The sequence below is a fragment of the Salvelinus alpinus genome, chromosome 1, assembly GCF_045679555.1.
Source record: "Salvelinus alpinus chromosome 1, SLU_Salpinus.1, whole genome shotgun sequence".
Lineage (NCBI taxonomy): Eukaryota > Metazoa > Chordata > Actinopteri > Salmoniformes > Salmonidae > Salvelinus > Salvelinus alpinus.
Genome location: NC_092086.1, coordinates 48,255,651 through 48,378,150, shown reverse-complemented (window position 1 = coordinate 48,378,150; position 122,500 = coordinate 48,255,651). Strand labels below are relative to the sequence as shown.

Genomic DNA, 122,500 nt, shown 5'->3' with positions numbered 1-122,500 from the left:
AGTTTTTTAGCTGGTCCAACATTATACCAACTCTCTGAAGTTCAAAGACATTCAATGTCCCTTCATAGAAGCCACTCCTCCTGTGGGCCTGATTCAGATAATGCTTGTCATAACAACAAGATGCCCAGTGCTTCAAGCCAAGCCTCCTCCTACACCCTCTCTCACTCACTCCCCATCAGCAAAATGTCAGTCGCATCTCGCGCCCTACACTGTCCATTTCATTTAAATAACTTGCCCGCACCATAGCAAGCTGCTGTATCTGCCCTGATTGGAGATGTTGAGCTAATTGTAAAAATAAAAATAAAAAATTATCGGAGGTTTCAAAAGGAACAGAAAGGAACAATATAAGCCATTACTTTTTGGGGATTGAACTTTATTTTGCTGGTTGGAACAAAAAAAAGAATGGTTCTGTTCAGAATGAAACGATTGGGAAATTATTTTGGTTCCAACCCCTGCTTGTTAGGGAATATAGAGGAAATGAGACAACATTGTTCTGAGGGAGAAGGGGGTTACAAGACCGAGAGAGACCAATTTTTTAAATAAAAACTCACACAATTGTGATTAATTAGCTGCCCATCACAAGAGCTGGAGATAATGGGGATGGATGGATTGCCTATTAGGCCTGAATAGAGGAGATGGGGTTGCAGCCAGGTAGCCCGTCTGAAGTTGACACCTGAAGACAATTCACAGAGTGCATCCTTCCCCAGTCAGCCACGGCAGAACAGAGGAGAGGCCCCACTTCTATCTGTATCCTCCATCCGTCTTATCTTCACAACTCTCACCTGGCAGCCCATTACTTGAAGGAGAGTGAATGGAATGGGCCATGCAGCTCTGACTCCCTATCTCCCATTCAGACTCACTGGAAGACTTAAAGGGGCATTCTGCGATTTCCATTTTTTGACTTTTAAATGAATGGCATACATTATACCCACTGATTCTTGAAAAAATATCTGAAAAATGCCTTATGAGCTTAGTTCAACTGTCGTACGCCATCAGAACCCAAAATATAAGCTTGTTTTATTCCACTGTTTTTAAACAATGTAAATGTGAACAAATACTGTATAGCCTCAAAACATGGTTCAAACTATAATGGTGATACCAATGATGGTCAGTCCTTGCATCCAGAGCGCTGTCTTTGAATTTGAAAGTGGTTACATTTCTTCAGCCCCATCCCTCAGCTGGTTTAAGAGCATGGGCTTTCTCTATACTGGTCATGGTGTTGGCGGTGATGATGATTGAATATTTGGGAAGTGCATTCTCATCTTTTATTGCTTTGGCATTGGTTCATTACTGCCTAAGGTGCAATTCACATTACTGGACTATTAATGACAAAGTCATGTTTTGTTTTGACAAGTTTGACTATTTTGTAGGGAGACAATAACACAGTCAAAACCGAAGGGCTCCGTCAATGTCAAGCTGTCAGAATCTAGGTGCCAAATAACACATAATCTCTATCTCTCTGTCTCTGTCTCTGTCTCTTTCTCTGTCTCTGTCGCTTTTTCCCTCTCTCTCTCTCAATTCAATTCAAGGGACTTTATTGGCATGGGAAACGTGTTAACATTGCCAAAGCAAGTGAGGTAGATAATATACAAAAGTGAAATAAGCAATAAAAATGAAAAGTAAACATTACACAGAGGTTTCAAAACAATAAAGACATTACAAATGTCATATTATGTATATATACAGTGTTGTAACAATGTACAAATGGTTAAAGTACACAAGGGAAAATAAATAAGCATAAATATGGGTTGTATTTACAATGGTGTTTGTTCTTCACTGGTTGCCCTTTTCTTGTGGCAACAGGTCACAAATGTTGCTGCTGTGATGGCACACTGTGGTATTTCACCCAGTAGATATGGGAGTTTATCAAAATTGGGTTTGTTTTCGAATTCTTTGTGGATCTGTGTAATCTGAGGCAAATATGTGTCTCTAATATGGTCATACATTGGGCAGGAGGTTAGGAAGTGCAGCTCAGTTTCCACCTCATTTTGTGGGCAGTGTGCACATAGCCTGTCTTCTCTTGAGAGCCATGTCTGCCTACGGCGGCCTTTCTCAATAGCAAGGCTATGCTCACTGAGTCTGTACATAGTCAAAGCTTTCCTTAAGTGTGGGTCAGTCACAGTGGTCAGGTATTCTGCCACTGTGTACTCTCTGTTTAGGGCCAAATAGCATTCTAGTTTGCTCAGTTTTTTTGTTAATTCTTTCCAATGTGTCAAGTAATTATCTTTTTGTTTTCTCATTATTTGCTTGGGTCTAATTGTGCTGCTGTCCTGGGGCTCTGTGGGGTGTGTTTGTGTTTGTGATCAGAGCCCCAGGACCAGCTTGCTTAGGGGACTCTTCTCCAGGTTCATCTCTCTGTAGGTGATGGCTTTGTTATGGAAAGTTTGGGAATCGCTTCCTTTTAGGTGGTTGTAGAATTTAACGTCTCTTTTCTGGATTTTGATAATTAGTGGGTATCGGCCTAATTCTGCTCTGCATGCATTATTTGGTGTTCTACGTTGTACACGTAGGATATTTTTGCAGAATTCTGCATGCAGAGTCTCAATTTGGTGTTTGTCCCATTTTGTGAAATCTTGGTTGGTGAGCGGACCCCAGACCTCACAACCATAAAGGGTAGTGGGCTCTATGACTGATTCAAGTATTTTAGCCAGATCCTAATTGGTATGTTGAATTTTATGTTCCTTTTGATGGCATAGAATGCTCTTCTTGCCTTGTCTCTCAGATCGTTCACAGCTTTGTGGAAGTTACCTGTGGCGCTGATGTTAAGGCCAAGATATGTATAGTTTTTTGTGTGCTCTAGGGCAATGGTGTCTCGATGGAATTTGTATTTGTGGTCCTGGCGACTGGACCTTTTTTGGAACACCATTATTTTGGTCTTACTGAGATTTACTGTCAGGGCCCAGGTCTGGCAGAATCTGTGCAGAATATCTAAGTGCTGCTCTATGCCCTCCTTGGTTGGTGACAGAAGCACCAGATCATCAGCAAACAGTAGACATTTGACTTCAGATTCTAGTAGGGTGAGGCCGAGTGCTGCAGACTTTTCTAGTGCCCGCGCCAATTCGTTGATATATATGTTGAAGAGGGTGGGGCTTAAACTGCATCCCTGTCTCACCCCACGGCCCTGTGGGAAGAAATGTGTGTGTTTTTTGCCAATTTTAACCGCACACTTGTTGTTTGTGTACATGGATTCTATAATGTCGTATGTTTTACCCCCAACACCACTTTCCATCAATTTGTATAGCAGACCCTCATGCCAAATTGAGTCGAAAGCTTTTTTGAAATCAACAAAGCATGAGAAGACTTTGCCTTTGTTTTGGTTTGTTTGGTTGTCAATTAGGGTGTGCAGGGTGAATACAGGGTCTGTTGTACGGTCATTTGGTAAAAAGCCAATTTGACATTTGCTCAGTACATTGTTTTCATTGAGGAAATGTACGAGTCTGCTGTTAATGATAATGCAGAGGATTTCCCCAAGGTTGCTGTTGACGCATATCCCACGGTAGTTATTGGGGTCAAATTGGGGTGATCAGTCCTTGGTTCCAAATATTGGGGAAGATGCCAGAGCTAAGGATGATGTTAAAGAGTTTTATTAGAATTTGTTGTCTGTGTATTTGATCATTTCATTAAGGATACCATCAACACCACATGCCTTTTTGGGTTGGAGGGTTTTTATTTTGTCCTGTAGCTCATTCAAGGTAATTGGAGAATCCAGTGGGTTCTGGTAGTCTTTAATAGTTGATTCTAAGATTTGTATTTGATCCTGTATATGTTTTTGCTCTTTATTCTTTGTTAAGAGCCAAAAAGATTGGAGAAGTGGTTTACATCTCCATTTTGGATAGATAATTCTTCATGTTGTTGTTTGTTTAGTGTTTTCCAATTTTCCCAGAAGTGGTTAGAGTCTATGGATTCTTCAATTACATTGAGCTGATTTCTGACGTGCTGCTCTTTTTCCGTAGTCTCTCTCTCTCTCTCTCTCTCTCTCTCTCTCTCTCTCTCTCTCTCTCTCTCTCTCTCTCTCTCTCTCTCTCTCTCTCTCTCTCTCTCTCTCTCTCTCTCTCTCTCTCTCTCTCTCTCTCTCTCTCTCTCTCTCTCTCTCTCTGTGAGGCCTTAATCAGGTACCCACTGTTGTTGCTCTTGTTTCTGTGCCAACACAGAAACAGGCTGTAAGTTCCTCTGTCTCCAGATCAATCTGATTATTCCCCAGGTTCCTCTCACTGGCAAGACAGCCCATCCACCCCCACATACACACTTACTGATTTTCCCCCCAACGTGACTGAAACAATTACAAAGCCAAAGTCATTCAGTTAAAGCAGAAGGCCGTTGGGGAAGTTCGGCAGAGATTTAAGCTAATCGGGGGAAATAAGTCAATCAAATGTAGTGTTTCTTTTCCAGCCACAGGCATTGACTCGGTTTTTCTTATTCAGTGCAGACAAATCTAAAGTACCCTCACTTGGCCCAATCAAAGGCAACATAGGTATCATGTTCCCATTTCAATAAATGTTATATTGATAAATGTTATTGTTTCTCTCCAGAATGCCAAGAGATTCCTTTGATGCTACTTAATATGGCTGGATCAATCAATCATCTCATTTAGACACAACAGTAACTGTATCCTTATGGTTTGGGTGATATAACACTGGCTGCTTGGGATGTTTTTAGCTCAGTGGTGATGACCGCTTCAACAGAATGAAACAATCTTCCCTCTCTTGGCCTTCCAGTACAGTCACAGCTATTTTCTCAAAGCCAGACTGAATGTGACCCTGGCTGGGTCATCAAACTACTTTTGTGTGTAGATAGATCCAGACAGATCTACTATTATCCTCAGCTGACCCATCACTAACGACAAAGCCTTAGTGGTCTCTGTGTCTCCCACCATCCATATCTCATCCTCACAATCTCCCTCCACCTCTCTTTCTCTCTGGAAAGAACAAGCATCCACATATCCTATCATTTTTCTGTTTGCTGCATGGAAATTATGAAGGATCTCCTTAACAAACTGTCATTTTTTTCACACCCTTTCTCTTCTTCTCTTGAAGCTCAGTTATCAGAAAGAGGTTAATTGGCCTTTAACTTCCCAACGCCTTCCCTTTCTCAGAGAATTCCCTTGAAAGACAACTGTCATCTGTCTCTTAATTGCTGGCTGCTTATTCACTGCTTCTCTCTCTCTCTCTCTCTCTCTCTCTCTTGCACTCTCTCTCTCTTTCTTTCTCTCTCTCTGTCTCTCTCTCACTCAGTCACTCTGTCTTTCTCTCTCCCTCTCCAGAGCAATTCTCTCACTGTCTCTGTGTGCTGTTAGGTCACAGTACTAATGAAAAAGAATGCTTGAAGAGTTAAGAGACTATGTTAAGATCAATAGTCTGGTATCCTCTGGGCTAAAGAGCGGGCTGATTATTGCTAATTGGGAGCCTTAGTGGATCAATGCTCCTGATTGGTCCTGTCGTTGTCTGATGGATGCTTTGTCCCCCCGCGATTGGTCGATCAAGCCAATAAAGAAGGGAAACCGATGTTGTCCAATATTGAGTGTTCATGTAATCTAACATTCATATGACATGCTAGAGCTTCAGGTTCCTCTGTGTCCACATCACTAAGGATCTACCATGGTCCACACACACTAATGTAGCCGTGAAGAAGGCACAACAAGGCCTATTCCCCCTCAGGAGGCTGAAAGGATTTGGGTCCTCAGATCCTCAGAAAGTCCTCAGATGCACCACTGAGAGCATCTTGACTGGCTGCATCACCACTCGGTATGGCAACTGCTTGGCAAGGCGCGACAGAGGGTAGTATGTACAGCCTAATACTGTACATCACTAGGGCCGAGCTCCCTGCCATCCACGATCTCTATGCCAGGCAGTGTCAGAGGAAGGCCCTACAAATTGTCAAAGACTTCAGCCACTCAAGTCATAGACTGTTCTCTCTGCTACTGCACGGCAAGCGGAACCAGTCTCAAACCAACAGGCATCTGAACAGCTTCTACCTCTAAGCCATAAGACTGCTAAATAGATAGTTAAGTAGTTAACCAAATACTGTAGCTACTCGGACTATCTTTTGACTCATCACATACACTGCTGCTACTGTTATCATCTGTCACTTTATTCCCTTATCTACCTCAATTATCTTGTACTCCTGCACATCGACTCGGTACTGGTACCCTATGCACATAGCCAAGTTATCGTTACTCATTGTGTATTTATTATTACTTTTATTATTACGTGTTTTACTTTTCTATTATTTCTCTATTTTCTTTCTCTCTGCATTGTTGGCAAGGGCCTACAAGGACGAGTTTCACTGTTAGTCTGCTCCTGTTGTTTACGACGCATGTGACGAATGAATAAAATGACATTTGATTTTAGCAGGGTATGCCAGTGAGACGGCTGTGGCCACATCACAATGTCACTCAGACAGACAAATGACAAACCCCAGACTTTCTTGAGTCACTAGCTACATATTGAGAAGCTCCACCAGGGATAGAGCCAGTATCTAACCTACAAATGCTTGAAAGAGGAAATAAACAATGGAATTAAATCGCTCCGTGGATGAACACACATGAAAGAAGCACTCAAGGGCCTCCCTGCGTCTCAGAGCAGGTTGAGTGTCATTGCGCTCTCTAAACGCAGCATGTTTGGAGCACGCTTGACATTCTGTGAACTGGCAAGCTGAGCTAGGGAGCTACAGAGAGACAGAGGAGCTCAGTGCACCTGCCTGCCTCCGTGTCTCTGTTTGGCCAATGTCTGGCTCTGATGTTTACACCCACTAATTTGGTTCTACCTCATCCTCCTCCAACGGAGAGTGAGAGAGATAGAGAGAGAGAGCTGTATTATGGACAAATCACGGGAGAACATCATTCTTTTTCATTGTCTCCCTTTGTTGTATAAAACCCACCTTAATGAATCAGGTACTCAAGTGTCCTCTACGAGTATCTCAATTGCCATGGATGGCAATCATGGCAGGCAGCTCTGCAAACGTTTTAGCACCCGTACTGCAATGTTCACAGGCTGCCTCAAATGAGCTTGTTTCTGTTGGAGTGGGATCATACTCATCAAGTTTTCTTGAGTGGAGATTTTTTTTCTTTCTAGAAATATGCACCTGGTGCACCTGGCATTGTTAATGTTTTTTGGGGGGAGCAGTCTTCATTGAAGCTGAGCAGCTGTGTCAATATTGATGATGGATTTCTCAAGTTTAAGGGGTCGTTGGCGAGAAGGAGAAGGCAGGAACTTTGACCTTCAGCCTCTGTGGATGACAGGTCATCAGCAATCAATAAACAATAGATGGTGTTAGTAGTTGTGGTAGAGAATGATTCAATGTCCCTGTCTTCAGATATACTCTGGTACATTTCTCTTACCGTCTCAATCATGTCTACAATTTCACGCAACTGATACGTTTGCAATTACTATAAGTTATAAACAAGAATAGACATACTGTGGAAACTATAGAGAGCAGTGTCTTAAAACAAATGTTAATTTCCCTCGATAAATGATAATTAGGCAAGTGAATTAGTTATTATAGTGTATTAGAAAAGTGGGATTATTTTCCCCTTACTGACGGGTAACCAAGAACTGAAGAAGACAAAAATCACATTGATGGAATGATCACCACTCGCCAGTCCCAATTACATGAAAATCACATTTATATCAAATGATAGCAGTTTGCATAGCCCATGAAGGTTACTGTGCTCTATTAAATTAGATTTGACAGATTTATTACTGAATGTGCCTAGAATTTCAACATGCCTTAAAGGTTTGCCATTTGAATGTGCAAAGGCTCATACTGCATGTACTGTATCTTCTGTGCTCATATTCCAAAGTATGACATTTAAATATCATTGAAACGTTTGTTAGAATAATTATGCCATTAACCTCTCCTTCTGGTGATTCAAAAGCAGGTCTTGAGAGTTGAGGACCATTTCTACTTCAGTCTGAAGCAAAGTTTAAAGGAGAGGTTTACCCAAAATCAAGAAACTCCCAAGTGATTCCATAAATTGAAACTAGTTCAGTGGAGTTTGCCCTCTCCCCTTCTCGCTCCCTGGATTGCAGAACTGAGACAACTACAAAAACAGGTCATATGATACTTGACATTGCTGGATCCAGGCCTCGCTCTTCTCCGTTGTTAGTGAATGCATGATTCACAAATCTGCAAACTTCACAAATTCATTATTTTATTGAAAGCGGACAAAATAGCTATTTTTGTAAAAAGTAAAACACGCACTTTCCCACCTAAAACGTTTGTGATAATTTTATATACTTATTTTATGTAGCAGATTGCCACAGCAGTGGAGATGGGTGACAACTATGTGCGTCCTCCTGGGGGACACCCTACTCACGATATGCCCTTATATGGAGCTTGATGTCACAATTTTATTTGGTGGGAGAAGGAGCTGTTGCGAAAGTTCGTAGAGTTAGCCTTATGACAATTAAAGTTAGTTATGCAAAGTGGAAAATTGATGGTAGCAAGAGCAGGCTGGTGTTTGCTCCCTGGCTGCACTTTATACAGGAAATAAATGGAAGAAGACACAAAATGTCACAGTTTCCGGTAAAAGATACATCGAGATGCAGAAAATGGTTAGCAGCAATTAGAAGTAGTAAATACGATGTACAAACTCCTGCAGCCAACTTTACATCGCTGTGTGTGTGTGTAGCAAGCACTTCAGCGACGATGAAAATGAACGAGATGTGCAATCTGAAATTATGGGGGCAGAAAACTGAAGGGTACTAAAAGAAACAGCTGTTTCTACTGTATTTCCATGGACTGGATCTGGCACAGTGCCAAAATACAAAGGTGTGTTTGAGAAGAGAAAGCAAGCGTTTGGGTGTATGTAGCCTGATCCTTGACGTTTGAGGTGTTCTTATTGTGTTATTAGCATTACACCATATCATGTAGACGTACCATACCATGTTCAAAGGCACTTAAATCTTTTGTCTTGTGCATTCAACCACCAGACTGTGTTGATCCTGGGGAAGTGTTTCTAAAACGGCGGCTGCCATCTGAAGTTCAATTTGCCTACATTTTTTGTCAGAATAGGCTACCCTGGCTCAACTAAATAAGGTTTGACAACGTCAACGTCCCTCTAGTAGGCTACTCTTCCTCCTGACGTCATCAGACAGGTTCTTGGTTGTTTTTTTTAAGAGAACTATAATGTCCCTGTACTGTCTTCCAGGTGAAACGGAAAGCATAGAAATAGTGCACGATCTACCGCTTTTTAGACTTGCTTTCAATGAGAATGACCGATCTAGAACCCTCTTTTTTTCCCGGGTCACCCCAACAGTTACATACGGCACCTTTCAATATCCTCACTAGTTCTACTCCCCAAAAAACATGTGACACCAACCTCCATATAAGGGCATATTATCGTGACGTTTCTAAGTAGCAGGTGTCCCCCACAAGGGCGCTCATGTGCAGTTGTTACCCATCTCCACTGCCATGGCAATCTGCTACATAAACAAATTATATAAAATAATCGCAAATATTTTACGTTGAAAAGTATACATTTCCTGACTCAAAACTGATAGTACTTTTAACAAAAATAGCTAATTCAGCTGTACACTTTCAATAAAACAATGAATTTGTCCACAGTTTGCAGATGTGTGAATCCTACAATTACTGACTGCGGAGCAGAGTGAGGCCTGCATCCAACAACGTCACAAGTCACGTGACTCAATTTTGCAGCTGTCTCAGTTCTGCACTTGTCACGACTTCTGCCGAAGTCGTTGCCTCTCCTTGTCCGGGCGGTGTTCGGCGGTCGACTTCACCGGTCTTCTAGCCATCATCGATCCATTTTTCATTTTCCATTGGTTTTGTCTTGTCTTCCCACACACCTGTTGTCAATCCCATTCATTACCTGTTGTGTATTTAACCCTCTGTTTCCCTTCATGTGTTTGTCAGAGATTGTTCGTTGTCAAGTGTTGTGTTGATTGTGTATAGGTGTGCGACGGGTCTTCGTACCCAGATTTGTTTTATATTTTTTCCGTGAGTGTTATGGAGCAGATTACTGGGACTTTAATTAAAGTACTCCATTCTACACTCTATTTGACTCTCCTGCGCCTGACTTCCTCTGCCACTTATACACGCCATTGTGACAGAATCTCTGACCATAAAAAATGAAGTCAGCAGGAGGAGGCACTTCGCTAATGGAGGTTGAGGAACGCGTCCTGGAACACGCGGCGGAGATTGACAGTCTGTGCGCTGCCATGGATCGCATTGTCCAGAGTATGGACCGCTGGGAGAGACAGGGAGCTTGTCCAGTACCTCCACCACCACCTGGAATTCCTTTGAACGTTTTTTATCCTCCGGAACAGAACAGGATCCAGTTATCCCTACCCACGGGATACAATGGAGATACTGCCAGCTGCCAGGGTTTTCTCCTAAAACTGAACTTGTATCTGGCCACGGTCTCTCCAGTACCATCAGACCGTGAGAAAAGCTTCGCCCTCGTCTCATGCCTTACCGGGAAAGCCCTGGAGTGGGCCAACGCTGTGTGTGGAGAGGATAAGGTGTTGGACCATTTTGAGGAGCTCATCTGCCATTTCCGGAAGGTATTCGACCACCCATCCGAAGGCAGAGCAGCAGGTGAGCTCCTCTATCATCTGAGGCAGGGGAAGAGGAGTGCTCAGGAGTTCGCGTTGGAGTTTAGGACTTTGGCTGCCGGCGCTGGATGGAGCGACAGGGCCCTGATCGACCACTACCGTTGTAGTCTACGCGAGGACGTCCGTCGGGAGCTGGCCTGTAGAGACACCACCCTCAACTTCGACCAACTGGTGGATATGTCCATCAGGCTGGACAACATGCTGGCTACTCGGGGACGTCTAGATCGGGGTCTGGTTGTTCCATCCTCCCGCACTCTCTCTCCCGAACCTATGGAATTGGGAGGGATGGTGCGCAGGGAGACCGGAGGGGGTACCCGCTCGAGCACCATCTATGATCGCAGAGATCACACTGCTGATCGGTGCCGGGTTGGTTCCTCTGGGAATAGAGAAGGCAGGCAGGGCACTCTAGCATCACCCCAGGTGAGTAGGCACCATACTCATCCAGAGCCCTCTGCTGCACTTATGTTTGTCTCTGTCACCTTTCCGGATTTTTCCCTGCATTCCCAGTATAAGGCGCTAGTAGATTCAGGCGCGGCTGGGAATTTCATTAATAAAAATTTTGCTCATAGTTTAGGGATTCCTGTTGTTTCTGTGGATATGCCTTTCCCTATTCATGCCTTAGATAGTCGACCAATAGGGTCAGGGTTTATCAGGGAGGTCACCGCACCTTTGTCTATGATAACGCAGGAGGGTCACAAGGAGAAGATTAGTCTTTTCCTTATTGATTCCCCTGCGTATTCTGTGGTGTTAGGCCTACCCTGGTTAACTACTCATAACCCCACTGTTTCTTGGCCACAGAGGGCTCTCACGGGGTGGTCGCGAGAGTGCTCAGGTAGGTGTGTAGGGGTTTCCGTTGGTGCTACTACGGTGGAAAGTCCAGACCAGGTTTCCACCGTGCGCATTCCCTCAGAATATGCCGATTTGGCACTCGCCTTCTGTAAAAAGAAGGCGACTCAATTACCACCCCATCGACAGGGGGATTGTGCGATAGATCTCCTGGTAGACGCTGCATATCCCAGGAGTCATGTGTATCCTCTGTCGCAAGCGGAGACAGTGGCTATGGATAATTATATCTCTGAATCCCTGCGTCAGGGGTTCATTAAGCCATCCATTTCACCCGCCTCTTCGAGTTTCTTTTTTGTGAAGAAGAAGGATGGCGGTTTACGCCCGTGCATTGATTATCGAGACCTTAATAAAATCACGGTAAAATATAGTTACCCGCTACCTTTGATCAATACAGTAATGGAGTCAATGCGCGGGGCCCGCTTCTTCACAAAATTGGATCTCAGGAGTGCGTACAATCTGGTGCGTATTAGGAGGGGTGATGAGTGGAAGACGGCATTTAGCACCACCTCAGGTCATTATGAGTACCTGGTCATGCCATATGGGTTGATGAATGCTCCATCAGTCTTCCAATCGTTTGTAGATGAGATCTTCAGGGACCTGAACGGGCAGGGTGTAGTGGTGTATATCGATGATATTTTGATATACTCTGCTACACGCGCTGAGCATGTGTCCTTGGTGCGCAGGGTGCTTGGTCGCCTGTTGGAGCATGATTTATATGTCAAGGCTGAGAAATGCTTGTTCTTCCAACAATCCATCTCCTTCCTAGGGCATCAGATTTCCACTTCAGGAGTGGAAATGGAGAGCGACCGCATTACAGCCGTGCGTAATTGGCCGACTCCAACCACGGTAAAGGAGGTGCAGCGTTTTTTAGGGTTTGCCAATTACTACCGGAGATTTATCCGGGGTTTTGGTCAGGTTGCAGCTCCCATTACCTCACTGCTAAAGGGGGGACCGGTGCGCTTGCAGTGGTCGGCCGAGGCGAATAGGGCTTTTGGTAAACTGAAGGCTCTGTTTACCTCGGCGCCTGTGTTGGCTCATCCGGATCCCTCTTTGCCATTCATAGTAGAGGTGGACGCATCCGAAGCTGGGATAGGAGCAGTGCTCTCTCAGCGTTCGGGTGTGCCACCGAAGCTTCGCCCCTGTGCTTTCTTTTCGAAGAGGCTCAGCCCGGCGGAGCGTAACTATGATGTGGGGGACCGAGAGCTGTTAGCTGTCGTAAAAGCCTTGAAGGTGTGGAGGCATTGGCTTGAGGGGGCTAATCACCCTTTTCTCATCTGGACTGACCACCGCAATCTGGAGTACATCCGGCAGGCGAAGAGACTAAATCCTCGCCAGGCAAGGTGGGCCATGTTTTTCACTCGTTTTGTGTTTACGCTTACTTACAGACCAGGCTCCCAGAACGTCAAGGCAGACGCATTGTCTCGGCTGTATGCTATTCGATCCATTTTGGATTCGAGACGTCGGGCGAGGGGCCTTCAGTACCTCGTGGACTGGGAGGGGTACGGGCCGGAGGAGAGATGCTGGGTTCCGGTGGAGGACGTTTTAGATCCTTCCATGTTAAAAGAATTCCACCGCCTCCATCCGGATCGCCCTGCACCTCGCCCTCCGGGTCGTCCCCGAGGCCGGTGTCGACGCGCTGCTGGAGCCGCGCGTCAGGGGGGGGGTAATGTCACGACTTCTGCCGAAGTCGTTGCCTCTCCTTGTCCGGGCGGTGTTCGGCGGTCGACTTCACCGGTCTTCTAGCCATCATCGATCCATTTTTCATTTTCCATTGGTTTTGTCTTGTCTTCCCACACACCTGTTGTCAATCCCATTCATTACCTGTTGTGTATTTAACCCTCTGTTTCCCTTCATGTGTTTGTCAGAGATTGTTCGTTGTCAAGTGTTGTGTTGATTGTGTATAGGTGTGCGACGGGTCTTCGTACCCAGATTTGTTTTATATTTTTTCCGTGAGTGTTATGGAGCAGATTACTGGGACTTTAATTAAAGTACTCCATTCTACACTCTATTTGACTCTCCTGCGCCTGACTTCCTCTGCCACTTATACACGCCATTGTGACAGCACTCCAGAGAAAGAGCGAGAGGGAGAGAGGGGAAACTCCACTGAACTAGTTTCAATGTATGGAATCACTTGGGAGTTTCTGGAATTTAGGTAAACTTTGCCTTTAACCTCTCTGGTACAAGTGGGACCCTAGCGTCCCACCTCGACAACAGCCAGTGAAATTGCAGTGCGCCAAATTCAAAACAACAGAAATCCCATAATTCAAATTCCTCAAACATACAAATATCATACACCATTTTAAAGATAAACGTCTTGTAAATCACACCACAGTGTCCGATTTCAAAAAGGCTTTACGGAAAAAGCACACCATGCGATTATGTTAGGTCAGCGCCTAGTCACAGAAAACCATACAGCCATTTTCCAGCCAAGGAGAGGGCTCACAAAAGTCAGAAATAGCAATTAAATTAATCACTAACCTTTGATGATCTTCATCAGATGGCACTCACAGGACTTCATGTTACACAATAAATGTGTGTTTTGTTCGATAAAGTTAATCTTTATGTCCAAAAACCTCAGTTGAAATTGGCACGTTATGTACAGTAATCATTGTCTCAAACAAACATCCGGTGAAAATGCAGAGAGCCACATCAAATTACAGAAATACTCATCATAAACATTGATGAAAGACACAAGTGTTTAACATACATTTAAAGATAAACTTCTCCTTAATGCAACCGCTGTGTCAGATTTCAAAAAGGATTTACGGCGAAAGCACAAAACGCAATTATGTTAGGTCAGCGCCTAGCCACAAAAACCATACAGCCATTTTCCAACCAAGGAGAGGTGTCACAAAAGTCAGAAATAGCGTTAAAATTAATCACTTACCTTTGATGATCTTCATCTGGTGGCACTCCCAGGTCTCCATGTTAGACAATAAATGTTCGTTTTGTTCGATAATGTCCCTCTTTATGTCCAAAAACCTCCGTTTTGTTGGTGGGTTTAGTTCAGAAATCCAAAGGCACAATGCGCGCTCTCAACATAAAGACGAAAAGTCAAAAAAGTACAATAAAAGTTCATAGAAACATGTCAAACGATGTTTAAAATCAACCCTCAGGTTGTTTTTGTCATAAATAATAAATACTATTTCAACCGGACAAAAGCTTCGTCAATAGAAAAGGAGAAACAAGAAAGGCGCGTTCCCGATCATGGGCAGGACTCATGTCTGGAAATTTCCACTGGCCTCTCATTGAAAGTGCTGTATCGCTCTCATTTTTCAGAGTAAAAGCCTGAAACAATGCCTAAAGACTGGCCACATGTAAAGGAAGCCATAGATATTGTGAACTGGGTCCTAAGTTGTTGTATGATGGATAGGCTTTCAATGGAACAACAGCCTTTCAAAATAATAGTACTTCCTGGTTGGATTTTCCTCAGGTTTTTGCCTGCCATATCAGTTATGTTATACTCACAGACATTATTTTAACAGTTTTGGAAACTTTTGAGTGTTTTCTATCCAAATCGACTAATTATATGCATATCCTAGCTTCTGGGCCTGAGTAGCAGGCAGTTTCATTTGGGCACGCTTTTCATCCAAAACTCAGAATGCTGCTCCCTACCCTAGTGAAGTTAAAACCTCTACAGGATCGGTGGGTCCCCCGCGGGATGGTTGAGCTAACGTAGGCTAATGTGATTAGCATGAGGTTGTAAGTAACAAAACAAATGCCCAGGACGTAGACATATCAGATAAGGGCAGAAAGCTTAAATTCTTGTTAATCTAACTGCACTGTTGTCACGTTCCTGACCTGTTTTCTGTTAGTTTTTGTATGTGTTAGTTGGTCAGGACGTGAGTTTGGGTGGGCAGTCTATGTTTTCTGTTTCTATGTTGGTTTTGGGTACCTGATATGGTTCTCAATTAGAGGCAGGTGGTTTTCATCTCCTCTGATTGAGAATCATATTAAGGTAGGTGTTTTCACTTTGTTTGTCGTGGGTGGTTGTCTCCTGTGTCAGTGTCTGTGTATGTTACGCCACACGGGACTGTTTCGGTTTGTTTGTTAGTTCGTTCGGTTTATGTAGTCTGTTCCTGTTTCATGCGTTCTTCGTGTCATGTAAGTTCTTATGTTCAGGTGCGTCTACGTCGTTTGTTGTTTTGTAGTTTGTTAAAGTGTTTTCGTGTTTTTCGTCTTTACTTTAATAAATCATGTCATATCACGACGCTGCATTTTGGTTCAATCCCTGCTCCTCCTCTTCGGATGAAGAGGAAGAGGAACGCCGTTACAACTGTCCAATTTACAGTAGCTATTACAGTGAAAGAATAGCCTGCTATTGTTTGAGGAGACTGCACAGTTATGAACTTGAAAATGTATTAATAAAAGCAATTAGGCACATTTGGGTAGTGTTGATACAAAATGTTGAAATGCAATGGTTCATTGGATCAGTCTAACTCTTTGCACAAACACTGCTGCCTTCTAGTGGCCAAAATCAAAATTGCGCCTGGGCTGGATTAATACATTATGGCCTTTCTCTTGCATTTCAAAGATGATGGTACAAAAGAAAATCTTTGTATTATCTTTTACCAGATCTAATGTGTTATATTCACCTACATTCATTTTACATTTCCACAAACGTCAAAGTGTTTCCTTTCAAATGGTATCAAGAATATGCATATCCTTGCTTCAGGTCCTGAGCTACAGGCAGGTAGATTTGAGTATGTCATTTTAGGCAAAAATTTGAAAAAAAAGGGGCGGATCCTTAAGATTAAGGGGACCTAAGGAGAGGGTTGAGACTGACTGTGAGCAAACATTAATTATTAGATGATTAAAGTGTTTGTTAGTGTTTGGGTGACACAATTGGACTTGGGTTGGGTGGACTCTTTTTAGGGCCCACAACCTTCATGCTGCCCTGCTCCATCTCAACCAATGGCATCTGTCCATCAGTACAGCTATCACACGCACTCTATGACTGACACTATAAAGACAGAAGGAACCGTAACTAGGAGGGATTCAAGGAGGAGAGAGATACTCAACAACAACAAACACACCCTTTTGAGAAACAGTAACACATACTCTCTCCACCAAATACACAAACAAGTGCAAAACACATAGCCCAGCTTATCGAGTGGGAAAAATAACCATGGAGACAGAAAAAACACATCCATTGCATCGTGCCCTTTTAAACTGTCAACTCATGATTTAGGATGAGTCTGAGGCACATGTCGCCCTTTCTTAAAGCCAGGTCCCATCACTTCGGAGAGCGGGAGTGAGGAAAGTGGACTAGTGTGGGAACGCAGGGAAAATAAATCCATATTCACGCCTGGACACATCCGTCCGTTCCGTTGCTCCGAATTCATCTGCAGTCAAAAGCAAAATGTCACACCTTTCATCTACCCGCCCTCTGCCGCCGCTTAATTGCACAGGAGGAACCTGGAGTGATCGAAGGGAACGTGGCGTAGGAACAGGGGTCACGGGTGCAGGAAGGGCAGTGGGGGTTGGCCAGGGATGGTGGCAGATAGCAACAAGACAGTAAAGCAATAAAACTGATAAATGATGCCAAACTACTCAGATGCTAGATGTCCCCCCACCCACACTTCTCCCGCCCCCCTCCACTACCTCCATCAGAAACACACCTGTCCACTACAGCAGTCGTGCCCTTCCTGGGGGGCTCAGCGCCTCCTATTGAGCATCAGTCTGTTTATAGAGCAACACTTCCCATCGGCTTTTGGGTCAATGGGATCATATTTTTTATAAAGCAGGACTGAGCGAAGTGGAGGTGGATGGGTTGGAAGGAGGGGAGGGTACGGCATGTGTTTGTAGAGGGGACGGAGTGGCAGGGCATGGGTTGGGTTGGGGGGTTTAAGAGAAGAGAAGGAAAAGCCAATGCACAGAACAGAGATGAGATGGGCAGTTGTGTGTATTGATCTCCTGTCTGTCTTGCTGTCAGAGGATCAGTCCCAGACAGAGAGCTGGCGTTCATCATTTAGCCAATGTGAGGATGAGAGAGCACAGTCTGAGGATGTGGAAATGCACGGCAACTATTCAATAGAACCATTTCACTTACATGCAGATCGTGTGTCAATGTTTGAAGGTAATTCAGTAAATGGCCTACGCAGGCCACTAATTACTAAGTGTGTAATGTCGTGTATTGGTCGTGCAACAAGGAAGAGGAGCGGAGAGCCAGAGAGAGAGAGAGAGAGAGAGAGAGAGAGAGAGAGAGACAGAGAGAGAGAGATGTTGAGTCCTTTTACATGGACTATGGAAAAACAAAGACACTCCCAGCAGAGCCAGAGTGTACAGTATATTTGAGAGAGAGAGAGAGAGAGAGAGAGAGAGAGAGAGAGAGAGAGAGAGAGAGAGAGAGAGAGAGTGTGTTTGTGTGTGTGTGCAATTTAGTTTTTGTTTTGGTATAGTTGGCATAATAATTAAGCAGAAAAGATCTGTGCCCAATTGAAAAAGATTAGCCATTACTCAAATGAGGGTGAAAAACACATATGGGAGGGGGGTGAGAAAAAAAGGGGATGTTTGCCAAACATTAGATGGAATATGCTTACTTGAAAAAATGCTTGTTGAATATATTTGCATATTTAGACAAATCAAATGCAGGAGCTTCAAAAGTTACTGATTCCTAAACTGCCAATTTGAATTTTCTCTTACTGAGTTCTAACAGGTTGAAATCACATTGGGAGGGATGTGTACGTGAAATAGAGCTGTTAGTATTCAATTTGGATTACGGTATGTCTTGTTATGCCTGTCACTAAATGGACTGAAGACGGTTGGGCCAATGATTTTAAATTCCATATTGAACTGGTTTTGCTCCCAATGCTTTCTTACTTGCACAGGCTTTCCTCCCTGGATCAGCACTGATCGTTTGGAATTTGTGGGTTTTAGTCATTTTGAGCAAGGTTTCCTCTCCTTGTCCCCTCGGCAGGCAGTGACACAAATGTATTCATACAGCACAGCGCTATTGATTTCTCTTTGGAGGGGGAATTATTCCATGCTGAGCACAAATAATCTTTAAACCAGGCGTTTATTCACACTCTCACTCCAAGTGCACCACCGTGGATGCTTTTAATCGCTCCGTAATTTGAGATGGGGGATGCACTGGCATGCTCTGTCAAGTTAAAGCCTCCCTATCTTTAGTCCTCCTCTTCTCGAGCCTCTTGAAAACACACGCAGGTCTGCAAACACACACACACACACACACACACACACACACACACACACACACACACACACACACACACACACACACACACACACACACACACACACACACACACACACACACACACACACACACACACACACACACACACACACACACACACACACACACACACACACACACACACAGAATAAATGAGATTAATGTCAAGGACTTTTCCCCGCTGCTGAGAATTCTAACATTTGTTAGAGGAGAATTACAAACACACAAGCAGCCATGCACCTGCACTGTTCAGGGTTATTTTCTCCCCCTCCTCCCCCCTCGTCCTTTTATTGTCCCTTTTCAAAGTGGCACCAAGTGTAATCCCCCTTAATGGACGTTTAATATTTATACTTATAGCATAACCGCTTAAACATTCATTTACGGGGCCATATTTGGTTGTTCGCGGGCCCTGACAGCCTATTCATCAAAAAGGTAACGTGCAGAACCTTGCTTCCCCCTGCGGCAATCAATCAGCACGCTCCTCTCTCCTCTCTCTCCTCTCCCCGCTCTACCGCCGTCACCAGAGATAGGTCTCAGGCCAAAATGAATCAAACGCCGAAGTCGACATAATCCCCCTCTCCTCCCGCCTCCCCCTCCACCCATTACCCCATGTTTGAGAACCTTTACCTTTTACAGACTATTCCGATGGCTTGAAAGATTCATCAAAATTGTTCATTCACAGAGACCTATGCATTTATACGACTTCTGCACAGCCATAATATGATATGTAAAATGGTGAATTTGCATACAATCATTGGATCACAACCCTTGTTGGTTAGACAATTTAGCATTTCTTCTATACTGGAATGAATGCAAGTCAAGCATTCAATGTGTAACTGGCGGAACCATTAAACATGAACACAACCTTTGGATTCTCACCACCAAAGTGCCCTTCGTTTTTTTACAGGTGACAGTTGTGATACTCATCACTGCATCCTGTATCAAAAGGTTGTCTGGACTTCGTTAAAGACCCGTAGATCTCTATATTACTCCCTTTGTGTGGGCCCTACATCATATACTTCCATCTTATCTAACTTTGCTGTTGAAGTATAGACACTTGAGTTGCCTAACCCATTCACAGGATTGGTTAACTCTTGAGGTTCCGAGGGTATTTTAGTTTTAATGCACCGTATTGCTTGAACAAAATTCCAAATACATTTAATCTTGATGTTCTGGTGCCTTTCTGGCAATTTAAAGTATTGACTGTAGACTTATTTGTCGAGGAATGTAACTGTTCTTCTGGGTGATGTTTAATTTGTGCTTCCCATGAATGTGTTTTTGTATTTTAATATATGTATGTATATATACAGTACCAGTCAAAAGGTTGGACACACCTACTCATTCAAGGGTTTTTCTTTATTTGGATTATTTTCTACATTTTAGACTTCAAAACTATGAAATAACAGATGGAATGGAATCCTGTAGTAACCAAAAATGTGTTAAACAAATCAAAATATATTTTATATTTGAGATACTCAAAGTAGCCACCCTTTGCCTTGGTGACAGCTTTGCATACTCTTGGCATTCTCTCAACCAGCGTCACCTGTAATGCTTTTCCAATAGTCTTGAAGGAGTTCCCACATATGCTGAGCATGTGTTGGCTGCTTTCCTTCATTCTGCGGTCCAACTCATCCTAAACCATTTCAATTTGGTTGAGGTCAGGTGATTGTGGAGGCCAGGTCATCTGGTGCAGCACTCCATCACTCTCCTTCTTGGTTAAATAGCCCTTACACAGCCTGGAGGTGTGTTGGGTCATTGTCCTGTTGAAAAACAAATGATAGTCCCACTCAGCGCAAACCAGATGGGATGGCATATCGCTACAGAATGCTGTGGTAGCCATGCTTGTTAAGTGTGCCTTGAAATCTAAATAAATCACTGACTGTGTCACCATCAAAGCACCCCCACACCATCACACCTCCTCCTCCATGCTTCACGGTGGGAACCACACATGCGGGGATCATCCGTTCACCTACTCTGCGTCTCACAAAGACACAGTGGTTGGAACCAAAATGTTCAAATTTGGACTAAGACCAGGACAGATGATAGAAAAAGGAAACGCCTGACAAACTAGTCTGACATTCCAGATATACTATAGATGGATGTGACTGCTAGTATCAGTCTTGGATATGGTGCATCAGGGATGGGGCAAGATACAAGTTTGGCATAGACAGTCTGGAAGCCAGCAGTAGTCTGAGTGCCTCAGTCACTCTATCTGTTTCCCTCTTTCTCTCTCTTTGTTCTTTATTTCACTCGTATTATTATCTATCCTGATGCCTGGTTACTTTACCCTGCCTAATAGTATATACCTACCTCAAATACCTTGTACCCCTGCACATTGTTCTGGTACTTCCTGCATATACCTCTATTCTTGTGTACTTTATTTTATTCCTTTTCTGTTACTATTTTATTTTTCAACTCTGCATCGTTGGGAACGGCTCATAAGCATTTCTCCGTAAAGTCTACACCAGTTGTGTTCAGCGCATGTGACAAATAAAATGTGATTTGATCTCTCTCTCTCTCTCTCTCTCTCGCTCCTTCTCTCTCTCACTGTCTTTCTCTCTCGCTCTCAAACTCAATCTATATTTTATTCCCAACATGTGCAATGTGTAGAACATTCCATAGCAATTTGTCATCAACCAAGCAGAGCACATCAAAGATTGATATACAGTAGGTGTGTTAGGTCAATAAGAAATGGTTCTATATACGGAACAATGATATTTCAGAAACTTTGAGCTTCTATGCGTGAGTAATAATAGTGTAATATGCAGTTCTTCAGTCACGGATGAACCCCAGCGACAAAGATAAAAGACAATCAAGGCATAAACTATAACAATTACTGTGACCGACTATTGGATTTTCACTGCATCTTGTCGAATGTTTATTGTGTCTTCAGCTCTTATCCGGTTGTGGTTTTTAGTTTTGGGGTGTGTAAGTTTAAAGAGGACTTTGAATGTAAATAGCATGACTAATACGATTAGGTTAAGATTTTTTTTATTAACATATCCCACTTACACAAACACAATTACCAAGATGCATTTAACATTGTGACTCTAGTCCCTATGGCTGAAGGTTGCTGTGTGTCCTGTGTTCACAGCAGCGGAGGCAGCTGAGTGGAAGACGGATAGTAATAATGGCTGGAATGGAGAAAATGGAATGGCATTAAACACATGGAAACCATGTGTTTGATAACATTCCACCAATTCCGCTTCAGCCTTTACCACGAGCCCGTCCTCCCCAATTAAGGTGCCACCAACCTCCTGTGATTCACAGTTATTGTTATTGACCATAACATGAAATTCAGAGGAAATTTTCACAGTCCATAGTTAATACAGTAAATATTAACTTCTGATATTGAAAGTTCAAACTACAACACAGAAGCAGCAGTGCATTTCTGAAAGCATTGCGACCTTCGTAAAACAAGTTCTATTTGTCCATAAGGCTGACCATTCAAACTGTAAGTGCATGTTTGGCGCCATCTGGTGAAGTCTGAAATCTGGCAGCACTATTACAGCAGTCAGCAACGGTCCAATTACACCAGCACATCTCACAGCATTTAGTGTGTCCCAAATGGCACTTTATTCCATTTACAGTGCCCTACTTTTGACCAGGGCCCATAGGGATCACTATATCCACTATAATTGAGAATTTCAATAAGCATTTTTCTACGGCTGGCCATGCTTTCCACCTGGCTACCCCTACCCCGGTCAACAGCCCAGCACCCCCCACAGCAACTTTCCCAATCATCCCCCATTTCTCCTTCACCCAAATCCAGATAGTTGATGTTCTGAAAGAGCTGCAAAATCTGGACCCCTACAAATCAGCCGGGCTAAACAATCTGGACCCTCTCTTTTTATAATTATCCACCGAAATTGTTGCAACCCCTATTACTAGCCTGTTCAACCTCTCTTTCGTATCGTCTGGGATCCCCAAAGATTGGAAAGCTGCTGCGGTCATCCCCCTCTTCAAAGGGGGAGACACTCTAGACCCAAACTGCTACAGACCTATATCTATCCTACCCTGCCTTTCTAAGGTCTTCGAAAGCCAAGTTAACAAACAGATCACTGACCAATTCGAATCCCACCGTACCTTTTCTGCTATGCAATCTGGTTTCCCAGCTGGTCATGGGTGCACCTCAGCCACGCATAAGGTCCTAAACGATATCCGCCATCGATAAGAGACAATACTGTGCAGCTGTATTCATCGACCTGGCCAAGGCTTTCGACTCTGTCAATCACAACATTCTTATTGGACGACTCTTTTCTCTGTATACATCAATGATGTCACTCTTGCTCCTGGTGATTCTCTGATCCACCTCTACGCAGACGACACCATTCTGTATACTTCTGCCCCTTCTTTGGACACTGGGTTAACTAACCTCCAGACGAGCTGCAATGCCGTACAACTCTCCTTCAGTGGCCTCCAACTGCTCTTAAATGCAAGTAAAACTAAATGCATGCTCTTCAACCGATCCCTGCCCACACCTGCCCGCCCATCCAGCATCACTACTTTGTACGGTTCTGACGTAGAATATGTGGACAACTACAAATACCTAGGTGTCTGGTTAGACTGTAAACTCTCCTTCCAGACTCACATTAAGCATCTCCAATCCAAAATTAAATCTAGAATCGGCTTCCTATTTTGCAACAAAGCATCATTCACTCATGCTGCCAAACATACCCTCGTAAAACTGACTATACTACCGATCCTTGACTTCGGCTATGTCATTTACAAAATTTCCTCCAACACTCTACTCAGCAAATTGGATGCAGTCTATCACAGTGCCATCCGTTTTGTCACCAAAGCCCCATATACTACCCACCACTGCGACCTGTATGCTCTCGTTGGCTGGCCCTCGCTTCATATTTGTTGCCAAACCCACTGGCTCCAGGCGATCTATAAGTCTTTGCTAGGTAAAGCGCCGTCTTATCTCAGCTCACTGGTCACCATAGCAGCACCCACCCGTAGCACGCGCTCCAGCAGGTATATTTCACTGGTCACCCCCAAAGCCAATTCCTCCTTCGGCCGTCTTTCCTTCCAGTTCTCTGCAGCCAATCACTGAAGCTGGATACTCATATCTCCCTCACGAACTTTAAGCACCAGCTGTCAGAGCAGCTCACAGATCACTGCACCTGTACATAGCCCATCTGTAAATAACCCATCCAACTACCTCATCCCCATACTGTTATTTATTTTATTTATATTGTTCCTTTGCGCCCCACTATCTCTACTTGCACACTCATCTTCTGCACATCTATCACTCCAGTGTTTTAATTGCTATATTGTAATTATCTCGCCACTATGGCCTATTTATTGCCTTACCTACCTCATCCTACCTCATTTGCACACACTGTATATAGACTTTTTCTACTGTATTATTGACTGTACGCTTGTTTATTCCATGTGTAACTCTGTGTTGTTGTATGTGTCGCACTGCTTTGCTTTATCTTGGCCAGGTCGCAGTTGTAAATGAGAACTTGTTCTCAACTGGCCTACCTGGTTAAATAAAGGTGAAATATATATTTTTTAACTATATAGGGAATAAGCTGCCATCTGGGATGCAACCTTAGATAATTACATGGGTTTCCAAAGCACACATTTGTAGCTCTTGTTCATTCAGTTGTCATTCCCAGCCACCAATAACCAGCAGACGTTTTGGACGTCCAGTATCCACTGGGTTTCTCAATTGATGCTGAGTAATTATTGCCCCGCTCACTTTTTACATTAAACGAAGGGTGTGTTTATTTTTCCATTGACAAGTGTGAGTGAGGGAGAGGTTTGTGAAGCTGGGGTGTGTTAAAGGCTGTGTCGCAATGCGTCGCTGTGATAGGGTGGTACCTGGCTGTGAGGAATCTGTTACAGGTCGGTACATGCACATGCACAGATGCAGAACCCACATCTTTCACAGACCTGCAGTGATACCAGCAACAATGTTTCATTTCTTCTCCCTCATCATGTCAGAGCACAAAACACAGTACTACGGAATGTGCTATGAGTATTGTAGCGCTGGCTGTATGGATAGCATTTGTTACAACAGTCTCATTGGCACAAATCCCTTACTTTTTTATCTAAAATATCTTCTCCCATATTATTTGATGTAATAGAACTGGCAGCAGCCAGCATAACACCAATAAATACAGGAAAAGTCAAAACTATTACATTGGTATGCAGTATTTCCTGTTTTTCGTTCTTTTCCCGGCTGCTCTCGTTCAAAAGTATGCCTCATTTTCTGTGTTCCGTGCCACACCTGTGTTTGTGCACGAACACGCAAAAGTGTAATCGGAGTAGGCGTGACTTCAGCCAATTCCACCTCTCCTCCACCAGTCTGGGGAAACACAAATCTACTCTACTCTGCCTGACACAACTGGAGTTTTCTGAACTTAGAAGGTGAATATCCTTACATTGTCTTCATCATAATTCACATCTTCTGCCTGCTACAATATTTAGCAAGTGATGCATTGGGATCAGAACGGTTTGTTTGCTACCTTGCCTAGACTTTTAGAAACATGCATCTGCCTGCAAACCGTTCTGAGGTTCGAGTTTGAAGGGAAGTTTAAAGAGATTTTTAATTCATGTTATTTTGATTGTGTTGGCAAAGCTACTCTCATGAGAGAAATATTATGTCTTCAGCTGTCATTATCTTTACACTCCAGACGTACTCTGTTTCCACACATCTAAATATCACTATACAGCTTTTTCCCCTCTAACTCGCTCAGACCAGCCAAGATGCCAGAGAACGCAGAGGCCGTCTCAGCCACTCTAACCACCAACAGGAACTGTACTATAGAGCTCACCAATGTCACCACCGGTTACTGTCTCATCAACCCCAAGTATGTTGGCATTCAATACTCTAATCTCCTTACATTACATACAGTATACCACTATGGAAATGAAATTACTTAACCAAATAACAAACCAGCTGACCATCCCCAGATTGTTATTTGTCTGTTACTTTTCGGTGGAATTTCTCAGAGTAAATATATTTTATGGCAGGCTTCTCTTGGATGGGTGGTTTTCATGTGTAACGTGGCTTTGAGTACATCCACCTATCCATCATGAAGTGACAGAATGTGGCTCATTGCACACTGCACGCTGGCTCACTCTGTGTTGCTTACGAATCCATAGCAGCACTCACACTCCATCCATCAGCACAGAGTGGCTGGACAGGAAGAAAGGAAGAGTGAAATGACTAAAAGTAGAGGGACAGTGATCCTAAAAGTTAAAAAGTATATTTTCACACAACTTTAAGTCCAGTTGTAAGGTTTTGCATTTTATCAGCAACATGAATGTTCAGATAATTAATTAGAACTTTAATGACACCCCATTCCCATTACTACCCCCCCCCCCCCCCCCCCCCAGGGTGTATATGTCCAGTGGTTACTGCTACCACCCACCCCAGCCCACCGTCCGCACCGCCAAGACAGAGGTGTGCTCCTTCACCAAGGATGACGACACAGCCACGGGCGCCGTGGGGGTCCTGACCTACGACCTTTTCCACATGCAGAGCCGCGTGTGCTCAGAACGCATGGCCATCATGTTCTCCGTGCCCTACGACTACAACTTCTACAAGAACTGGCTAGGGGTGGGCGTCTTCGACGTGGCACGCGCCTGCGACAAGCAACTGTACAACCACATGTACAAGGAGAAGGACTTTAGCAAGTTTGTCCGATCAGAGGCCAATGGGTCAGGGGTGGAGTACAAGGCCCAACACGTAGACCTGAGGGCCACCATGTCCAATGTTGGGAAGTCCATCATTAAGGTGGAGCTCTATGATAAAATGGGGCAAAAATAAGGGTAGACAAGCTGGTAGCTGAGACATTTTTCCAACTCACGGCACGGAACAAGTTTATATTCATACATAATCATGTACTAAATATAATAATGAACAAATCAACCAACTTAAGTGGTTAATGTTATCCAATTAATAAATCTTTATCAACTGGAAGATATTACTGTCTAATTGTTCACAATATTTGATTCTGTGTCTTTTTCTGCACCTGTACATGTTTGTTTTAATAAAACGTTTAACAATGAATTGGTGTAAGATGTTTTAGTGATAACCTTTAACATTGTACTTACACACCCGATCTATTGAACAGTTTCATGTATCATTAATATTTACCATTAAGAATAAATGGTTATACATTGAATTCAATTTCCTAGAACTGTCAGTTTTCATTGAATCATAAAGAAACTTTATACTAGCCATAATACAATAATCCAATGTGATTCAGTGACTATTGGCTCAGAATTGATCATTATCCTGTCAGGGTTCATATGGTTCTTGGATTCTTGCCTTGTCCAACTTCCTGTAGAACTGCACCATATAAGAGATGACCGTAGCTTCAGGGGTGCATGTATTACTTGTTCAGCTTTTTCAGTGCCTCTGTTGCACAATGCCATTGCAACGAATCACTCAATTCCTCCAAGTCAGTCAAGCATCCAGTCACACATAATCTATCATGAGAAACGGAGTATACTGCAGAGTGACTGCTCCCTGCTTACATAATTGGCCTTTATCCCCCAGAAACCATCTATTGTTCTGGTCTGCCAGCTCCAACCCTGATTAGGGTGTGGTACGGACTCGTTCCCACCAAGCTAGACAACATAATGTGGTTGGGGGGGGGGGGGTGTTCTGAGAGTGTTTGACAGAGTAGTGAAACTGTTTCCTGGATTGAAAAAAAGCTCCTTTCAGGTGTGTTTTTACTAAACTAAACTCTAGAGCTGAGAGAACACGCTGAGAGTAGTTTTTTACAGGTAAGATATTACTCATTTTACTTTTACAGGTAAGATATTACTCATTTTACTTTTACAGATAAGATAAGATATTACTCCTATTACTTTTACAGGTAAGATATTACTCCTATTACTTTTACAAGTAAGATATTACTCCTATAACTTTTACAGGTAAGATATTACTCCTATTACTTTTACAGGTAAGATATTATTCCTATTACTTTTACAAGTAAGATATTACTCCTATATCTTTTACAGGTAAGATATTACTCCTATAACTTTTACAGGTAAGATATTACTCATTTTACTTTTACAGGTAAGATATTACTCATTTTACTTTTACAGATAAGATATTACTCCTATTACTTTTACAGGTAAGATATTACTCCTATTACTTTTACAGGTAAGATATTACTCCTATTACTTTTACAGGTAAGATATTACTCCTATTACTTTTACAGGTAAGATATTACTCCTATTACTTTTACAGGTAAGATATTACTCCTATTACTTTTACAAGAAAGATATTACTCCTATAACTTTTACAGGTAAGATATTACTCCTATTACTTTTACAGGTAAGATATTACTCATTTTACTTTTACAGGTAAGATATTACTCATTTTACTTTTACAGGTAAGATATTACTCATTTTACTTTTACAGGTAAGATATTACAAATTTTACTTTTACAGATAAGATATTACTCCTATTACTTTTACAGGTAAGATATTACTCCTATTACTTTTACAAGTAAGATATTACTCCTATAACTTTTACAGGTAAGATATTACTCCTATTACTTTTACAAGTAAGATATTACTCCTATAACTTTTACAGGTAAGATATTACTCCTATTACTTTTACAGGTAAGATATTACTCCTATTACTTTTACAGGTAAGATATTACTCCTTTTCATGACCACTATGAGTATTACTGGAATAAGTAGAACTAGAGGTTATATAGGAATTGTAAGATTGACAGTATTCCACCTACATTTGATCCCTTCCCATGATCATTTTTAACACAAATCGTATTTCCATTTGGTTCTCCCCCAGGAACCATTGATATGATGACAATTTAGAGATTCATTACTGGGCATATGTGAATCTATTAGTACAGTTTACATGAGACATCCGTTTGATTTGTGTCCGTTTCCCTGCAGATGAAAGTGGAAATGATTTTCTCTAGGTTTCCCCTCTCTAAACTGCTTATTGCACCGTTACTTAGTAATGTAATTAAAGAGCCAGATTTCCTAATGAGCCGAGCAGAGTGAGCAGCCATCTTGTTATTGTTGAGAACTGCTTTGAAATATTCCTTATTACACACAAGTTCTCAGGCTTTTCTTACATCTCCCATTCTAAACTGGCTGTTTAAAACCTGTGCGTGTCGTGTGTCATCAGGCAAACGGCCAACAGAGGAGAAGAAATTGCTTTTGAAATTTGAAAAGTTCTCTACTGTATTTGATTCTGGGGAAAACCTCTTGACACTGAGCAGGGCATGTTGTACCGAAGAGTGAAGGTTTTCAGAGGGACACTTACAGTAACTGTATTCTACAGTACGTTTTTGGATGGAATTGGATCAGATATGAATACAGATCCTCTTGGCATTCCAGGGGGTCAACCACACATGTATTTCTGCACAGCAGTCTAACTGAAAGGCTTAACCCTGCTAGTCTCTGTATTATAGAACTAAAGAGGTACATATCAGAACCACTCCAAAATGGCAGAGTCAGCCGAGGCCGTGGTAGCTAACCTGAGCAGCAGGAGGAATGTCACAATTGAGATCACCAATCTCACAAACAACTACTGTCTCATCAACCCAAAGTGAGTACACACTTTACCAAACTAATATTATTGTCACACTGTACATTCAAGGAAATGTTGAAAGCGTAACGTTGTGCGTGTGTCCTCACTAGGGTATTCCTGGAGAGTGGGGATACCTACCACCCTCCCCAGCCCACAGTGCGCCCCCTAAAGACCGAAGTCTGCACGTTCAGCAAATCAAGCGCCAAGGCAACGGGCAGCTATGGCGTTCTGACCTATGACCTCTTTGAGAGGTCCCGGAACGACTACATCGAGACGGTGGCCCTCATGTTTGGTGTGCCCTGGGACTACAACATCTACAAAAACTGGTTCGCTGTGGGCATCTTCAACAAGGGCCGAGCCTGTGATGAGTCACTGTATAAAGAGATGTACTATGAAAAGAACCAGAAAGGTTTCATAAGAGAAGAAGCCAATGGCTCAGGGATCAGCTATGAAGGGAACTACCTGGACATCAAGGCCACCATGTCCCCCATGGGCAGGGCCATCATGAAGGTGGAGGCATGGGACAAGCTGTTCACTCCCAGCCAGCAGGCCCACTAAGGGGAACCTCCAGCCTCCACCCTCTCCACCAGCACTACAGTATACATCTGCTGTGTTGTACCTCTGTAACCAATCCATCCACCAACAGATATTACTTTTCTGCCGTACTGCTACTGTTTGTATGTTTTGTTGCTGACATGTCTGAATTTCACGACATTACCTTCCAGTAAATCTGCTTAAGATCACAGTTTAGTTTGTTTATGATTCCAGGCAGAAGTGATATCTGCTCTTTTCTGTAGAAGTCACTGTTCATCTCTCAGTAGCATCCTCTTTCAACTGGCATCTTCTCTAGAAATGTAAATCAAACAATGACTCACCAGAGGACGAGGGTGCATAGCTTACTTAACAACACATGGCCAGGAGCTGTCTCTCTCTGTATCTACTTATGACAATAATAGTCTTTGGAATAAATGTTGTTGTTTTGCTAAAGCTATTTGTGTATGATGAGTTTCTCTCTATTGATTGAGCCTGGAAATATTATGTAACACTGCCCCTGAAGGAAAATTATTCTGGCCTTTAATGGATAGCTAATACTGATATGAAGTCTTCAACTTCTGAATAACATTATGCATTGCATACCATGCAGGTTATGTGCAGTGGTGGAAAAAGTACTCAATTGTCATACTTGAGTAAAAGTAAAGATACCTTAATAGAAAATGACTCAAGTAAAAGTGAAAGTCATCCAGTAAAATACTAGAGTAAAAGTATTAAAGTGTTCGGTTTTAAATATACTTAAGTATCAAAAGTACATGGAATTGCAAAAATATACGTAAGAATCAAAAGTAAAAGTATAAATAATTTCAAATTCCTTATTTTAAGCAAACCAGATGGCACAATTTTCTTGTTTATTTATTGACGGACAGCCAGGGGCACACTCCAACACTCAGACATAATTTACAAACAAAGCATTTGTGTTTAGTGAGTCCGCCAGATCAGAGGCTGTAGGGATGACCATGGATGTTCTCTTGATAAGTGTGTGAATTGGACCATTTGTGACCCGGTTCAGGAAACTAGGCGTATGCCACAAGTCACGACTTCACAGGAGAGACGTTTGAACTTTTTTTAAATCAAAATGCGTTTTTTGGCAGAAATGCCTTCTCGAACATGTGAACTTTTATGTGCCTTAATAACAAACTTGTACGCCGTCTGTAAATACAAATACAATTGTTAAATTACGAGCCTTGTTGGTTAAGCCACAGAAATTTTTCCCTGTCTAAATGTAACGAGTACTTTTTGGTGTCAGGTAAAATGTATGGAGTAAAAAGTACATTCTTTTCTTTAAAAATGTAGTGAAGTAAAAGTAAAAGTTGCCAAAAATATAAATAGTAAAGTAAAGTACAGATACCCCAAAAAACGACATAAGTAGTACTTTAAATCATTTTTTACTTTACACCACTGGTTATATGCCGTATGTAAGGCCATATTACATTTTTCATCAAATCATTTTATCACATATTTTTTTTATACTTCAAGGGGTCTTAAAATTCTGTATCAAATAGGCAATTATCCTTGGTGTGACCTTCTTAAAACAATTCCATATACTGTAGCTTAGTAGGATCCCCCCTGCCCCCGGCTTAAACAGGGCTTAGTCTGTAGAGGGTACCTGTGATCAGCTAAACTATAGTGTATCTGTAGCAAGATTTGTCAATAGCCATGCCTGGCACACCCTATTCCACCACAATATGTTTTCCTAAAATGTTTCAAGGCATAATGCACAGTTTGCATTATAGTAACCCTTGAGAAGCACAACCATGTCAATATTAAACCTCTATTGAAAGCAAATGTACCATTTCAAAGGCTCTTCAGAGGAACAGTAGGCCTGCCGACTGCTTCGAGGGCCTGACGGAGGAGATGACAGCCAGTGAATAGGAAGTCTCTTCCACCTAACAGCTATCATTCACTAAATACCAAAACAGAGAAGAAACCATTATCACTTCTACTTACAGTCTAATTCTAATTCTCTAGCCCTATAGGCTGAGGCATGGGTATTTCTTGAAATGCTATCAGACTATCAACAATACTGCACCAGTCCCACAATGGGAGTGACTTACACACATGGAGTACACACTTATTATGCTAATAGTACTGCTACGATTGGAGGGATGCAATCATTAACCTTGTGAAAATGAGGGTACTGCTAGGAGAGAACGCTGCAGAAGCTCTTCAATCACATCCCAGCCAGATGTTATTGTGTTTCTAACAGCAAATCCACTTACAATTCCAACTCTGCATTTCTAACTCTGTTTCCCCCCGCGCGGTAGATTCATTCTGCTTTAGCTGCGTTAACTGGTTACCGCCACAAAGAGGCCCTGATCAAAGGTTCCTCTTCCCGCTGTAGCATTTACATAATATAGAAGCATAAACTAGCTCTATTTAGGCTCAATCTCAGAAGCGTTGTTGAGTGGTGCATTGAAACAGCGACAGGCACAGCCGCCTATAACAGATGGGGCCACTCGGCAGCGCTAAGCAGGGCTTTTTGTCTGTTACATCTTTGAAAGAGGATAAACTCCCTCACTCCTTTCACATTCTCCCTCTTTCAATCTCCCACATGTATTCACTCATACACCTGCATATACTTACGCATGCTTTCATGTATTGTGTTGTATGTGATTGTGTTTTGTGTGGGTGCGTGCGTGCGTGTGTGCATAGACTCATACAATAGTAAGCTTGGCATTTAGTATATTTCCTCAAAAACAGCCAAAGCACAACAACCTACACATAAGCCAGTATCACAGCAGTCGTTTGGTAGTCAGCTTAAGTCCCTGCTGATTTCCTGTACTTTTACTCTTTGATTTGAAGAGAAGCAGTTGATTAGAGCTGAACATTCTCCTGTGTCTGGTATTAAACATAATACTGGCAAGATAACAATGCACCTTCATCTGCTAAAACATTCCGTGGTCTGAACTAACGTTACCAATTTATTGTGTTATCCCAGTGCTCTGTATTACTGTGAAGTGCTGAGAGCCATCTTTATCTGCTTTCAAAGACTGCCACCTAGAGGCTGTCCAAGGTAATGACTCACACTGCTCTACTGTACAACAGAACGTTAGGGAGCATTTATCTAACTAATACTGGGCACAATATATAGAGGCACATCTAACTTGATAGTTAGCTGCCATTGAACAAAAACGAGGAGAAAAGAGGAGGAGAAAGTTTTGAAAAATCCCAAATGTCAGCACAATGAACCAAAATCTCATGATAACAGATTTCAAAGAACACAATATCCTCAAGACAGCCTTCATCAGAGAGGAGGAGGACTGATGTCGTACTGAGAGTCAAGGGGTTAGAGTTGAGAGGTCAGCTCACCCAATGTCTCCTCCCTTCAGCAGCCTGCGGTCTTGATGTCCAGCCGGGCCTGGTACTCCTGGGAGCTGCGCTCTGTGTCTGCCCTGATCTGGGTCAGCGGCTCTCCAGACCTGTCACTGACGCCTGTAGGCTGACCATCATAGCTCCGTAGCAAGCTTCCATCTCCGCAAGGTTCCCCTCCATAGAGCCTTCTACAAGGGCAGGGCCACAGACACACAGTGAGAACTGAGCTGAACTCTGATTCTTCATTCCTTTTTGGTTAAGTCTGACTTGAACACTTTCTTTCTGGAGGTCATTTTGCATTTTATTTTCCAAATAGATGTATGTTCAATCCCTACAACAGACAAGTGAGGGGCAAGACTTGCGCTGTCTTTAGCTGAAGTGATCCTTGGCACTGTAAAAATCGTTTGTGGCTTGTTTTGAAACTCTTTAGGCCTACTAACATGATGCATGTTGTAATAGCAAATCATAGGGTCCATACTGAGAGTCTTATAATGTGATAGGTAAATGAGAAACTAAAGTGCTTCTATCCAAGATGTTCTAAGTCTTCCGTGCTGGGTGTGCCACCTTACTATGGAACTCTACATCGGTTGGGTTTGGAATGCCACTTTACTGCAGCCCCAGTTCCAGGTCTCTGGCGGTGGACTGGCCGCTCTTCAGCTCTACACTGGTGGTCTGCAGGACCTCGGTACTGGAGCTCTTCAGCTCTACACTGGTGGTCTGTAGGACCTCGGTACTGGAGCTCTTCAGCTCTACACTGGTGGTCTGCAGGACCTCAGTACTGGAGCTCTCCAGCTCTACACTGGTGGTCTGCAGGACCTCAGTACTGGAGCTCTTCAGCTCTACACTGGTGGTCTGCAGGACCTCGGTCCTGTAGCTCTTCAGCTCTACACTGGGGGTCTACAGGACCTCGGTACTGGAGCTCTTCAGCTCTACACTGGTGGTCTGCAGGACCTCGGTACTGGAGCTCTTCAGCTCTACACTGGTGGTCTGCAGGACCTCGGTACTGGAGCTCTTCATCTCTACACTGGTGGTCTGCAGGACCTCAGTACTGGAGCTCTTCAGCTCTACACTGGTGGTCTGCAGGACCTCAGTACTGGAGCTCTTCAGCTCTACACTGGTGGTCTGCAGGACCTCAGTACTGGAGCTCTTTAGCTCTACACTGGTGGTCTGCAGGACCTCGGTACTGGAGCTCTTCAGCTCTACACTGGTGGTCTGCAGGACCTCGGTACTGGAGCTCACCTCCTGCTGCACCACTTCAGCCTGAGGTAACCAACACACACAGGTCAAAATCATTAACTCATGAATAAACATTTCATCAATATAAGACATATATAAAATATATGATATGAAAACATAATAATAAAAATGATCAATACTGTTATTTCTTGAATAGAAATAATAATCTTGAAATGTTATGTATTCAGGTCCCTGTAGTCATACACTATGGTAGCGTCCCAAATGCACCCTATTCCCTACATAGTGCACTACATTTTACCAGAGCTCTATGGGCCCTGGTCAAAAGTAGTGCACCCTACAGGAAAAGGGTCCCCTTGCCTTGTTCTTGAACCAGGCCCCGGTTTCTCTATGGGTCTTTGACACCAAGCCCTGGTACTGCTCTCTGATCTCAGTGATGACAGTGGTCAAGTCCTGGGCCGGGGCCGCGTCCACCTCCACCTGCACTTGACCACTCATCGGGGCACAGAACCACATGGTCTTCTAGGAAACAACAACATCAACAACAACATTACAGTAGTATCAGCATAGGAATTGGCAAGACAGCACAGGCAGATCTGGGACCAGGCTACCCTACAGTACTAAGATATCTACCTTCTTATGGTTCTTCTTGAGGTAAACCACCTCCTCCTTCAGGTCCTCCAGCTGCATCTCCAGGTCGCTCCTGACCAGGGACATCTCCCCCAGCATCCTCTTCAGCCCCCGATGTCAGCCTCCACAGACTTGCGCAGGCCAAACTCACTCTCAAACCTTGTGGTTGACACTTAGTTTGGACTCCAGTTGATCAAATTATAATATAAATATATCTATGATATCTGACATTTCAGCAATTGTAATGCTATGGAATAATGTTGTTTAATTCATTCCTGAAATATTCAGATCAATCTTGAGTAAAAAGGGTAACTAATTGCTAATAGCTTAGATGTTAGACTCACTGGATTCTGAAGCCAGTTTGGTGTTATCCACCGGTAGGGCCAATTCAGCCACTACAGTGCTGGTTGCCAAGAACTTCACACAGAGAAAAGTATCAGGTTTCAGGTTATATTATCTCACGCCACTGGAGATACCTTTCAATTTCATCATTAAATAGTTTGGCATGACGCCAATGTTATTTTGCGTATGTCACAATATGTATTGAATGCATCAGCGCTCAGCAAATGCAGAAAGGAATTGCAGATACTCTAGTTAATCTTGTGCATTGCAAAAGTCTTGGCTGGCGGCTGCTGTAACCTGGGAGTTTAATGAATAAAGGCGACCAGCACTCACAAATTATATTAATGCCATGTACAGTAACACAACAAAGTCCATCAGTATTTGTGAGTTTTCTCCATCTTAATTCATGCATGTTTTGGCCATCATAGTAAACCTACAAGGAACATACCTTGGGGTGGAACTCGTCGATGGGTGCTGATGTCCCTGGTGTCGACCTTGACGTGGCTGAGCCCCCGCTCCCTGAACTGCGGCTCCGGCTTGGTGTTGGCCTCGTCCAGGGTGGCAACCCTCTCCAGGTACGTACCCAGGCGCTCCTCTGCCTCCTCCAGCCCCACCATCCATGGAGAAGCAACGGAAGATCATCCCTCCACCACCTCAAGCCCCCACCCATGGAGGTGAATCGGCCCCCACCAGCAGAGGAGGAGGCTGTAGTGGAGGAGATGCCAATCCCCTTACCCCTGGTCCCTGTGTACACACTTCCAGACCTCCCGGAAATCATGGACATGCCCATATCAGAGCATGAGGAGTTGAAGTTCCCCATGGAGGCTCCTGAGCATAGCCCGACTCCAATGAGAAGCTGCTACCGCGAATGGAGACTGTGGCCATGATGACTTCAGAGACCGCTAGAAGCATGGTCTCTGGTGGGAGATGCACGGCAAGCGGGGTGCAGTTGTGGTCTCTCTGTGAAACACTGTTATTAATGGGCATGTGGAATGTGCTGACTGGGGTCTGCCTTGAGCCATCTCTGTATTTTCATGTTCACGATCACAGGGTCTCTCTCTCTCTCTCTCTCTCACACACACACACACACACACACACACACACACACACACACACACACACACACACACACACACACACACACACACACACACACACACACACACACACACACACACACACACACACACACACACACACACACACTCTCTCTCTCTCTCTCTCTCTCTCTATCAGACATACACTCTGACCCTGCTGGGAGTATCTTTGTTTTTCCAGAGTCCATGTTAAAGGGCTATGAAATAAAAACAAATCTGTTTCCCTTTGGTTGCTATGTGTTCTGCTAACTTGTCATATTTGGGATGAGTAACATCTCTCTCTCTCTCTCTGCCTTTCCTCTGTCCTCCCTTATTGCAAGGCCAATACACTACATTTCACAATTACTAAATAGTGGCTTGTGTAGGCTATTTACTGAATTACATTTAAACATTGACCCACGATCTGCATGTAACTAAGCAAAAAGGTTATATTCCCATAGCCCTTTAAAAACTATCGGCCTATATCGAATCTTCCATTTCTCTCAATTTTTTTTGAAAAAGCTGTTGCGCAGCAACTCACTGCCTTCCTGAAGACAAACAATGTATACGAAATGCTTCAGTCTGGTTTTAGACACTATCATAGCACTGAGACTGCACTTGTGAAGGTGGTAAATGACCTTTTAATGGTGTCAGACCGAGGCTCTGCATCTGTCCTCGTGCTACTAGACCTTAGTGCTGCCTTTGATACCATCGATCACCACATTCTTTTGGAGAGATTGGAAACCCAAATTGGTCTACACGGACAAGTTCTGGCCTGGTTTAGATCTTATCTGTCGGAAAGATATCAGTTTGTCTCTATGAATGGTTTGTCCTCTGACAAATCAACTGTACATTTCGGTGTTCCTCAAGGTTCCGTTTTAGGACCACTATTGTTTTCACTATATATTTTACCTCTTGGGGATGTCATTCGAAAACATAATGTTAACTTTCACTGCAATGCGGATGACACACAGCTGTACATTTCAATGAAACATGGTGAAGCCCCAAAATTGCCCTCGCTAGAAGCCTGTGTTTCAGACATAAGGAAGTGGATGGCTGAAAACGTTCTACTTTTAAACTCGGACAAAACAGAGATGCTTGTTCTAGGTCCCAAGAAACAAAGAGATCTTCTGTTAAATCTGACAATTAATCTTGATGGTTGTAAAGTCGTCTCAAATAAAACTGTGAAGGACCTCGGCGTTACTCTGGACCCTGATCTCTCTTTTGACGAACATATCAAGACTGTTTCAAGGACAGCTTTTTTCCATCTACGTAACATTGCAAAAATCAGACATTTTCTGTCCAAAAATGATGCAGAAAAATTGATCCATGCTTTTGTTACTTCTAGGTTAGACTACTGCAATGCTCTACTTTCCGGCTACCCGGATAAAGCACTAAATAAACTTCAGTTAGTGCTAATTACGGCTGCTAGAATCCTGACTAGAACCAAAAAGTTTGATCATATTACTCCAGTGATGGCTTCCCTACACTGGCTTCCTGTTAAGGCAAGGGCTGTTTTCAAGGTTTTACTGTTAACCTATAAAGCGTTACATGGGCTTGCTCCTACCTATCTTTCCGAGTTGGTCCTGCCGTACATACCTACACGTACGCTACGGTCACAAGACGCAGGCCTCCTAATTGTCCCTAGAATTTCTAAGCAAACAGCTGGAGGCAGGGCTTTCTCCTATAGATCTCCATTTTTATGGAATGGTCTGCCTACCCATGTGAGAGACGCAGACTCGGTCTCAACCTTTAAGTCTTTACTGAAGACTTATCTCTTCAGTAGGTCATATGATTGAGTGTAGTCTGGCCCAGGAGTGTGAAGGTGAACGGAAAGGCTCTGGAGCAACGAACCGCCCTTGCTGTCTCTGCCTGGCCGGTTCCCCTCTCTCCACTGGGATTCTCTGCCTCTAACCCTATTACAGGGGCTGAGTCACTGGCTTACTGGTGCTCTTTCATGCCATCCCTAGGAGGGGTGCGTCACTTGAGTGGGTTGAGTCACTGACATGATCTTCCTGTCTGGGTTGGCGCCCCCCCCTTGGTTTGTGCTGTGGCGGAGATCTTTGTGGGCTATACTCGGCCTTGTCTCAGGATTGTAAGTTGGTGGTTGAAGATATCCCTCTAGTGGTGCGGGGGCTGTGCTTTGGCAAAGTGGGTGGGGTTATATCCTTCCTGTTTGGCCCTGTCCGGGGGTATCATCGGATGGGGCCACAGTGTCTCCTGACCCGTCCTGTCTCAGCCTCCAGTATTTATGCTGCAGTAGTTTATGTGTCGGGGGGCTAGGGTCAGTTTGTTATATCTGGAGTACTTCTCCTGTCTTATCCGGTGTCCTGTGTGAATTTAAGTATGCTCTCTCTAATTCTCTCCTTCTCTCTTTCTTTCTCTCTCTCGGAGGACCTGAGCCCTAGGACCATGCGTCAGGACTACCGGGCATGATGACTCCTTGCTGTCCCCAGTCCACCTGGCCTTGCTGCTGTTCCAGTTTCAACTGTTCTGCCTGCGGCTATGGAACCCTGACCTGTCCACCGGACGTGCTACCTGTCCCAGACCTGCTGTTTTCAACTCTCTAGAGACCGCAGGAGCGGTAGAGATACTCTTAATGATCGGCTATGAAAAGCCAACTGACATTTACTCCTGAGGTGCTGACTTGTTACACCCTTGATAACTACTGTGATTATTATTGTTTGACCATGCTGGTCATTTATGAACATTTGAACATCTTGGCCATGTTCTGTTATAATCTCCACCCGGCACAGCCAGAAGAGGACTGGCCACCCCTCATAGCCTGGTACCTCTCTAGGTTTCTTCCTAGGTTTTGGCCTTTCTAGGGAGTTTTTCCTAGCCACCGTGCTTCTACACCTGCATTGCTTGCTGTTTGGGGTTTTAGGCTGGGTGTCTGTACAGCACTTCGAGATATTAGCTGATGTATGAAGGGCTATATAAAATACATTTGATTTGATATTCAATAGTTCGCTATGTATTTCCATAGCTCTCTCATCCTCACATTGGCTAAATGATGAACGCCAGCTCTCTGTCTGGGACTGATCCTCTAACAGCAAGACAGACAGGAGATCAATACACACCACTGCCCATCCCATCTCTGTTCTGTGCATTGGATTTTCCTTCTCTTAACCCCCCGACCTAACCCACCCACTGGGCACACACTAGTTGAATCAATGTTGTTTCCAGGTAATTTCAATGAAATTACGCTGAACCAACATGGAATCGACTTTGAATTGACGTCTGTGCCCAGTGGGCATGCTCTGCCACTCAGTCCTATCTGTCAGCTAGTCAGCCCATCTGCAGGATGTCCTCTAGCTCTTTCACTCAGAAACATGCCACCCCCTCCCCTCCTCTCACCCCTTCCTCCCACTCTTGTATGTCCAGACGTGCAAACAAGAATGATAGGGTCATAGGTTTACACTACTTAGTGGAGGCTGCTGAGGGGAGGACGGCTCATAGTAATGGCTGGAATGGAGTCAATGGAATGGTATCAACCACATGGAAACCACAATGTTAATGTGTTTGGTACCATTCCATTGACACCATTCCAGCCATTATTATGAGCCGTCCTCCCCTCAGCAGCCTCCACTGACACTACTGTACCGCAGTAACTGCACATTTGGTCAAAATTGAGTTAAGACCGAAATCAGATTTTGTAGTATCTGTTTTATCTTGTGTCCTGGTTAAATTATATTTAGTTTCAGAGAAAATACTATGGAGTGTCAAATTTACAGTAACTACAAAATCCAAGTAAAAACCTAGGCAAACAGCAGTAACTTAAGTTACTAAGTGAAGTTACTGCACTCTGGGTTTGTTCCACTGTGTTTTGACTGCAGTTACTGCAGTTTGCCCATTCTATCGAGTTCAGGCCATCCCGATCCTGACCCACACACACCATGAGACAGTCGGTGATCCAGTTCTTACCAGAATAAACAGGGCACAATCCCACAGACCAATTATGGCTGAACTCGCATTGAAATGCAAATACCCAGATAATGTATACATTGTTTGTGATCTTGTACCTACCTATTTAGTCACATATTTAGTTCCCTAATGCAATTGGTAACCTTAATGTCATCATTTGCATATCGCATCAAAACACATGGTTGGATCTGTTTGGATATGTTTACAGACTAAGCTGTTATCCCCCCAATGTGAAATGAAAGGATTTGAAAAGCTTAAATGAATCCAAGTATATGTCAGATATGACTGGTGTTACGTAAGTGAACGGGGTCCACAGAGAGGTGTGTACACCATATGGATGAGATGGATTAACGACTTGAGCCAGCTTTGTATTTTTTTTGGAAAGATGCGATTCGAATAAGCATGGTCTAATTGAATCAACAATCAAATATACATGTCTGAGTTGAGCTTTCTGAAGGAAACATCAAATCTATTGTTGTTTTGTGTTGTTTATCAAAGTCAGCGGGGTAACTTATTGATCCTGCTTTGTAGCATAACGCTCTGGTCCTTTCCCAGGGAAGGAAGCAGGGGGAAGAGAACAGCCGCCAGCGACATGTCAGCCTATGTCAGCAGTAGATCTAGGAAACGATGAGGCCCTGGAGAAGTCTCTTCTATATCACTTGACTTGAATGCCTTCACTTTAATCTGCACGTTGAGACGTCTCACAGCATTATTTGAACAACGTCGTCGATCTTCAAACCAGTGTACACAAGGCACGGAACTCTGTGGTCTTTTGCATAACAGCAAATGTCTTTTCAAAATGTAGATGCTTTCTCAAAACAGCAAATACATTCATCAAAACCATAATGATAATACGTTATCAAAAGAACAAGACTGCCTGCAAAAAGAATAACACAACCGTGCCTCTTGGGTCAAGCTGAAAGAATCAGAAAGTTAGTCTGCATCCGATGTAATCCATAGATCTTCAATGCAGACACATCATGATGATCAAAATACATCATGATGATCAAAATAGGAAAAACAACTATTAAAAGGTGCAACTACTTTCCTTTATGCATATTTTACCAAACAATTTAATGCACATCAAATCAAATATTGTTTCTGATCAAAAAGGAAATTAGCACATTGTGTGCATGGATTAATTCATTGGTATCATCAGAATCTAATTCCATGTATTCAATACGTAGGCTGGTATGTTGACAGGTTTGTAGACTTTCCATCACCAAGCAGGAAAACAATCCCCAATTTAAATAAGGGCAATGGAATTAGTGATGACCCACTGACTGGGCACACCAAGTCATTTCAAAGTGGACAATTGGGTAATATTTGATTCAGACGTTGATCAATGAGATTACAACCTACACTCACCAGACCCCACTTTGCCTCCAGAACAGTCTGAATTCTTCGGGGTGTGGATTCTACAATGTGTCAGAATTATTTTTTGCTAAATTGGTATCAAGGGACCTAATGTGTGCCAGGAAAACATTCCCCACACCAGTACACCACCGCCAGCAGGCAGGATGAGACCATGGACTCATGTTGCTTACGCCAAATCCTGACTCTGCCATCAGCATGAACCAACAGGAACCGGGATTCATCAAACCAGGCAATGTTTTTCCACTCCCAATTGTCCAGTGTTGCTGATCGCCTGCCCACTCAAGTTGCTTCTTCTTGTTTTTAGCTGATAGGTGTGGAACTCGGTGTGGTCATCTACTGCAATAGCCCATCCGGGACCGAGTTGTGTGTCCCGAGATGCCGTTCTGCACACCCCTGTTCTATTGTACTGCCCCGTTATTTGTCTCTCTGTGGCCTGTTAGCTTGCATGATTATTGCCATTCTCCTTCAACCTCTCTCATCCACGAGTTGTTTTGAGCCACAGGACTGCCGCTGACTAGATGTTTTTTGTTTGTTGCACCGTTCTCAGTAAACCCTTGACACTGTCATGGGTGAAAATCTCAGGAGGACGGCCGTTTCTGAGATACTGGATCCGGCGCGCCTGAAACCGACGATCATACCACGCTCAAAGTCGCTTAGGTCACTCGTTTTCCCCATTATAATATTCAATCGAACTAAATGCCTCAAAGCCTGTCTGCCTGCTTTATATAGCAAGCCATGGCCACTTGACTCACTGTCTGTAGGAGCGATCCATTTTCGTGAACTCAAAAAGCCAGCGAAAAGCTTGTTGAATTCCCAATGTGTTATCACGAAGCATAACCAAATTCCAATAGAAAAACAATATCTGGTTTTTGGTAGAGTTGTCAGCTAAACAAACAGATTACCGACCATTTCGAATCTCACCGTACCTTCTCCGCTATGCAATCTGGTTTCAGAGCTGGTCATGGGTGCACCTCAGCCACGCTCAAGGTCCTAAACGATATCATAACCGCCATCGATAAGAGACAATACTGTGCAGCCCACAGTATTCATCGACCTGGCCAAGGCTTTCGACTCTGTCAATCACAACATTCTTATTGGCAGACTCAACAGCCTTGGTTTCTCAAATGATTGCCTCGCTTGGTTCACCAACTACTTCTCCGATAGAGTTCAGTATGTCAAATCGGAGGGCCTGTTGTCCGGACCTCTGGCAGTCTCTATGGGGGTGCCACAGGGTTCAATTCTCGGGCCGACTTTTTTCTCTGTATATATCAATGATGTCGCTCTCGCTGCTGGTGATTCTTTGATCCACCTCCACGCAGACGACACCATTCTGTATACCTCTGGCCCTTCGTTGGACACTGTGTTAACTAACCTCCAGATGAGCTTCAATGCCATACAACTCCCCTTCCGTGGCCTCCAACTGCTCTTAAATACAAGTAAAACTAAATGCATGCTCTTCAACCGATCGCTGCCCGCACCTTCGCGCCCGTCCAGCATCACTACTCTGGACGGTTCTGATTTAGAATATGTGGACAACTACAAATACCTAGGTGTCTGGTTAGACTGTAAACTCTCCTTCCAGACTCACATTAAACATCTCCAATCCAAAATTAAATCTAGAATCTGCTTCCTATTTTGCAACAAAGCATCCTTCACTCATGCTGCCAAACATACCCTCGTAAAACTGACCATCCTACCGATCCTCAACTTCGGCGATGCCATTTACAAAATAGCCTCCAACACTCTACTCAACAAATTGGATGCAGTCTATCATAGTGCCATCCGTTTTGTCACCAAAGCCCCATATACTACCCACCACTGCGACCTGTATGCTCTCGTTGGCTGGCCCTCGCTTCATACTCGTCGCCAAACCCACTGGCTCCAGGTCATCTACAAGTCTCTGCTAGGTAAAGCACCGCCTTATCTCAGCTCACTGGTCACCATAGCAGCACCCACCCGTAGCATGCGTTCCAGCAGGTATATCTCACTGGTCAGCCCCAAAGCCAATTCTTCCTTTGGCCGCCTCTCCTTCCAGTTCTCTGCTGCCAATGACTGGAACAAACTGCAAAACTCTCTGAAGCTGGAGACTCTTACCTCCCTCACTAGCTTTAAGCACCAGCTGTCAGAGCAGCTCACCGCACTTGTACATAGCTCATCTGTAAATAGCCCATCCAATCTACCTCATCCTCATCCCCATACTGTATTTATTTATTTATTTATCTTGCTCCTTTGCACCCCAGTATCTCAACTTGCACATTCATCTTCTGCACATTCTACCATTCGTGTTTAATTGCTATATTGTAATTACTTCGCCACCATGGCCTATTTATTGCCTTACCTCTCTTATCCTACCTCATTTGCACATGCTGCATATTGATTTTTCTACTGTATTATTGATTGTGTGTTTGTTTATTCCATGTGTAACTCTGTGTTGTATGTGTCGAACTGCTTTGCATTATCTTTGCCAGGTCGCAGTTGCAAATGAGAACTTGTTCTCAACTAGCCTACCTGGTTAAATAAAGGTGAAATAAAAAATAAATAAATGTGCTATTATCACTGCACTTTTAACCATTTAAAACCAGAACAATGAATGGGATTACAATGTCAGATACTTTGTTGATTTATACAAGGTTTTAGAAAATGTTGTCCTCACTCCCTCTAGCAGATGAGTTGCTCCCAGAGACTCTAGAATCCACAAATGCAAGCTTCTGTTATGATATAAGGCATCTTCACTGGAGTGTTGACAACTCAGCGGTTTGGATTGGTTATTTTGGAGAATCGTTATTGGTTGATCTGTGATGTCATGATGGAGCAGGTAAAATGTATTTGGGTTTCTGGGCTGCTGAAAGTGCAGCGATAGCGGCCATGCAGAAGATCTCCCCCATGCTTGAGGCAGCATCCACATTAGGGACTAATTAGGGACTAATTTCACTCTTTGATGTTAAATGACATTTGTAACTTATTTTTTGCATGATTTCTTTTTTAAGAAATGTGCAAATTAAAACTAAATCAGATTAATGTAAGTGTCAATAAGTCTCAATCATGTTGAACATCTGGATGGAATAGCTTTGAAATGTTATTTGAGAGACTAACCTCTAGAGGGCAATGTTTTGCAAGAAGAAAGAAATCACTTTTTCAAGTAATCTAGCCAAGCAAGCCTCTTAAATGACTCCTTACTTACTTTGCTTAAGGTAGTCCATCGCATTTGATGAAGACATCTACTACTGCTTGTGGGTTTGCTGATGACTGTATAATCTGATGTGGTATGCACTGTCTGCCACAGTCAGAGCACACAATGGCCCGTTCAGTCCTTTTTTTCCGAAGCCAACTGCACACCTTGTTGGCAGAGCCCACGCCATATGGAATGGTCTGTGGCAACAAAGAAGGCAGGGTTTACCCCACACTTCTTTAGTGAGGTCTTCAAGGGATCCTTTAGAGTGCTTTTTCTGCCCAGTGCGACGGCCCAGTTGTAGCTGTCTGTGCAGCATCTTTCCCGGAAGGCGGTCCTCTAGCATCCGGATGGCAAGGCTGAGTTATCTTAGCTGCTGGTAGGTGATGGACGCCTCAACGCTCCTGCTTTTGTTTCTTTGCAGGATCTCTAAGTGTGAAACACGGTCCTGCCAGGTCACTTTCAAAATGCGTTGGAGACATTGTTAAAACAACTGAGGACTCCAGTTGTTTTAAATGTCGACTGAAGACTGTCCGTGTTTCACATCCATAAAGGACTGTAGATACACACACTGCCTGGTAGACTGCAACATTGGTGTCTAGTTGGAGGTTGCTGTTGCTAAAAACTGCTTCCAAGGTATATAAAGTGTGGTACAATGGCAAGTGAAGAGTCTGAGATGGAGAATGCTGGTGGTTCAGGTGGAGGATCAGATGACCTGACAAAGGACCTCTGTTTTTGGGATGTTAACAGACAGCCCCATTCTGTTGTATTCTCTCACAGCTGCTGTGAGGGTGGCTTGTAGAGCTTCTAGGCTATGAGCGCAATCGTTCTCCAATCATCCACCTACTGAAGCTCATGTCTCTTTAATGACCCCTACAACCGCTGACACAAACACACACCTCACGATGGCTTGGTGTTGGAGCAAAAACCTGAGCAAAGGCAAAAGGAGGAGAGGTGGGAAGCCAGCAGCTGATGTATATATCTGCATGTATTATGAGATCTCTGCATATTGGGTCCTTGCAGACACATGGGAAGCTCTAATTGGCTGGTCCTGCATGGTAAGGTGTGCTATGACCATACACATATAGTTCACAGAATGGACATACAGTATGCCCTCTGACCATGGGAGTGTCCATTCTAGGAATTCAAATTCTATGATTTGGACTCACTGGGACCTGAAGAGTGACACTGGAGGTGGGTGAGGTCACTAGGAGGGCGGGGGTGAGGATGACCTGACTTCTAGAGAGGAAGAGGGCCATCAAACACACTTTCCCACCCCACCCAGCCAGACAGACACAGAGGTCCACCCAACAGTCTTGTCTATGCCAGATAAGGGTGGGGATTACACAGCTGCTGTCACTTCTTCCTTAGAGAGGAGACCTCACACAGAAACACACAAGCTATGTTCTGTGAGTAAAACAGCTTCAATGGACTCTTGTAGGACTGCATTAAAGAATGGTGAAAATACCACCCATGCAGTCACAAGACAGGGTAAATACTTTTTATTTTTATTTTATCTACAAGAGTGCCCTATAGGGTGAAGGGGCAAAGGGTCTATTTAGATTTCACAATAACACCCATCTCTGCACTGGGTCTAAATGAGTAAAAACTTGATGAATCATCCATGGTTTTATCAGCTGTGCATTCCATTAAGGCAAGGGGTTTAAACCAATTAGATCCAGTTAGGAGACTTCACAAAAATACAATATCTATTTCTGCAATCCATTTCCGTAGCGTACAAAATAAAGTCAAGTGATTAGGCATTTGGCTTTAGTATATTTAATTGCAAAATAAAATTATATACAGTACATTGTGTAAGGAAAGAGGCTATGCTTTGACTAAGACCCACACCCCTCTCACAGACAGTACAAAGTCCAGTAAGTCTTATGACCAGAGTAAGAGCAGAAATACAATACATAAGCGTACATATTTCTTTGTTTCTGAAACTGAATGCAATTCAATGCTTTCAGTGTCATTCACGACAACATAATAAAAAATTAAACAAACAGTTCTTACACCGTTTAAGTAGAGGAAAGTTAGACATTTGTTTCTCCTTCTGTCTTCAGTCAGTGCTCACTGCTACACTGAGCCGGGGGGAAGACCAAATGTTTGTAGTCTTTTGATCTAATGCTTGATTAAACTCTCAGGCATGCGTCGACTGGCTCATCATGGGAGACAGTGGGGACCGTCATTGTCAAGAGGGATAGAGAGAGACAGAGAGAGAGAGAGATTGAGGCGCTGGGCCCTTAATGCTGGGAAATAGACAATTCCTGGAAACAGATCTTATAGACTACATGTTGGGCGTAGGTTACCCACCCATTGTGTCTAGTTGCTGACCCCAACACAGACTGATGCTTGGCCAAACCCCTTCATCATGGCCTTCCTACACCCACCCCATACCGCATACATTCTTAACCCTACACTCGGGGGCAAAGAGGGCTCTCCAATATACACAAAACACATTCAAGGACAGGAAAGCTACCAGGTGAGAGGGTACATCACATTTTGTTCTGTAGTTACATACAGAAATTAACATGATGGAGATCCTATATGGATAACTACACTCTTAGAAAAAAGGTTTCCAAAAGGGTTCTTCGGCTGTCCCCATAGGAGAACCCTTTTTGGTTCTAGGCACAACTCTTTTGGGTTCCATGTAGAGCCCTCTGTGGAAAGGGTTCTACTTTGAACCCAAAGGGGTTCTATTAAAAGGGTTCTACCTGGAACCAAAAAGGGTTCTTCAGTGGGTTCTATGAGGACAGCCGAAGAACCCTTTTAGGTTCTAGTTAGCACCTTTTTTTATGAGTGTAGAGTAAATGGAGAGTGGGAATTCCTCAAACAGAATGCCTTTGTCATTGGTTATCAGCTCAATTGGAACGTCCAGCAATGCGAGACTCACGTTTTCCCAGCCAGAGGGTAGGAATTCCACTATATAAAATAAAAATATTGTAAAGAATGTAACTATTTTAGCATAATCGGTGTTAGGGTTCACATCTGGGAAAGGATGGAGATAGTCATGGAATGGATTGTCAAGAATGACATAAGTCCATGAACGCTACTATCTTAAATACTTTCCTAAGGTGTGTAGGAAGTCGAAACATTTACATGGCTGTCACCACTTTTGGTTAGAGGAGCATCGACGAATGAGGAGAGGATGAGTTTTCAAGAAGCAACCCTGAGGATGTTGACTTGACACTCTACACAACACTGACGGACCCTTTCTTGAACCCCTGTATCCTTGGACGATGCTCATGTGGTACAACTCATTCTGTATCAGTGCATCCATAAAGGTCATGTGTCAGGTGTTTGGGCTGTGATATTGTTTTGATAGGACTCCACAGAGCTAAGCCAATCATCAGTGGCTGGAAGATGATAAGCAGTGCTCTGTAAAATAGTTGAGTCAATGGCCCCAGTCTTGAATCCTCAGGGGATGGAGAGAGTGAGTCTGAACATGAAGGTGAGGCAGGGTGGATGAGGACTGATCCAGGACGTCCTATCAGGAGCTGCCATCTCCGTTCTTGGTCTTGAGCACCACCAGGACTACCATGATGGGGATGAGGCAGATGGGGGTCATCACCAGGGCGAACACGATGCTTGGCGGGGGGTCGCTCAGCGCCTCGTTGGGACAGTCCGGGAAGAACCTGGAGTGGATGTTTACAAACTCATTCTCCACCATCCTGTTGGGCCAGGGGATCAGCAGACACTCTGCTATCTCCTCCGTGCACATGGTGAAGGTGTTATACATCCTACAGAGAGGGATAGGAGGGGTACTATTAGTACAAGAGAGGGCAACATTAAGTGCTCTGAAAGACATTATTAAGAGGTTCATGGTATGGATTTATCATTAATAAATGAGTTAACTCTGATTTCACTTGACTATGTGTTGGGTTTCTCAAAACTACTGTTTGAACTAAGCATGTGATAATGCAAGACCGATGGCATGATAAGTTGGATCAGAAATAAATTAAACAGAATAATACGTGGATTAAAATAAGCATTTAGGCCTACCTCTTCACATTGTTCCAGTTGCACCAGTCTGTGTTGTTTAATGACTCCATGCCACCTACAAAAGGACGGTAGCAGGTTTCCTTAAATAAGGTCGCGTAGCACTCCGTCCTTGTGTGAAAATACACACAAATGTCACAATAGGTTTCACAGTTAACATACTTATTCCCACAACCTGTACAATAAGAGAAAGAGAGAGAGAGAATACTGTAAGTTAGAAAATCAGTTCTTTAAAATTATGCAATCGTCAAAAATGAATCCTTAAAATGAAGGATTGTAAGAATGTCTAGAAGATTCATGGTTACACATTATTACTAACAAGTCCCAGTCTAATCCTATGTTGATTTAACAGCAAGCAGAAACAGCAGTGTCACCTCTGATTCAACACTATTAAATAGCCTACACGTAGAGTCAGAAAGGTAATAATGGCCCACCTAATCCACTGGAAACTCCTCTCTTTTCGAGGTTGTCTAAGAAGAGAAAATGACAATACATTTGTATACATTTTACTGACCAATGGTTGTAATCACAACAGAAATGTCTGTTAAAAACAGCCTCTCAAACAGACAGACTGAACAGCTGTGTCATTCAACATCTTTTTTAAAGAATGATCAAATCTTCTAAAAAAGTTTTTCAAATGATCAATGTAACATTTAAGATCCCAATCGAAACGAAGCATGCAATGAATGTTATCTTTACTGCCGCACATCGTGTCAGCAACTCAATCTGAATGTTCAGCAACGCGAGACGTGCGTTCGCTGCCGCCCGGGCCGAGCCCACACACTCACCAGAAAGAACAGAGAGGAGCACCGCAAAGAAAACAAGCACTCCCTTCATGTCAGAGAAAGTGAACATAGGAGAGTTTCCCCTACTAACTGACGACCATCTAGACTGAGCCTGAACTTCTAACACCGAGCCCTGCAAGGCATAACAAGAAACTAGACGGGTGAAAGCTGCTGTCTGCTGTAATGCAGCTAGACACGGCATTACCCTCGGTTACCAGATGTCAGATCGGTGTTACCCGCGGTTAGGTAACCAGATGTTCCTCGAGGATCTGTCTGTCTGCCCTGCGCCTTGGCAGCAAGCTCTTCCCCTCTCCAGTGCATTTCTTTAGGACTGTCTTGCCTTTTAAAGGGGTGGAGGCTCAAAAGACTGTCCTCTCTCTCTCTCTCTCAAATAAAAGGGAGCACACCCAAGTTGGGCTGGACTCACATCTGAAAACCCTTTACTCTTTAACTCTAGTTCTGCTTTTTAGTCTCCATTTCTCACAGTCAAAGGCCTGGCCGACTTGCAGCTTGTGATTTATTTGCCTTGAGAGCTGCCTCTGCCAAATCGGAAACACAAGTAAACATTTAGGACCAGGGCGTTTAGGGTGGATGTAATCATGACTACGCACGGGTGTGCTGTGCAGACGGCTGTGGATTCATATCTGGATTAATGTGATCTTATCTGGAAGACATTATTAGCGTCAGCCAGCTGTTTGCAAAGACCTACTCTCTATCTACCCCACAGCCACAGGCAAGCAATGCAAATCTCCAACGCAATAGAACTTTCAGCGTTCACACTATAGGATAAGCCTGGGAATATGGATGAACTCCTCCTGGATCTTTATGTAGTACCTTGAGCCATGTGGAGCTGCATGACTGTTACCTCAGCAGACTACTGTCTCCGTTTCATACTGCTTCTCAAAGACAACGCATTAGACCACTTCTTCATCATCACTAAAACGATGATTCATATCTCAAGCTTCTTATCAAAAAGGAAGTTTTTCAAAAATAAGTCTTTGTTCGATTACTGGGATGAAATAATAACATTTAAAGTGACTTTAAAAAGATTTAGAAGATGTATTCTCAGGACAATCTATGCTACACAATGTGGTTGGGCCCCTGAACACATCTGTTCGCTGAGCAACGGTTTTGATTTAGTAATGACATCAGGAAATGTGTCTTTTCAGCAGAGGAGGAGCTCACAGTTGGGTGAGTTGGGGGGGAGCGGAGAGAGAGAAAAAGGAAATCGTAGGGTGAGGAACAGTGAAGGGGGACTAGCTGCTCCAAAGTTCCAGTTGTTTCACAACTCTAGAGTTCTTGTTTTGAACACATCCATCACATGGGGCGAATGGTGAACAAATACAGGAAGTGCAGACCAGGTGGGGAGGCTGCCTGTAACTAGGTTTCAGTTAACCTTTGACCCCAGACAATTATGGGCCTTGTGTCAGCTGCTGCTAACCCCACATTGTTGGGGACCTCCCCACAGGTTTGTCTTGGCTTCACGTTATGCTAGAAGCCTAGGACTCTTGGCAGAGAGCTGCATCTCGGGTTGTCTTTTCTTCTTTTTTAAGAGGTTGGCCAGTTCAGTTCTGAACCCATGTGTTTACAGTGCTTGTCCAACAGAGTCCCTCATGGATTCAAATATCATTTCACATCAAAGCGTTGCGCGGTAGAGCTGACGAAGGACAAACCTCGATGGTAATGTTTGTTTAGAACATTAATGGGGTGTTACACCATTACAAACATTTCCAACATAATCCATCTGTGATCATTATGTTGTGTAATACCAATATTGTGAAATAGGAGTTAAATTGTTGCCTAAAAAGTTGTCAATTAATCTGGTAACTTACCGTGGTATTGGTAGTTTGCATATGTTGTTGAGTCATGCCGTGAAGTGAAACCTAATTGATGAGAATAACATGCTGTTTAATCAAACTATTGATGTAAATGTATTCATCAGTACATTTACATTATAGTCATTTAGCAGACACTCTTATCCAGAGCGACTTACAGTAGTGAGTGCATACATTTCCATACTTTTTGTACAGGTCCCCTGTTGGAATCAAACCCACAACCCTGTCGTTGTAAGCGCCATGCTCTACAAACTGAGCCACACGGGACCCCAACGGGACCCCAATTGGACACATCAAAGTGAAGACAGTCTAACAAAAACATGTGTTGTTGTTCCCTTGGGATTTAACACTAGTTGACATAGATGAGTTGTGTTAGTTGATGTAGAGACCACGAGAAGAGGGCAACAGTTAGTCAGTTACCTGGTGTGGTAACTTGTGGCGCCTCATAATGTCCTATCAGGCCAGCTGCTGTAGAGCTCAGTGCTACAGGGACAGACACGAAACAGGGACAATGTCAATGGAGAGTTCTTTACAGAAAGGTGTGCACTCACATTCTCACACGTGCACAGTCAGCGAAATAAACAAAGACAAACACAAGCAAGTAGAAATACAGAAATGAGTAGACAGATGTGTATTTTTTACATATAGAAGACTGATGAACATATAGGACAGACAGAAAGAGAGGAGTGGGAAAGAGAAACGAATGAAGAGAGAGAGCTGGTCAGTGGCAGGGAGTGTATCCTCCCTTTGTTCTCTGAATAAAGTCTGAAACAGTTCAGCCATTTCCTCAAACACAAACTATTTAATTTAGTCTTTGAATAACTTGGTTTGTTTTGTTTTTTGAAGAAGAGTGATCTGGTCTGGGAAATTTAGTCTAAAGTTGAGGTGTTCCTTATTAAACGGTTATTGTAACATTGTGTTCTGTGAAGACCGTGATTATCTCAACTACATTATCTTATGTATTTGTTGGTAAAAACCGATCATATAAATTAGAACAACAATCTGCTTAAAATCTTCGAGAAAGACACCAGATCCATAACATCATTATACCTATATTTAACCTCTGTTTCTTCAACATTGGAGCATGAAAATGTTTTTAACAAATCAAAATCACTTAGTTTAGGCTACTTAAAACAATAATCTAATATTAGATCTGCCAAGCTCTTACTACAATCCCTTACTTCACCGTGAGCTTCTAAGCATTCCACTTACTGTAAGAGGTGAAATCTAGGGCAATATTTTACATACTTTTTCTCTCAGTAGTTCAACATACTTCTCCATACCTCTGGCCGTCTTTATATACACATAGTACTCTGTAAATCATCTACTTACCCCAGAGAAGAAGAGTCAGAAAGGAGAAGGAAGAAGAAGACACGGGAGACGGATTAGGGGCTTTCATTTCTGCCTGACACTGCTCTGTTCCTCTTCCCTGGTGGACCCAGATTACATATCTCAACCTTTCTGCAGGAAAGCTCTATAAAACAACAGGAAGCTCTCGTTTCCTAGGATGGGCGGCTTGGGCGGGTTCCCACAGACAAGGGGAGAGCTACTGTAGCCCACTACCACTTACAATACAATCCATCTCTCTCCTATTCTCTCTCTCTCCTTCTCACTCAACTGCTCTCTCTCTTTCTTTCTTTCTCTCGCTCTCTCCCTCACACTCTTTTTCCTAGTTTCTCTCTCTGTGTCTCTCTCTCTTCTATGCTTCCTCACACTCTATTAGACATTCAGTTTGGAAGGAACAGACATCTGTACAGTAGTCACTGAAGGTCTTCGTTTTGAAAATAGACTGCTGACTAGCTGATGACCCTGTGGCCTTTCTCACTTGCTCAAATCCTGTGAGTAAACTGATTTGCAGACTAATATGTGTCCCAATACACTGTAAAACCATTTTTATTCTATATGTGTTGATTCAACTTAAAATACTCACAGCAACCAGCTGCAATACAATTTCCAGTTTGCTCAACATTTGGGCATATTATCAACGACGTTGAAATGTCGGTTGGAGCATAATTAGAGTGTGCGACTTTCTTTATTTTTTACATATTAGCAAAACAAGCATAAATTCTCAAGTTGAATTGTATGTTCACTCAACTTTAAATTTTAGGTTGAGGGAACATACAATTCAACTTGGAGATTCATTTTGGTTCAGCTACAATAATATGCCCAAATGTTGAGCAAACTATAAATCACATTGCAGCTGAACTATTTAAGCTGAACCAGTGTAGCGAATTCAGGCATAGCACCGACCAGGACACAGCCCTGGTCCAACAACTGTCAAACCAACACCTTAGCAGTTACACCAAGATATCCGAAGTTGGGTGAACGATAATATAGAGGATTGTTCAACTATGGAAAAGGTTTTGTTATTGACAGATGGCAGTTATATTTCTTGTTTTGGTTGAGTAAAGTATGTTAATGATATAGAGTCCCCTTTGACTCCTTTCCAGTTTCAGTCATGTTTCAATTAATGGGCCAGACAGTGGATTCTTTTAAATCACCACAGACCAGATAAACAGTTAAAACAATCTCAATAATGGTTTGAGCAAATTGACTATCTTTTTTTGCTATATGTGGTTGAAAACATCATATTTCAGCCTCTGAAGTAAATGGTTTAGTTGTAAACTGGTCCCTCAAATTCATCTGACATTGACCTAAAATCATTGGGTTAGAGTAGTATCATGTCAGCTCAACAATTTACTAATTCCAAGTCCAGCCAGAATGGATATGTACGCTCCAGGGACATTTTTCTGAGTTGCATTCTTTACACAAATATCTTTCTTTGAAACACAAAAATACAGCCTGCTAGACTTCAGCTGTCAAAAAGGTGTGGATGTCTATTCATATAGACCGGATATACACTGAGTGTACAAAACATTAGGAACACATGCTCTTTCCATGACATAGACTGACCAGGTGAATCCAGGTGAAAGCTATGATCTCTTATTGATGTCACTTATTAAATCCACTTCAATAAGTGTAGATGAACGGGGTATGCTGTGGGGTATGGTAGTAGGTGTCAGGTGCACCGGTTTGAGTGTGTCAAGAACTGCAACGCTGCTGGGTTTTTCATGCTCAACAGTTTCCTGTGTGCATCAAGAACGGTCCCCCAAAGAAGAACATCCAGCCAACTTGACACAACTGTAGGAAGCATTGGAGTCAACATGGGCCAGCATCCCTGTGCAACACTTTCAACAACTTGCAGAGTCCATGACTCAACAAATTGAGGCTGTTCTGAGGGCAAAAGTGGTGCAACTCATTATTAGGAAGGTGTTCCTAATGTTTTGTACACTCAGTGTAGCTTGCTTGAAGTGGAAAACTATTTTTAAGATGTATCCTCAATGTTGATTCACAGTAATTGAGATCACAAAGGCTGAAATGAATAGCTTCAACATGCTCTGTGACAACACAAGCTGTCAATAAAAAAATGTGATGCTATTTTGTTATGTCTCAAGGCTAGAGCTCCTTGTGAGAAACAGACGGAGCTGAATCAAGTTTGTAAGGAAACTTATATCAACTTCACTTTGTTTGTAGGGAAACAGTTATTAACTTAACACTAACAGTGAAGTGTACATAAGTCAAATATGATTTGGGTTTTCTGTCACTGTCAGCACAAGGTGTGTGGGGGAGGTCCCAGCTGGTGATGAGAGGAGATATGTTTTCATGTTTCTGTATTTATTATGTGAGGTAATGGCTGATGACAAACCTTTCCCCCCAGCAGTAGTTCCGTGGAATGTCTCACCCCCTGCAAAGCTGTCATTGGCATATCCACAGAGCTGCTGTAGTACATTGAGACACTGCTGGGCCCTCCAGTACACACAAAGAATGACGCATTCATCATGCATTCATCCACGTCACTGATGTACTGTCTGCCTCAGCTGGGACTGAGCTTGCTAGGACTCTGGGCCAAAATGACTTCCACATTTCAACACCGATCAATGATTTGTTTGTCTTTTTACAACTGATTGAATAAACCTCCAACGTTTAAGGACTTGAGTACATTAGCTAATCTGAATCTGCGCAGAGCCATCAAGGGATAATGCAACACATACCATTTGTACTATTGGTGCCATCGTAGAATTATCACCATAAACTCAGCTACACTTCTTCTCTCTCTAGCTGACCAGCTTCCACCAAACGATTCCATTGGGAGGCTCAAATCAATGTCCAATGGGCTACAAGACACAAGCATATTTTGAGGAATGTCGAAAAAACGCTTAGATCAGCACCTCAATTAGAGAATTATTTGAGATGATTAATAACTGTGCAATGTACTTCACCAGCTGCACCGATAGGCCTCTGAACTGATCCATCTCCACTCTCACATCTGACGATATCAAACCCTCTTTCCAGGTGCCAAGAGTTACACACACCGTTTACATAGAGCACAATTAAGAACTTTCCGCTGATAAGGGCCTCCCTCTCAAGCATATCTTCCTGCTTTCTCATGTTGACTATTGTTTCACAGTCTAGTGTAAACTCGCCAAGGCCCAGATCGAGCACCAATGTGGATGTGGCAGGAGAGAGAGAGAGAGAGCGGGCAAAGAAAAACACACCGTAGAAGAGCACTGAAACTGCCTTACTGTCTGCAGTGTCAGAATTACGGATCAGGGGCTGTATTTAGCAAGCATCTCAGAGTAGGAGTGCTGATCTAGGATCTAAAAGGCAAGTCAGCGCTCCTACTCTGAGATGCTTAATGGCCCCAGGAATACACAGCCAGTAACTATGAGTGAGAATCAGAACTAATTGTACACAACAATTATTCCATTGTAGGTGGCCTGGACATACTGTGCTAAATGTGAATCAATGATCAATAAATTATCAATTAGGCCCGATGATACACAGTAAAGACTGAGCATATGGTTTATGTCAAAAGACAGCAACTAGACACATTTTGAAGATTATTTCATTACTTAGTCACTCTTTTATTCTGGTTTGCCTGGTGTTTTGAAGATGATTTCATTACTTAATCACTATTTTATTCTGGTTGGGCCTGGTGTTTTGAAGTGGATTATGTTATCCTTTTCCATCCTGTTGCTTGTCATTCGGCCCACCCCTGTTTAATCACCCAATGGCCCGATCATAAACCAGCCGTAGACTTGTCATTCTACACCCTGGAAGAATTGTAGGCCTAATATAGTGATATTGGTACAACTGTAATATAATAGAGAACTTTAATAAAAGTAGCCCTACAGTGCCATCTTGTGTATGGGAGAAAAAAAAGAGAGCAGGGTTCACTTTCACCTTCAGTTTTATTAGTTTTCACTCCTACCTCCACAGTACTTAATTTATAAAGCATCATGATGTAATATGTATCTATTAACTGTTTCTATGGTATTTATGAACACTCTATAATAGATTATGCTTTGCATAGTCTTTTCTTTCTATCTTCCAGACAGTTATTTGCCATTTAATTTAAACAGACATAGTGTATCATAAAAAGCAGTACGTACTCTAATGGTAGGCCAGGCTACTGTTCAATGAGCACTGACTGTTGAACACAGCTAACATTGGCCTGGCTGGGCCGCTGGGTTGTCCGTGTTACTGGATCAGGCGAGTTCTCCTTCCTCGGAGAATCACGTGACTATGAGTAGCGTGCCACAGCCCCAGCTCGCGCTGCACACCCGCCCCCTGAGAGAAGGAAAACAACATGCGCTAGACTAGAGGCTGGAGGCTTCCTCTTCCATGAATGACGGAGGAACAATACTCACTGATAATATATGTTTATTATTACCCCTGTATAAATGTGTATGACATTTATACATTAATTATGGAAAAATACAACAGGGTACCTTACCAATATACAGTATGAGAGCAAAGGTTGTTGGTGATGAACGAATGATGTTACTATAACCTTCCCAAATACCATCACCTGACCCTCATTAAAATGCATTACATCCATATAGGTATAGGCATTTGTTCTATTTTACTTTTTTTTTTAATTCTATCTCATTATATGAACAAATAATAAACATATTAAACATCATTATTATGACTACCTATCAACTGTAGCATTTTGATACATTAGTATTATCCACTAGTTATTAGTAGCCTATAGTAGCTTAGTCGCCTATGTAATAGTTGACTACTAGTAATAGTATTCTGATAGTAGTAATAATGTTAGTAGTAGCCTTATAGTAGGCGTGTAGCCCTTGTGAGTAGAATCATTCATAAGCTACATGTGGGCTATCCAAATGTCCATATACTTTCAAGTCGCACGCTTTTTACCCCAGTCCAGCTACCAAGCACAGAGTGATCATAATAAAGACGTCACTCTCTAACTGAGCCAGTTAAGTGCGCAGCTTTTAACTGTACAACTTCAATTTCAGCATGCTTGCGGACGACATAGGAATCTTCGGATCCCATCGGCGTGTGAACACAAATACACGGACCCTATTATTTACTCCGCGTCCGTAGCGAAGAAATCCGTATTTTATGGTGGATTTCAAACGGGGAGTTCAACGCTGTAGTGGCGAGCTCAAGTCGCTACAAATAAGAGGACACGAGGATCCTTAAAGGTATTTCTAACTGCGACACTGTATCAAAACTGAACATGTGTGCGCGCATCCCAGAGAAGCGCATTAGAGATATCACATTATAATGTTATTGGTTGGGCGTGAAAGCTGTCCATTGCGTAAAACGAACATAATTGAAATGGATAGGCGATGCATCAACGTATGTGACTTCTGTTATCGACTGTTGGTGTAGGATTCTAAGGGTGTAGGATTCTAAGGAAGGCTAATGCCTGGTACGGTTGATACGACTCATTTGCCCTGAAAACGAAAAGCCTTTACGCAGCGCGACATTTATTTTGCTTCTCACCAATCCCACAACATTTTTGTGGGATAGGGTTATAGAATTCTGCAGAAGAGGTTATGAAATCCTGGAAAAGTGTACTACGCACTTAGCTGCTCTGTTTTCATATTGGTTTTCAGAAGAGAAACGCCCACTTTTACTAATGTTGTATGTGTAGGGGAGAACGTGTTTTTCAGACTGCCAAATGGTCTAGGTATATGACAAGTTTGACGTGCTTGAGGTTTCACTTTATTATAGGCCCGTTATTTTATGATTCCGTTGTTCTAGTCCCACATGATAAGATTACGAATGGCACATTATAGCGCTGACCAGGATGCACTGGAAGGTGTTTTAAAAAAAGCCTTTTTAATGCAGTCCTTGGTGCTTTTGCTAACAGAAGGGGGCGGTGGTTCGCTCACGCACAAGCATGCAGAAGTTGGAGTCATGCGTTTCGTTTGGCTCTCTGTGTGTGTGTGGGGGGGGTTGGGGGTTGGGGGTGGGGCTGAATCACTTCTCTTACGGGAAGCTCTTGGAAAATTACTTTTCCAATTGCCATTGATGTTATCACATCCCAGATCCAAGTAAAACGTGTTTTTGGAGTTAGTCACAAGCAATTCACACACCACATTCACAGCAACAGTGATATCCATCTTTAATACTACTTCTAACAACACAAAAATTGACCCTGAAGAATCAGTGAAATAGAAAAGTGTTCTTTAGCATGATTGACCAGGGCACTTCCATGTGTTTTGTCTTTGTGTCAGTGCCAGTAACTCCAGTCATTTCTATCATTGTGCAGGACCATGGAGGAGGCTCCAGAGGCCCCTGTCTCAGACCCAGTCCCGGCCCTGATCCCAACCCCAACACCTTGTCCTGCCTCCAACATACCCTCCCGTAGCCTGTTGGAGTGGAGGAAGAGGGTGAAGTCTGAGTACATGCGCCTCCGTCAGCTGAAACGCTTTAAAAACGCAGAGGAGGTCAAGGTAAGGATTTTGAGCGAGAGAGATTGTGTGTATAGGTATTACAAACTCTTCTTACATTTCCTGTCTTTTCCAGGCCTTGTTCATGTCCAACCGGCAGAAGATAGAGGAACGTACCAACCTGCTGAACGAGGAGTGGTCCAAGCTGAGGATCCAGTCAGTTCCCCTGTCTACCCCAGGTGGAGCGCTACCTGGCAAAAAGGTGAGCGAGACAAAAGGATAGAGAGACATACAGTAGTAGGCGACGCATCACATTTTCTGGCCTATCCAGACAAAGCAACGATTTCCTGTGCCAGTGAACCTCGTAGCTGCGCTTGCAATAGCTCTTATGAAACGGGAGTGTCTAGCAGATGCAACAATAGCAGTTTCATCTCACATTGATGTTCTCAGATGGATTTATAGCTCTCAACAGGAAAAAATCTAAAATCATTTCGGAGAATTGAAACAAGACCACTTTCTCTTGGTCACAGATGGACAAAATCACTAGGTGCTTAAATATGAGGTTGTAACGAGTCTGCACCAAATACTTAAATACATGTAATGTTGTCTTTGAAAGATTTAATTGAAATACTTTAGAATTCCTTTCATTCCTATGGAGGACTGCTCCTACTGCGGAGTGCCAATATGGCCGACCGGGGGCTTCAAAGCCTCTCAATGGCCAATACATAGCACCAGCAATCCAGGAGTTGTAGACATTGTTGGTCTGCACACATTTGAATGGTGTCTCTGGATTGCCCAGAGAATGTTTGTATGATCACATTTATTTTACAGTTATAAGAAAAGTGAAATCTTACAGTAAGTCATTTATAATTTGATTGTTTCAGGCCCTATTGTGCCACTTTTGTTGAATAGGGAAAAAAATAATATCTGATTTTTCATAATATTTGTGCAATGTACTTGAGTTTGTGTCCTCAAAGGGGAGTACACCTTTATAAGGTTAGTTCTAGACCTTTCAACATTTTTGCAGCACTACCCGTTATTATTTATGGCCATCTCATGAAGAAGATTTACATTTGTGTATGTGTATTTAAGGGGAAATCTACATTTTGGCCATTAACTAGCCCTTTAAAGCCCATTCTGACTCCTGCCTCATTAACCAGGCCAGGGTCTGCTCTCCCATCAGGCCGACAGAGGACTGTGATGTTTCATCCCTTTTCAGGGAGATGCTGTGCTGCCAAAAAGGGTTCATGAGGCTGCCTTACTGAGGTCAATAACTAAACTCTCTCAGAACCTATGATGAAAACAGCCTGGAGGCAGACAGAGCAGCATCTTGTGTTCCTGAAATTCTCACTATGCTCTTCTCTAGTGTCTTGGTATTTGTTTCCTTGTTCATTTCAGAGTAGTGTCAGTGGATATAGCATTGTTTTTATCCATTTGGGTAATAGTAGCCTACCTGTTGGTTATAATCCAGTGCTGGTCTGTCCTCCTTTGTCATACTCACCCATCTGTCTCTGGTCCAATCACAGTTGTGCATGGTGGAGTTTGGCTTCCCAGCGTTTAAAGCTCAGGCGGTTGCCATGCGGCCCCTGACGACCGTGGCAGGAATCCCCTTCATGTACTCCTGGTCCCCTCTGCAGCAGAACTTCATGGTATGGGGCTTTCCCGACAACACACACACATTCAGTATACACTACCGGTCAAAAGTTTTAGAACACCTACTCATTCAAGGGTTTTTCTTTATTTTTACTATGTTCTACATTGTAGAATAATAGTGAAGGCATCAAAACTATGAAATAACACATATGGAATCCATATAGTAACCAAAAAAGTGTTAAACAAATCTAAATATATTTTATATTTGAGATTCTTCAAATACCCACCCTTTGCCTTGATGACAGCTTTGCACACTCTTGGCATTCTCTCACCCAGCTTCATGAGGTAGTCACCTGGAATGCATTTCAATTAACAGGTGTGCCTTCTTAAAAGTATTTTTTTTGAATTTCTTTCCTTAATGCGTTTGAGCCAATAAGTTGTGTTGTGACAAGGTAGGGGGGTATACAGAAGATAGCCCTATTTGGTAAAAGACCAGGTCAATATTATGGCAAGAACAGCTCAAATAAGCAAAGAGAAACGACAGTCCATCATTACGTTAAGACATGAAGGTCAGTCAACACGGAACGTTTTCAAGAACTTTGAAAGATCCTTCAAGTGCAGTCGCAAAAACCATTAAGCGCTATGATGAAACTGGCTTTCACGAGGACCGCCACAGGAAAGGAAGACCCAGAGTTACCTCTGCTGCAGAGGATACGTTCATTAGAGTTACCAGCCTCAGAAATTTCTGCCCAAATAAATGCTTCACGGAGTTCGAGCAACAGACACATCTCAACGTCAACTGTTCAGAGGAGACTGTGTGAATCAGGCCTTCATGGTCAAATTGCTGCAAAGAAACAACTACTAAAGGATACCAATAAGAAGAAGAGACTTGCTTGGGCCAATAAATACGAACAATGGACATTAGACCGGTGGAAATTTGTCCTTTGTTCTAGAGTCCAAATTGGAGATTTTTGGTTCCAACCGCTGTGTCTTTGTGAGACGTGGTGTGGGTGAACGGATGATTTCCGCATGTGTATTTCCCACCGTAAAGCATTGAGGAGGAGGTGTTTTGGTGTGTGGGGTGCTTTGCTGGTGACACTGTCTGTGATTTATTTAGAATTCAAGGCACACTTGACCAGCATGGCTACCACAGCATTCTGCATTTATACGCCATCCCATCTGGTTTGGGCTTAGTGGGACTATCATTTGTTTTTCAACAGGACAATGACCCAACACACCTCCAGGCTGTGTAAGGGCTATTTTACCAAGAAGGAGAGTGATGGAGTGCTACATCAGATGCCCTGACCTCCACAATCACCTGACCTCAAACAAATTGAGATGGTTTGGGATGAGTCGGACCGCAGATTGAAGGAAAAGCAGCCAACAAGTGCTCAGCATATGTGGGAACTCCTTCAAGACTGTTGGAAAAGCATTCCAGGTGAAGCTGTTTGAGAGAATGCCAAGAGTGTGCAAAGCTGTCATCAGGGCAAAGGGTGGCTATTTGAAGAATCTAAAATATAAAATATATTTTGATTTGTTTAACACTTTTTTGGATACTATATGATTCCATCTGTGTTATTTCATAGTTTTGATGCCTTCACTATTATTCTACAATGTAGAAAATAGTAAAAAATAAAGAAAAACCTGCATCACTTCCGGCCGTGATTTGGAGTCCCATAGGGCGGCGCACGATTGGCCCAGCGTCGTCCGGGTTAGGCCGGGGTAGGCCGTCATTGTAAATAAGATTTTGTTCTTAACTGACTTGCCTCGTTAAATAAAAAAATAAAATAAAAATGGTTTCCTAGGTGGAGGATGAGACGTTCCTCCATAACATCCCCTACATGGGAGACGAGGTGTTGGAGCAGGATGAGGCCTTCCTGGAGGAGCTCATCGACAACTATGACGGTGTCCATGGAGACAGAGGTGACCTGCCTACCTACCTAGACTAGGGATATCATCCTTTCTGTCCTGTTTCGATTACCCACACTGTCAGTCTGATCTATCACAGAGTTATATTATTGGAGACGTGGGGGTTAGGCATGCTCCAGGATGTCACCGGTACAGTACGTGCGTTGCTGTGTGCTGCTGGGGCAATCTTAATTGTTTAGGGGATATGTGCTGACGTATACTGCATGATGTCATCAGTAGGTGCTGACATGTTGACTGTGTGGTTTGTCTCCCAGAGGGAGGGTTCATCAACGATGAGATCTTTAAAGAGTTGGTGGAGGCCTTGAGCCAGTACTCCGACCAGGAGGAGGAAGAGGAGGAGGAGGCGGCGGAGGAGAAAGGGGGGAAAGAGGAGGAGGAGAAAGGGGTGAAGAAGAGCGCTGGGGAAGGGACTGAAGAGGCCAAGGTGGGCCCCACAGCCTTCTTCAGGAGGAAGAGGAGGAGTGTCATAGAGGGTAAGTGTCCTCCAGAGTCTTTTGACTGAAAGATGGAACCACAACTAACACAGTTGCTCATGTCTCCTAGATGTGATTGGATGCTTATCTAACAAAAGGCAATACGTGCTGTTTTCTATATGAGTCACTGGTTTTACTATGCTGGACTATCTGAAGGGAAATGTGCACGCTTATTTGTATTTGCTATAGACTTGTCCTCTTACTCTTATCAGTGGCATGAGAGAACAGCGGGTACAGGTCACAGTTGATCACTGTGACTGTACTGTACCCCATGTTGTACAGGAGCCAGCAGGTCGCTCTGTCCCAGCACGGTGGCACTGCCTGGCATTGTTTACATAGAGACTGTCCCAGTCCCAGTGACAGGCAGGGTGGATGGGGGAACATGTTTGGTCATAACACCAATACAATACGACCAGGTTCTGGTTACAAGGCCCTTTGACCTCTGGCACATAGAGAGCACCAGCGATTATGGGAACTTGGTGGGGGGGGGGGTGACACTCACATAGAGAGATACTGTGGCATCAGACACTGTCACTCAGTGTCAGAACACATCAGTATGACAAACACCCATTGGTACTCTCTCAATACACAGAGCACATGGACAAATAGTCCTTCTCAATAGGCTCGGGACTTTGCTATCGTTCCAATATGATTGCTTACATGGTAAAAAGTGCAAATACAATTACATATCAAATCAAATGTTATTTGTCACATACACAGGGTTAGCAGATGTTAATGCGAGTGTAGCGAAATGCTTGTGCTTCTAGTTCCGACAATGCAGTAATAATCAACGAGTAATCTAACCTAACAATTTCACAACAACTACCTTACACACAAGTGTAAAGGAATGAAGAATACGTACATAAAAATATATGAATGAGTGATGGTACAGAACGGCATAGGCAAGATGCAGTAGATGGTATCGAGTACAGTATATACATATGAGATGAGTAATGTAGGGTATGTAAACATTATATGAAGTGGCATTGTTTAAAGTGGCTTGTGATACATTTTTTTCATAAATCTTTACATTGTTAAAGTGGTTGGAGTTGAGTCAGTATGTTGGCAGCAGCCACTCAATGTTAGTGGTGGCTGTTTAACAGTCTGATGGCCTTGAGATAGAAGCTGTTTTTCAGTCTCTCGGTCCCTGCTTTGATGCACCTGTACTGACCTCGCCTTCTGGATGATAGCGGGGTGAACAGGCAGTGGCTCGGGTGGTTGTTGTCCTTGATGATCTTTATGGCCTTCCTGTGACATCGGGTGGTGTAGGTGTCCTGGAGGGCAGGTAGTTTGCCACTGGTGATGCGTTGTGCAGACCTCACTAACCTCTGGAGAGCCTTACGGTTGTGGGCGGAGCAGTTGACATACCAGGCGGTGATACAGTCTAACAGGATGCTCTCGATTGTACATCTGTAGAAGTTTGTGAGTGCTTTTGGTGACGAGCCAAATTTCTTCAGCCTCCTGAGGTTGAAGAGGCGCTGCTGCGCCTTCTTCACCACGCTGTCTGTGTGGGTGGACCAATTCAGTTTGTCCGTGATGTGTACACCGTGGAACTTAAAACGTACTACCCTCTCCACTACTGTCCCGTCGATGTGGATAGGGGGGTGCTCCCTCTGCTGTTTCCTGAAGTCCACGATCATCTCCTTTGTTTTGTTGACGTTGAGTGTGAGGTTATTTTCCTGACACCACACTCCGAGGGCCCTCACCACCTCCCTGTAGGCCGTCTCGTCGTTGTTGGTAATCAAGCCTACCACTGTAGTGTCATCTGTAAACTTGATGATTGAGTTGGAGGCGTGCATGGCCACACAGTCGTGGGTGAACAGGGAGTACAGCAGAGGGCTCAGAACGCACCCTTATGGGGCCCCAGTGTTGAGGATCAGCGGAATGGAGATGTTGTTACCTACCCTCACCACCTGGGGGCGGCCCGTCTGGAAGTCCAGTACCCAGTTGCACAGGGCGGGGTCGAGACCCAGGGTCTCGAGCTTGATGATGAGTTTGGAGGGTACTATGGTGTTAAATGCTGAGCTGTAGTCGATGAACAGCATTCTCACATAGGTATTCCTCTTGTCCAGATGGGTTAGGGCAGTGTGCAGTGTGGTTGCGATTGCGTCGTCTGTGGACCTATTGGGGCGGTAAGCAAATTGGAGTGGGTCTAGGGTGTCAGGTAGGGTGGAGGTGATATGGTCCTTGACTCGTCTCTCAAAGCACTTCATGATAACGGAAGTGAGTGCTACGGGGCGGTTATCGTTTAGCTCAGTTACCTTAGCTTTCTTGGGAACAGGAACAATGGTGGCCCTCTTGAAGCATGTGGGGACAGCAGACTGGGATAAGGTTTGATTGAATATGTCCGTAAACACACCAGCCAGCTGGTCTGCGCATGCTCTGAGGACGTGGCTGGGGATGCCGTCTGGGCCTGCAGCCTTGCGAGGGTTAAAACGTTTAAATGTTTTACTCACGTCGGCTGCAGTGAAGGAGAGTCCGCAGGTTTTGGTAGAGGGCTGTGTCAGTGGCACTGTATTGTCCTCAAAGCGGGCAAAGAAGTTGTTTAGTCTGTCTGGGAGCAAGACATCCTGGTCCGCGACGGGGCTGGTTTTCTTTTTGTAATCTGTGATTGACTGTAGACCCTGCCACATACCTCTTGTGTCTGAGCCGTTGAATTGTGTCTCTACTTTGTCTCTATACTGATGCTTAGCTTGTTTGATTGCCTTGCGGAGGGAATAGCTACACTGTTTGTATTCGGTCATGTTTTCGGTCACCTTGCCCTGATTAAAAGCAGTGGTTCGCGCTTTCAGTTTCGTGCGAATGCTGCCATCAATCCACGGTTTCTGGTTTGGGAATGTTTTAATAGTTGCTGTGGGTACGGCATCGCCGATGCACTTGCTAATAAACTCGCTCACCGAATCAGCGTATTCGTCAATGTTGTTGTTTGACGCAATGCGGAACATATCCCAGTCCACGTGATCAAAGCAATCTTGAAGCGGGGAATCAGATTGGTCGGACCAGCGTTGAACAAACCTGAGCGCGGGAGCTTCCTGTTTTAGTTTCTGTCTATAGGCTGGAAGCAACAAAATGGAGTCGTGGTCAGCTTTTCCGAAGGGAGGGTGGGGGAGTTAGAAGTTAGAATAACAATCGGAAGCGGAAGTTAGAATAACAATGATCCAGGGTTTTACCAGCCCTGGTTGCACAATCGATATGCTGATAGGATTTAGGGAGTCTAGTTTTTAGATTGGCCATGTTAAAATCCACAGCTACAATGAATGCAGCCTCAGGATATGTGGTTTCCAGTTTACATAGAGTCAAATGAAGTTCGTTCAGGGCCATCGATGTTTCTGCTTGGGGGGGAATATATGCGGCTGTGATTATAATTGAAGAGAATTCTCTTGGTAGATAATGCGGTCGACATTTGATTGTGAGGAATTCTAAGTCAGGTGAACAGAAGGACTTGAGTTCCTGTATGTTGTTATGATCACACCACGTCTCGTTAATCATAAGGCATACCCCCCCGCCCTTCTTACCAGAAAGATGCTTGTTTCTGTCGGCGCGATGCGTGAAGAAACCAGCTGGCTGTACCGACTCCGAAAGCGTGTCTCGAGTGAGCCATGTTTCCGTGAAGCATTGAACGTTACGGTGTGCGATGTGCCCGTCTCCGGAGCCTGACCAGAAGACCGCTTCGTCTGCCTCTTTTACGGCGTCGTTGTTTTGGTTGAGTTGCTAATTATCTGCTCTTTGCTTTTCTTCTCACTACCTTCCTTAGTGAGGGACTTGGCTGCCAAAAAGAAGATCCCGCATGATAAGATATTCACGGCCATCGCCTCGATGTTCCCCTACAAGGGTACGACGGAGGAGCTGAAGGAAAAGTAAGAAAAGTGCCCAACAACTGTGCTGTGCTTAGCCGAGCGTTGCTTAGTGTTCACCATGGAGATGGGAGCTCTCAGGGAGATGCTAATAATGCTCTCTGCCCTCTCTCCTCACACTCAAAAGAAAAGTTGTTGCATCCCTGTCTGAAAGGGATGGATAAAGTAATCCTTCTAACCCCCCCCCCCCCCCCCTTAAAAGATTTAGATGCACTATTGTAAAGTGGTTGTTCCACTGGATATCATAAGGTGAATGCACCAATTTGTAAGTCGCTCTGGATAAGAGCGTCTGCTAAATGACTTAAATGTAAAGGCCTTTTTCTTATAAAATACCGCAAACTAAACACTCACATCCAAATCCACCTGCAAATGAGCATAGGCCAGGGGTCGGCAACAGGGCCCCCCAAAGTTTTTAGTAAAACAAAGAATAATGATGTTTTGTTTTTCGTAAAAAAGAAAAGGACTGTAAAATCACCAGGAATTCAGCAAAATATTTGTTTCATTTAGGAAATCTGTTCCCAAGTATTTCCACAAAAAAAATGTACTTGATCATGTCTCAATGTAATCAAGGTATGAAATTATTGTTATTTCCAAATGCAATTTATTTCTGGGCTTAGTTGTGGTCTATTTGCAATGTACAAATTATTATAATTATGTTCCGGCCCCCCAACCATCCTCTCCGACAAAAATCGTCCAGCGGCTGAATCTAGTTGCCTACCCCTGGCATAGACCTACTTGAGTCAGAATACGGCTACTTACTCTAGTTTCCCACTTCTACTGTATATCATGCCATATACCATGCTCATACAAAATACAATCCTAATACAAAGTTATATTATGCATGGTAAGGCTATGTTTTGTTTTATCCCCTTCTTCCCCAAATGACACCTCCCTAGGTACAAGGACCTCCTGGAGCCCCCCAGCCCGGTAAAGCTGCCCCCCCTCTGCACCCCTAACATAGACGGGCCGTTCGCCAAGTCTGTCCAGCGGGAGCAGTCCTTACACTCCTTCCATACGTTGTTCTGCAGGCGCTGCTTCAAATACGACTGCTTCCTCCACCGTAATGTGTCCTATGGGTTTACTCTTTTCTCTAACTTTCTGTATCTCTCTAACTCTCGCTTTCTCTCTAACTCTCTCTGTGTTTTTAACCTATTGACATCTGTCAACATGTGGCTTTTCCTCTGGATTTCTGTTTTTCTTTTTTCTCTCTGGAATCAACACGTCTCTAGTGTTATAATAAATGCATTATTACATATTTTCACGATTTCATCAAAATCAATGAATCGTAGCCCGTTTTTGGGCTCATTCAGTCGTTTTTACCTGATAAAGTATAATTCAGTTTTAAAATAATTATAAAAAGTACCGTTTGTATTCCCTAAAAAAACATTGAAAATGACACTGTTGCTGCTTCCTGTTGTCACGGCTTTTTGATTTATGGCCGAGTGTCAAAACACCGGTTTTAAATGTCCAAATTCATAATCAATATGCTGAAATACTTGTGATATTTTGAAGACCAATACATAAAAGTTACACCCTACACACACGTGTCACACATGTTCAGAATACTTGTATTTTGCTAAATGGTTAGTGCGTTGGGCCAGTAACCGAAAGGTTGCTGGATCGAATCCCCAAGCTGACATGGTAAAAATCTGTCATTCTGCCCCTGAGCAAGGCAGTTAACACACTGTTCTCCAGGCACTGAAGGATGTCGATTAAGGCAGCCCCCCTCTGTGATGCAGAGGGGTTGGGTTAAATGCGGAAGACACATTTCAGTTGAAAACATTCAGTTGGACAACTGACTAGGTATCCCCTTTTCCCTTTCCCTAAATTAGCACCTTACAAACTGCACACGTACTAATATTTACCGAGCGGTCACTCAAGAATGGAATTGATGAGCTTGTTCTACTGTAATCAATAGAGCACGCATATTAATCACTCACATTGATATTGTATTGAAATCAATAAACTGGGACATTAACCGTGGCGATATGTACCATTAGCACTCTTCTACCAGACAAACCTCAATGAACTTGGCTATACAACATATATATGTCGAATGATGACAACCTGTCGTAGCCATTTATCAAACTATTTCTCTGTGAGAAAATGATTTTGGTAGATGGCCAATACGGAAAAGGATTTATTTTTTGGACTGGATAATTTCAACAAATCACCACCTCATCATCGGTTTCTAATAGCAATAGGGGTTGGCTTTCATTTGAATGATAGCTTAACCCTCAAATCCATTAATACATGTAATGCCAGAGCGCCCATTTTTCTTCTAGCCACCGTGGTCTGAAAATGACAGCTGAGTTCTAAGTCCCACAAAGGACTGGCGTGTATGATAAAAACCGTGGCAGTGTCCAAAATATCTGATTATCAGCTGTTGTCAGTCTCAAAATTATTCTCTTCCTCAATAGTGTGTAGCGAATTCTACTAGATGAAAACCCCCAAGTTAGTATGACATCCTGGCATTTAAAACATACAACATTTTCAACATTTAAAATACTATCAAACATTCTTTTTTTGCATTCCCAAAATGCCTACTATTTAGAACAAGTATGGGTATTGATCTGTTTTAAGCAATCGATTTTATGAGATTATGATGACTATCAACTGTAATACTAACATCACCCATCTGAGGTAAAAAGGATGTGTATTTCCTGCAATTCTTGTGTGGTAAAAACGTTAGTATGTGTAATGTAGTAACACATTCTGTCCACCATTGGGAAATTAGCATAATGTAACCTAATTAAATATGTCAAAGTAATTCAATATTTTAATATATGATAATAGTAAATGTAGCAGATTCACACATTTTTACAACAATGACATATATTTCTTCCTACTTTAACCATGGAGAGAATTTATATGCTCCTAAGCACAATTTAACCAGGTGCTCTAGACTAGAGTGTCCATAGGGTCTGTGCAGCAGGCAAAATGTGTTATGTCCCTAGTATTACTGTTCTACTAACATACAGTATATTGTTACTATCAGTATACTAATAGTATGTGTCTTTCCAGCTTTTCACGCTACGCCTAATGTTTACAAGAGGAAGAGCAAGGAGATTCGCATGGAGACAGAGCCCTGTGGTCCGGACTGCTTTCTGCTACAGGTGTGCTCAGATCCTCTACGTGTCCTCTGTGTTTAACTCTGCCCGACAACAGACAGACAAGCCAATGATGACGCTCTGATCCATTCATCCCTCCTTTAACACTCTTTTACCTCTTAATTTCTGTCCCTCTCTTCCTCTCTCCCTCCTCTAAAGAAAGGGGCCAAAGAGTTTGCAGATCAGGAGATGCTGCGCTCCCAGAGGCCCCGGCGGCGGCGGCGACAGCCGCGCCCTCCCAGCTCCAGCTGCCCTGGCCCGTCAGGCACCACTGAGGAGGCCAAGGAGGTGGATAGTGACCACGAGACCACCAGCTCCTCAGGTAGCTTGGGGAAACACTAGCATTATAAGGGACAAGACAGATCAACACAAACATCAGCGGTGAGCAGTAGAGCACCTGCTGGGTGTCGACAAACGGTGGCAATTCAACATGTAGAATCGTTGGGAAATGAACAGAAAATGACGACCGATGTTCTGTGGTCAGAGGCGATAGGACGGCCACCCACTGCGCACGGCCGATTTTCATGTTAGTCTGTCTGGTCCGTAAGTACTTTAAGAGACAACTATGGGGAAGACTAGCTTTTAAAGTACTATTCATAGGTTGCACCTGCGTCAGTCGGTCGCGTCATGCATCTAAAGTTAATCTGGCGACATCAAAATGATGACAAAAGGTTTTTATTTATTTGCCTTCTTTTTTAGTTGCATTGTTTCTAAGCCACTGTAATTCTCTAGCTAGCAATGAGGAATCTGCCCAGAAGCAGTCCTCTTCCAGGCGTCCGGAACTGATTGAATTGGCCCGGAATCGGGTGTCGGACTCGGCCCGGAATCAAAATGAATGACTACCCAGAATCGGGCCGTTTCCATCTACCAGAATTCAGACGACTTTGTCGGCATCTTACCAGAATCCCCCCAGAAGCAGCCCGACGCAAATGTAAATAAATGTATACAAAATTTTTAGTAATTTGAAATATTACTATTATACATTTTATACATACAAATTATACCCATCCACAAAAAAAACATTTTGTGTCAGAGGAAACACCATACACCTGGTGACCGTGTCAGCGTGCATGCGCCTGGCCCGCCACGGGAGTCGCTACAGCGTGATGGGACAAGAACATCCCGGCCAAACAAACCCTCCCCTATCTCGGATGATGCTGGACCAATTGTGCGTCGCCTCATGGGTCTTCCGGTCGCGGCCTGTAGCAACGCAGTTTTCACTACGATGCAGTGTCTTAGACCGCTGCGCCACTCGGGAAGCTCCATCCACAAAGTTTATAATGCTTATCAATCGCCTTCCACAAAGTATCACAATACTAAAATACTACACGGGACTCCTAAAGAATTTAATTTAAATGTTAATTGTATTTTTTGATCACAGAAACAATGAGAAAATATGGACAAATAAATAATGAAATGTTAATTATATAAAGCAGCGCGTGTAATCATCTGCTAGAGAGTAGCCACAATAATACATTTGGGCCAGATAACTTTCACCGGAATTGGCCTGAGTCCCAAGTAATACATTTGGGCCAGATAACTCACACCGGAATCGGCCCGAGCTCAATCCCCGCATCCTAGCCATAAGCAATACTGCCGAAGGTGGACTCTCAGCCGGAATCGGCCCAGATCCACTGTGCTAGCTTGGGGCACTTTTGATTACATTTTCATCAGCGCTCATTGACAATACATCGAGTAGGATGCTCAGTTGGGCATCAGTCCAAAACAAACGTTCAAAACAATATTGTGACGAAAGATGCCACCCATGAATAGGAGACTACCAGCTTCCTGTCTTCTCAGGTAGGAGAACACTAATGCCTCAACTGCTACGGTACTACAGTATATCTGTCATACCTCAGTGTATTAATGACAGAATGGATCGACTAAGTTCCCCATAACGCTCATCTGCCAGAATGGTTCATGTGTGCTGAATGCAGTACATCAGAAAAGAGAACATTGGCTGAAGAATATATATTTTTTTTTTTAAACCATTCACTCTCACTCGCTCTCCAAACACAAGAATCCAACCATGGGTTTCAGCTCCAAAACCAATAGATTCTTCACTCAGCCTCTCCCCCTGGTTTCCTCTTTCTGTTGACAGACTCATGTGGAGAACAGTGGGAGGGAGAAAGAGCAATCTCCTCAGGCTCTCGTTTTCTCTGTCTTAATCATTCACTCATTCACTCTCTCTACTGTCTCTCTCTCTTGCATTCCGTTTGGAAGGAACTAATATCTGTACTGTGATGTCACTGCAGCTCTTCATTTTGAAGACAGACTACTGACTTAAGCTGGTGGCCCAGCGGCCGTCCCCTCTAGCTCAAATCATGTGTAAAAACAGATTGATGAGCGGACTAATAAGCATTCCCCAGTCATAGCATGTGGTCACAGTAACACAGCCTTGAACCTGTTGCCAAGCAACATGTTGCTCTCTGCCTTTGGCAGTGGGTGTATGTGCATGAGTCTCAAATGCCCCCCCCCTCTGTGTGTGTGTCTGTGTGCGTGCGCATGTGTGTGTTTTTGGGTACGGTCAGAGAGCAACTCTCGCTGTCAGACCCCCACCAAGGTGTGCCCGGGGGAGGAGCACGGGGAGCAGGTGGGACCTCCTGTCCAGTGGAGTGGGGCTGAGGAGTCTCTGTTCAGAGTGCTGCACGGAACCTACTACAACAACTTCTGCTCCATCGCTCGCCTCATCAGCACCAAGACCTGCAAACAGGTGAACCACCAAGAGCCTACACCCACCAGATGTTCATATACTCTATTGATACGCCAATTAAAGCAAGTCTCCTGGACAACACGGAAATGACCACAACACATTACAGACTAGTACAGACCGACAAGATAACGAAGTGGTGCGGTGACTGTGTTGTAGTGTGTTGGCATTGATACAAGTGTCGTAACACATAATACTGTGTGGAAAATTGGGATGATTACAAATGGAATGTAAACAACATAAATTAGGACTTTTACGACATGTACATGACATCTTTGTTATTCTCTGAGACTCTGTCACGGTCTCCGGGCTCAGACAGCTTATAGCAAACGGATCCCTTCTGAGCTGAGGTATTGTGGGGATGTTATGTGTCTCTAATATGGGGGAGTTATGGGAGTATTGTATGGGGAGCATATTAGGCCTTCTGATCAGATTTACAAAGCTATTGAGAGACACGTTCCAATCCTCCAAAACAAAACAGAGAGACAAAGACCGAGAAACAAAGAGGGCGAAGCGCGACGACAGAGATCCGCCACAGACATTGCAAAGTAGCTTTGCCCCCTGCAGCAGCATCCCGGCCCCGAACACAACGCCAGTGTGACTCTATAGCATGGCCTTGTTATCCCTCAGAGAGCCTGTGGTTTGGCTGGATGGAAACACCGCTGCTACGAGCCTCCCAGTCCCTCCCTCTGCGTAATGTGTGTCTGTCTGTTTTAGGGAGGAAGCCAAATCTTTTTTTTTGGCAGGCAGAAGTGGTTTGGGGCTTTGCGGGTGTGTGTGGGGAGTGGGATGGCGGGGAGGTGTGTGTGTGTGTGTGTGTGTGTGTGTGTGTATTACGCTGAGATGGTGGTGGGTTCTGATAGGGGAGGAGAGGGCCGTGTGTTTTATGGAGTAATCACATGCAGCGATGCGCTTCCCAGCTTAATTTGAGAGACACTCAACTACACAATGGGACCAATTCCAGAACCACACAACATTCTGCATAGTTGTGTATAGTTGCCTCATATCTGTGTGTATGCGTGTAGTGTATGCGTGGACAAATATGCCTGCATGTGTGTGTTTTAATGTGTGTGTTCCCTCTCTTCTTCAGGTGTATGAGTTTGCTGTGAAAGAGGTCCTGATCCATCGTGTTCCATTGGAGGATGGTGGCAGCGCCCCTCAGAAGAAGAAGAGGAAGCACAGGCAAGATGGCCGCCGACTTTTACACTCACTCACTCCCAGTCCCTGTTGCAGCATGACCTCATAGGAATGTAGTGAGAATGGACCCTGATACACAGATCAGTGGGAGAAAAAGATTAAACCGTGCAGAAAATGAAAGTAACTGCTCTTTTTCAAATACCTTTGTACAGAAATAGACATGATTATTGAAAGTGTTTTTCATTTCTTTCTGTAGGTTATGGGCAAAGATACAGCTCAAGAAAGGTGAGTCCTTCACTTGACTGAAGTATTGAAATTGTCAAATGCAGTTCTTATACACTAATTCAGAATGATGTATCTGCTCATTGTATAATTAAAGCCTTTGTCCTCTCTAGATAACTCATCCAATCAGGTGTACAACTACCAGCCATGTGACCACCCGGACCAGCCATGTGACAGCTCCTGTCCCTGTGTGATGACCCAGAATTTCTGTGAGAAGTTCTGCCAGTGTGAGCACGAGTGTGAGTGTCACCTTACTCAAACACACATCCACTGCTACCACCACGTCCTAACACACAGACACACCACTTCCCAACTCGTACAGACCCTTTGCAGAAGTCCAAGGCATATAAGTGTAAAAACAGACATATTTCAACACGTACTGAACATTCCTTCCACTAAACTGGCTGTGGTAAATGTGTACTACAATTACCTGCACTGACAGCGAAAGGTTTCACAGCTCAACTCTGTAATGGGAATAGGAATGTGTTCACAGGACAATTCTGCTGAAGACTAGCTCTCTTTTACTCGGTGGATAAAAAGGCCCTTTTGACAGGCCATAATAGACAGTGGAACAGTGTGTAAGACGATCCTACTCCTCGCTGTGTGTTCGCAGGATAAGCTGTCCTCTGGCAGGCAGGGTTTGGTTAGCTGCATGGGCATCTGTTCAGCATGGGGCCGTGTTCACAATGCTCTGACACATTCATCCCAGGCGAAATGAGCCTGAACCGCTGGGCCCACGCACTTCCACAAATGGCCACAGGGAGGAAGGAATGTTGAGAGAGAGAGAGCGAGAGAGAGAGAGCTTGGCTCTGAATTCACAGCTTTGGCTCATTTTGTGTTCTAATAGAAATACAGTCCTCCCTCCCCCTCCCTGGTTCTGACAGGAAGCAGCGTATGGAGGGTTTTATGTGTGAGCTCCACAGCCCTGGAGAGGAATCAAAGAGATGTGACAGGCACAGTGCCTGAGCTACAACATCCATCCCTACATTTATACGAGACAGACCGCTACGACTGAACACTGCTCGGTGATGCGCGCACACACAGCCACACAAACTGTAGGGAAGAAGACTTAGGAAGGAGGAGAGACAAGACTAATGTTACTGCTCTGGTTATGGAGTATTCTCCTCCAGCTAAACCTGTTGGAGAGGAGAGGGACATTTAAGTTGTCTGCTGCTTGTTTTCCTTCTTCCTCTGCCCGGAAGGCTTTCCATTACTCTCAGCACAGCTGTATTTCAGCATAGCTGCCAGCAGAGGTCAGTGATTGATGAGTTACATTACAGAGCAGCAGCTTTTTTACCGTTGAGGCAGCGTTCATTAATGAAAATGCAGTTGCCACACAGCCACAGATAATTCTGTTACAAAATAGTTCTCTAGTCCACTGAGGCATATAACTCATACGGCCTCTCTGTTACCGCAGTATGTTTCTATGCCGTTTCTAAAAGTGACTATAAACCTCTCCACTGAACGTTCCCTTGTCTGACTCTGAACACTACCCTGGGGTGTTACGTTGTTCTCCAGGCCAGAACCGTTTCCCGGGCTGCCGCTGTAAGACCCAGTGCAACACCAAGCAGTGTCCCTGCTACCTGGCGGTGAGGGAATGTGACCCAGATCTGTGTATGACCTGTGGAGCCGCAGACCACTGGGACAGCAAGGTAGTCTCCTGCAAGAACTGCAGCATCCAAAGGGGCCTCAAGAAGGTAGGCCAGTGGGTCATGTTCCAGTCCAAAGGAATAGAAAATAGAAGCTGGTTTTACAGCTAGCTTGATAGCTGATGTGCTGTATCTGAATTCAGGTCGGAGTCAGAACCCATATTAACATGCTTATGACTTGCTGAGGAATAAAAGGCACAGTTGTATTATTCCGGTGTTGTCTTGTCATTTTTGCGTAAATGTCAGCCAACTTTAACCTCTGACCTCTCCCAGCACCTCCTGCTGGCCCCCTCAAACGTGGCAGGGTGGGGCACCTTCATCAAAGAGTCAGTTCAGAAGAATGAGTTAATCTCGGAGTACTGTGGAGAGGTGAGGCTACATAAAACTGTTGAACGTAGCTTTCTTTATCCTGTAATGGGGTATAGTTGGATGTGGGGTTTATACCGTATCAGTATGAATGTCTTTGTATAAAACATTTAGTCTGACCATCACACTCTGAAACTGTCTGTGTCTGCAGCTAATCTCGCAGGATGAGGCGGACCGGCGGGGGAGGATCTACGACAAATACATGTCCAGCTTCCTCTTCAACCTGAACAATGGTAATAATGACTCCTCAACGCTCTGATGATGCACAGTTAGCCCTTTAAAGGACATCACAGTCGCTGTGTTCTGTGATCGCTGAGCTGACACTGTCCCTGTAATGTCTCAACAGACTTTGTCGTGGACGCCACAAGGAAAGGGAATAAAATCCGATTTGCGAATCACTCTGTGAACCCAAACTGCTACGCTAAGGGTAGGATCACATAGAAAAATACAAAAGCCTGTTTTGTGGAATGATTTGGTTTGGTGACGTGTACAAATCAATGATGTGATGGCTGTTGTTGCAGTGGTCATGGTGAACGGAGACCACCGCATCGGGATCTTTGCCAAACGGGCTATCCTACAGGGGGAGGAGCTCTTCTTCGACTATAGGTAGAGCCTTGTGGCCATGGGAACACTGGAGCCTTCGATACAACACGGTATCGCAGTCCTTCTTTGGTTGTCTCTGATATTTGTGGGATGACTTGCATTTCTTTTCCACTGATGCTTCACACTGTCCTGACTCTCTCTCCTGCCCCTTCCAGGTACAGCCAGGATGATGCCCTGAAGTATGTGGGCATAGAGAGAGAAGTCGACATGGCCTAGCATTAACCTGCCGCATTTCAACCACCCGCACTGACCCCTTGCTGACTGACCCCCCCCTCCGCCACCTGGTAATGCTTTTGCTCCTCCCCACAGTGCCACAACAAACAGAAGCTCTATTGGCCTCTGTGAAACATTCACCGTAATGGAGGAGAATAAAAGTCCATGATCTATGTTACTGACTAGTCCCCCATTGACAACAGTGCTGAACGGTTTTCTTCGTCCCTTTTTGACAATTTCCTCCTGCTACCACATCAGTGAAATCACTTCCTCTCTCTGTATGACGCACTTCCCCACTGCTTTATCACTCACCTAGCGAAACTGTGTACGTGAAGCTCCTGGAACGAAACAAGCAATTAGAATGGCAACTAAACCTACTATCTACAGTATATATTCAATGTATCGCTTATACTGTACCATCAGCCTCACAGCATTGTTGTTATTTTCAACATGAAAACATGCTGTGTGTTGTTCTCTCTGTATTTTTGTTACTGTACTCACATCTATTAACTGTTGCTTGTCCTCTCAATGAGCAACGCTAGCTTTTAGCCTACAGTGTATCTATTAACAGTGCAAGACAGCGCATGTGTTGTCTTTTGGTTTCAAATTAACTGTAAGCACATTAGCAAGATATCTAGCTTTTATTTTCAAATGCAGCTCGATGGAGGAACTCAGTATTCTGTCATGCTAACTTTCCTGTTACTCAGAAAAAGCCTCTTCCTGGTAGCTTTTTGGAGGCAATGCTAAGCTCACGATAATGCTAAAGCTCTGTATCTGACCTGTCTCTGTGGCTATAGCATCAACACCACACCTTCATACATAGTGAAATAACTTACTGTGCATTTATATCAATGTTCTTCAAAAAAATATGCCGTACCGTACGAGAAACCGACTAACTGAATGTGAACTCTGAAATGGTGGTTGATGGGAGATCTCATTCCTCCTTTAGTTTGACAACTAGTCACCTGTGCCATTGGTACTCAGTGATATGTATACTTTATGAAGAATTTGCCATTCAGTTTACATGAGCGTCAGCTCTTCTAACTCCAAAAAGACTATATTCGTATATATAAGAACCATGAACACTATAGTCTTCCCTGAACTAGCTGCGAGTGCCAAATGAATCTAAACTGAAAGAGAAGGGTTGTCATTATGATGTTTGTACTGTATATAATGGACAGGACTGTGTTACAGGTAACCATTTTACGGTTATACTCGCCACGGGAAAATAAAATAGGAAAAATAATGTTTTTTTTTACAATTTCAATTTTCAAGTGTCCCACCTGGATGTTGTGTACATATAACCATCCATCTGATCACGTTGTCACACTATATAAAAGTGAATTGTGTAACTGACATCCAGGTGTGATATTCACCCAGGATTTTATCCTTAAGTCCAAAACATTTACACCCACGACAAGATGAGATCTTTCTGCACGGAGGTGACTGAAACTATATGGAATTTATCGTAATGTACAACTTATGCCTATGAAAATAAAACTTTTAACTTTATACATTATTACAATATGCATCTTGTCGTTGAGTACCATTTGTCATTCAGATAATTCTGGTTTCCTCCAGGGTTTAAATGTGGAAGTGGGGGGGTGCTATTTGGGGGCGTGGAGGGCTAGGATGAGTCAGGGTTGAACATATACCCTAGCCTCAACCACAACCCTAAATTTAGCCTCAACCACAGCCCTAACCCTAGTTTGATGTCCACATCCCGGTTCAACACTAATCCACAACCCTAACCCTAGCTACTATATCCTATTTTTCTTTTTGAATACCATGAGCTTGGCTTCAGGTAACACCAACTTAATTTTGTTTCATCTTAGGTGTTCCAATTTTTCTCTATACCAACATGGATTTATTATGACTGTACACCAGACAGACACGTTGTGCCTTTGTTAACAGGTAAAGGGAAAATACACCATTTGAATTTCCTTCAGAATTCTTTATTGAAGTGTCAGTTTGGTTTTGCTTTGATTAACATAGTAATGGTCATTTACAGTGAAATTATTACAAAACAAAACCAACATAACAGAAAGGGAGAAAAAAAAACTCCACGATTTCAATGTGGTCACAAACACAAAGTCCTGCAGTCGGTCACCACCTTCAGCAGGGTTTTAAGAAACCTGAAACATCCGGTTTTCAGGGATACAGCATCTTCAACCTAGCTTCTTTTCCCCCTGAAAACCAGATGTGGGGACCCCGCTCAGGCATTTACTTTACACCTGCTACATTAGGTCATACAGTCACTAACTGTCTGTTGCCTCCTCTTGCAAGATTCTATAGGGTAGCGACCCACAGAGGGGTCTGGCCCTCTTAGACTCCCCTGCCTGCTCCTCCCTCTAGCCTGGCCCTAGCTCTGTCTGTAGGCCACTCCTCCACTGTAGGGAACAATAGTAGTCTGTCATATGATGACACCCTGCTTGTAGGATGGACAGAATCCTCGACTCCTTCACCCTTGTGCTCACTCCCTCAACCCCTTATTACATTTGAGTCTCCTTTACACAGAGAACCTTAGCTGCTCACCCTGGCGGTCACCCTATAGGGATGGCCAAGTTGATCCACGGCTAAGTTGATATTCCACTCTTAGAAAAAAAGGTGCTATATAGAACCATAAATGGTTATTTGGCTGTCCCCATAGGAGAACCCTTTGAAAAACCCTTTTTGGTTACAGGAAAGGGTTCTACCTGGAACCCAAAATGGTTCTCATATGGGGACAGCTGAAGAACCCTTTTTTCTAAGAGTGTACGGTAGGGAACTTGCTATAGACTGCCAATCAGCACAGATCTAAGAGCTGAGGGTGTCACACAGTGTAGTCAAGTTTGTGGTCATACACACATCTTTAAAAATGCTGATATTTTGACCTGATGAAGATCCGGTTCGGATCGAAACGTTGTCAATAAAGCGGTGAATTGGGAGCATAAACAATGTTCTGGCCTTCCTGTTCTTTTCAGTGTAGGTCCTGATTACCAAAAACTGTAGAGCAACATCCGAGTAGGGAGGAGCCTGTCTGGACAGCACCCAATCACTATCTGCTCACTGTTCTGCTATTGGTGGACGACAACAAGTGAGTTGGCTCATTCACATCATCAGTGCAGAGACTGTCCTCATCATCAGTAGGAAGGGTTAGGTGACAAACAGAACTGTGAACACACAAACCAACACGTCTACTGTACATTCAATCACACACACTCCAGGGACCACGCATGGATGGACTAGCTAAGGTGTGGCATCGCAGCGATGCTAGGCAGGATGCACATGTGCTGTAGTCCATTTCAAATCAATGCATCGCAGCGTAGACATGTACATAATATATCAATAAGTCGACTATTTCCCTAAAAGGCTTCAAAGCACATTTGACCCAGGTTGTTGACTCGTCTACTATGAGCTCTGTAAGAGGTCAATGTTCATCTCTGTACAAAAACACATTCCTATTTCTCCAGAGGTGGAACATGTTACTACTCTAATTGCCCAATGCTAACATTAATACTATTTAAAATGGTCCATTGCCAATTCTATCTTATAATTGATTGTAATTGTAATGCTTTTTACCATCTAGTCTTAACGGGTTGTCCTCTTTAACAGGCTAAACCAAAGATGTTGAAATATGTTCTGTGATGTTTTCTACTGAAACATCGGGAGGGTACTGTATTGTCCACATCCTGAACAAGTGAGAAAGCTATGCTGAATAGTTTTCTGTGTAATGAGTGTTCATACCATACAGAGCACACACAGAGAGGAGCAGAGCACGTCTTGCTGCAGAGCCTGTCCATATTACAGGGTCATGATTAGGATTTACATTCAAACCTCTCAGCCTCATTTTCAACTCTTTCATACAAACCATAGGAATGAAAAAGTCGATAAACACCTTATTCATATATTCACGTATACATATTATGTCTAGGATCCTAACTGCTGCAAGTTGCTGCGAACGGAACAGACAGAAAAAATATCTTTAGGTGATCTGCGCTGGAAGCGGCTGATTTTATTGCATTTCATTGCAAGGTGCGATCATCATGCTCTATATGTGCATAGCTTATGATTTTCAAAATGCTCTTATGTTTTCTCTCTTTTTTCTATGACGTATTACTGCTTTAGCTTCAAAGGGCGCTGGGTGATGATGTCAGAGACATAAGCTTTGGTTACCACGCCACACATTACATGGGTCCAATGACGTTTCACCTACTGGGAGAATCTTCCCTGACCGTAACCTCACCCACCGTCTAACCTGAAATCGTGACTTTCCAGACAGGGAAATATCATTGGACCTAAAGAAAGAGAAGCACCATAAGAAGCACCAACCCACTGGGCACAGACGTCAATTCAACGTCTATTCCACGTTGGTTCAACGTAATTTCATTGAAATAATGTGGATACAACGTTGATTCAACCAGTGCCCAGTGGGTAAGAAGCAACAGCGGCGGGGGTGGCACAGCACAGCACAGTACTGTCCTACAGAGCAGTCAGATGCAAAAATAGTCTAGTGTGGTGAGAAGAAGTACAAGACTGGCATTGACATTGTTGTGGTCCTCTATACAATATGCCAGTGTGTGTGTGAGTGTGTTTGCATGTCCGGATGTTCATGCGGAGCAGCTCTTTTCCAGAAAGACATTTGTAATGATTCCTGACCAGGCTGGTCGACAGGGCTGCTGTTGGTAGGGGCCCCTCCACGCCGGGGCCTCTGAATCTGAAATAGCACCCAGATTTCGGCCGCATGTTCACTCGCTACTGGAAGTCAAACAGAAAACGAAGCTTGGAATGAGGATCAATAGCAATAAGGAGTCCTGTCCCTGGTTAGGTTCAACATCTCCATTCCGTTTTCTGCGGTGCACCAACAGTCAGTCTCACAATAGCATGATAGCACCACCTTTGGGAAACTTCAAACTACCATGGCTTCTTGGCGCTACCCACCCATTTCATATGTTACTCTGAGGATTCTGAACAAGAATATGGCGATCGGCTTATATTCCAAGCCAAATGTCACATGTATTCCGTATGTTTTGTTGATCGTACATGACTGCTTAATTGATTGGTTGGGAATCGCAGAGCATACTGTAATTGGCCAAGCTGCTATCTAATGAAACTAACCATTAATAGATGTTCCTCTTTTGTATAGGTATGCAATTTCATAGGCTGCAATACAACAAATATATGTTTATATGCCTTCCATTATTCTTTAGATATGTCATGTCAAAGCTTTGAGCTCCATGCTTTTTATAGCTTCTTCAATTGGTGTTAAGCAGGAAAGACTGTTTGCAGATGCCAGACTGTGCTTATTGTTGTTGTTGCTGCTGCACAGTTGCAGCATCTCTCTGTGGTGGATCCTGGCTCACTAGTCAAAGGATGGGGCGAGTGGGATAGTTTGGATGTCTTTATCAAAATGGCTGCAAGAGTGGATGGTCGGAAAGAGTTACACAGTAGATGGCATTGATCTATCAAGTGATCTCAATAACAGACCTACAAACCAGAAGAGGCTGCTGAATACGTGTTACTGCATGTGAAATCTAATTCCCTCAGTTTAAGTCTCAAATCCTGAATGAACTCATGGGGTTATTTCTGATCTCGTTTTGCTCTGTCGAGGCACTTCAGTTGGTCAACCCTTCAATACAGTGTGAGCTTGGTCGGTCGTCACTCACTCAATACGGGCTTGATTTGATCTCCGAAGCCTGCAAAACTATGAACCCATTAGACAAACAACACTACGTCGAGCACCAGGCTTAAGATAACACATACCTGGGGAAAGGAAAACAAAACCGAAAAGTAAATCAAAAAGTTAAAGGAATTATAAAACATAAACAGGTATTGTGGTTGTTGTAAGCCCCAAAACCGCCCCACTTCAATCCCTCCCACCCCCTCCTCCCTCCCACCGTTCCCCAGCCTGAGGCTAGTCACTCCGAAAGTCTTCCTCTATCTCTGGAAATCGCTTCTTCTCCAGGGTCCCTGTCAGGGGCCTGGAGCTGCTGCCTCCAGGGGACTCCAGGAAGTTCTTGGGCTCGTTGGTGTCGTAGCTGCCCTTGTACCGGTACAGATAGATGTAGATGCTGTACAGACCTATGAACAGCAATATTACCGCCGCGATGACAACAACTAGAGGGAGAAACACACACAGTCAAGGTGTGGTTAAAAAACGGTGTGTAGCAAACAGCTGAAAATCCATTGTTCATCACAGTAGGGTTCTATGACTCACGTTGGAATTGCCACTGTGAAAAGATATACCTGTATCTCGATGGATGGTGCAAATATCCCTTTCAATCAATATCATTATGACTCAGTTGGTTCTCTGCCAAACTAACTTAACTTCCCTTTAGAGACAAGCGGTATCATTTCTTATACAGCCACATATTGTTATGAGGGAGCCATCCATCTCAAATGATGTCCAATAACTGGAGGAGGTCGGCTAGGGGACAGCAGGACCGGCCCAGACATCAGAAATCAAACTCACATGTTCTGCGTTACCATAACACCCCTGTACAGATGTATCCAGGACATTAAGCTGAAGCATATATCTGTGATGAATAGTGGAGGGAGGGGCAGCTCTAAATATAGTTGATCCGGGTGAGGATCTCAGACAGGGATAGAGTGCAGACTACAGACTCTCTGAGCTGCTGTCTAATCCTGGGCTTCCTTCGCCTCTCATATTCAACAGATACAAGAAAATATCCTTCTTACATTCCAGCATTCGTTCTGGTACATGTCCCATTTTTTGCTTTTATCGTGAGGACGTAAAGCCTATTCTGGAATCTGATGGTCTCAGATTTTAGGATTAGGGGATTTTACGAAAATGAAAATGAGAATTTCAACTACTGCCGATCTGTGTCAGTAGGGGAGAGAGAGAGGTAGCAAGAGGAAGAGAGAGAGTGGGAGAGAGAGAGAGAGAGAGGTAGCAAGAGGAAGAGAGAGAGCGGGAGAGAGAGGGAGACAGAGGTAGCAAGAGGAAGAGAGAAGAGAGAGAGAGGTAGCAAGAGGAAGAGAGAGAGCGGGAGAGAGAGACAGAGAGACAGAGGTAGCAAGAGGAAGAGAGAGAGCGGGAGAGAGAGACAGAGGTAGCAAGAGGAAGAGAGAGAGCGGGAGAGAGAGAGAGGTAGCAAGAGGAAGAGAGAGAGCGGGAGAGAGAGAGAGATAGCAAGAGGAAGAGAGAGAGCGGGAGAGAGAGACAGAGGTAGCAAGAGGAAGAGAGAGCGAGAGAGAGGTAGCAAGAGGAAGAGAGAGCGGGAGAGAGAGAGGTAGCAAGAGGAAGAGAGAAGAGAGAGAGGTAGCAAGAGGAAGAGAGAGAGCGGGAGAGAGAGAGAGGTAGCAAGAGGAAGAGAGAGAGCGGGAGAGAGAGAGAGGTAGCAAGAGGAAGAGAGAGAGCGGGAGAGAGAGAGAGGTAGCAAGAGGAAGAGAGAGAGCGGGAGAGAGAGAGAGGTAGCAAGATGAAGAGAGAGAGCGGGAGAGAGAGACAGAGGTAGCAAGAGGAAGAGAGAGCGAGAGAGAGGTAGCAAGAGGAAGAGAGAGCGAGAGAGAGGTAGCAAGAGGAAGAGAGAGAGAGAGAGAGAGAGAGAGAGCAAGAGGAAGAGAGAGAGCGGGAGAGAGAGAGAGGTAGCAAGAGGAAGAGAGAGAGCGGGAGAGAGAGAGAGGTAGCAAGAGGAAGAGAGAGAGCGGGAGAGAGAGAGAGGTAGCAAGATGAAGAGAGAGAGCGGGAGAGAGAGAGAGGTAGCAAGAGGAAGAGAGAGAGCGGGAGAGAGAGAGAGAGAGAGGTAGCAAGAGGAAGAGGGAGAGAGAGAGGTAGCAAGAGGAAAAGAGAGAGCGGGAGAGAGAGGTAGCAAGAGGAAGAGAGAGAGCGGGAGAGAGAGACAGAGGTAGCAAGAGGAAGAGAGAGAGCGGGAGAGAGAGAGGTAGCAAGAGGAAGAGAGAGAGCGAGAGAGAGACAGAGGTAGCAAGAGGAAGAGAGAGAGCGGGAGAGAGAGAGACAGAGGTAGCAAGAGGAAGAGAGAGAGCGGGAGAGAGAGAGACAGAGGTAGCAAGAGCAAGAGAGAGAGGGAGAGGGAGAGAGTGAGAGGTAGCAAGAGGAAGAGAGAGCGGGAGAGAGAGAGACAGAGGTAGCAAGAGGAAGAGAGAGAGCGGGAGAGAGGGAGAGGTAGCAAGAGGAAGAGAGAGAGCGGGGGAGAGAGAGACAGAGGTAGCAAGAGGAAGAGAGAGAGTGAGAGGTAGCAAGAGGAAGAGAGAGCGGGAGAGAGAGAGACAGAGGTAGCAAGAGGAAGAGAGAGCGGGAGAGAGAGAGACAGAGGTAGCAAGAGGAAGAGAGAGAGGGAGAGGGAGAGAGTGAGAGGGGGCTTAATCTGAATCTTGAGGTAAACTAAGGTCAGGACTCACAGATGGCAGACGATAGATGAACACTTACATTAATAGATTTCACAGAAATCATCAAAGTATAGTTTCATGAGAAATGATTCACATTATTGTGAATCGTAAGCAGTAAAGACTTACCTGTCAACCAAAACAGGCCTAGGTCATCGTGGATATAGATGTATTCTGAAATGAAAAAATACATAAATTATGTTATTATGGGGAACTTATATTATCATCACTAGGTCATAATTGCTGATGGGATATGTAGTCCCATGTAAAGTAGATCTACTGATGGCGTCTGGGATATGTCGTCTCACCTATAGAAGTGAACCAGTGGTCCGCCTCCCAGGGGACATATCCATGGACAGGAGGGAAAGCCCCACAGTTAGACTCGGAGACGAAGCCCTGCACGGTGACCGGCGGTTCCGTCTCGTTCGGCCGGAAGAGGGTCTTAAGAGGGGCGTAGATGTTGTACCTCACCCCAGATATACAGCCCACCAGACCAGGACTGTTATGCCTCTGGATCTCATAGTCAATGTCACCCACCTCTGAGGGGGTTAGAGAGGGACAGAGGAGTTACAATGTGCACATCCACCTCAACTAATTCCCAAACTTACAGTGGGACAACTGATACCTTACTTCCATGGGTAACAGTTTATTTGGATAGTCCATCTGTAGATGCTTTATCAGTAACAGACTATCAGTAGCATTTCAACTATCTACTAACCCTAGTTCTAACCCTAATCCTTATCCTAACCCTAAACTTAACCCTAACCCTAACCTTAACTCTTACCCTAACCATTATTCTAACTCTAACCGTAACCATAACCTTAGCAAGCAGTTGCTTATCAACAGATAGTTTGTTGATAGTATGACCATCTGTAGAGCACCTACAGATGGACTCTCCGGACTATCCAAATAAAGTGTGACCAAATCAATTCTCACGAGGAAAGCAGAAATGTTTCAGCTGGGGGGGGTGAAATGTAAATTACCCATCACTCTCCCCAGGAAGATGTTCTTGGGTGAGTCAAACCTGCCGTCCTCCACTAGGGTGATCTTCTCCACTATCGGCTCCATGTAGTCCACCTAGGAGTTACACATATCACCACAAACACATTGATATTCACACACAACCATAAACATGTCAACATGAACAAATAAATCAAAGACTGAAAATACAACTTTACAACCCAAGAGATGTGGTACCAGACAATCCTGATTTGTGATGGACTTTTAAACTGTGGTGAAGGAGGTAGGTAGTGTTAACAGGTGTGGACATTGTGGTGGAGCATCAGCGCACCTGTGTCTTGATGGTCCTGTTGTGTCTGGTTATGTTGACGTAGTGGGGGTATCCATCTGCCAGGTTCCTGAAGGACAACTGGTACTTGTGGGTAATCAACCCCAACCTATACCTCATGTCTAAGGTTCCTGTGGATGGATGGTGCAACAATTCACTCCACAGTTCATAATGTAAGGCATTAAAACATTATATTTCCATGAACTATTGTGAGGAGTGTGGCTTGTGGCTGCTTCGCGTGATGTATTGTCGTCTCTACCTTCTTGCCCTTTGTGCTGTTGTTTGTGCCCAATCATGTTTGTACCATGTTTTGTGCTGCTACCATGTTGTGCTGCTGCCATGTTGTGTTGCTACCATGTTGTTGTCATGTTGTGTTGCTACCATGCTGTGTTGTCATGTGTTGCTGCCATGTTGTTGTCATGTTGTGTTGCTACCATGCTGTGTTGTCATGTGTTGCTGCCTTGCTATGTTGTTGTCTTAGGTCTCTCTTTATGTATTGTTGTGATGTGTGTTTTGTCCTATATATATATATTTTTTAATCCCAGCCCCTGTCCCCGCAGGAGGCCTTTTTCCTTTTGATAGGCCGTCATTGTAAATAAGAATTTGTTCTTCACTGACTTGCCTAGTTAAAGAAAAAAAGTATAAAAAATATTGTAAAGTACAGTGATATATTTTTGTCCAAGTCCTATCTTGCTTTGTGTTTCCACTCAAATAAATTGGATGACTAAAGAACATACCACAGGAGATTGGTGGCACCTGAATTGGGGAGGACAGGCTCGTGGGGATGGCTGGAGCGGAATCAGTGGAATGCCATTCCATTTGCAACCTTCCAGCCATTATTATGAGCCGTCCTCCCCTCAGCAACCTCCTGTGGAACATACAGTAATCCAACTTCAATTAGTGACAGTAAAATCTTCATTCAAAAGCCGGTTCAATTCGAACACTCTCTGCCTTGAATCTTAACCACGATAACCCATAATGTTAAAGCGCTCCTCCCTGCCGAGCGTTCCTACCATCTTTCTTCAGGATGACAGCCATGTAGTCCTGGACGAAAGAGCTGATGTAGAGCAGTACAGCCGGCGTCTGGAAGGTACTGAAGCTGAACTCGATCTCATCACTGGTGTCGTTGTAGCCCAGGCTGAAGTTGTGGTAGTGGGGGTCCAGCCAGTTAGCCCACCACTCCTCATTGGTTGTAGGCTTCTTTCTGATGTTGTAGCGTAACCACGAGCCTATCTCAAAGTAGGCCCCAATGTCTAAGGGGGTACAAACAGGATCAAGTTGAGCTTAAATGCCCATTTCTATTATGAAACTTTGTGGTTACTTTCGCCAACACTGTCAAAATAAATCAAGGTTTTTGTTACTGTAACCCAGTGTGCTTAAAGCAGTCTTAGTGATTCTGGGGCTCCGTGAAAAACCGAGGTAACCCAACCTGTGTAGAGCTCACCTTTGTGGCAGTAGAATCCGTCGAAGGCAGTGTTGCCGCAGTCACAGGTGTAGGCTGCGTAGCCCTCGATACACTGGGCGGAGTTTCGACACGGTATGGTCGCGTTCAGACACTGGCCCGTACAGTTCCGCCGTATACCCTGTTCCTCATTCGCTTTGCCTTCCAAGTCAAGGGTCACACCGTTCATTCGTAACCCTCGGAGGCAGCCCAGGAATGGCCACAGCGTGCGATTGGCTGCGCCTGGATATATTGGGACACCGTCAGTTAATCATCACATTGCAAAGTTGAGCATTTTGGATTAAGAAGAATAAATAAGTGTTCGTTATAAGAACAAAAACCCATCTGTTTCCCGTGCTGTAGTGCTGTTTAAACTCATAGGAGTGGACTACATCAACCAATGGGAGAAGTCCAAAATCCTTGTCGACTACCACCCCGCCCTCCCCAGCCCCAGCAGCCAGGTGACATACCCACGAGGAGAGGGTGGGTGAACTCCATGGTGACAAAGGTCTGGCCAGGGAAGCGTCTCACAGCCCATGGCTGGTAGTCCACTTTGATCCTGGCCAACTTCACGTTGAGCTCTGCCTGGACAAAGTGCCACTCGTTGTCGTTTAGAGGCACCGGCGAGCGTAGCGTCACGTTGAGGATGCCGTCTCCCACCATGAATATGAAGATCAGGTTCTGGGTGGCTGGGAGAAGGATGAAGAAGAGACCAAACAGAATGAGGGATGAAAAATATTATATAAATAAATACCGGAAAATATTGATAATATAATTTCTAAACCTGTTCATTCATCAAGTTATTATAAGTCTCACTGCAACAAAACCTTTCAAAAATTGTAATTCGGAAATGATGTTTCCTGCCTTGGTCCTATGTGGCTCAGTCGGTAGAGCATGGCACTTACCATGCCAAAGGTTGTGGGTTTGATTCCCGCTGGGGCCACCCGTATGTAAATTGTATACACGCATGACTGTAAGTCACTTTGGAGAAAAGTGTCTTTTAAATAGTGTATATTATATATATTTTTTTATTTTACCTTTATTTAACTAGGCAAGTCAGTTAAGAACAAATTCTTATTTTCAATGACGGCCTAGGAACAGTGGGTTAACTGCCTGTTCAGGGGCAGAACGACAGATTTGTACCTTGTCAGCTCGGGGATTTGAACTTGCAACCTTTCGGTTACTAGTCCAACGCTCTAACCACTAGGCTACCCTGCCGCCCCATGCCCATGAGTCATTTCCTGTGATTCACACTAGGTAATCTGTGGTAATTTACTGTTGAGCTCAATGCGTATGAAGTTACGGAGCCAGTCATCTGAGTTCTCCAGGAACACTCCGTGGGGGCGGTAGGTTTTAAAGTGGAAGGAGATGTCCACGGTGCTGCCTGGCTTGAAGGTGGGGAACTCGATGTAGGTGGGCTTGGTGAACGATATGGTATTCCAGATGCTCCCTGTGAGTACAAAGAGGCCATGAGATCCAAACCAGAACCACGATAAACAATCATTTGACAAATTATATACCGTAGAATGGTTTAACTACAACTCACTGTCGCCGTGGCAACGTAGGGGCCCGAGGCTGATGTGGGCCTTTGACCCGGTCCTGTTGGTGTCCCCCACCACCACCTTCCTCACTGGGAGGTGGTCCTTCCACATCAGATAGCCCTTGTCTGAGTACCTGCACAACAGGTTCCATTTGTACAGTAATGTATATCAATCTATGAAAACACTTTTCTAAATGTTATAGAAAAGAGTCTTTCAAATCCTTTCTCTCTCACCATTGGCGGTAGTCAGCGTCACAGTTACAGTGAAACCTGGCGTCAGTGCAGGTCTGGTTGATAGCACAGCCACACTTCCCACTCTCAGGGAAAGCCCCGCCCCAGTACTCGTGACTCTCGTTATTTCGACCAATCCAGAAACTGTACGGTCTCCCATCTGAATGACATGACAATAGAGCAAAGTAATATGATTATTATGATGTAATCATTGAAATGTTCTATGATAAATATACAAATAGGTACAGATTCAGGTGCTTTCGGTAGCTACCTTCCTAACCACTCCTACTCACTGAGCGTGTTGAGGATGCGTGACTTGTAGCAGGAGTAGTCGATCCACTGTTCACAGTACATGGAGGTGTTGGCCAGTGCTGAGACATCGTCCCAGGAGGCATTCCAGTAGTTGACGTCTCCTATGTAAGGACGGTCCACCGTGCTACCGGCCACCTTGAAGCCGTCGATACGGTCATGCATCACTATCGTCCATGCCTTGTCGGCTTTGTCAACAGACAAGGACGGGGTTGACATTAAAGGGTAAAAATATATGATTGTGTAAGTGAGAGAGAGAGAGACAACTAGCGAGAGACAACGTGAGAGAAAGCACATCCACTACTGAGGAATCTGAGAGAGATCTGATATTATCACAGAAAGCTCTAGCACAGTAGACCCTGACTAATCTAAGGGATTTACATGGAACCTACAGTAATAGATTTTGGTTAATTGGATAGGATTGGATGGAGAATACTCTGTCCCCACAACCAATTACTGATCTGGCCCCAAACTGGTTCTCCATTGTCCTTGTTGGAGTTCATTATTACATGATCAACATCCAACAGATGGCCCTGCTGTCTCCTCTGCTGTTGCCTTTTCATTCCTCATGGAACATACAGTCAACATTCACCTCAACCTGAACACAGTTTCATATCAGAGTCTCTGCCTCAACATGTTCAATACCAGTCCATTTCTGAAAGGTACTGTAAGCACTGACTACCGCTATGTTCGATATGCACCATGGAGTCATGTTGGTCAGATGGTATAATATAATTGTATACTAGTACATTTTATGAATGTATAAAATACATTTGAAAAGCCAGTTACTCACATTTCATCGTGCAGTACACCTCGAATGGTTTCAAGGGTCCGCTCAGGTCCGGGTCTATGGTATAATTCCCTGACCAGGATTTGCCAGTAAGTCTGTAGGCCTCACACGACTCTTTGTAGACCGCTGTTGGGGAAGAGAGAAGTCGTATTTTAACTTATAGGCCTCAACAAACTGGTTGTTACACTGGTGAGGTTACGACAACATGCTGTCATTAGTACTCGCAAACAACATTAGGCTCTCGCAGGAAATACTCACACATATGGCACACCTCCCCTTTGTAGCCTGTGTTCTCACACAGACATATGAAGTCATCCCAGGACTGGATGCATCTGCCCTCGTGTTCACAGGGGTTTGGAGTACATCTAGAGAGCATACCGTGCAGGAGTGTGGGTAAAAGTGAAATGGGGCATGTACAGTGCATTCGGAAAGTATTCAGACCCCTTGACTTTTTCCACATTTTGTTACGTTACAGCCTTATTCTAAAATGGATTAAATTATTGTTTTCCCTCAACAGTCTACACACAATATCCCATAATGACAAAGCGAAAACTTTTTTTTTTCTTTCATTTTTGCAAATATATTACAAATAAAAAACAGAAATACCTTATTTACATAAATATTAAGACCATTTGCTATGAGACTCAAAATTAAGCTCTGGTGCATCCTGTTTCCATTGATCATCCTTAAGATGTTTCTACAACTTGATTGGAGTCCTCCTGTGGTAAATTCAATTGATTGGACATGATTTGGAAAGGCACACACCTGTCTATATAAGGTCCCACAGCTGACAGTGCGTGTCAGTTCAAAAACCAAGCCATGAGGTCAAAGGAATTGTCCGTAGAGACAGGATTGTGTCGAAACACAGATCTAGGGAAGGGTACCAAAACATTTCTGCAGCATTGAAGGTCCCCAAGAACACAGTGGCCACCATCATTCTTAAATGGAAGAAGTTTGGAACCACCAAGACTCTTCCTGGAGCTGGCTGCCCGGCCAAACTGAGCAATTGGGGGAGAAGGGCCTTGGTCAGGGAGATGACCAAGAATCTGATGGTCACTCTGACAGAGCTCCAGAGGTCCTCTGTGGAGATGGGAGAAACTTCCAGAAGAACAACCATCTCTGCAGCACACCAACAATCAGGTCTTTATGGTAGAGTTGACAGACGGAAGCCACTCCTCAGTAAAAGGCACATGACAGCCCGCTAGGAGTTTTCCAAAAGGCACCTAAAAAACTCTCAGACCATTAGAAACAAGATTCTCTGGTCTGATGAAACCAAGATTGAACTCTTTGGCCTGAATGCCAAGAGTCACGTCTGAAGAAAACCGGGCACCATCCCTATGGTGAAGCATGGTGGTGGCAGCATCATGCTGTGGGGATGTGCAGTGACGCTCCCATTCCAACATGACAGAGCTTGAGAGGATCTACAGAGAAGAATGGGAGAAACTCCACAAATACAGGTGTGCCAAGCTTGTAGCGTCATACCCAAGAAGACTCAAGGCTGTAATCGCTGCCAAAGGTGCTTCAACAAAGTTGGGTCTGAATACTTATGTAAATGTGATATTTAATTGTATTTATTTTTTGCTAAATATTCCAAAAACCAGTTTTTGCTTTGATTTATGGGGTATTGTGTGTAGATTGACGAGGAGTAAAAATTATTTTTTTGAATAAGTCTGTAATATAACAAAACGTGGAAAGAGTCAAGGGGTCTGAATACTTTCTGAATGCTCTGTACACTTAGTACACAAAACATATTTTTCCATGACATAAACTGACCAGGTGAATCCATGTGAAAGCTATGATCCCTTATTGATGTCACTTGTTAAATACACTTCAATCAGTGGAGATGAAGGGGAGGAGACAGGTTATCAAAGGATTTTTACGTCTTGAGACAATTGAGACATGGATTGTGTATGTGCCATTCAGAGGTTGAATGGGAAAGACAAAATATTTAAGTGCCTTTGAACAGGGTATGATAGTAGGTCCCAGGCGCACCGGTTTGTATCAAGAACTGAAAAGCTGTTGGGTTTTTCACAGTTTCCCGTGTGTATCAAGAATGGTCCACCACCCAGCCAACTTGACACAACTATGGGAAGCATTGGAGTCAACATGGGCCAGCATCCCTGTGGAACTCTTTCAACACCTTGTAGAGTTGAGGCTGTTTTGAGGGGGAAGGGGGCGGGGGATGTAACTCAATATTAGGAAGGGGTTCCTAATGTCTGGTATACCCAATGTATTTTGTTCGGTAAACATTATTTGGGGGGTGAGAGAGTATGAAAGGACATGAGAGGGTTGAGAGAGGATTAGGTCACTCAATAGCTTACTCTCCCTCTCTCTCTCTCACTTTTCTGTAGTCCTCTGGTTTTATTTACTGTCTGAGGGAAGATTTAAGGGCTGTGGTCGGCTCTGATTGGGGTGGGCGTTGTCTGCAGCCCCTCAGCCCTTAGCGTCAACTGATAAATGACTTTACAGGTCTTTCATATAATTTACACATATTGGTCTCAATATTGATTCTCAGGGTCACTAAGGGTGTTTTCACACATAGTTTTGATCTATAGTTTGAATCAAAGTTTGATTATTTGTTACGTTGTATTTTTTTCATTTGGTTCGGTTGGTTTCACATTGCCAAATATCAAACAAACTAACATTCCTAAACAAAACCACGTGTCCATGCATGTCATTTGTTAATTGGGAATAAATGCTCACGTTAAATCCATCTATGACTATCATGAAGCATCACTTGTGTGCCCCAATGTTCGTATTACTTCCAACAACATGAGGGAGGAAACAGCGCAATAGCTGATCTCACTGTGTTGTGAATAGCCTTTATTCAGTCGCCTATAGCCCCAGTTTAGCCCCCGTCTCCCCAGCCACCCCAGTCATAGACTGTTCTCTCTACTACCGCATGGCAAGCGGTACCGGAGTGCCAAGTCTCGGACAAAAAGGCTTCTCAACAGTTTTTACACCCAAGCAATAAGACTCCTGAACAGGTAATCAAATCGCTACCTGGACTATTTGCATTGTGTGCCCCCCCCCAACCCCACCAAACCCTCTTTTTACGCTGCTGCTACTCTCTGTTTATCATATATGCACAGTCACTTTAACTATACATTCATGTACATACTACCTCAATTGGGCCGACCAACCAGTGCTCCCGCACATTGGCTAACCGGGCTATCTGCATTGTGTCCCGCCACCCACCACCCGCCAACCCCTCTTTTACGCTACTGCTACTGTATCAAGTTATGATGCTGTGTGCATTTCATCAAATACTCGCAGTCAAACAACCAATAATACTGCATAACTCCTAAATTGAACTCTGGTGTGTTTTCCACCTTAGTTCGGATAGTTTGGACTGGTGTCCCTTAGTTAGGATAGTTTGGACTGGTGTCCCTTAGTTAGGATAGTTTGGACTGGTGTCCCTTAGTTAGGATAGTTTGGACTGGTGTCCCTTAGTTAGGATAGTTTGGACTGGTGTCCCTTAGTTAGGATAGTTTAGACTGGTGTCCCTTAGTTAGGATAGTTTGGACTGGTGTCCCTTAGTTAGGATAGTTTGGACTGGTGTCCCTTAGTTAGGATAGTTTGGACTGGTGTCCCTTAGTTGGGATAGTTTGGACTGGTGTCCCTTAGTTAGGATAGTTTGGACTGGTGTCCCTTAGTTAGGATAGTTTGGACTGGTGTCCCTTAGTTAGGATAGTTTGGACTGGTGTCCCTTAGTTAGGATAGTTTGGACTGGTGTCCCTTAGTTAGGATAGTTTGGACTGGTGTCCCTTAGTTAGGATAGTTTGGACTGGTGTCCCTTAGTTGGGATAGTTTGGACTGGTGTCCCTTAGTTAGGATAGTTTGGACTTGTGTGAATACTCTATCCGCACTAGGGAGAACACTAAACAATGCACTGTGGTTTGCTCAAAAAGGGTGGTCTCGGTCCGATTACATTTAGTACAATGGTGCAGTTCTTGCAGGTGAGAACGCAGTACAGACCAAACAGGGAAAAAAACAGTCGGGCAGTATTATTGGTTGTTTGACTGCGAGAATTTGATGAAACGCACACAGCATCATAACTTGAGACATTTGAAACATTCTGTGAGTAGCAGCGCATTTATGAGCGCATCCGATGCAGATTAGGGGAGACGGGGGCTATAACGGGGATATACAGTAGGATACTGAAAATAGGCTATTCACGTTGTAGTTAGAGGGGCTATTGCGCTGTTTCCTGTTGTCGAAAATAATAGGAAGATTGGGGCACACAAGTGATGCTTGATGATAATCATAGATGCATTTTTGTCCAATAAATAAATGGTTACATGGACACGTGGTTTTGGTTAGGAATGTTAGTTTGTTTGATATTTGGCAATGTGAAACCAACCGAACCAAATGAAAAAAATACAACGTAACAAATAATCGAACTCTGATTCGAACTATAGATCAAAAGCTATGTGTGAAAACACTCTGAAACACCAGGAAACCAGGAAGACTCCGAACCACCAAGGTTGACTGCGCCACATACATAGTCATGCTGATACCCTCGTGAAACAGAGCAGGCAACGAGAAAGTATCATAAATCATAAAGCAGATGAATATGTAACATACTGATGTAAGCATGTGACAAGAATACAAACTAGTACACAATGGTTTTGAACACAATGGTCTTTGCACATGATTTTGGAGAGAAATTGGCGCTCCCTCCGAATCTTTTTCATATAAAAGGAGGGGAGAAGTGGAGGAGGAGAAAGGAGTGAGTGTAGAAAACTGTGGACTGAAGTTTAGTGTTACATGTGATGGTCTTACATTGACATTTTTCTAAAATGTTGATCTCGCAAACGTTTCGCAGTGAGAGAGGTTACATGTGGCGTGGCCGTCAAAATACTTTATACCGTAACATGGATCCTACTCTGATGTAAATAATCCTCGCTGTCCAGACAGGTGCATTCAACTGAGCATAGCCCCTGTCATCAGCCGGTACTGCATCTCCTGGAGGTCTGAGTGTTATAAGTCCCACGTCTGCCATGGGGGCTGAGATGAGAGGCCTTCTCAGAATGATTCATCCCTATAGCAATGAGCCTTGACTCCTATAGCAATGAGCCTCGACTCTGTCTGTCACATTGGTCCATCAGGAATCAGGATGGAACATTCCAACACTATCTCTGTACTCTACTGATATTACAAGGCTGAGTATAGTGTTTAGAATGCATCCAATCAGTTTACCCATGGATTCATCATGGATACTGTATGTAACCTTTGCCCTTGTGCTACTACTGTCTAGCCCAGGCCTGGGCAAAGGCCGGCCCAGGGGCCATATGCAGCCCACGACCTGATTCAATACGGCCCGCGGAATCATGCTCAGTTAACGTAAAGAATTTGCGATAGTAAAATTTTGAAAAACGTATTTGTTATTCAAATTAAAAGCCCAATGAATACTCACCTTCTGTGTAATGATTTAACTCCCACCGCTTGTGGGACATTTATTTTGAAGGGATGTATAAATAACAACTGCACGAGGACAGACAGTGACTGACAGGCTGACACACACGTCACAGTTACAAATAGTAGCTAGCTAGAAATAAAAAATAAAAAAAGTTTTTCAAAGATTTCAAAGAAAAGGAAAGTAGACCATGAATGTAGGGTGTTTCAGCAAGAGTGGACATTGAAATATTTCTTTATTGAGGTATCAGGGAAAGCTGTAAGCTTAGTGTGCAAAGAGAGCATCCCTGTCTTGAAAGACTACAACTTGTCCCGACACTTCCAGACGAAGCATGCAGAGAAATATGGGAATATGTCTTCTGAGCAGAGGGCAAGTGCATCGAAAGAGTTGCTTTCTCCGTTGCAAAAGCAGCAAGGACTTGTCACAAAACTGCACTCAGCAAACGACAGAATTGCGAGAGCTAGCTATGTACTGTCCCACAAAATTGCTCAACATAGCAAGCCATTCGCTGAGGGTGAATTCATTAAAGAATGTTTAATTGACTGCAGCAATATTTTGCCCCGACAAGAAAGAGCTGCTTGAAAATGTTTCCCTGTCAAGACGAACAGTGACACGGCGTGTTGAGAACATCGCAGAGAATATGAAAAGCAGTTGAAAGACAAGGTAAAGGATTTCACCTATTTCTCCTTGGCCCTGGACGAGAGCAGTGATGCACGTGACACGACGCTGTTGTTGATATTCTTACAAGGCATAAGCCCAGACTTTGAAATTACAGAGGAGCTTGCTTCAGTGCAGTCAATGAAGAGCACAACCACAAGGAAAGATTTATTGCAAGAGGTTAATAAGTATGTGGCAATCCTGGGACTGAGTTTTGAAAAGTTATCCAGTGTGACCACTGATGGGTGCGCAAACTTGACAGGAAAAAACGTTGGCCTTTCAAAAAGGATACAAGATCAAGTAGCAGAGCTGAACCCAGATCAGAAAAGTATTGCATTATTCATCTGGAGGTGCTCTGTAAATGTGTTCTGAAAATAAGCCATGTTGTGGATACAGTCACTAAAGTGGTAAACTTCATAAGAGCAAAATCTTTAAACCACAGGCAGTTTGTCGCACTGTTGGCAGAGGCAGAGTCGGGTCATGCAGATCTCCCCTACCACACAAACGTGAGATGGCTGAGTTTGGGGAAGGTGTTTAAAAGGGTCATCAAAAAGAAAGGAGGACCAAGGCACTCTTCATATAATTAATTAAAATGCCTTTATTAGTATGGCATGTTCAATAGAAACAAAGTTGTTTAAAAACCGACGCGTTTCGGCTGCATGGCCTTCGTCAGGGAGTGCATGGCCTTCATCAGGGAGTGTGTTTAAAAGGGTGTGGGGCCAGAAGTCAGAGATGGATTTCCCTCAACTGCAAGATAAAGAATGATTGGCTGATTTTGCCTTCACAGTGGACATCATGGCCTCATGAATGAACTGAATTCCAAACTACAAGGGAAGGGCCTTTTTGCACATCAGATGTACAGCCTTGTCAAAGCCTTCTAGGGAGAATTACTCCTCCTGACCCGCCAACTAGAAGCCAACAATCTCACCCACCTTCTGACACTATTAGTCTGTTCCTTATCAGATGACCAGCGGGAGAAGTATACATCACCGCTGCGTGCTTTGAATGGTGAGTTTTCTTGTCGTTTTGAGGATTTCAAAGTGTTGGAAAATGACATGCTGTTGGTTTCCTCTCCTTTCACCTTCAATGTGGATAACGCTCCCACTGACCTGCAACTTGAGCTTATCGATCTTCAGTCTGATGCAGTGATTGGAGACCTACTCAAAACAATGTCACTGACGAGGTTCTATGCATCTATTGATGAACAAAACTTTCCAAAGATTAGGAGTCATGCTCAGAAGATGCTTGTACTGTTTGGGTCAACCTATGTATGTGAACAGACATTTTCAGTGATGAAATATAACAAGGCACAGATCATCTCTTACTGACTCTCACCTCTCAGCAATCCTGTGCATAGCGTCAGAAACTATACCTGACTTCACTGCTCTAGTTAATGCCCATCAGAGACTTCACTCCTCACACTGATTGAGTAGTTTAAATGTAATGTTGAGCTCTCTCTCTGTCTTGTATTTTTGTGCATACCCGTTAACAAGAGTTCTGTCCGTGGTGCTGAATGCACAGTGTACTTTTCCCTCCGTGTAGTTCATTGTCTGTTTAATAAAGAAAATACCTACCAAAAGGAGAACATGGATGTGGTTTATTTCTGTGCATGTTAAGAAAGTAAAATAAGTAGCATATCTGGACGTGATTTACAGTAGATATATCTGTCAATACAGTCATACACATGATGTATACGTAATCCTGTAATATGGTTCTGGCCCGCGATGGAAAAAATATATTCTAATGTGGCCCTCCATGGAAAATAATTGCCCAGGCCTGTCCTAGCCTGTTGCAAACAAACCATTTCACCATAGTATCTTAGTCTGTGCCCCTGCCCCTCAGCTAACCTCCTCCATATATATGTCTCTGATGACCCCTCCCTCTGCTCTATCTGTCTCTGGTGACCCCTACCTGTCAGTGATACCACAGGTGCCCAACAACAGTTCAGCGTAGCGTCCCCAGCGTCGCTGCAGGATGATGTCGATGTCCACCGGCTCGTTGTCGATAAAGATCTGCTGCATGCAGCCGTGGAAGTGGTTCAGCTTGGTCTCACACTTCCTGATCGTGTTGTTCGTCTTCGGACACCCTGAGGATCAAAGCACAGAGGGAGGTGAGAAGATATGTTCCTATTGGGTTGTCATTTTGATAGTGAGAACATCAAAATGGTGGCTAGCGGTTAAGAGCGTTGGGCCAGTAACGGAATGGTCACTGGTTCAAATCCCCAAGCTGACTAGGTGATAAATCTGCTGATGTGACATTGAGCAAGGCACTTAACCCTAATTGCTCCTGTATGTCGCTGGGGATAAGAGTGTCTGCCAAATGACAAAAAAAGTTAAAGAAATAATTAATGAAATATAAAACAAATGATGTAGATGAACAGTGTTCTGGTATATAAGAGCAAAAGTAGTGCACTATAAAGGGAATTGGGTGCCATTTGGGACATACCCCAGGTCTGGTCAACAGCTCACTTCAAGTGGTTGCTATGGTAATGTATGTTGATGTTGGGAACAGTAAAGTGAAGAGCCAGAACAGGTGTGGTGAACAGCTCACCTCCAAAGAAGTAGCGGTCCCCTGTGCGGACAGTGAAGGGGTTGGTGATTTTCAGCGGAGAGCCCTCCTCCTCATCTATGGTGATGGACAGTAGGTTGTCCCTGGCTGCTACGTCTACCGTGTGCCAGAAACCGTCATTCAAACGGTAACCTGAAGAGGAGAACAAACAGGAACAATATTAGAACAGCTTTAGATGTAATGGATGAGCAATCAGTATGAATGCAACATAATCCAGTATTAACTTGCCAAAGCTGCATCTTCTACCTTCTCAACAAATGTTCTGCACATTATTTAGAATTTGTAGAAGAGTACGAATTTATTAACGAGGCAGGGTGAGTTCAGTTCCACATTTTGGCTCACCTGCTGCGAACTGTAGTTTCTTCTTGCCTGGCTGAAAGAGTGTGACATTGACCTGTCCCTCACTCAGGCCCAGCTCCAAGGCTCCCAGGTCGTCAGCGAAGCGTGTAAACATCAGCAGGCCTGTGTAGTCCCAGGAACGGAACTTAAACTTGACAAACATCCGAGGCTTCCTGAAGAACCCAGGCACCTGCAGGTAGTTGTTGGGCCCGGCGAAGGTCATGGGTTTCCACAGGATGTCACGGCACGCGTAGTGCATCTTCTTCTGAGAGAAAAGAACACGAGGTACGAGGAAGGAAATAATTGCATTTACAACTAACTACGGAAGAAAGATTAACAACATCACTGTAGGTCACAGGTAAATCGTGTGTGTGTGTTGGTAAACGAGTACGTGATGCAGAGGTGAAGTCTGATGAGAAGCTACACCTGCCGAGGGATGCGTATCTCAGGCTCCTGGTCCTGGGCCATGTTGATGACGTTGATCCCGTTGATGAAGACGTTCTCCAGGCAGCCACGGAAGTTAGGAACCTCTGGGAGGTGGGGCACATTGGGCTCAATCACTCCGCCCACATACATCTAGGAGAGTACCAGCAGATGAATAAATTAGATAAATGTACCCGCATGATCAATGGAATATTATACTCAAAGGCACACATTTATTTGCTGTTTTTTTTTTTTTTTTACTTTATTTAACTAGGCAGATCAGTTAAGAACAAATTCTTATTTTCAATGACGGCCTAGGAACAGATCATGTGTATATCACCCTGAATGACTAGCAGGCGCCAGGTAAATAGTAGGCTGATCTCTGTCTATGACCATTGACCCCTTCAATGACCACTTCATTCCTGTCCTTATGGACCACTGTCACAAGCCTGACTCCAAACTCTCCAGGCCCACTAGCTTCTAATGTTCAACAACAAAAAACATGTCCAGACATGTCTAGTTCTACGACCAACCTGAGTGTCCAGGTCTATGTAGGTGAAATCTCCTTTGCTAATGGCCGTCTCAGTGTGGGCGTCCACTGTGAAGTTGACCTGTCGACCGTAGCGCTTGATGGTGACGTAATGCCAGTGCTGGTCATCTAGTATGTTGCCAACGGTCATTGTGGTCCGACCGTCCACCTGGTTGACCGTACTGCTTCCTTTAATAGGAGGACGGAAATGAATGACGTAAGAATTTGATAGGATGATGGGAGTACTACGATGTAAAACTCATTCAATAATCAAGTTCGCTATAGTTCGCTATAGTTCAAGCTATAGCTATACTGTATGCCGTTTAGCAGATGCTTTTATCCAAAGCGACTTACAGTTACGCGTGTACACATTTTTCTATAAATGTTTCCTTTAGAGAAGGTGGAGCTGAAGTAATGGCTATACCAACCTGAGTTCTCCTCACAGATACAGAAGCCTAATGTCTGCTTCAGCAGTAATGGAGGATTGACAGGGATATTCACGCCCTGTTTCTCATCCAGTAAAGAGAATTGAATCTAATCTAGGAAACTGAACCCCTAAGTCATATCCCAGCCTATCAGATTGTATAATCACCCCACAACATGAATATTTATGTTCCATTAAGCATTTCATTGTATCCTGTATCTTGTGTTTATGACAATAAACATTTTATTCGATTTGATCCTTCACAGACCAACAGGTCAGAGTGCTTCTTATCTGTCCTCCATCTATGGCATACAGCACTCTGACCAGTTTAGAGTCTCTACCCCATGCATTCCAGCTGATCCTACCTAGGCCGATGGTGAGGACGAGGCGTCCTTTCCTCAGCTCCAGGGTCAAGATGTCTCCCTGGACTCCCTCACTGTGTAGCAGCAGCCCGTCCTGCTCCAGGGTCTTAAAGTTCACGGCAAAATGGTCCTGCAGGGTCCGGAACCTCTTCCCTGGGAACATGTAGGCCACCGAGTCGTCCCCGTTCATCTGCATCACGTAGGAGTCTGGCCGAGAGAGAAGGGGAAAGTGGTTAGATGTTAGAGGTTGAATGGCACATTTGTGATCCTATGAAGACTCAAATGGTTGAGAGGCTCAAAAGTGTTCCTGTGATATGGTGTAGATAGATGTTTGATAGATACTGTTTGACGTTGGTGTCATTGAGTTATGAGGGTTGACTCAATTGACTGTTGAGGTTAGTTACTGACTGTTAACTGTGTTAGTTGCACGACTGTTGAGTGTGCTATCTTGAGATTTCGAAGAAGACTCCTACAGCAAATGATAGTTACACTGATTCTGAAGGATGTCCTCACCGTAAGCACAGCCAAACACCTCCAGCCTGACGCCAATCTTGCCTCCATTCTCTGTGTTCCACCCCAGGGGCAGGAGGCGGATGTGTTTGGCTGTGAAGGCATAGTGGAACACATTCCTCTTCACCTGGTGGTAGTTCCAGTTCCCAGGCATCGTCTGTGCACAGCAGAGGGAGAGAGAGAGAGGGGGAGAGAGAAAGAGCGAGAGAGAGAGAGAGAGAGAGAGAGAGAGAGAGAGAGAGAGAGAGAGAGAGAGAGAGAGAGAGAGAGAGAGAGAGAGAGAGAGAGAGAGAGAGAGAGAGAGAGAGAGAGAGAGAGAGAGAGAGAGAGAAAGAGAGAAAGAGAGATTAATAGAGAGAAATAGAGAGAAATAGAGAGAGAGAGAAATAGAGAGAGAGAAAGAGAAATAGAGAGAGAGAAAGAGAAATAGAGAGAGAGAGAGAAATAGAGAGAGAGAGAAATAGAGAGAGAGATATAGAGAGAGAAAGAGAGAGAGAAATAGAGAGAGAGAGAGAAATAGAGAGAGAGAGAAATAGAGAGAGAGCGAGAGAGAAATAGAGAGAGAGAGAAATAGAGAGAGAGAGAAATAGAGAGAGAGAGAAAGAGAGAGAAATAGAGAGAGAGAGAGAGAGAAATAGAGAGAGAGAGAGCGAGAGAGAGAGAAAGAGAGAGAGAGAGAGAGAGAGAGAGAGAGAGAGAGAGAGAGAGAGAGAGAGAGAGAGAGAGAGAGAGAGAGAGAGAGAGAGAATAGAGAGAGAGAGAGCGAGAGAGAAATAGAGAGAGAGAGAGAGAGAGAGAGAAAAATAGAGAGAGAGAGCGAGAGAGAAATAGAGAGAGAGAGAGAGAGAGAGAGAAAAATAGAGAGAGAGAGCGAGAGAGAAATAGAGAGAGAGAGAGAGAGAGAAATAGAGAGAGAGAGAGAAGAAGAAGAGTTATTCATTCACTAATAAACAGATGAAAACAGATTAGTGTTGTCAGACTCTCTCACTGAGGGATAATGTGTTAATGTTGTCTCTAACTGTTACTCTGTGGTGAACATTTCTAAAATGAACATGAAATCAAACAACCCACTGGGAACACACTGGTTGTTTCCACGTTATTTCAATGAATTTCAATGAAATTGAAACAAAAGACTGCCAAGGATTACATTTGAATGACTGTTTTTTGACCTGACAGACCCCAACCTAAATGGATAGTTCACTCAAATGTCATCATTTCATAACAGTCACTCCTAGCCTGTAGACACCTTTCAAGCTGAGAACAAATAATAAATAATTTGAGTAAATTATCCCTTAATAACCCCCCCCCCTCTCTCCCCTCCCTACCGAGTTCCCTCCTTTCATAACGTAAGGCGTCCAGGAGTCGGGGCGGTCACCATAGAGAAGGGTGTACTTGGTGACCCAGTCATAGGAATTGAAGGTGCCCTGGGTGGCGATGGCCTGGATGCGGTACTTCCTCTTCAGATCAATCTGCAGCCAGGGCTGTCTGTCCCGGGGGGACGGGGACCAGCCACTGCTTCCTGGAGGAGGAACGCAACGCACACACACGTCATCAACCAGAACTCACACTCTGACTTCATTACAGACTAAACACACACATAGATATAGGTAATATTCTCACACTGGCCATGCGCACACACACACACACACACACACACACACACACACACACACACACACACACACACACACACACACACACACACACACACACACACACACACACACACACACACACACACACACACACACACACACACAGTTCTCATCACACAGAACACAGAGCTACTGTAGATAATAGGCAATATACACAACATAAATCCTCCAATCACATACACAACACCAACTGGTCTACATAAAGACATAAAACAAAAAAATGAATCAATGAAGTAGTTAAGAAAAAGAAAACTAACCATACAATTTGGCAAAGTTGGCCGAGTACAAAAAGTTATATCTGGAAGAGGCCAAGAAGGAGTTGGCATAGAGCGAAGATACCAGGGGATCAACACATTCATCTAGGACAAAAGATGAGAGAGAAGAGGCGGTTAAACACAGAGATTACAGTAATACTCAGAGTACACAATACATCATTCTCCAAAACCGTTCAAATCACATGATAACATCAGGGATTTCCGCTGAACAGAACCCAACATGTCTAGTGGTGCCTCTCCTCACACAGATAAGGGACAGACGTTGGATTGCAACTAATTAGGCACTGCATAATCTGTCCTGTAGCTGGCCACAAGCTATGGACATTCAAAAAGTCTGATTACATTCAGAGGCAGGAAAACAAAAGCACAGACTAATTAGGCCTCTTGTGTGGTGTGCGGTAATAACCCTTCCAGAATATGACCTCCCATCTGCACAGTGCATGGTGCAGTCATCTGTAACGCTACAGTATAAAATGGCTCCTTAAGAACAGGTGGAGCTGTACTGGTGAATCTAACCATCAATCCTCCCAGATAAAGATGCAGAGACCTAACTAATGTCTTTATTTCAGCCGTAATGGATGGTGGATTGAGTCAGGCATGAAATCAGAAGCCAGTAAGTATTTTTCCACTGTGCCTGTGAGATGAATGATCGTTATCAAGAAGATAACCTCCACCCGTCCCCTTTTATTGAGCTAAAGAAATAAATGGAATATGCAGAGGGCTTTCAGCTTTGCAAACACATTTGGAAATGAACAGTGTGAGTGCGAGTGCGAGTGTGTGTGTGTGTGTGTGTGTGTGTGTGTGTGTGTGTGTGTGTGTGTGTGTGTGTGTGTGTGTGTGTGTGTGTGTGTGTGTGTGTGTGTGTGTGTGTGTGTGTGTGTGTGTGTGTGTGTGTGTGTGTGTGTGTGTGTGTGTGTGTGTGTGTGTGTGTGTGTGTGTGTGCGAGTGTGTGCGAGTGTGTGTGTGTGTGTGTGTGTGCGTGTGCGTGTGCATGTGCGTGTGTGTGTGTGTGTGTGTGCGTACGTGTGTGATCATATACATCTGTTTGCATGAACTACTATGCAGTTAATGAACGGCGTTACTGACTGAGGCCTCGTCTGTCTCTCAGGGAGATAGCTGGTGTTATTCTATGGGTGCCTAGTGGACAGATAGCAGCAAAATAAATCAGAGGCGTTCCCTCATCGTCTCATCAACCGTCTGTCTCATCCGCCGTCCCCCCTCCTCGATAAATACCCTCAGCAATTAGGAATCACTATAATTCTGCCTAATCTTGTCACTGGCACAGATAAACCCACTATGTCCTCGCCATGGTCACTAGAAAACACTGCCTTATCTTCTGCAATGTCATAACATGTCTGTTACTCCTCCGCCCAGCTCAGAGTCATGTAGATAGGTAGAAAAGGAATAGATCGACGGACAGTTGGACCAAAAGGCTGAGAAGATGGAGAGAGAGAAAAAGACAAAGGGGGGAAAGAAAGAGAAACCCAAATCTCACAGTACAAAACCTGGGGAGGCTAAAACAATGCTCCCCCCCACCCTCATGTCTTGGAGTAATCCTCTCTGTTACACGGTTGTTGTTTAAAACTAGTTTCACCGTTGTAGCTTCTATTAATACAGCCTTCTCTGAGGTCAAACCGATGAGGGAGGGAGGGAGGCAGGGAGCGACAGAGAGAGGTCGAAACCAGGAGGGAGGGAGGGAGGGAGGGAGGGAGGGAGGGAGGGAGGTTGTAGACTCATCTTTTAGAACACCTCTTGAATAGGGAGAAAATAAATGGAGACAGGAGCGTCGGAGCGGAAGAGCTCAAACAGGAACAACTATCAGGGGATAACCTCAGCTGAAGAATTAAACCTTATCTCTGTACTCTCCATACTACCCCACAGTATATGAGACAGCATCATTGAACTGGTCAGGCACCCTTGTTAGAACAGTCAGTAGTACACTATGCCACTCACTCTGAGCCTAAATGCCTTCTATTTCATTTCCCACCCTCAAAACAGCTCAATCTGTCACGGGACCTTGAATGCTGTCATCCAAGGACAAGGCCATTCAGGTGGAAAGAAATCAGCTGAGCCAGAGACATGTGCTGCCTTTGACCTTGAGTGTTTTGTATACTGTCTCTGTCTGGGTATCTGAGTCTGGACTGGGTGACCTTTCTGGCCATGTCCCCTGATCCTCTCCTGCAGACATTACAGAATGAGAACTCACTGTTAATGAGGTACGTCATGAAGTACAATACTCTGCTTCCTATAGTTTGTTAGTCAAGTCAATAATTATTCAGCTCCAACAACAAAGCCTATAACTAACCCTACACTAATAGAAGTTAAAGTGTACTTCCAGTTTAAGGTACATAGATTTTTGTTAATTTCTGTGGTGAGCAGTGTAGAGGGTTGTAGAGGGTGGAGAAGAACTACAGGTAGTAAAGGCATAGAGAAAGCAGAGAGCCAATGGGACTGCTTTAGGTTAACCCAGGCCTTGCCACTCAACGCCCACCCCCTACTGAAAGGATGCTCTTCTCTCTTCCTCTCCCCCCTCCATCCGACTCCAAACCTCCCTCCACCCTCTCCTCTCTCCTTACATCACCTATCCCTCCATCTCACTCAGCATGCCTCTTCTCTCTCTCTCTCTCTCTCTCTCTCTCTCTCTCTCTCTCTCTCTCTCTCTCTCTCTCTCTCTCTCTCTCTCTCTCTCTCTCTCTCTCTCTCTCTCTCTCTCTCTCTCTCTCTCTCTCTCTCTCTCTCTCTCTCTCTTCCTCTCATTTTATCTCAAATACCTCTCGAGTGGGTGTCGCTGTGTCGCAGTTACTAAAAGATGTACCCAGAGCTTATCCAGACAAGTCCACCCCCCACTCTCTCTTCCTCTTCTTCTCTCTCCCTCTCACTTTCTTTCTCCCTCTCTCTTTCTCCTCTCCCTCTCCATCTCTTTCACTCTCACCCCCTCTCTCTCGATCATGCTACTTCTCTCTCTCACCCTCTCTCCTACCCCCATCTCTCTAACTCCCTCTATCTATCTCTCTCTCCTTCTCTCTCTCTCTCTCCTCCCTCTCTCGCTCTCATAAATTGTATTTAAGGGCTTTATTGGCATGGGAAACATATGTTAAAATTACCAAAGCAAGTGAAGTAGATAATAAACAAAAGTGAACTAAACAATAGAAATTAACAGTAAACATTACACTCACAAAAGTTCCAAAAGAATAAAGACATTTCAAATGTCATATTATGTGCAAATAGTTCAAGTACAAAAGGGAAAATAAATAAACGTAAAAATGGGTTGTATTTACAATTTGTTCTTCATTGGTTGCCCTTTTCTTGTGGCAACAGGTCACACATCTTTCTGCTGTGATGGCACACTGTGGTATTTCACCCAATAGATGTAGGAGTTTATCAAAATTGGGTTTGTTTTTTCAAATTCTTTGAGGGTCTGTGTAATCTGAGGGAAATACGTGTCACTAATATGGTCATACGTTTGGCAGGTTAGGAAGTGCATCTCAGTTTCCACCTCATTTTGTGGGCAGTGTGCACAAAGCCTGTCTTTTCTTGAGATCCAAGTCTGTCTACAGCCGCCTTTCTCAATAGCAAGGCTATGCTCACTGAGTCTGTACATAGTCTCTCTCTCTCCCGCTCTCGCACTCTCCATCTCTCTCTCTCTCTCTCTCTCCCTCTCTCTCTCTCTCTCTCTCTCTCTCTCTCTCTCCCGCTCTCGCACTCTCCATCTCTCTCTCTCCCTCTCTCTCTCTCTCTCTCTCTCTCTACACCACCACCACCAGGGGTTCTCTCAATCGATCTATCATTAAGGGAATGGCTTGGCTCAGTTGGCTATAAGTGGCTTATCAGAGATGCTGACGCATCAGTCTAGTGTTACTGTAGGGTGGAGAGGCTGCAAGGGGCTGGGGCTGTCTGGGCTGACACATCACAATTGCTGTGCATATTGAAACAGCCTCCTCCGGACACATCATGCAGTGGCCCATGATAAATGATGTACAGTGTGATGAATATCTCTGCTTTTTCATGTATGGTTAGGAGCCAAGAATTCTAATGTTAAATGCCAGAATGTTTTGTATTGGGGTTGTGTGGCACACAGAGTGAAAGGCAGGTTGGTGCGTGTTAGAGTGCAGACTGAATTATTCATAGCCAAAGTCAGGCCTCACAGTGGGGAGTGTCTGCCTGGCGACACGGAGGACTGAGGGAAAGTACAAAAAAAAGAAGCTAAATATGAAAGACATCAAAGCCCCAAAACATCTCATATACAGGACCATCATCCCACAGCATCCTGCATCTGTCTAAGAATAGAACCGAACAACGTTTCCACACTGGTGCACCTCTATCCTCCATATCAATTCCCCTCACACACACACACTCACACACACACACACACACACACACACACACACACACACACACACACCCACACTCACACTCACACACACACACACACACACACACACCCACACACACACTCACAGCAGGGCAGCTGCACAGACAGTAGCATAGTAGGAGTGCTCCAGCAATGCTGTGTGTTAGCCCCACCCCAGATGAGAATGTCCCAGGAATGGAGTCTCCGTTCTAATCTGGCTCAGTTCCACTGTGTACCTCACATCCCATCCACAGCAGATGTAGAGTATATTCCTGGTTGCCTGCCTGACACAGCCTGTCGTGGGCACTGCCTCATTTGCCTGCCACCACCCAGATACACAGGCCTGGAGGCCAAACTACAGGGGGTAAATCACCACAACACCATCACAGTAAACCAGTCAGGTTCCAAACACCATAGTGCGATACTACACCCCTAATAGCCAGTATTTACAACCAACTTCCCTCAATACTGAAGGCATACAGTTGTAACACAATACACCACAGAACAAAATGCCAAATACTCTACTGGTATAAACACATCTAGAAAAACTGTGTGGTTACCCCAACACACACATGGATTCCATAACACCACCTAGTTACCCAAAATGGAATCCATGTGAGACCACAACACAAAATACATGTCGTACCACATGACCATAACAATTGTTCACAACGTATTTATACAACCAAATGTACCCTACATGGACATACAGTACAACTCACCACAATATTACACCCAAATGCCCCAGATATTTAATTCCCACCTTAATCACTCTATCTGATAGTCCAGCAGCGCGGGTTAGCCTGCCTGTGTGATCCTCTTACAGTAGGCTAACACCGCCACAGCACCAAGAGGGCACTGGGGCACTAAGTATTCACTAGTAATCCCTAATATAGCCTAGAGAGAGAAAGACAAACGACCTGCTCTGTTTACTGTACTATATGCAGTGATAAGAAGTGAAGTAACAATGTTTTTCATAAGTTTAGACCTTTACATGGTACATTCATATATCATGGTGTCAGGTGGTCCTAGCCCACCATCCCCCCTCTCTCCCTCCACCCTCCCCCTCCCCCTCCACCCCACCCTATCTATTCAAAAACTGCTTGGTGAATCACCCTGCTGCAGCCTTTAATTCAGATCTTCTGAGGTAATTGTATCGACAGTGATTTATGGAAAAACACACCACCAAGTGTTTCTCCACATGCATCTCAAATCCATCTCCCTACGACCTTGCATGTTATACCCTGCTGTACAACCACATCAAAAGCGACTATTAAAAACGATGTACATCATTGATCACGGAATTCCTGTTAGGAATTTTTGCCGCGTCATGCGTGTTCCTAGATGAAGGGGACGTTTTGCTCGCGTACAGGTGATGAGCACACACTCTGCGAAAGTACTGCAGTGGGGTGGTCCCGCACGCAGCAGGCAGGTTAGGACACGGCTCAAATTATTCCATCATCCCACAGAACCCTGTAGCTTTTACAGATAATAAACCACATTTCAGTGCCATCATTATCATACAGTTTGGGATATTCTCTACGACACAGTGGTTATTTGTCATGACCATTACAGAGTGCTAGAGAGGTGGGCGGGAAATGAACCATGCGATGCAGAAACTTGCACGCTGGCGCGAGAAAGCACTGCAATGCAGAAAGCCCAGTACGAGACTGTAACCGCCGCGCGCCCTCAGGAAACATGCCACTTGACTTTCCTCAGAATTCAAAGCAAAAATATATAGATTATGCAACTGTGTAAAACATAACAGCCATCGTTAACCCTTATACAATGTTTTGATGATTATTGGTCATTTCAAATCAGATGTTCTGCCCTTCAAAGACTAGATGCACCTATTGCCCAGAGGTTTTTGACACTTCTTTCTTGATTCACATTTTTACAATGAATCCCTTTTTATGTCAATATTGTTATCAATATGCTGCATATACAGGCTTAGGCTATTTAATTAATATGATAGCAATAGGCTAACGAAGGACAAGACACTGACATAAATGACCGTTACTGTTTCACAAGACTTACGTGATGAGCATTCTTGAACACCCAAAAATAAAAGGCTTATGCTCAATATTTTGCAAATCATCCTTTACAGAGGACACGCGTTTCCGCACATGCTATGTTAATTAGATCGTAGATTGTGTTCTCCTATCCACAGGGCACGGTAGCATCCTTTCACCCCCCTTTTCCCAACTTTAACTAGCGCCGTTTCAACTCCTCTTCCCGGGATCTCGGGTAGCCTCTGCCGGGGCGGGGACGCGCATCAGTTACTGGTGCTGATGCTGCGCTTCACCGAGAGCGCGCACTGCTAGGCTATATTTTATGTAAATTGTTTTTAATTAAGGTCACATATAGGGGACACATTTCCAAGTGATCATTGTGATCACTTTGTGGATGTGAAATACTAGCAACGCGTGCTTTGACACTGTGACTTCAGTGGATACTCCAGAATTCCGCGTAGTTTTTGGTCCAGAAGAAGGAAGGTAGGAAGGAAGGGGTGGGAGAGAAAAAAAACTTTTTTGTCGAGCAAGCTACTTCTGTTTCCCAGTAGATCATTTGAACCCTATACGTTTGACTTTCTTGTCAATAGTTCCGCAAATATACCTAGTCAGTAGCTTAGTGACCCAGGATTTATGCGATTCGTTTTACCGTCGTAGAATAAGGTTGTTCCTTTCCCGCATCGTTACACTCGTATACTGCTTTAGTTTGGCATCTCCCATATTATATCAGTGGGCTTGGCATGCGGTACTTCTCACGGCCTCGCACTGGTCATAGGCGCACTGAGCCTATCAGAGAGCATCATCAATTTGGTCAAAAGCCTCTTACTCCCCTGAGACCAAAAGTCTGACAACGATTCTGACGTTTATAATGTCTGCCGTTGCTCCCTAGTTATGTGGTCGAAATTAATATTGTGCTTGACAAGAGAGAGTAGCCTACAGTAGGCTACACCACAACCAGTTATGTGGAGGACTGACCTTGACCTACAATAGGGCCCTGAATAGGTACCAACAAAATTACAAGAGACTGATAATGTGTCGCCCAGGTTACTGACTGCCAGTTTGTGGCTGATGCTGAGACAAGCAGAGGCAGAGAGGATAGGGTGGGGGCGGGTTGGTAAGATTGACTGGGGGATTTATCTATGAAATGCGTGGCACACTGGCCATAAACTAAAAAGGCTTTGGGATTAAGAAGTGGGTTTATGGGACAGCGGGCAGCGGCAGTGTCAGTGCCGGGATGGGGTGAGATTGGACGTCAAGGCGAGTGTGGGATTTGCGTTTTCAATCAAATCAGATTGGCATTTTGTAATCTCTCTGCCTCCACCTCCCCCAGCAATATCAAAACATCCTATATACCTTTGGAAATGGAATATATGAAGGTTATACTCTCTAAGAAGATGAGGAGGAGGGGGAGGAGTAATAGGCTAGAGTTGTTTTTCTTCCCACTAATTGCTTGTATTAAAGAATAATCATTGTGGTTTTAAAATGCATGTCACCTTGCTTGGATTGGTTCACTCAGCAAAGCACTGATTGGTCAACAACAGTGAGAAAAATAGAGCTAAGGTAGATTAGAAAAAAAACTAAAAGTCATCAATGAAAAAAAATAGCACACACACACACACACACACACACACACACACACACACACACACACACACACACACACACACACACACACACACACACACACACACACACACACACACACACACACACACACACACACACACACCAGAAAGTGTTAATCTCTCTCATTCACACACAGGTGTATACATTCAGGTTGGGGTCAGGGGTCAAACTGAATGCAACATCCATCTTGATTACCATCTGTTTCCAGGGTGACCTTGACCTGTCTCTTCTTACAGTTTGTGGTGAATCTTCAAAACTCTTCGTACAGAACTCCAAACGGTTAACATTTGAAACACAGCCAGTCTTACATTCAAAACCTTTCATTGTGCATTCATTTTGTTTGGAGACATCTCTCACCACACAACCATTGATCCAAAATATAAGTTTACTGTGAAATATAATGAGTACATTCGTTTAATCACCAAAACACAACATAATGATATCTTCTCAATGCAGTTATTTTAACAGCCCGTTAGCAATAGCAAAAATGTAAGATAAATGTTTCAAAATTGCTATTTGAATGTAGATGCTACAACATTACACTGTTTTCACATTAGGCAATACACTTGTACTACCCATTAAAAGTGACTGAACATCAAATTTGCCAAATTTTTATCCCATGTGTGTGGTCAATGGTGTGACCATTGAAGACATCTTTCACAATATCCACTGTATATACAAAAGTATGTGGACACCTCTTCAAATTTGTAGGTGTATAAAATCGAGCACACAGCCATGCAATCTCCATAAACAAACGTTGGCAGGAGATTGGCCTTACTGAAGAGCTCAGTGATTTTCAACGTGACACCATCATAGGATGCCACCTTTCCAACAAGTCAGTTCATAAAATGTCTGCCCTGCTAGAGCTGCCCCAGTCAACTGTAAGTGCTGTTATTGTGAAGTGGAAACGTCTAGGAGCAACAACGTCTAGGCCGCGAAGTGGTAGGCCACACAATCTCATAGAACGGGACCGCCAAGTGCTGAAGTGCGCACCGCGTAAAAATCGTCTGTCCTCCAAACGTCAGCACAATAGTCTGGAGCTTCATGAAATGGGTTTCCATGGCCGAGCAGCCGTATACAAGCCTAAGATTACCATGCGTAATGCCAAGCATTGGCTGGAGTGGTGTAAAGCTCGCCACCATTGTGGAAATGCATTCTCTTCACCATCTGGCAGTCCAATGGACGAATCTGGGTTTGGCTGATGCCTGGAAAACGCTACCTGCCCGAATGCATAGTGCCAACTGTAAAGTTTGGTGGAGGAGGAATAATGGTCTGGGGCAGTTTTTCATGGTTCGGGCTAGGCCCCTTACTTCCAGTGAAGGGAAATCTTAACGCTATAGCATACAATGACATTCTAGACGATTTTGTGCTTCCAACTTTGTGGCAAAAGTTTGGGGAAAGCCTTTTTCTGTTTCAGCATGACAATGCCCCTGTGCACAAAGCGAGGTCCATACAGAAATGATTTGTCAAGATTGGTTTAGAAGAACTTTACTGGCCTGCACTGAGCTCTGACCTCAACCCCATCGAACACCTTTTGAATGAATTGGAACATCAACTGCGAGCCAGGCCTAATCGCCCAACATCTGTGCCCGACCTCATGAATGTTCTTGTGGCTGAATGAAGCAAGTCACCGCAGCAATGTTCCAGCATCTAGTGGAAAGCCGTCCCAAAAAAAGTGGAGGCTGTTATAGCAGCAAAGGGGGGACCAACTCCATATTAATGCCCATGATTTTGGAATGAGATGTTCAACATGCAGGTGTCCACATACTTTTGATCATGTAGTGTACCTTAAAAAAGGTAGGGGAGTGGATCAGACAACCAATCAGTATCTGGTGTGATCACCATTTGCCTCATGCAGCGCGACACATCTCCTACGCATAGAGTTGATCAGGCTGTTGATTGTGGCCTGTGGAATGTTGTCCCACTCCTCTTCTATTGCTGGACATTGGCGGGAACTGGAACATGCTGTCGTACACGTTGATCCAGAGTATCCCGAACATGCTCAATGGGTGACATGTCTGGTGAATATGCAGGTCATGGAAGAACTGGGACATTTCACCTCATGCTGAAACATGAGGTGATGGTGGTAGATGAATGGTATGACAATGGGTCTCAGGATCTCGTCGCGGTATCTCTGTGCATTCAAATTGCCATCGATAAAATGCAATTGTGTTCGTTGTCCGTAGCTTATGCCTTCCCATACTCTAACCCCACCACTTGGCACTCTGTTCACAACGTTGACATCAGCAAACCGCTCGACCAAACGACGCCATACACATTGTCTGTGGTTGTGAGGCCGGTTAGATGTACTGCCAAATTCTCTAAAACGACGTTGGAGAGAAATGGTAGAGAAATTAACATTAAATTATCTGGCAACAGCTCTGGTGGACATTCCTGCATTCACCATACCAATTGAATGCTCCCTCAAAACTTGAGACATCTGTGGCATTGTGTTGTGTGATAAAACTGCACATTTCAGAGTGGTATTTTATTGTCCCCATCACAAGGTGTACTTGTGTAATGATCATGATGTTTAATCAGCTTCTTGATATGCCACACCTGACAGGTGGATGGATTATTTTAGCAAAGGAGAAATGCTCACGAAATGGGATGTAAACAAATTTGTGCCCAGAATTTGAGACAAATACGTTTTTGGAACATATGGGTCTTTTATTTCAGTTCATGAAACGTAGGACCAACACTTTACATGTTGCGTTTATATTTTTGTTCAGTGTAGTATACTGGTCTATGACTGGCCCAGTGGATATTAATTATACCATCGGGACTTTACACTCTAGTCTATGTTACATGACAGGCCTTAATAGTTATTGAAAGTAATGGATCAACAGCTTAACAAACCGTTTCATAGAGCCTCATCGCACCGAAATGTCCCACAGACATCATAACAACATGTCCCACAGACATCATACCTAAATGTCCCACAGACATCATAACTAAATGTCCCACAGACATCATACCGAAATGTCCCACAGACATCATACCTAAATGTCCCACAGACATCATACCTAAATGTCCCACAGACATCATAACTAAATGTTCCACAGACATCATACCTAAATGTCCCACAGACATCATAACTTAATGTTGCTCCAAGGACGTCATATGAAACAATCAACATTCCAAAATACGTTTTGAAGGCAATCATTCTGCCTACTGAAATTGACTACAATTTACTTGATCAATGTATTCATTTGTATTCATTTGTGTGTATAGCATTAATGAGTTGAAAATATTATGCGTTGGAAATAATGTCAGTCTAGGATTCGTTGCATTCTTGTGTTATACATCAACTGACCACCAGATGTCACCTGAGGCTCAATGTTAAAGCTCAGTCCCTGAAGGACGCAGGCTGTGACTGCTGCTGTCCACATCTCACCTTGTCTATTCATCACTAGACTTTATTCTCCCCCTCGAAAATGTGCCTTTTTACTGACACTAGGAAATGTATGAAATCTGAACACACTGGATGAATAATGTGCAAATAGCTACTGGGTCAATATGCTACTTCAAAATCCCAAATGACCTTTCTCATAAGTATTACATATTCCTAAAATGATCATTTTTATAGTTTAGCACTTTTCTCACTCATTCTCTCTCTCTCTCTCTCTCTCTCTCTCACACACACACACACACACACACACACACACACACACACACACACACACACACACACACACACACACACACACACACACACACACACACACACACACACACACACACACACACACACACACACACACACTATGTCTCCTTTCCCACAGGGAATTTTTTACCAGATTGTACTTTGGCCAGCCCCCATTGGAGAGTGGGTATTTTCCATAGGGGTGCCATTGTACAAAGCAAGGGACACAATCTGTGTAACACACACACACACACACACACACACACACACACACACACACACACACACACACACACACACACACACACACACACACACACACACACACACACACACACACACACACATGGTCCGGTGCTGCAAAGAAGAACCTAGAAAAACTGTAGCTGGCCCAATAGTATGCATGCCAGTCTCTCTCGTAAGTTTCGCTTCTTGTTTTTATAGGAAACATTAATGTGTTGACACACACACTTACCCCACCATACATTTCTTTTCACAGCCCCCAAATCAAGTGAACAGAAACCCTGGCTTTAAAAAAACAGATAAAGCAACACCTCACAGCACCTCTCGCCTGTTTTACCTAAATATTTTGTGTGTATGTACTGATATGTATGTACCAGTGGAGGCTGTTGAGGGGAGGACGGCTCATAATAATGGCTGGAACGGAGCGAATGTAATGGCATCAAGCACATGGAAACCATGTGTTTGATGTTGTTGATAACTTTCCACTGATTCCACTCCAGCCATTACTCCGTGCCCGTCCTCCCCAATTAAGATGCCACCAACCTCCTGTGTTATGTACTAATATGTATTGTACTGGTATGTATTGTACTGATATGTATTGTACTGGTATGTATTGTACTGATATATATGTACTCGTATGTATTGTACTGATATGAATTGTACTGATATGTATTGTACTGATATGTATGTACTGGTATGTATTGTACTGATATATATGTACTGGTATGTATTGTACTGGTATGTATTGTACTGATATGTATTGTACTGATATGTATGTACTGATATGTATTGTACTGATATGTATTGTACTGATATGTATGTACTGGTATGTATTGTACTGATATATATGTACTGGTATGTATTGTACTGATATATATGTACTGATATGTATTGTACTGATATGTATTGTACTGATATGTATGTACTGGTATGTTTTGTACTGATATATATGTACTGGTTTGTATTGTACTGACGTGAATTGTACTGATATGTATTGTACTGATATATACTGTACTGATATGTATGTACTGATATGTATTGTACTGGTATGTATTGTACTGATATGTATGTACTGATATGTATTGTACTGATATGAATTGTACTGTATGTATTGTACTGATATGTATATACTGGTATGTATTGTACTGATATGTATTGTACTGATATGTATGTACTGATATGTATTGTACTGATATGTATGTACTGATATGTATTGTACGGATATTAATTGTACTGGTATGTATTGTACTGATATGTATTGTACTGATATGTATGTACTGATATGTATTGTACTGATATGTATTGTACTGGTATGTATTGTACTGATATATATGTACTGGTTTGTATTGTACTGGTATGTATTGTACTGATATGTATGTACTGATATATATGTACTGATATATATGTGCTGATATGTATTGTACTGATATATAAATGTACTGGTTTGTATTGTACTGACGTGAATTGTACTGATATGTATTGTACTGATATATACTGTACTGATATGTATGTACTGATATGTATTGTACTGGTATGTATTGTACTGGTTTGTATTGTACTGGTATGTATTGTACTGATATGTATGTACTGATATCTATTGTACTGATATGAATTGTACTGTATGTATTGTACTGATATGTATACACTGGTATGTATTGTACTGATATATACTGTACTGATATGTATGTACTGATATGTATGTACTGATATGTATTGTACGGATATGAATTGTACTGGTATGTATTGTACTGATATGTATTGTACTGATATGTATGTCTAACTGATAGCCTACAGTAGATGCTACTGAATGCAAATGTCATATATCCAAATGTAAATCATAAATGTTTGATTATTAATGTTCTGTATTATGTCAATCATAAATGTAGGCCTCGGGTGGACCCCAGGAATAGTAGCTGCTGCTATCGCAACAGCTAATGGGGATCCTAATAAAATACCAAATACACACACAAAAACATACACAATACACAACTGGGGATGCAGACAAGTCCTGACGCACACCCAAATGTTCCCTAGAGATAGTTTCACTGATCATGGATGACTGCTAGATGTCATGAAGATGGATGGAAGGAAAAACGTGGTATGATGAGCACGTTCTTCATTTATATGTGTATACTGTGTGACAAGCAAACAATGAAGTTATAGTAAATTGAAGAGGACCTGTGTATGTGTGTGTGTGTGTGTGTGTGTGTGTGTGTGTGTGTGTGTGTGTGTGTGTGTGTGTGTGTGTGTGTGTGTGTGTGTGTGTGTGTGTGTGTGTGTGTGTGTGTGTGTGTGTGTGTGTGTGTTTCCATCAGAGAAAACGGAATGTCTCTCTTTATGATGTTGAAGTGTACTACTCATGATAGCTGGGTGCTTTTTGTAGACAGGCATTTCTCCAGCCCCCACCCATGGGAGCCACGAGGACCCCACACACTGGTGGTCTGTTGTCCATCCACCTGTGTGACCTCCACCAGGATGACTCAGTCCCAGCTGAGAGCATGCCCAGCAGGGGGCATCCAGACTGGGATCCCACCTGGTGTCAGCCCCCCTCCTGGTCCAGCCACACTGTTAGCTCAACAGGTGCCTCCTGGACAGCTGCTACAATGAGCAGAGCCCGCTCCAACACTCAGGACTTAGAGTGGACATAGACAAACAAAATAAGCAAGCAAACACGCTTAAAAGAGTGATTTCCCAGCCATCCTAAAAATGCTTTTGTAATAGTTTTCTTTACAGTTCATGAAGTGTGTACAATGCAACAGATATCTCACAAGTGCATATCCAGCAACTTCCTGAAAATGCTTTGTGAAGTTCCTCTTACATGAAATAACTTCCCCCTAAGTAAAGTTTCCCCAATGGCACTGAGAGGAACTAATCCTTTTTTGTCTTTTCAGCCAGAGCAGTAGAGGTAGGGTTATAATAAGTCTTGGCCAGTATTCACTGCTCTATCATCACATTCCACTTTACTATGTTGAAGTGCCATGACAGCAGCATGGTGAGGTTCACTCAGGTCACGTGACTGGGGAGTGTGAACACTGTCTGGGTGTCACTGGGCCTCCACCAACACGCTGCTAATGAAGGACCACTTCATCATCTTTCTCTTACACACCAGCACGTGCGCACACGCACACACACACACACACACACACACACACACACACACACACGCTCTGTTCATTTCCAAATGTGTTCGCAAAGCGGAAAGTCTTCTGCATATTACATTTATTTCTTTAGCTCAATATTAACCGTTCACACACACATCTCCAACAAACACTCAAACACAAGGAGACGATGGAGACGATGGAGACACGCACTGGTAGCTTCACAAAGACGGCAGCACCTGCACTGAGTTTAAATACCAACAGCTGTGCCCTACTGGAGCAAGAGCTGAGGCTCTTTTGTTCCCACTGTTTGCTGCCAATCCCACACACATGCACGTTTGCGCGCACACACACACACACAGACTCATGCACACTTCCCCCTGCCTAGTCCTATATTTCCCCACACGCCAGACAAGCCATACATGTTTAGTCTGTCTGCCAGTTTGTTTGCCCACTGTCTTCTCTTTCTGTTGCCCTGTCTTCTCTTTTTCTTTGATGTTGATTGCTGACTGTAGCACTTGACAATTGCAGCTGGGACGAGAGGGTAAAGGAAAACAGATGGGATCAGGTGACCGAATGTGAGAAAGGACTGGTTTGAGTGATGGGAATTCAACTTAGCACAACACAAACAGTGAGTCTGAGTATACAGTACGAGACTGTTTCCAGTGGAGTTTGTCCACAAAGGACACCTTGTGCCTGTGGAACAAGATCTTAGATAACAGACACAATGAGGTGGGAAACCCTGTGATTCACTTGGTTTGGTCTCACTAACACTGTGTGTTCATCCTCAAAGTTACTACAGTTTTTTACAATCACTTTGGCACTAATTTCAGAACCTTGTAGTCATTTTTCAAAACTCTAGACACAAAACTCAAAACGGTCATCACTTGTAACACAGGCTGTCCAATGTTGATAACATTGCATTGTGCATTCATATCTTTAAAGAAACCTTGCACTTGCAGAATCATTGGTTCAAATAACTGACTTATCATGAAATACCATAGAAACATTCATTTAGATTACCCACACATAAGATACCGATAGTTTCACTGTGTAGTTGTTCGTACAATCATTAGATATTGTAGTACAAAATAAGTGATATATGTTTCATTGTGGTACTACACGTAAATACATCACTGTAAAAGGACTAGTAGAGAGAATACTACAGACACAGTGGAATCATTGAAGAAAATCTGAAATGTATTGATGAAATACAATAAAATCACAACATAGGCTTCTTTGAGTCAAGCAAAAATAATTAGCTACAAAAAAGAAAAAACGACAGTCAAATGTGAACTGCAGTGTTCCTCACCTGGCTTACTGTAAAAAGCAAAACAAAGAATTGATTACTGTACTTCTATATTTCCATCAACCTTGTCTTGTGGATTTGGCCACAGGTTCTCATCCACATTACAATGGATGTTTTCATTAGCCAAACATCTTGGGAAGAATCTTTGGGCATGGCGAATCCAGGCCTGACACTGGTCTGCCGTGATGTCATTGCATGCGTCATTCATGGCCTGGAGAAGGGTGGCTTGTTCGTGAGGGCGCCTATCATATACCTTCCACCTCCATGTGGAGAAAAATTCCTCAATCGGGTTAAGGAAAGGAGAGTATGGGGGTAAGTACAGGGTGGTAAATTGTGGATGGGCCTGAAACCATGCTTGCACCATTTGAGCATGGTGGAACCTGGCATTATCCCACACAATTACATAAGTCACGCCATCAGCTCCAAAGACCAGATTTAGCTCATCAAGGAAGGTTACAAGGAGAGCTGCATTATATGATCCAATACGAGGTCTGCGTCCCACCACACCATCTTCCCGAAATAGCCGCACACATGGTGATGTTGGCCCCACGTTGTCCAGGTACTTGGATGGTTGCCCGCTGGCCACTGAAATTTCGATCTCTCCTCATTGACTTGGCCAGGTTGAAGCCTGCCTCATCCAAAAATAGGAATTTGTGATGGTTTTCATCAGCATCCAGCTCCATCACCCTCTAAAAATACATTTTGGAAAGAGAATTACTGATTACAATGATGCAGAATTTTGGGGGAATTTTTTCACAACAGGCATCTTGAAACTGAACATACCTGAACATACTCAGTCCTCAGTTGCTTCACTCTATCTGTATTTCTTTCAAAAGGCACACGGTTTAGCTGTTTTAGAGATACCTGGTGCCTTTTCAGCATGCATGCAATAGTCGACAAACTTATGGCTTCCACATTGTTGAACATGTCGTCATTGTCCAAGATGTGCAGCTGAATTTCTGTAAGACGAATATCATTTCTGTCCCGAACCAAATTGACCAGCCCGCTCTTGTTGGTCAGTCAGAATTTTTCCTCTGCCTCCCCTATTTGGCCTAGTCTTGATTCTGCAGGGAAAATGACAGTAAGAACACATTTAGTAACATCACCTACTCTGTGGTACACATTGGCATGCAATATACAGTCATTTGACAATTGAGAGTAGCCTAATGTTTAGTGCTGAAGACTTACCGGTTCTCATTGCGGAAAGTTCTGATGATTGAGGCCACGGTTGATCTTCTGAGGTTTGGTTGAATCATTGTAGCTGCCTCAGTCATTGTCATGCCATTATTTACAACATGGTCTACAACTATTGCTCGGATTTGATTGGACACTCTTTGCTGTTGCTGCCGCTGTCTTGGTCCGTGGCCTTGTCCTCTACCACGTTCCCCCATACCTCTCAAACGAGGCCCACGACCACCTCTCAGAAGGGGTGCTTGTCCCCTGCCATTCCTTTGACCACTGCACATTCCTTGTCTTCCTCCTCCCACTGCTTGACCTCTATTGTGACCTGGATCACCTGACGGCTCCATGTTATCAGTATATTGTTGTACGTGGATATGACTCATTTCACTATATACTCGTTGTAATGAGGTGCGTACTGGCGGCAGAGAAGTCAGGCGCAGGAGAGCGAAAACTGATTTACAACGGTGTCGTTTAATCAACATAAACCACTGTCAACAGAACAATACATGAAATGGGTCAAACAAAACCCGGTAATCACCAGCATACCGTGCACAAGCACTACAATAAACAATTATGGACAAGGACATGGGGGGGGACACAGAGTGTTAAATACACAACATGTAATTGATGGAATTGGAACCAGGTGTGATGGAAGACAAGACAAAACCAATGGAAAATGAAAGTGGATCGGCGATGGCTAGAAGGTCGGTGACGTCGACCGCCGACCGCCGAACGCCGCCCGAACAAGGAGAGGGACCAACTTCAGCCGAAGTCGTGACACTCGTACCACAATGTGAAATCAATCATCGTTAACGAGTTGGCATTATTGGAAAAGCAATTACAAGGGCCTGCATACATACACTCACCGGCCACTTTATTAGGTTAATCTACATGTTAACGCAAATAGCCTGCTCCTTCGAACAGCGAATCA

The 122,500-nt window shown here is 43.8% G+C and overlaps 5 protein-coding genes, 1 long non-coding RNA gene and 1 pseudogene across 12 annotated transcripts; 4 read left to right on the top strand and 3 right to left on the bottom strand.

Annotated features, from left to right (window-relative positions):
* Positions 1-24,817: 24,817 nt before the first annotated feature.
* LOC139578536 (uncharacterized) lies at positions 24,818-26,650 on the top strand. Of its 2 annotated transcripts, none has more exons than XM_071406272.1 (3): positions 24,818-25,002; positions 25,332-25,445; positions 25,975-26,650. In XM_071406272.1, exons 1-3 carry the CDS (start codon positions 24,833-24,835, stop codon positions 26,405-26,407), a joined length of 717 nt encoding a protein of 238 aa, XP_071262373.1. In that variant the 5' UTR covers positions 24,818-24,832; the 3' UTR covers positions 26,408-26,650. The 2 variants fall into 2 exon arrangements, with proteins under 2 accessions (XP_071262373.1, XP_071262362.1); XM_071406261.1 differs by having other exon boundaries at positions 25,308-25,445.
* Positions 26,651-27,245: 595 nt separating this feature from the next.
* Positions 27,246-30,149, top strand: LOC139578526 (DELTA-sagatoxin-Srs1a-like). Of its 2 annotated transcripts, none has more exons than XM_071406249.1 (3): positions 27,246-27,310; positions 29,040-29,176; positions 29,269-30,149. In XM_071406249.1, exons 2-3 carry the CDS (start codon positions 29,073-29,075, stop codon positions 29,714-29,716), a joined length of 552 nt encoding a protein of 183 aa, XP_071262350.1. In that variant the 5' UTR covers positions 27,246-27,310; positions 29,040-29,072; the 3' UTR covers positions 29,717-30,149. The 2 variants fall into 2 exon arrangements, with proteins under 2 accessions (XP_071262350.1, XP_071262342.1); XM_071406241.1 differs by having other exon boundaries at positions 27,246-27,372.
* Positions 30,150-33,028: 2,879 nt separating this feature from the next.
* Positions 33,029-36,011, bottom strand: LOC139562105 (keratin, type I cytoskeletal 13-like; annotated as a pseudogene).
* A 10,492-nt stretch (positions 36,012-46,503) lies between these two features.
* LOC139578507 (receptor activity-modifying protein 1-like) lies at positions 46,504-53,006 on the bottom strand. Of its 3 annotated transcripts, XM_071406214.1 has the most exons (6): positions 52,695-53,006; positions 51,783-51,845; positions 51,360-51,410; positions 49,177-49,212; positions 48,746-48,917; positions 46,504-48,483 (listed from the first exon to the last, which is right to left on the bottom strand). In XM_071406214.1, exons 1-6 carry the CDS (start codon positions 52,759-52,761, stop codon positions 48,234-48,236), a joined length of 639 nt encoding a protein of 212 aa, XP_071262315.1. In that variant the 5' UTR covers positions 52,762-53,006; the 3' UTR covers positions 46,504-48,233. The 3 variants fall into 3 exon arrangements, with proteins under 3 accessions (XP_071262315.1, XP_071262321.1, XP_071262309.1); XM_071406220.1 differs by lacking the exon at positions 49,177-49,212; XM_071406208.1 differs by lacking the exons at positions 51,360-51,410; positions 51,783-51,845; positions 52,695-53,006 and adding an exon at positions 49,531-49,983.
* LOC139578520 (uncharacterized) lies at positions 50,401-51,965 on the top strand. The gene is made up of 2 exons (XR_011675567.1): positions 50,401-50,718; positions 51,558-51,965. It is a non-coding gene; the product is annotated as an uncharacterized lncRNA (long non-coding RNA).
* Positions 53,007-57,617: 4,611 nt separating the features above from the next.
* LOC139578706 (histone-lysine N-methyltransferase EZH1-like) lies at positions 57,618-78,515 on the top strand. Of its 2 annotated transcripts, none has more exons than XM_071406670.1 (20): positions 57,618-57,880; positions 58,957-59,140; positions 59,214-59,339; positions 60,604-60,726; positions 62,476-62,593; positions 62,854-63,072; positions 66,827-66,929; positions 67,823-67,986; positions 69,951-70,042; positions 70,196-70,358; positions 72,568-72,749; positions 73,837-73,928; positions 74,140-74,168; positions 74,279-74,404; positions 75,684-75,862; positions 76,088-76,183; positions 76,332-76,413; positions 76,527-76,607; positions 76,702-76,833; positions 76,939-78,515. In XM_071406670.1, the coding sequence occupies exons 2-19, from the start codon at positions 58,961-58,963 to the stop codon at positions 76,788-76,790; spliced, it is 2,244 nt and encodes a 747-aa protein (XP_071262771.1). In that variant the 5' UTR covers positions 57,618-57,880; positions 58,957-58,960; the 3' UTR covers positions 76,791-76,833; positions 76,939-78,515. The 2 variants fall into 2 exon arrangements, with proteins under 2 accessions (XP_071262771.1, XP_071262763.1); XM_071406662.1 differs by having other exon boundaries at positions 57,619-57,880; positions 76,702-76,786.
* A 414-nt stretch (positions 78,516-78,929) lies between these two features.
* On the bottom strand, positions 78,930-111,035 carry LOC139578685 (contactin-associated protein 1-like). 2 transcript variants are annotated; one of them, XM_071406621.1, is made up of 24 exons: positions 110,491-111,035; positions 104,085-104,186; positions 103,498-103,691; positions 102,176-102,329; positions 101,666-101,869; positions 100,881-101,065; positions 100,351-100,500; positions 99,928-100,189; positions 99,568-99,717; positions 98,929-99,103; positions 91,200-91,306; positions 90,945-91,067; positions 90,136-90,339; positions 89,846-90,002; positions 89,618-89,745; positions 89,348-89,521; positions 88,542-88,760; positions 88,075-88,314; positions 87,644-87,883; positions 86,634-86,761; positions 86,326-86,419; positions 85,651-85,881; positions 85,472-85,516; positions 78,930-83,092 (listed from the first exon to the last, which is right to left on the bottom strand). In XM_071406621.1, the coding sequence occupies exons 1-24, from the start codon at positions 110,549-110,551 to the stop codon at positions 82,890-82,892; spliced, it is 3,930 nt and encodes a 1,309-aa protein (XP_071262722.1). In that variant the 5' UTR covers positions 110,552-111,035; the 3' UTR covers positions 78,930-82,889. The 2 variants fall into 2 exon arrangements, with proteins under 2 accessions (XP_071262722.1, XP_071262731.1); XM_071406630.1 differs by having other exon boundaries at positions 99,928-100,186.
* Positions 111,036-122,500: the final 11,465 nt, after the last annotated feature.

Coding starts and splice junctions, on each gene's coding strand:
- LOC139578536 (XM_071406261.1), top strand. CDS start 24,833: ATGCCTCATTTTCTGTGTTCCGTGCCACACCTGTGTTTGTGCACGAAC. Junction 25,003..25,307: donor GAGTTTTCTGAACTTAGAAG/GTGAATATCCTT, acceptor ATCACTATACAG/CTTTTTCCCCTCTAACTCGC. Junction 25,446..25,974: donor TACTGTCTCATCAACCCCAA/GTATGTTGGCAT, acceptor CCCCCCCCCCAG/GGTGTATATGTCCAGTGGTT.
- LOC139578685 (XM_071406621.1), bottom strand. CDS start 110,551: ATGATTTGCAAAATATTGAGCATAAGCCTTTTATTTTTGGGTGTTCAA. Junction 101,066..101,665: donor CGTCCTCACCATCGGCCTAG/GTAGGATCAGCT, acceptor CTCCTATTAAAG/GAAGCAGTACGGTCAACCAG. Junction 90,003..90,135: donor ACGCATCCTCAACACGCTCA/GTGAGTAGGAGT, acceptor CATGTCATTCAG/ATGGGAGACCGTACAGTTTC.
- LOC139578507 (XM_071406208.1), bottom strand. CDS start 49,729: ATGCCGTGTCTAGCTGCATTACAGCAGACAGCAGCTTTCACCCGTCTA. Junction 49,213..49,530: donor GCTCCTCTCTGTTCTTTCTG/GTGAGTGTGTGG, acceptor TTCTCTTCTTAG/ACAACCTCGAAAAGAGAGGA. Junction 48,484..48,745: donor AACTGGAACAATGTGAAGAG/GTAGGCCTAAAT, acceptor CCCTCTCTGTAG/GATGTATAACACCTTCACCA.
- LOC139578706 (XM_071406662.1), top strand. CDS start 58,961: ATGGAGGAGGCTCCAGAGGCCCCTGTCTCAGACCCAGTCCCGGCCCTG. Junction 70,043..70,195: donor CGGACTGCTTTCTGCTACAG/GTGTGCTCAGAT, acceptor CCTCCTCTAAAG/AAAGGGGCCAAAGAGTTTGC. Junction 75,863..76,087: donor TCCAAAGGGGCCTCAAGAAG/GTAGGCCAGTGG, acceptor GACCTCTCCCAG/CACCTCCTGCTGGCCCCCTC.
- LOC139578526 (XM_071406249.1), top strand. CDS start 29,073: ATGGCAGAGTCAGCCGAGGCCGTGGTAGCTAACCTGAGCAGCAGGAGG. Junction 29,177..29,268: donor TACTGTCTCATCAACCCAAA/GTGAGTACACAC, acceptor TGTCCTCACTAG/GGTATTCCTGGAGAGTGGGG.